The sequence below is a fragment of the Camelus bactrianus genome, chromosome 2 (genome assembly GCF_048773025.1).
Source record: "Camelus bactrianus isolate YW-2024 breed Bactrian camel chromosome 2, ASM4877302v1, whole genome shotgun sequence".
In the NCBI taxonomy this organism is placed as follows: domain Eukaryota; kingdom Metazoa; phylum Chordata; class Mammalia; order Artiodactyla; family Camelidae; genus Camelus; species Camelus bactrianus.
The window spans coordinates 9,679,680-9,823,858 of record NC_133540.1 but is presented as its reverse complement, the minus strand read 5'-3'; positions in this window follow the sequence as shown (position 1 = coordinate 9,823,858).

Genomic DNA, 144,179 nt, shown 5'->3' with positions numbered 1-144,179 from the left:
TTCGTTTTCAAGCCCAACTCCCAGCTTTCCCTTGCAGCCCAGACAAGTGAAACACCCATGGATGACAAATAAGTGATTCTATCAGAACCCCGGCGTTGCTGTCTGTTGGAGGAACCTCAAAAATTCAGGAATCTGGAACACGTCTTTGAGTGTGGGGAGTTGTGGAACCCCAATCCACGCAGATGGATGGCGTCACAGATTTGTCCCTGTTAGGGAGAAGTCCGCTAATTACCTCCACATTGCATCTTGGGGCACTCGCTGCTTCTTAGATTTTCAGTCTATCCCCCAGTTTTCCCACTCAGCCCGGCCTTGTAAAACACTCAGTGATAATAAACTAGGTTTCTATAGGAACCCAGGTGCTGCAGACAATTGTAGGATCCACCACACACTCAGAATAACAGAACAATACTTTGAGTGTCTGATTTAGATGGGTAAACTAAATCCACGCATGTTTCAGGTTGTATAGGCGTTCCTAGGTTGTGGGAGTTCGGATATTTACATACACTGTCCATGGGGAGTCACTTGCATTTGCTTGGCTTTCCAGCCCAACCCCCAACTTTCCCTATCAGCCCGGCCTGGGAAAACACTCAGGGATAATATGCTATTGGTTGTATTGGAACCCAGTCTCTACCTACTTTTGTAGGCTCCTTCCCAAATCTGGGATAACAGAAGAAATCTTTGTGTGTCTGACGGAGATGGGTAAACACACTCCACGCATGTTTCAGGGGGCACAGTTGTTCCAAGGGTGTGGGATGTTGGAAAATTACCTCAAATTCTCTTTGGGAATAACTCGCTGCTGCTACGAATTACAGCCAAGCCCACAGGTTTTCCTCGCAGCTAGGCGTGAGAAAAATACTCACGGAAAAGAAAAGACTGGTGCTATTAGAACCCAGGCGCTGCTGATATTTTTAGTATCCTCCCCACACTCAGGAGAGCAGAACACATATTTGTGTGTGTGATGGTGTAGAAAAATACAATCCAGGCATATTTCTGAGGGTACAGCTGTTCCCAGGATTGGAGATTTCGCCTAAATAACTCCAATGCCAATGGGGAGGCAATCTATAATTCTTCGCTTTGCAGACCATCTCCCACATTTCCCTTACAGCCCGGCCTAAGAAAACACCTAGTGATGACAATATTAGTGATTCTATGACAAAAACGGCGCTTCTGTCTGTTGAAGGTACAACACAGACTCAAAATTCCGGAGCAAGTATTTGCATGGGGGACGTGTGGAGCCCAACACAACACAGATGCCTGGGGTGCCAGATTTTCCTTGTTTATGAGAAGTCAGCTAATTACCTCTATAGACAATCTCTGGGCACTCGTTGCTACTTGGCTTTCCAGCCGAACCCCCGGCTATCCCTCGCTACCCGCCCTGGAAAACATTAAGAGATAATAAGTTAAATTTTCTATTGGAACACAAGCACTGCAGACTGTTGTAGGAACCTCCCCACACGAAGGATAACAGAAAAATTTTTTTGTGTCTCATTGAGATGGTAAAAGCTCCACGCATGTTTCAGGGTGTAGTGGTGTTCCTAGGTTGTGGGAGGTCAGATACATCCCACTACAGCCCATGCGGAAGTACTCGCTCCTGCTTGGCTTTCCAGCCCATGCCTCTGTTTCCTTTGCAACCCAGCCTGAGAAAACTATCAGGAAATGTAGCTAAAGTTTCTATCAGAACCCCGGTGCTGCAGTCTGTTGTAGGAATTTCCACAAACACAGGATTCCCAAACACGGCATTGCTTGGAAGAGTTTTGAAGCCCCAAAGCCCACAAATGCCTGGGGGCACAAGTTTTTCACATTTAGGGCCAAGTCCACTAATTACCTCCATAGTCCATCTCTGGGCACTGGTTGCTACTTGGATTTCCAGCCCAAACCCAAGCAATCCCTCGCAGCCCGGCCTGTTAAAACACACAAGGAAAATATGTTTTTGGTTGTAATGGAACCCAGACTCTACCTACAGTTATAGGAAACTTCCCACAGCTAGGATAAAAGAAGAAACATTTGTGTGTCTGAAGGAGATCGGTAAACAAACTCCAAGCATGTATCAGGGGGCTTAGGTGTTCCAAGGTTGTGGGACGTCGGAAAATTACCTCAAATTCTCTTGGGGAGTAACTCGCTGCTGCTACGAATTACAGCCAAGCCCACAGCTGTACCTCGCAGCCAGGCCTGTGAAAACACTCACGGAAAACAAAATACTGGTGCTACTAGAACCCAGGCGCTGCTGAAATATGTAGAATCCTCCCCACACTCAGGATAGCAGAGCAAATATTTGTGTGAGTGATGGTGTAGGAAAATACACTCCAGGCAATTTTCTGGGGGTACAGCTGTTCACAGGTTTGGAGATTTCGCCTAATTACCTCCAATTTCAATGGGGAGGCACTGTATAACTCTTTGATTTCCAGACCAACTCCCAGCTTTCGTTTGAATCTCGGCCTAAGAAAACACATAGGGATGACAATATAAGTGATTATATCAGAACCCCCGCTCTGCTGCCTGCTGAAGGTACAACACACACTCAAAATTCCGGAAAATGACTTTGCTTGGTGGAGGTGTGGACACCAACACCACAGGATGCCTGGGATCATAGTTTCTCTCTATCTGGGGAAGACCGCTAATTACCTCTACATTCAATATCTGGGCAATCCTGGCTACTTGGCTTTCCAGCCGAACCCCCAGTTTCCCTCGCAACCCGCCCTGGAAAACCCTCAGAGATTATAAGCTACTGGCTCTATTGGAACCAAGGCACTGCAGACCGTTGTAGGAAGCTCCGCACACGCAGTATAACAGAACACTTATTTTGTGTCAGATTGAGTTGGGAAAAATTCCACACATGTTTGAGGGTGTACAGGTTTTCCTAGGTTGGGGGAGGTCAGATTATTCCCATTAATGCCCATGGGGAGGTAATCGCTCCTGCTTGGATTTCCATCCCATCCCCCAGTTTCCCTTGCAAGCCAGTCAGAGATAACAGTCAGGAAATTTAGCTAAAATTGCTATTAGAACCCAGGCGCTGCTGACAGTTGTAGAAACCTCTCCATACACTGGGTAACAGAACACTTCTTTGTGTGTGTGATGGAGTAATAATACACAGTCCATTCATGTATCTGTGGTGCAGGTGTAACCATGTTTGGAGACGATGGCTAAGTATCTGCACAGCCCATGGGGTGACACTATGTTTTTTTCGTTTTCGAGCCTTAACCGCAGCTTTTCCTTGCAGCCCGGGTTAGGAAAACACCCAGGGATGACAAACTAAATCATTCTATCAGAACCAGTGCGCTGCTATATGTTGGAGAAACCTCCAAACACTCAGGATTCCGGAACTCGGATTTGCATAGTGCGAATGGTGAAGCCCCACAGCACACTCATTCCTGGGGTCCCAAGATTTTCACTTTTAGGGCCAAGTCCGCTAATTACCTCCATAGTGCATCTCGGGGCACTCGCTGCTACTTGGATTTCCAGCCCAACATCCATGTTTCCCTTGCAGCCCGTCCTGGGTTAACACAGAGGGAAAAGGAGCTATTGGTGATATTCGAACACATGCCCTGCTGAAAATTGTGGAAACCATCGAGCACTCAGAATAACAGAACATATATTTCTGTGTGTGATGGAGTAGAAAAACACAATCCAGGCATTTTTCTGGGGATCCAGTTTTTCCCATGTTGGGAGATGTCGGCTAGATTCCTTCACTGCCCATGGGGATGCATTGATTTCTTCTTCGTTTTCAAGTCCAACTTCAAAATTTCCCTTGCATCCCGGTCTTGGATTATAACCACGATGACAGTCTAAGTGATTTTATCAGAGCTACGATGCTGCTGTCTATTTTAGGAACTTGCAGAATCTTAGGATTCTGGATCACGGCTATGCTTGGGGGTATCTTTGGAGACCCACACCACAGAGATGGCTGGGGGCACAGGTTTTTCCCTGTTAGGGAGATGTCCGCTAATTACCTCAACAGTCCATCTCGGGTCACTCGCTGCTACATGGTTTTCCAGCGCAAGCGCAGCATTCCCTCGCAGTCCGGCCTGGGAAAACAAACAGGGATAATAAGCCAGTGGTTCTATTGGAACCCAGGTGCTGCAGAACATTGTAGGATACTCCCCACACACAGGAAAAGAGAACACCTCTTTGTGTGTCTCATGCAGTTTGGTAAACAAACTACACGCATGTTTCAGGGGGTTAAGGTGTTCCTAGTTAGTGGGAGTATGGGTAATTTCCTAAAATTCCCATGGGGAGGCACTCGCTCCTGCTTGGCTTTCCAGCCCAACCCCCAGATTTCCCTCTCAGCCTGGCCTGGGAAAACACTCAGGGTTAATATGCTATTGGTTGTATTGGAACCCAGTCGCTACCTACCGTTGTAGGCTCCTTCCCACATCTGGGATAACAGAAGAATCTTTTGTGTCTGATGGAGATGGGTAAACAAACTCCACGCATGTTTCAGGGGGAACAGTTGTTCCAAGGCTGTAGGACGTCGGGAAATTACCTCAAATTCTCATTGGGAATAACTCGCTGCTGCTACGAATTACAGCCAAGCCCACAGAATTACCTCACAGCTAAGCATGTGAAAAAAAATCACGGAAAAAAAAAGACTGGTGCTATTAGAACCAAGGCGCTGCTGATATTTGTAGAATCCTCTCCACACTCAGGATAGCAGAACACATCTTTTTGTGTGTCATGATGTAGATAAAAACACTCCAGGCATATTTCTCAGGGTACAGCTGTTCCCAGGTTTGGAGATGTAGCCTAATTAACTCCACTGCCAATGGGGAGGTAATCTATACTTCTTCGCTTTGCAGACAATCTCCCAAATTTCCCTTACAGCCCGGACTAAGAAAAAACCTAGTGATGACAATATTAGTGATTCTATTAGAATCCCGTCGCTGCTGTCTGTTGGAGGCACAACACAGACTCAAAATTCCGGAGCAAGGATTTGCTTGGGGGAGGTGTGGAGCCCCACACCACACACATGCATGGGGTCACAGATTGTCCTTGTTTATGAGAAGTCTGATAATTACCTCTACAGTCAATCTCTGGGCACTCGTTGCTACTTGGCTTTCCAGCCGAACCCACTTCTTTCCCTAGTAACCCGCCCTGGAAAATACTCAGAGATAATAAGTTAATGGTTTTATTGTAACACAAGCACTGCAGACCGTTGTAGGAACCTCCAAACACGCAGGATAACAGAACACTTTTTTTGTGTCTCATTGAGATGGTAAAAGCTCCATGCATGTTTCAGGGTGTACTGGTGATCCTAGGTTGTGGGAGGTCAGATACATCCCACTACAGCCCATGGGGATGTACTCGATCCTGCTTGGCTTTGCAGCCCATGCCCCAGTTTCTTTTGCAACCCAGCCTGAGAAAACAATAAGGAAATGTAGCTAATTTTCTATCACACCCACGGTGCTGCAGTCTGTTGTAGGAAATTCCACACATACAGGATTCCCAAACACGACATTGCTTGGAAGAATTTTGAAGCCAAATATACCACACATGGATGGGGGCACAAGTTTTTCCCTTTTAGGACCAAGTCAGCTAATTACTTCCATAGTCCATTTCGGGGCATTCGTGGCTACTTGGGTTTCCAGCCCAAACCGAAGCTATCCCTCGCAGCCCGGCCTGGGAAAACACACAGGGAAAATATGTTATTGGTTGTAATGGAACCCAGTCTCTACCTACAGTTATAGGAAACTTCCCACAGCTACGATAAAAGAAGAAATATTTGTATGTCGGATGGAGATTGGTAAACAAGCTCCAAGCATGTATCAGGGGGCTTAGGTGTTCCAAGGTTGTGGGACGTCGGAAAATTACCTCAAATTCTCATGAGGAGTAACTCGGTGCTGCTACGAATTACAGCCAAGCCCACAGATTTACCTCGCAGCCAGGCCTGTGAAAACACTCATGGAAAACAAAATAATGGTGCTACTAGAACCCAGACACTGCTGAAATTTGTAGAATCCTCCCCAAACTCAGGATAGCAGAACAAATTTTGTGTGTGTAATTGTGGAGGAAAATACACTCCAGGCATGTTTCTGGGGGTACAGCTGTTCCCAGGTTTGGAGATGTCGCCTAATTACCTCCACTTCCAATGGGCATGCAATCTATACTTCTTCGCTTTCCAGACTAACTCCCTGCTTTCCTTTGAAGCACGGCCTTAGAAAACAACTAGGGATGACAATATTATTGATTCTATCAGAACCCCCGCTCTGCTGCCTGTTGGAGGTACAACACACACTCAAAATTTCGGAAAATGGCTTTGTTCGTGGAGGTGTGGAGACCAACACTATAGGATTCCTGGGGGCACAGTTTCTCTCTGTCTGGGGAAGCCCACTAATTACCTCTACAGTCAATTTCTGGGCAATCCTGGCTACTTGGCTTTCCAGTCGAACCCCCAGTTTCCCTCGCAGCCCGCCCTGGAAAACACTCAGTGATTATAAGCTAGTGGTTCTGTTGGAAACAAGACACAGCTGACCGTTGTAGGAAGTTCCGCACACGCAGGATAACAGAACACTAATTTTGGGTCAGTTTGAGATGGTAAAAATTCAACGCATGTTTCAGGGGTTACAGGTTTTCCTAGGTTGTGGGAGGTCAGATTATTCCCATTAATGCCCATGGGAAATAATCATTCCTACTTGGATATCCATTCCATCCGCCAGTTTCCCTTGCAACCCAGTCAGAGGAAGCAGTCAGGAAATTTAGCTAAAATTTCTATTAGAACCCAGGCGCTGCTTACAGTTTTAGAAACTTCCCCATACAAAGGGTAACAGAACACTTCTTTGTGTGTTTGATGGAGTAGGAAAACACAGTCCGTGCATGTATCTAGGGTTCCGGTGTAACCAGATTTGGAGACGTTGGCTAAGTATCTCCACATCCCATGGGGAGGCACTCTGTTTTCTTCATTTTCCAGCCCTACTCCCAGGTTTCCCTTGCAGCCCGGGTTAGGAAAACACCGAGGGATGACAAACTAAGGGATTCTATCAGAACTCCGGCGCTGCTGTCTGTTGGAGGTACCTCCACACACACAGGATTCCCAAACACGGATTTGCTTGGAAGAATTTTGAAGCCCCAAACCTACACATGGCTGGGGGCTCAAGTTTTTCCCTGTTAGTGAGAAGTCCGCTAATTAGCTCTACAGTCCATATCGGGCAACCGCTGCTACTTGGAATTCCAGCCCAAACCACATGTATCCCTTGCAGCCCGGCCTGGGTTATCACAGAGGGAAAAGATGCTATTTTTTCTATTCGAACCCATGTCCTGCTGACAATTGTGGAAAACTTCGAACACTTAGGATAACAGAACATACATTTCTGTGTGTGATGGAGTAGGAAAACACACTCCAAGCATTTTTCTGGGGATCCAGGTTTTCCCAGGTTGGGAGATGTCGGCTAGATTCCTTCAATGCCCATGTGGTTGCACTGTCTTCTTCTACGTTTTCAAGACCAACTCCCAGCTTTCCCTTGCAGCCCGGACAATTGAAACACCCATGGATTACATATAAGTGATTCTATCAGAACCCTGGCATTGCTGCCTGTTGGAGGATCCTCCAAACCTTCAGGATTCTGGAACACGTCTTTGAGTTTGGGGAGTTGTGGAACCACAATCCACGCAGATGGATGGGGTCACAGATTTGTCCCTGTTAGGGAGAAGTCTGCTAATTAACTCCACAGTGCATCTTGGGGCACTCGCTGCTTCTTAGATTTTCAGTCTATCCCCCAGTTTTCCCACTCAGCCCGGCCTTGTAATAAACTCAGTGATAATAAGCTAGGTTTCTATTGGAACCCAGGTGCTACAGACAATTGTAGGAACCTACCCACACTAAGAATAACAGAACAATAATTTGAGTGTCTGATTTATATGGGTAAAATAAATCCACGCATGTTTCAGGTTGTATAGGCGATCCTAGGTTGTGGGAGTTCGGATAATTACATCCACTGTCCATGGGGAGTCCCTTGCAGTTGCTTGGATTCCAGCCCAACCCCCAGCGTTCCCTAGCATCCCGGTCTGTGAAAACAGATAGGGAAAAAAAGCTACAGATTCTGTAAGAACTAAGACGCTCCTGACAGTTGTAGAAACCTCCCTACACTAAGGAAAAGAGAACATAGCTTTGTGTCTGTGATGGAGTAGGAAAACACTTTAAGGCATATTTCTGGGATGCAGGTGTTCGCAGGATGGGAAATGTTGGCTAATTACCTCCACTGCCCATGGGGGAGCACTCTCTTCTTCTTCGATATCCAGCCCTAATCCTAGCATTCCCTTGCAGCCCGACCGTGGAAAACACCCAGGTGTGTCAAACTAAATTATTCTATCAGAACCAGGGCGCTGCTGTATGTTGGAGGAACCTCCAAACACTCAGGATTCCAGAACACGGATTGCTTGTTGCGAATAGTGAAGCCCCACAGCACACTCATTGCTGGGGCCCAAGATTTTCCCTCTTAGGGCCAAGTCCGCTAATTACCTCAATAGTCCATTTTGGGGCACTTGCTTCTACTTGGATTTCCAGCCCAAACCCAAGCTTTCCCTCTCAGCACGGCCTGGGAAAACACACAGGGAAAATATGTTATTGGTTGTAATGGAACCCAGTCTCTACCTACAGTTGTAGGAGCCTTCCCACAACTAGGATAAAAGAAAAAAATTTGTGTGTCTGATGGAGATGGGTAAACAAACTTCAAGCATGTATCAGGGGACTTAGGTGTTCCAAGGATGTGGGACGTCAGAAAATTACCTCAAATTCTCATGGGTAGTAACTCGCTGCTGCTACGAATTGCAGCCAAGCCCACTTTTTACCTCGCAGCCAGGCCTGTGAAAACACTCACGGAAAACTAAATACTGGTGCTAATAGAACCCAGGCTCTGCTGAAATTTGTAGAATACTCCCCACACTCAGGATAGCAGAACAAATTTTTTGTGTATTTGATGTTGGAGGAAAATACACTCCAGGCATGTTTCGGGGGGTACAGCTGTTCCCAGGTTTGGAGATGTTGCCTAATTACCTCCACTTCCAATGGGGAGGCACTCTATACTTGTTTGCTTTCCAGACCAACTCCCAGCTTTCCTATGAATCCCGGCCTAAGAAAACACCTATGGAAGACAATATTAGTGATTCTATCAGAACCCCCGCTCTGCTGCCTGTTGGAGGTACAACCCAAACCCTAATTTCCGGAACATGGCTTTGCTTGGTGGAGGTTTGGGGACCAACACCACAAGATGACTGGTGGCACAGTTTCTCTCTGTCTGGGAGAAATACTCTAATTAACTCTACAGTCAATCACCTGGCAATACTGGCTATTTGGCTTTCCAGCCGAACCCCCAGTCTCCCTCTCAGCCCGCCCTGGAAAACACTCAGAGATTATAAGTTAGTGGTTCTATTGGAACCCAGGCACTGCAGACCGTTGTAGGAAGCTCCGCACACGCAGGATAACAGAATATATTTTTTGTGTCTGATTGAGATGTTAAAAAGTCCACGCATGTTTCAGAGGGTACACGTTTTCCTAGTTTTGTGGAGGTCAGATTATTCCCATTAATGCCCATGGGGAGGTAATCGCTCCTGCTTGATTTTCCGTCCAATCCCACAGTTTCCCTAGCAACCCAATCAGAGAAAACAGTCAGGAAATTTATCTAAAATTTCTATTAGAACCCAGGCGCTGCTGACTGTTATAGAAACCTCCCCATACACAGTGTAACAGAGCACTCTTTTGTGTGTGTGATGGACCAAGAAAACACACTCCATGCATGTATCTGGGGTGCAGATGTAATCAGGTTTTGAGACGTAGGCTAAGTATCTCCACAGCCCAAGGGGAGGCACTCTGTTTTCTTCGTTTTCCAGCCCTACTCCCAGCTTTCCCTTGAAACCCGGGTTAGGAAAACACCCAGGGATGACAAACTAAGTGATTCTATCAGAACCCCGGCAATGCTGTCTGTTGGAGGAACCTCCACACACACAGGATTAACAAACACGTCTTTGCTTGGGGGAATTGTGAAGCCCAACTACACACACATGGCTGAGGGCACAAGTCTTTCCCTGTTAGGTAGAAGTCCGCTAATTATCTCTACAGACCATCGTGGGGCACTCGCTACTTCTTGGATTTCTATACCAACCCCCAGGTTTCCCTTGCAGCCCGGCCTGGGGAAACACCCAGGGAAAAGAATCTACTGGTGCCATTAGAACACATGCGCTGCTTACAATTGTGGAAAACTTCGAACAATCATTATAACAGAGCACATCTTTCTGTGTGTGATGGAGTAGTAAAACACAATCCAGGCATTTTTCTGGGGATCCAGTTTTTCCCAGGTTGGGAGATGTCGGCTAGATTCCTTCACAGCCCATGGGGATGCATTGACTTCTTCTTCGTTTTCAAGCCCTACTTCCAAATTTCCCTTGCATCCCGGTCTTGGATTATAACCAGGGATGACAGTCTAAGTGATTTTATCAGAGCTACGATGATGCTGTCTATTTTAGGAACTTCCAGAATCTTAGGATTCTGGATCACGGCTATGCTTGGGGGTAGCTTTGGAGACCCACACCACAGAGATGGCTGGGGGCACAGGTTTTTCCCTGTTAGGGAGATGTCCGCTAATTACCTCAACAGTCCATCTCGGGTCACTCGCTGCTACATGGTTTTCCAGCGCAAGCGCAGCATTCCCTCGCAGTCCGGCCTGGGAAAACAAACAGGGATAATAAGCCAGTGGTTCTATTGGAACCCAGGGGCTGCAGAACATTGAAGGATACTCCCCACACACAGGAAAAGAGAACACCTCTTTGTGTGTCTCATGCAGTTTGGTAAACAAAGTCCACGCATATTTCAGGGGGTTAAGTTGTTCATAGTTAGTGGGAGTATGGGTAATTTCCTAAAATGCCCATGGGGAGGCACTCGCTCCTGCTTGCCTTTCCAGCCAATGCCACAGTTTCTTTTTCAACCCAGCCTGAGAAAACAATCAGGAAATGTAGCTAATTTTCTATCAAACCCCCGGTGCTGCAGACTGTTGTAGGAAATTCCACACACACAGGATTCCCAAACACGGCATTGCTTGGAAGAATTTTGAAGCCAAAAATACCACACATGGTTGGGGGAAAAAGTTTTTCCCTTTTAGGACCAAGTCCGCTAATTAATTCCATAGTCCATCTCGGGGCACTCGTGGCTACTTGGATTTCCAGCCAAAACACAAGCTTTCCCTCGCAGCCCGGCCTGGGAAAAAACAAAGGGAAAATATGTTATTGGTTGTAATGGAACCCAGTCTCTACCTACCGTTATAGGAAACTTCTCACAGCTTGGATAAAAGAAGAAACATTTGTGTGTCTGATGGAGATGGGTAAACAAGCTCCAAGAATGTATCAGGGGTCTTAGGTGTTCCAAGGCTGTGGGACGTCGGAAAAATACCTCAAATTCTCATGGGGAGTAACTCCCTGCTGCTATGAATTACAGCCAAGCCCACAGCTTTACCTCGCAGCCAGGCCTGCGAAAACACTCATGGAAAACAAAATACTGGTGCTACTAGAACCCAGACACTGCTGAAAGTTGTAGAATCCTCCCCACACTCAGGATAGCAGAACAAATTTTTGTGTGTGTAATGGTGTAGGAAAATACACTCAAGGAATGTTTCTGGGGGTACTGCTGTTCCCAGGTTTGGAGATGTCGCCTAATTACCTCCGCTGCCAATGGGGAGGCACTCTATACTTCTTCGCTTTCCAGACTAATTCCCAGCTTTCCTTAGAAGCCCGGCCTAAGGAAACACCTTGGGATGACAATATTAGCGATTCTATCAGAACCCCATCTCTGCTGACAGTTGGAGGTACAACACACACTCAAATTACGGGAAAATGTCTTTGCTTGGTGGAGGTGTGGAGACAAACACCACAGGATTCCTGGGGGCACAGTTTCTCTCTGTCAGGGAGAAGCCCACTAATTACCTCTACAGTCAATTTCTGGGCAATCCTGGCTACTTGGCTTTCCAGCCGAACCCCCAGATTCCCTCGCAGCCCACCCTGGAAAACACTCAGTGATTATTAGCTAGTGGTTCTGTTGGAAACCAGACACTGCTGACCGTTGTAAGAAGTTCCGCACACGAAGTATAATAGAACACTTTTTTTGGGTCAGATTGAGATGGTAAAAACTCAACGCATGTTTCAGGGGGTACAGGTTTTCTTAGGTTGTGGGAGGTCAGATTATTCCCATTAATGCCCATGGGAAATAATCATTCCTTCTTGGATTTCCATTCCATCCCCCAGTTTCCCTTGCAACCCAGTCAGAGAAAACAGTCAGGAAATTTAGCTAAATTTTTTTTTAGAACCCAGGCGCTGCTGACAGTTTTAGAAACTTCCCCATACACAGGGTAACAGAACACTTCTTTGTGTGTTTGATGGAGTAGGAATACGCAGTCCATGCATGTATCTAGGGTTCAGGTGTAACCAGGTTTGGAGACGTTGGCTAAGTATCTCCACATCCCATGGGGTGGCATTCTGTTTTCTTCGTTTTCCAGCCCTACTCCCAGCTTTCCCTTGCAGCCCGGGATAGGAAAACACCGAGGGATGACAAACTTAGTGATTCTATCAGAACTCCGGCGCTGCTTTCTGTTGGAGGAACCTCCACACACACAGGATTCCCAAACACGGATTTGCTTGGAAGAATTTTGAAGCCCCAAACCTACACATGGCTGGGGGCTCAAGTTTTTCCCTGTTAGTGAGAAGTCCGCTAATTAGCTCTACAGTCCATATCGGGCAACTGCTGCTACTTGGAATTTCAGCCCAAACCACATGTTTCCCTTGCAGCCCGGCCTGGGGTATCACAGAGGGAAAAGAAGCTATTTTTTCTATTCGAACACATGCCCTGCTGACAATTGTGGAAAACTTCGAACACTCAGGATAACAGAACATACATTTCTGTGTGTGATGGAGTAGGAAAACACACTCCAAACATTTTTCTGGGGATCCAGGTTTTCCCAGGTTGGGAGATGTCGGCTAGATTCCTTCAATGCCCATGTGGTTGCACTGTCATCTTCTACGTTTTCAAGACAAACTCCCAGCTTTCCCTTGCAGCCCGGACATGTGAAACACCCATGGATGACAAATAAGTGATTCTATCAGAACCCTGGCATTGCTGCCTATTGGAGGATCCTCCAAAGCTTCAGTATTCTGGAACACGTCTTTTAGTGTGGGGAGTTGTGGAAACCCAATCCACGCAGATGGATGGGGTCACAGATTTGTCCCTGTTAGGGAGAAGTCTGCTAATTAACTCCACAGTGCATCTTGGGGCACTCGCTGCTTCTTAGATTTTCAGTCTATCCCCCAGTTTTCCCACGCAGCCCGGCCTTGTGATACACTCAGTGATAATAAGCTAGGTTTCTATTGGAACCCAGGTGCTACAGACAATTGTAGGAACCTACCGTCACTCAGAATAACAGAACAATAATTTGAGTGTCTGATTTAGATGGGTAAACTAAATCCACGCATGTTTCAGGTTGTATAGGCGATCCTAGATTGTGGGAGTTCGGATAATTACATCCACTGTCCATGGGGAGTCCCTTGCAGTTTCTTGGATTCCAGCCCAACCCCCAGTGTTCCCTCGCATCCCGGTCTGTGAAAACACATAGGGAAAAAAAGCTACAGTTACTATAAGTACTAAGACGCTCCTGACAGTTGTAGAAACCTCCCTACACTAAGGAAAAGAGAACATAGCTTTGTTTGTGTGATGGAGTAGGAAAACACATTAAGGCATGTCTCTAGGGTGCAGGGTTCGCAGGATGGGAAATGTTGGCTAATTACCTCCACTGCCCATGGGGGAGCACTTTCATCTTCTTCGATATCCAGCCCTAATCCTAGCATTCCCTTGCAGCCCGACCGTGGAAAACACCCAGGGATGTCAAACTAAATCATTCTATCAGAACAAGGACGCTGCTGTATGTTGGAGTTTTGAATACCACAAGATGCCTGGGGGCACAGTTTCTCTCTGTCTGGCAGAAGTCCACTTATTACCTCTAAATTCAATTTCTGGGCAATCCTGGCTACTTGGCTTTCCATTCGAACCCCCAGTTTCCCTCGCAGCCCGCCCTGGAAAACACTCAGAGATTATAAGCTAGTGGTTCTACTGGAACCAAGGCACTGCAGACCATTGTAGGTAGATCCGCACACGCAGGATAACAGAACACTTTTTTTTGTGTCTGATTGAGATGGTAAAAACTCCATGCATGTTTCAGGGGGTACAGGTTTTCCTAGGTTGGGGGAGGTCAGATTATTCCCATTAATGCCCATGGGGAGGTAATCGCTCCTGCTTGGATTTCCATCCCATCCCCAAGTGTCCCTTGCAACCCAGTCAGAGAAAACAGTCAGGAAATTTAGGTAAGTTTGTATTAGAACCCAGGCTGTGCTCACAGTTGTAGAATCCTCCCCATATACAGGGTAACAGAACACTTCTTTGGTGTGAGATGGAGTAGGAATACACAGTCCATGCATGTATTTGGGGTGCAGGTGTAACCAGGTTGGGAGACGTTGGCTAAGTATCTCCACAGCCCATGGGGAGGCACTCTGTTTTCTTCGTTTTCCAGCCCTACTCCCAGCTTTCGCTTGCAGACCGGGTTAGGAAAACACCCAGGGATGACAAACTAAATCATTCTATCAGAACAAGTGCGCTCCTATATGATGAAGGAACCTCCAAACACTCAGGATTCCGGAACAGGGATTTGCTTGGAGCGAATTGTGAGGCCCCACAGCACACTCATTGCTGGGGCCCAAGATTTTCCCTTTTAGGTCCAAGTCCGCTAATTACCTCCATAGTCCATCTCGAGGCACTCGCTGCTACTTGGATTTCCAGCCCAAACCCAAGCTTTCACATGCAGCTCGGACTGGGAATACACACAGGTAAAATATGTTATTGGTTATAATGGAACCCAGTCTCTACCTACAGTTGTAGGAATCTTCCCACAACTAGGATAAAAGAAGAAACATTTGTGTGTCTGATGGAGATGGGTAAACAAACTCCACGCATGTATCAGGGGGCTTAGGTGTTCCAAGGCTGTGGGACGTCGGAAAATTTCCTCAAATTCTCATGGGGAGTAACTCACTGCTGCTACGAATTTCAGCCAAGCCCACAGCTTTACCTCGCAGCCAGGCTTGTGAAAAAACTCATGGAAAACAAAATACTGGTTCTACTAGAACCAAGGCGCTGCTGAAAGTTGTGGAATCCTCCCCACACTCAGGATAGCAGAACACGCCTTTGTGTGTTTGATGGTGTAGAAAAATACACTCCAGGCATATTTCTGGGGGTACAGCTGTTCCCAGGTTTAGAGATGTCGCCTAATAACCTACACTGCCAATGGGGAGGCAATCTATACTTCTTCGCTTTGCAGACCATCTCCCAAATTTCCCTTACAGCCCGGCGTACGAAAACACCTTGGGATGACAATATTAGTGATTCTATGAGAAACCCCTCGATGCTGCCTGTTGGAGGTACAACAAAACTCAAAATTCTGCAACATAGCTTTGCTTGGTGGAGGTGTGGAGACCAACACCACAAGATTTCTGGGGGCACATTTCTCTCTGGGAGAAGTCCGCTAATTACCTCTACAGTCAATCTCTGGGCACTCGTTGCTACTTGGCTTTCAAGCCGAACCCCCAGCTTTCCCTCGCCGCACGCCCTGGAAAACACTCAGAGATTATAAGTTAATGGTTCTATTGGAACTCAAGCACTGCAGACCTTTGTAGGAACCTCCGAACACGCAGGATTACAGAAAAAATTTTTTGTGTCTCATTGAGATGGTAAAAGCTCCACGCATGTTTCAGGGTGTACTGGTGTTCCTAGGTTTTTGGGAGGTCAGATACAACCCACTACAGCCCATGGGGAAGTACTCGCGCCTGGTTGGCTTTCCAGCAAATCCCCCAGTTTCCTTTACAACCCAGCCTGAGAAAACAATCAGGAAATGTAGCTAAAGTTTCTATCAGAACCCCGGTGCTGCAGTCTGTTGTAGGAACTTCAACACACACAGGGTTCCCAAACACGGCTTTGCTTGGAAGAGTTTTGAAGCCCCAATCCACAAACATGTCTGGGGGCTCAATTTTTTCCCTGTTAGGGATAAGTCCGCTAATTAGATCTACAGTCCTTCTCGGGCACCCGCTGCGACTTGGAATTCCAGCCCAACCCCCATGATTCCCTTGCAGCCAGGCCTGGGTTTACACAGAGGGAAAAGAAGCTATTGGTGCTATTCGAACCCATGCCCTGCTGACAATTGTGGAAACCTTCGAACACTCAGGATAACAGAACATATCTTTCTGTGTGTGATGGAGTAGGAAAACACACTCCAGGCATTTTTATGGGGATCCATGATTTCCCAGGTTGGGAGATATCGGCTAGATTCCTTCAGTGCCCATGGGGTGGCACTGTCTTCTTCTTCATTTTCAAGCCCAACTACAAACTTTCCCTTGCAGCCCGGACAATTGAAACACCTATGTATGACCAATAAGTGATTCTATCAGAACCACGGCGTTGCAGTCTGATGGAGGTACCTCCAAAGTTTCAGGATTCTGAAACACGTCTTTGAGTGTGGGGAGTTGTGGAACCCCAATCCACGCAGATGGATGGGGTCACAGATATGTCCCTGTTAGGGAGAAGTCTGCTAATTACCTCCACAGTGAATCTTGGGTCACTCGCTGCTTCTTGGATTTTCAGTCTATCCCCCAGTTTTCACTCACAGCCCATCCGTTTAAAACACTCAGTGATAATAAGCTAGGTTTCTAATGGACCCAGGTGCTACAGAAAATTGTAGGTACCTCCCCACACTCAGAATAACCGAACAATACTTTGAGTGTCTGATTTAAATAGGTAAACTAAATCCACGCATGTTTCATTTTGTATAGGTTTTCCTAGGTTGTGGGAGTTCGGATAATTACATCCACTGTCCATGGGGAGTCCCTTGCAGTTCCTTGGATTCCAGCCCAACCCCCAGCGTTCCCTCGCATCCCGGTCTGTGAAAACACACAGGGAAAAAAAGGTACAGTTTCTATAAGAACTAAGACGCTCCTGACAGTTGTAGAAACCTCCCTACACTAAGGAAAACAGAACATACTTTTGTATGTGTGATGGAGTAGGAAAACACATTAAGGCATGTCCCTGGGGTGCAGGTGTTCGCAGGATGGGAAATCTTGGCTAATTACCTCCACTGCCCATGGGGGAGCACTTTCATCTTCTTCGATATCCAGCCCTAATCCGAGCATTCCCTTGCAGCCCGACCGTGGAAAACACCCAGGGATGTCAAACTAAATCATTCTATCAGAACCAGGGTGCTGCTGTATGTTGGAGGAATCTCTAAACTCTCATCATTCCGGAACACGGAATTGATTGGAAGAATTTTGAAGCCCCACAACACACTCATTCCTGGGGCCCAAGATTTTCCCTTTTATGGCCAAGTCCGCTAATTACCTCCATAGTCCATCCCGGGGCACTTGCTGGTACTTGGATTTCCAGCACAAACCCAAGATTTCCCTCGCAGCCAGGCCTGGGAGAACCCACAGGAAAATATGTTATTGGTTGTAATGTAAACCAGTCTCTACCTACGGTAGTAGTAATCTTCCCAGAACTAGGATAAAAGCAGAAAAATTTGTGTGTCTGATGGAGATGGGTAAACAATCTCCAAGTATGTATCAGGGGGCTAAGATGTTTCAAGGCATTGGGATGTCGGAAAATTACCTCACATTCTCATGGGGAGTACCTCGGTGCTGCTACGAATTAAAGCCAAGCCCACAGCTTTACCTCGCAGCCAGGCCTGTGAAAAAACTCACGGAAATCTAAATAATGGTGCTACTAGTACACAGGTATTGCTGAAAGTTTTAGAATCCTCCCCACACTCAGGATAGCAGAACAAATTTTGTGTGTGTAATGGTGGATGAAAATACACTCCAGGCATGTTTCCAGGGGTACAGCTGTTCCCAGGTTTGGAGATGTCGCATAATTGCCTCCACTTCCAATGGGGAGGCACTCTATACTTCTTCGCTTTCCAGACCAACTCCCAGCTTTCGTGTGAAGCCCGGCCTAAGAAAAAACCTAGGGATGACAATATTAGTGATTCTATCAGAACCCCCGCTCTGCTGTCTGTTGGAGGTACAACACACACTCAAAATTCCGGAAAATGTCTTTGCTTGGTGGAGGTTTGGAGACCAATACCACAAGATGCCTGGGGGCACAGTTTCTCTCTGTCTGGCAGAAGTCCACTTATTACCTCTAAATTCAATTTCTGGGCAATCCTGGCTACTTGGCTTTCCATTCGAACCCCCAGTTTCCCTCACAGCCCGCCCTGGAAAACACTCAGAGTTTATAAGCTAGTGGTTCTATTGGAACCAAGGCACTGCAGACCGTTGTAGGAAGCTCCGCACACGCAGGATAACAGAACAATTTTTTTGTGTCTGATTGAGATGGTAAAAACTCCACGCCTTTTTCAGGGGGTACAGGTTTTCCTAGGTTGGGGGAGGTCAGATTATTCCCATTAATGCCCATGGGGAGGTAATCGCTCCTGCTTGGATTTCCATCCCATCCCCAAGTGTCCCTTGCAACCCAGTCAGAGAAAACAGTCAGGAAATTTAGCTAAAGTTTCTATTAGAACCCAGGCGGTGCTCACAGTTGTAGAAACCTCCCCATACACAGGGTAACAGAACACTTCTTTGGTGTGTGATGGAGTAGGAATACACAGTCCATGCATGTATTTGGGGTGCAGGTGTAACCAGGTTGGTAGACGTTGGCTAAGTATCTCCACAGCCCATGGGGAGGTACTCTGTTTTCTTCGTTTTCCAGCCCTACTCCCAGCTTTCGCTTGCAGCCCGGGTTAGGAAAACACCCAGGGATGACAAACTAAATCATTCTATCAGAACAAGTGCGCTCCTATATGATGGAGGAACCTCCAAACACTCAGGATTCCGGAACAGGGATTTGCTTGGTGCGAATTGTGAGGCCCCACAGCACACTCATTGCTGGGGCCCAAGATTTTCCCTTTTAGGTCCAAGTCCGCTAATTACCTCCATAGTCCATCTCGAGGCACTCGCTGCTACTTGGATTTCCAGCCCAAACCCAAGCTTTCACACACAGCCCGGACTGGGAATACACACAGGTAAAATATGTTATTGGTTATAATGGAACCCAGTCTCTACCTACAGTTGTAGGAATCTTCCCACAACTAGGATAAAAGAAGAAACATTTGTGTGTCTGATGGAGATGGGTAAACAAACTCCACACATGTATCAGGGGGCTTAGGTGTTCCAAGGCTGTGGGACGTCGGAAAATTTCCTCAAATTCTCATGGGGAGTAACTCGCTGCTGCTACGAATTTCAGCCAAGCCCACAGCTTTACCTCGCAGCCAGGCTTGTGAAAAAACTCATGGAAAACAAAATACTGGTTCTACTAGAACCAAGGCGCTGCTGAAAGTTGTGGAATCCTCCCCACACTCAGGATAGCAGAACACGCCTTTGTGTGTTTGATGGTGTAGAAAAATACACTCCAGGCATATTTCTGGGGGTACAGCTGTTCCCAGGTTTAGAGATGTCGCCTAATAACCTACACTGCCAATGGGGAGGCAATCTATACTTCTTCGCTTTGCAGACCATCTCCCAAATTTCCCTTACAGCCCGGCATACGAAAACACATTGGGATGACAATATTAGTGATTCTATGAGAAACCCCTCGATGCTGCCTGTTGGAGGTACAACAAAACTCAAAATTCTGCAACATAGCTTTGCTTGGTGGAGGTGTGGAGACCAACACCACAAGATTACTGGGGGCACATTTCTCTCTGGGAGAAGTCCGCTAATTACCTCTACAGTCAATCTCTGGGCACTCGTTGCTACTTAGCTTTCAAGCCGAACCCCCAGCTTTCCCTCGCCGCACGCCCTGGAAAACACTCAGAGATTATAAGTTAATGGTTCTATTGGAACTCAAGCACTGCAGACCTTTGTAGAACCTCCGAACACGCAGGATAACAGAAAAATTTTTTTGTGTCTCTTTGAGATGGTAAAAGCTCCACGCATGTTTCAGGGTGTACTGGTGTTCCTAGGTTTTTGGGAGGTCAGATACATCCCACTACAGCCCATGGGGAAGTACTCGCGCCTGGTTGGCTTTCCAGCAAATCCCCCAGTTTCCTTTACAACCCAGCCTGAGAAAACAATCAGGAAATGTAGCTAAAGTTTCTATCAGAACCCCGGTGCTGCAGTCTGTTTTAGGAACTTCAACACACACAGGATTCCCAAACACGGCTTTGCTTGGAAGAGTTTTGAAGCCCCAATCCACAAACATGTCTGGGGGCTCAATTTTTTCCCTGTTAGGGATAAGTCCGCTAATTAGATCTACAGTCCTTCTCGGGCACCCGCTGCGACTTGGAATTCCAGCCCAACCCCCATGATTCCCTTGCAGCCAGGCCTGGGTTTACACAGAGGGAAAAGAAGCTATTGGTGCTATTCGAACCCATGCCCTGCTGACACTTGTGGAAAACTTCGAACACTCAGGATAACAGAACATATCTTTCTGTGTGTGATGGAGTAGGAAAACACACTCCAGGCATTTTTATGGGGATCCATGATTTCCCAGGTTGGGAGATATCGGCTAGATTCCTTCAGTGCCCATGGGGTGGCACTGTCTTCTTCTTCATTTTCAAGCCCAACTACAAACTTTCCCTTGCAGCCCGGACAATTGAAACACCTATGTATGACCAATAAGTGATTCTATCAGAACCACGGCGTTGCAGTCTGATGGAGGAACCTCCAAACTTTCAGGATTCTGGAACACGTCTTTGAGTGTGGGGAGTTGTGGAACCCCAATCCACGCAGATGGATGGGGTCACAGATTTGTCCCTGTTAGGGAGAAGTCTGCTAATTCCCTCCACAGTGCATATTGGGGCACTCGCTGCTTCTTGGATTTTCAGTCTATCCCCCAGTTTTCACTCACAGCCCATCCGTTTAAAACACTCAGTGATAATAAGCTAGGTTTCTATTGGACCCAGGTGCTGCAGAAAATTGTAGGTACCTCCCCACACTCAGAATAACAGAACAATACTTTGAGTGTCTGATTTAGATAGGTAAACTAAATCCACGCATGTTTCATTTTGTATAGGTTTTCCTAGGTTGTGGGAGTTCGGATAATTACATCCACTGTCCATGGGGAGTCCCTTGCAGTTTCTTGGATTCCAGCCCAACCCCCAGCGTTCCCTCGCATCCCGGTCTGTGAAAACACACAGGGAAAAAAAGGTACAGTTTCTATAAGAACTAAGACGCTCCTGACAGTTGTAGAAACCTCCCTACACTAAGGAAAACAGAACATAGCTTTGTGTGAGTGATGGAGTAGGAAAACACATTAAGGCATGTCCCTGGGGTGCAAGTGTTCGCAGGATGGGAAATGTTGGCTAATTACCTCCACTGCCCATGGGGGAGCACTTTCATCTTCTTCGATATCCAGCCCTAATCCTAGCATTCCCTTGCAGCCCGACCGTGGAAAACACCCAGGGATGTCAAACTAAATCATTCTATCAGAACCAGGGCGCTGCTGTATGTTGGAGGAATCTCTAAACTCTCATCATTCCGGAACACGGAATTGATTGGAAGAATTTTGAAGCCCCACAACACACTCATTCCTGGGGCCCAAGATTTTCCCTTTTATGGCCAAGTCCGCTAATTACCTCCATAGTCCATCCCGGGGCACTCGCTGGTACTTGGATTTCCAGCACAAACCCAAGATTTCCCTCGCAGCCCGGCCTGGGAGAACCCACAGTAAAATATGTTATTGGTTGTAATGTAACCCAGTCTCTACCTACGGTAGTAGTAATCTTCCCAAAACTAGGATAAAAGCAGAAAAATTTGTGTGTCTGATGGTGATGGGTAAACAATCTCCAAGTATGTATCAGGGTTCTAAGATGTTTCAAGGCATTGGGATGTCGGAAAATTACCTCACATTCTCATGGGGAGTACCTCGGTGCTGCTACGAATTAAAGCCAAGCCCACAGCTTTACCTCGCAGCCAGGCCTGTGAAAAAACTCACGGAAATCTAAATAATGGTGCTACTAGTACACAGGTATTGCTGAAAGTTTTAGAATCCTCCCCACTCTCAGGATAGCAGAACAAATTTTGTGTGTGTAATGGTGGATGAAAATACACTTCCAGGCATGTTTCCGGGGGTACAGCTGTTCCCAGGTTTGGAGATGTCGCATAATTGCCTCCACTTCCAATGGGGAGGCACTCTATACTTCTTCGCTTTCCAGACCAACTCCCAGCTATTGTGTGAAGCCCGGCCTAAGAAAAAACCTAGGGATGACAATATTAGTGATTCTATCAGAACCCCCCTCTGCTGTCTGTTGGAGGTACAACACACACTCAAAATTCCGGAAAATGTCTTTGCTTGGTGGAGGTTTGGAGACCAATACCACAAGATGCCTGGGGGCACAGTTTCTCTCTGTCTGGCAGAAGTCCACTTATTACCTCTAAATTCAATTTCTGGGCAATCCTGGCTACTTGGCTTTCCATTCGAACCCCCAGTTTCCCTCACAGCCCGCCCTGGAAAACACTCAGAGTTTATAAGCTAGTGGTTCTATTGGAACCAAGGCACTGCAGACCGTTGTAGGAAGCTCCGCACACGCAGGATAACAGAACAATTTTTTTGTGTCTGATTGAGATGGTAAAAACTCCACGCCTTTTTCAGGGGGTACAGGTTTTCCTAGGTTGGGGGAGGTCAGATTATTCCCATTAATGCCCATGGGGAGGTAATCGCTCCTGCTTGGATTTCCATCCCATCCCCAAGTGTCCCTTGCAACCCAGTCAGAGAAAACAGTCAGGAAATTTAGCTAAAGTTTCTATTAGAACCCAGGCGGTGCTCACAGTTGTAGAAACCTCCCCATACACAGGGTAACAGAACACTTCTTTGGTGTGTGATGGAGTAGGAATACACAGTCCATGCATGTATTTGGGGTGCAGGTGTAACCAGGTTGGTAGACGTTGGCTAAGTATCTCCACAGCCCATGGGGAGGTACTCTGTTTTCTTCGTTTTCCAGCCCTACTCCCAGCTTTCGCTTGCAGCCCGGGTTAGGAAAACACCCAGGGATGACAAACTAAATCATTCTATCAGAACAAGTGCGCTCCTATATGATGGAGGAACCTCCAAACACTCAGGATTCCGGAACAGGGATTTGCTTGGTGCGAATTGTGAGGCCCCAAAGCACACTCATTGCTGGGGCCCAAGATTTTCCCTTTTAGGTCCAAGTCCGCTAATTACCTCCATAGTCCATCTCGAGGCACTCGCTGCTACTTGGATTTCCAGCCCAAACCCAAGCTTTCACACGCAGCCCGGACTGGGAATACACACAGGTAAAATATGTTATTGGTTATAATGGAACCCAGTCTCTACCTACAGTTGTAGGAATCTTCCCACAACTAGGATAAAAGAAGAAACATTTGTGTGTCTGATGGAGATGGGTAAACAAACTCCACACATGTATCAGGGGGCTTAGGTGTTCCAAGGCTGTGGGACGTCGGAAAAATTCCTCAAATTCTCATGGGGAGTAACTCGCTGCTGCTACGAATTTCAGCCAAGCCCACAGCTTTACCTCGCAGCCAGGCTTGTGAAAAAACTCATGGAAAACTAAATACTGGTTCTACTAGAACCAAGGCGCTACTGAAAGTTGTGGAATCCTCCCCACACTCAGGATAGCAGAACACACCTTTGTGTGTGTGATGGTGTAGAAAAATACACTCCAGGCATATTACTGGGGGTACAGCTGTTCCCAGGTTTAGAGATGTCGCCTAATAACCTCCACTGACAATGGGGAGGCAATCTAAACTTCTTCGCTTTGCAGAATATCTCCCAAATTTCCCTTACAGCCCGGCGTACGAAAACACCTTGGGATGAAAATATTAGTGATTCTATGAGAAACCCCTCGATGCTGCCTGTTGGAGGTACAACAAAAACTCAAAATTCTGGAACATAGCTTTGCTTGGTGGAGGTGTGGAGACCAACACCACAAGATTACTGGGGGCACATTTCTCTCTGGGAGAAGTCCGCTAATTACCTCTACAGTCAATCTCTGGGCACTCGTTGCTACTTGGCTTTCAAGCCGAACCCCCAGCTTTCCCTCGCCGCACGCCCTGGAAAACACTCAGAGATTATAAGTTAAAGGTTCTATTGGAACTCAAGCACTGCAGACCTTTGTAGGAACCTCCGAACACGCAGGATAACAGAAAAAATTTTTTGTGTCTCTTTGAGATGGTAAAAGCTCCACGCATGTTTCAGGGTGTACTGGTGTTCCTAGGTTTTTGGGAGGTCAGATACAACCCACTACAGCCCATGGGGAAGTACTCGCGCCTGGTTGGCTTTCCAGCAAATCCCCCAGTTTCCTTTACAACCCAGCCTGAGAAAACAATCAGGAAATGTAGCTAAAGTTTCTATCAGAACCCCGGTGCTGCAGTCTGTTGTAGGAACTTCAACACACACAGGGTTCCCAAACACGGCTTTGCTTGGAAGAGTTTTGAAGCCCCAATCCACAAACATGTCTGGGGGCTCAATTTTTTCCCTGTTAGGGATAAGTCCGCTAATTAGATCTACAGTCCTTCTCGGGCACCCGCTGCGACTTGGAATTCCAGCCCAACCCCCATGATTCCCTTGCAGCCAGGCCTGGGTTTACACAGAGGGAAAAGAAGCTATTGGTGCTATTCGAACCCATGCCCTGCTGACACTTGTGGAAACCTTCGAACACTCAGGATAACAGAACATATCTTTCTGTGTGTGATGGAGTAGGAAAACACAATCCAGGCATTTTTATGGGGATCCATGATTTCCCAGGTTGGGAGATATCGGCTAGATTCCTTCAGTGCCCATGGGGTGGCACTGTCTTCTTCTTCATTTTCAAGCCCAACTCCAAGCTTTCCCTTGCAGCCCGGACAATTGAAACACCCATGTATGACCAATAAGTGATTCTATCAGAACCAAGGCATTGCAGTCTGATGGAGGAACCTCCAAATTTTCAGGATTCTGGAACACGTCTTTGAGTGTGGGGAGTTGTGGAACCCCAATCCACGCAGATGGATGGGGTCACAGATTTGTCCCTGTTAGGGAGCAGTCTGCTAATTACCTCCACAGTGCATCTTGGGGCACTCGCTGCTTCTTGGATTTTCAGTCTATCCCCAAGTTTACACTTACAGCCCAAATTTTAAAACACTCTATGATAATAAGCTACGTTTTTTTGGACCCAGGTGCTGCAGACAATTGTAGGTACATCCCCACACTCAGAATAACAGAACAATACTTTGAGTGTCTGATTTAGATAGGTAAATTAAATCCATGCATGTTTCATTTTGTATAGGTTTTCCTAGTTTGTGGGAGTTCGGATAATTACATCCACTCTCCATGGTGTGCCCCTTGCCGTTTCTTGGATTCCAGCCCAACCCCCAGCATTCCCTCGCATCCCGGCATGTGAAAAGACTCAGGGAAAATTAGCTACAGTTTCTATAAGAAGTAAGGCACTCCTGACAGTTGTAGAAACCTCCCTACACTAAGGAAAACAGAACACAGCTTTGTGTGTGTGATGTAGTAGGAAAACACAGTAAGGCATATCTCTGGGGTTCAGGTGTTCGCAGGTTGTGAAATGTTGGCTAATTACCTCCACTGCCCGTGGGGAAGTACTCTCTTCTTCTTCGATATCCAGCCCTATTCCTAGCATTCCCTTGAAGCCCGACCATGGAAAACACCCAGGGATGACAAACTAAATCATTCTGTTAGAACCAGGGTGCTGCTGTACGTTGGAGGAACCTCCAAACACTCAGGATTCCGGAACACAGATTTGCTTGATGCGAATTGTGAAGCCCCACAGCACACTCTATGCTGGGGCCCAAGATTTTCCCTTTTAGGGCTAAGTCGGCTAATTACCTCCATAGTCCATTTCGGGGCATTCGTTTTACTTGGATTTAAAGCCCAAACCCAAGCTTTCCCACGCAGACCGGCCTGGGAAATCACACAGGGAAAATATGTTATTGGTTGTAACAGAACCCAGGCTCTACTTACCGTTGTAGGAAACTTCCCACAACTAGGATAAAAGAAGAAATATTTTTGTGTCTGATGGAGATGAGTAAACACACTCCAAGCATGTATCATTGTGCTTAGGGTTTCCAAGGCTGTGGGACGTCGGAAAATTACCTCAAATTCTCATGGGGTGTAACTCGCTGCTGCTGCGAATTACAGCCAAGCCCACAGCTTTACCACGCAGCCAGGCCTGTGAAAAAATTAAAGGAAAACTAAATACTGGTGCTACTAGAACCCAGGAGCTGCTGAAAATTGTAGAATACTCCGCACACTCAGGATAGCAGAACAAATTTTTGTGTGTGTGAAGGTGTATGAAAATACACTCCAGGCATGTTTCCGGGGGTACAGGTGTTCCCAGGTTTGGAGATGTCGCCTAATTACCTCCACTGCCAATGGGGAGGCACTCTATACTTCTTCGCTTTCCAGACTAATTCCCAGCTTTCCTTTGAAGCCCGGCCTAAGGAAACACCTTGGGATGACAATATTAGTGATTCTATCAGAACCCCATCTCTGCTGACAGTTGGAGGTACAACACACACTCAAATTTCCGGGAAATGGCTTTGCTTGGTGGAGGTGTGGAGACAAACACCACAGGATTCCTGGGGGCACAGTTTCTCTCTGTCTGGGAGAAGCCCACTAATTACCTCTACAGTCAATTTCTGGGCAATCCTGGCTACTTGGCTTTCCAGCCGAACCCCCAGATTCCCTCGCAGCCCACCCTGGAAAACACTCAGTGATTATTAGCTAGTGGTTCTGTTGGAAACCAGACACTGCTGACCGTTGTAGGAAGTTCCGCACACGCAGGATAACAGAACACTATTTTTGGGTCAGATTGAGATGGTAAAAACTCAACGCATGTTTCAGGGGGTACAGGTTTTCTTAGGTTGGGGGACGTCAGATTATTCCCATTAATGCCCATGGGAAATAATCATTCCTTCTTGGATTTCCATTCCATCCCCCAGTTTCCCTTGCAACCCAGTCAGAGGAAGCAGTCAGGAAATTTAGCTAAATTTTTTTTAGAACCCAGGCGCTGCTGACAGTTTTAGAAACTTCCCCATACACAGGGTAACAGAACACTTCTTTGTGTGTTTGATGGAGTAGGAATACCCAGTCCATGCATGTATCTAGGGTTCAGGTGTAACCAGGTTTGGAGACGTTGGCTAAGTATCTCCACATCCCATGGGGTGGCATTCTGTTTTCTTCGTTTTTCAGCCCTACTCCCAGCTTTCCCTTGCAGCCCGGACATGTGAAACACCCATGGATGACAAATAAGTGATTCTATCAGAACCCTGGCGTTGCTGCCTGTTGGAGGAACCTCCAAACCTTCAGGATTCTGGAACACGTCTTTGAGTTTGGGGAGTTGTGGAACCCCAATCCACGCAGATGGATGGGGTCACAGATTTGTCCCTGTTAGGGAGAAGCCTGCTAATTAACTCCACAGTGCATCTTTGGGCACTCGCTGCTTCTTAGATTTTCAGTCTATCCCCCAGTTTTCCCACGCAGCCCGGCCTTGTAATACACTCAGTGATAATAAGCTAGGTTTCTATTGGAACCCAGGTGCTACAGACAATTGTAGGAACCTACCGTCACTCAGAATAACAGAACAATAATTTGAGTGTCTGATTTAGATGGGTAAACTAAATCCACGCATGTTTCAGGTTGTATAGGCGATCCTAGGTTGTGGGAGGTCGGATAATTACATCCACTGTCCATGGGGAGTCCCTTGCAGTTTCTTGGATTCCAGCCCAACCCCCAGTGTTCCCTCGCATCCCGGTCTGTGAAAACACATAGGGAAAAAAAGCTACAGTTACTATAAGAACTAAGACGCACCTGACAGATGTAGAAACCTCCCTACACTAAGGAAAAGAGAACATAGCTTTGTTTGTGTGATGGAGTAGGAAAACACATTAAGGCATGTCTCTGGGGTGCAGGTTTCGCAGGATGGGAAATGTTGGCTAATTACCTCCACTGCCCATGTGGGAGCACTTTCATCTTCTTCGATATCCAGCCCTAATCCTAGCATTACCTTGCAGCCCGACCGTGGAAAACACCCAGGGATGTCAAACTAAATCATTCTATCAGAACAAGGACGCTGCTGTATGTTGGGGTTTTGAATAGCACAAGATGCCTGGGGGCACAGTTTCTCTCTGTCTGGCAGAAGTCCGCTTATTACCTCTAAATTCAATTTCTGGGCAATCCTGGCTACTTGGCTTTCCATTCGAACCCCCAGTTTCCCTCGCAGCCCGCCCTGGAAAACACTCAGAGATTATAAGCTAGTGGTTCTATTGGAACAAAGGCACTGCAGACCATTGTAGGTAGCTCCGCACACGCAGGATAACAGATCAATTTTTTTTGTGTCTGATTGAGATGGTAAAAACTCCATGCATGTCTCAGGGGGTACAGGTTTTCCTAGGTTGGGGGAGGTCAGATTATTCCCATTAATGCCCATGGGGAGGTAATCGCTCCTGCTTGGATTTCCATCCGATCCCCAATGTCCCTTGCAACCCATTCAGAGAAAACAGTCAGGAAATTTAGGTAAGTTTGTATTAGAACTCAGGCGGTGCTCACAGTTGTAGAAACCTCCCCATATACAGGGTAACAGAACCCTTCTTTGGTGTGAGATGGAGTAGGAATACACAGTCCATGCATGTATTTGGGGTGCAGGTGTAACCAGGTTGGGAGACGTTGGCTAAGTATCTACACAGCACATGGGGAGGCACTCTGTTTTCTTCGTTTTCCAGCCCTACTCCCAGCTTTCGCTTGCAGACCGGGTTAGGAAAACACCCAGGGATGACAAACTAAATCATTCTATCAGAACAAGTGCGCTCCTATATGATGGAGGAACCTCCAAACACTCAGGATTCCGGAACAGGGATTTGCTTGGTGCGAATTGTGAGGCCCCAAAGCACACTCATTGCTGGGGCCCAAGATTTTCCCTTTTAGGTCCAAGTCCGCTAATTACCTCCATAGTCCATCTCGAGGCACTCGCTGCTACTTGGATTTCCAGCCCAAACCCAAGCTTTCACACGCAGCCCGGACTGGGAATACACACAGGTAAAATATGTTATTGGTTATAATGGAACCCAGTCTCTACCTACAGTTGTAGGAATCTTCCCACAACTAGGATAAAAGAAGAAACATTTGTGTGTCTGATGGAGATGGGTAAACAAACTCCACGCATGTATCAGGGGGCTTAGGTGTTCCAAGGCTGTGGGACGTCGGAAAATTTCCTCAAATTCTCATGGGGAGTAACTCGCTGCTGCTACGAATTTCAGCCAAGCCCACAGCTTTACCTCGCAGCCAGGCCTGTGAAAATACTCATGGAAAACAAAATAATGGTTCTACTAGAACCTAGGCGCTGCTGAAAGTTGTGGAATCCTCCCCACACTCAGGATAGCAGAACACGCCTTTGTGTGTTTGATGGTGTAGAAAAATACACTCCAGGCATATTTCTGGGGGTACAGCTGTTCCCAGGTTTAGAGATGTCGCCTAATAACCTACACTGCCAATGGGGAGGCAATCTATACTTCTTCGCTTTGCAGACCATCTCCCAAATTTCCCTTACAGCCCGGCATACGAAAACACATTGGGATGACAATATTAGTGATTCTATGAGAAACCCCTCGATGCTGCCTGTTGGAGGTACAACAAAACTCAAAATTCTGCAACATAGCTTTGCTTGGTGGAGGTGTGGAGACCAACACCACAAGATTACTGGGGGCACATTTCTCTCTGGGAGAAGTCCGCTAATTACCTCTACAGTCAATCTCTGGGCACTCGTTGCTACTTAGCTTTCAAGCCGAACCCCCAGCTTTCCCTCGCCGCACGCCCTGGAAAACACTCAGAGATTATAAGTTAAAGGTTCTATTGGAACTCAAGCACTGCAGACCTTTGTAGAACCTCCGAACACGCAGGATAACAGAAAAATTTTTTTGTGTCTCTCTGAGATGGTAAAAGCTCCACGCATGTTTCAGGGTGTACTGGTGTTCCTAGGTTTTTGGGAGGTCAGATACATCCCACTACAGCCCATGGGGAAGTACTCGCGCCTGGTTGGCTTTCCAGCAAATCCCCCAGTTTCCTTTAAACCCAGCCTGAGAAAACAATCAGGAAATGTAGCTAAAGTTTCTATCAGAACCCCGGTGCTGCAGTCTGTTTTAGGAACTTCAACACACACAGGATTCCCAAACACGGCTTTGCTTGGAAGAGTTTTGAAGCCCCAATCCACAAACATGTCTGGGGGCTCAATTTTTTCCCTGTTAGGGATAAGTCCGCTAATTAGATCTACAGTCCTTCTCGGGCACCCGCTGCGACTTGGAATTCCAGCCCAACCCCCATGATTCCCTTGCAGCCAGGCCTGGGTTTACACAGAGGGAAAAGAAGCTATTGGTGCTATTCGAACCCATGCCCTGCTGACACTTGTGGAAAACTTCGAACACTCAGGATAACAGAACATATCTTTCTGTGTGTGATGGAGTAGGAAAACACACTCCAGGCATTTTTATGGGGATCCATGATTTCCCAGGTTGGGAGATATCGGCTAGATTCCTTCAGTGCCCATGGGGTGGCACTGTCTTCTTCTTCATTTTCAAGCCCAACTACAAACTTTCCCTTGCAGCCCGGACAATTGAAACACCTATGTATGACCAATAAGTGATTCTATCAGAACCACGGCGTTGCAGTCTGATGGAGGAACCTCCAAACTTTCAGGATTCTGGAACACGTCTTTGAGTGTGGGGAGTTGTGGAACCCCAATCCACGCAGATGGATGGGGTCACAGATTTGTCCCTGTTAGGGAGAAGTCTGCTAATTCCCTCCACAGTGCATATTGGGGCAATCGCTGCTTCTTGGATTTTCAGTCTATCCCCCAGTTTTCACTCACAGCCCATCCGTTTAAAACACTCAGTGATAATAAGCTAGGTTTCTATTGGACCCAGGTGCTGCAGAAAATTGTAGGTACCTCCCCACACTCAGAATAACAGAACAATACTTTGAGTGTCTGATTTAGATAGGTAAACTAAATCCACGCATGTTTCATTTTGTATAGGTTTTCCTAGGTTGTGGGAGTTCGGATAATTACATCCACTGTCCATGGGGAGTCCCTTGCAGTTTCTTGGATTCCAGCCCAACCCCCAGCGTTCCCTCGCATCCCGGTCTGTGAAAACACACAGGGAAAAAAAGGTACAGTTTCTATAAGAACTAAGACGCTCCTGACAGTTGTAGAAACCTCCCTACACTAAGGAAAACAGAACATAGCTTTGTGTGAGTGATGGAGTAGGAAAACACATTAAGGCATGTCCCTGGGGTGCAAGTGTTCGCAGGATGGGAAATGTTGGCTAATTACCTCCACTGCCCATGGGGGAGCACTTTCATCTTCTTCGATATCCAGCCCTAATCCTAGCATTCCCTTGCAGCCCGACCGTGGAAAACACCCAGGGATGTCAAACTAAATCATTCTATCAGAACCAGGGCGCTGCTGTATGTTGGAGGAATCTCTAAACTCTCATCATTCCGGAACACGGAATTGATTGGAAGAATTTTGAAGCCCCACAACACACTCATTCCTGGGGCCCAAGATTTTCCCTTTTATGGCCAAGTCCGCTAATTACCTCCATAGTCCATCCCGGGGCACTCGCTGGTACTTGGATTTCCAGCACAAACCCAAGATTTCCCTCGCAGCCCGGCCTGGGAGAACCCACAGTAAAATATGTTATTGGTTGTAATGTAACCCAGTCTCTACCTACGGTAGTAGTAATCTTCCCAAAACTAGGATAAAAGCAGAAAAATTTGTGTGTCTGATGGTGATGGGTAAACAATCTCCAAGTATGTATCAGGGTTCTAAGATGTTTCAAGGCATTGGGATGTCGGAAAATTACCTCACATTCTCATGGGGAGTACCTCGGTGCTGCTACGAATTAAAGCCAAGCCCACAGCTTTACCTCGCAGCCAGGCCTGTGAAAAAACTCACGGAAATCTAAATAATGGTGCTACTAGTACACAGGTATTGCTGAAAGTTTTAGAATCCTCCCCACTCTCAGGATAGCAGAACAAATTTTGTGTGTGTAATGGTGGATGAAAATACACTTCCAGGCATGTTTCCGGGGGTACAGCTGTTCCCAGGTTTGGAGATGTCGCATAATTGCCTCCACTTCCAATGGGGAGGCACTCTATACTTCTTCGCTTTCCAGACCAACTCCCAGCTATTGTGTGAAGCCCGGCCTAAGAAAAAACCTAGGGATGACAATATTAGTGATTCTATCAGAACCCCCCTCTGCTGTCTGTTGGAGGTACAACACACACTCAAAATTCCGGAAAATGTCTTTGCTTGGTGGAGGTTTGGAGACCAATACCACAAGATGCCTGGGGGCACAGTTTCTCTCTGTCTGGCAGAAGTCCACTTATTACCTCTAAATTCAATTTCTGGGCAATCCTGGCTACTTGGCTTTCCATTCGAACCCCCAGTTTCCCTCACAGCCCGCCCTGGAAAACACTCAGAGTTTATAAGCTAGTGGTTCTATTGGAACCAAGGCACTGCAGACCGATGTAGGAAGCTCCGCACACGCAGGATAACAGAACAATTTTTTTGTGTCTGATTGAGATGGTAAAAACTCCACGCCTTTTTCAGGGGGTACAGGTTTTCCTAGGTTGGGGGAGGTCAGATTATTCCCATTAATGCCCATGGGGAGGTAATCGCTCCTGCTTGGATTTCCATCCCATCCCCAAGTGTCCCTTGCAACCCAGTCAGAGAAAACAGTCAGGAAATTTAGCTAAAGTTTCTATTAGAACCCAGGCGGTGCTCACAGTTGTAGAAACCTCCCCATACACAGGGTAACAGAACACTTCTTTGGTGTGTGATGGAGTAGGAATACACAGTCCATGCATGTATTTGGGGTGCAGGTGTAACCAGGTTGGTAGACGTTGGCTAAGTATCTCCACAGCCCATGGGGAGGTACTCTGTTTTCCTCGTTTTCCAGCCCTACTCCCAGCTTTCGCTTGCAGCCCGGGTTAGGAAAACACCCAGGGATGACAAACTAAATCATTCTATCAGAACAAGTGCGCTCCTATATGATGGAGGAACCTCCAAACACTCAGGATTCCGGAACAGGGATTTGCTTGGTGCGAATTGTGAGGCCCCAAAGCACACTCATTGCTGGGGCCCAAGATTTTCCCTTTTAGGTCCAAGTCCGCTAATTACCTCCATAGTCCATCTCGAGGCACTCGCTGCTACTTGGATTTCCAGCCCAAACCCAAGCTTTCACACGCAGCCCGGACTGGGAATACACACAGGTAAAATATGTTATTGGTTATAATTCAACCCAGTATCTACCTACAGTTGTAGGAATCTTCCCACAACTACGATAAAAGAAGAAACATTTGTGTGTCTGATGGAGATGGGTAAACAAACTCCACGCATGTATCAGGGGGCTTAGGTGTTCCAAGGCTGTGGGACGTCGGAAAAATTCCTCAAATTCTCATGGGGAGTAACTCGCTGCTGCTACGAATTTCAGCCAAGCCCACAGCTTTACCTCGCAGCCAGGCTTGTGAAAAAACTCATGGAAAACTAAATACTGGTTCTACTAGAACCAAGGCGCTACTGAAAGTTGTGGAATCCTCCCCACACTCAGGATAGCAGAACACACCTTTGTGTGTGTGATGGTGTAGAAAAATACACTCCAGGCATATTACTGGGGGTACAGCTGTTCCCAGGTTTAGAGATGTCGCCTAATAACCTCCACTGACAATGGGGAGGCAATCTAAACTTCTTCGCTTTGCAGAATATCTCCCAAATTTCCCTTACAGCCCGGCGTACGAAAACACCTTGGGATGAAAATATTAGTGATTCTATGAGAAACCCCTCGATGCTGCCTGTTGGAGGTACAACAAAAACTCAAAATTCTGGAACATAGCTTTGCTTGGTGGAGGTGTGGAGACCAACACCACAAGATTACTGGGGGCACATTTCTCTCTGGGAGAAGTCCGCTAATTACCTCTACAGTCAATCTCTGGGCACTCGTTGCTACTTGGCTTTCAAGCCGAACCCCCAGCTTTCCCTCGCCGCACGCCCTGGAAAACACTCAGAGATTATAAGTTAAAGGTTCTATTGGAACTCAAGCACTGCAGACCTTTGTAGGAACCTCCGAACACGCAGGATAACAGAAAAAATTTTTTGTGTCTCTTTGAGATGGTAAAAGCTCCACGCATGTTTCAGGGTGTACTGGTGTTCCTAGGTTTTTGGGAGGTCAGATACAACCCACTACAGCCCATGGGGAAGTACTCGCGCCTGGTTGGCTTTCCAGCAAATCCCCCAGTTTCCTTTACAACCCAGCCTGAGAAAACAATCAGGAAATGTAGCTAAAGTTTCTATCAGAACCCCGGTGCTGCAGTCTGTTGTAGGAACTTCAACACACACAGGGTTCCCAAACACGGCTTTGCTTGGAAGAGTTTTGAAGCCCCAATCCACAAACATGTCTGGGGGCTCAATTTTTTCCCTGTTAGGGATAAGTCCGCTAATTAGATCTACAGTCCTTCTCGGGCACCCGCTGCGACTTGGAATTCCAGCCCAACCCCCATGATTCCCTTGCAGCCAGGCCTGGGTTTACACAGAGGGAAAAGAAGCTATTGGTGCTATTCGAACCCATGCCCTGCTGACACTTGTGGAAACCTTCGAACACTCAGGATAACAGAACATATCTTTCTGTGTGTGATGGAGTAGGAAAACACAATCCAGGCATTTTTATGGGGATCCATGATTTCCCAGGTTGGGAGATATCGGCTAGATTCCTTCAGTGCCCATGGGGTGGCACTGTCTTCTTCTTCATTTTCAAGCCCAACTCCAAGCTTTCCCTTGCAGCCCGGACAATTGAAACACCCATGTATGACCAATAAGTGATTCTATCAGAACCAAGGCATTGCAGTCTGATGGAGGAACCTCCAAATTTTCAGAATTCTGGAACACGTCTTTGAGTGTGGGGAGTTGTGGAACCCCAATCCACGCAGATGGATGGGGTCACAGATTTGTCCCTGTTAGGGAGAAGTCCGCTAATTACCTCCACAGTGCATCTTGGGGCACTCGCTGCTTCTTGGATTTTCAGTCTATCCCCAAGTTTACACTTACAGCCCAAATTTTAAAACACTCAATGATAATAAGCTACGTTTTATTGGACCCAGGTGCTGCAGACAATTGTAGGTACATCCCCACACTCAGAATAACAGAACAATACTTTGAGTGTCTGATTTAGATAGGTAAATTAAATCCATGCATGTTTCATTTTGTATAGGTTTTCCTAGTTTGTGGGAGTTCGGATAATTACATCCACTCTCCATGGTGTGCCCCTTGCCGTTTCTTGGATTCCAGCCCAACCCCCAGCATTCCCTCGCATCCCGGCATGTGAAAAGACTCAGGGAAAATTAGCTACAGTTTCTATAAGAAGTAAGGCACTCCTGACAGTTGTAGAAACCTCCCTACACTAAGGAAAACAGAACACAGCTTTGTGTGTGTGATGTAGTAGGAAAACACAGTAAGGCATATCTCTGGGGTTCAGGTGTTCGCAGGTTGTGAAATGTTGGCTAATTACCTCCACTGCCCGTGGGGAAGTACTCTCTTCTTCTTCGATATCCAGCCCTATTCCTAGCATTCCCTTGAAGCCCGACCATGGAAAACACCCAGGGATGACAAACTAAATCATTCTGTTAGAACCAGGGTGCTGCTGTACGTTGGAGGAACCTCCAAACACTCAGGATTCCGGAACACAGATTTGCTTGATGCGAATTGTGAAGCCCCACAGCACACTCTATGCTGGGGCCCAAGATTTTCCCTTTTAGGGCTAAGTCGGCTAATTACCTCCATAGTCCATTTCGGGGCATTCGTTTTACTTGGATTTAAAGCCCAAACCCAAGCTTTCCCACGCAGACCGGCCTGGGAAATCACACAGGGAAAATATGTTATTGGTTGTAACAGAACCCAGGCTCTACTTACCGTTGTAGGAAACTTCCCACAACTAGGATAAAAGAAGAAATATTTTTGTGTCTGATGGAGATGAGTAAACACACTCCAAGCATGTATCATTGTGCTTAGGGTTTCCAAGGCTGTGGGACGTCGGAAAATTACCTCAAATTCTCATGGGGTGTAACTCGCTGCTGCTGCGAATTACAGCCAAGCCCACAGCTTTACCACGCAGCCAGGCCTGTGAAAAAATTAAAGGAAAACTAAATACTGGTGCTACTAGAACCCAGGAGCTGCTGAAAATTGTAGAATACTCCGCACACTCAGGATAGCAGAACAAATTTTTGTGTGTGTGAAGGTGTATGAAAATACACTCCAGGCATGTTTCCGGGGGTACAGGTGTTCCCAGGTTTGGAGATGTCGCCTAATTACCTCCACTGCCAATGGGGAGGCACTCTATACTTCTTCGCTTTCCAGACTAATTCCCAGCTTTCCTTTGAAGCCCGGCCTAAGGAAACACCTTGGGATGACAATATTAGTGATTCTATCAGAACCCCATCTCTGCTGACAGTTGGAGGTACAACACACACTCAAATTTCCGGGAAATGGCTTTGCTTGGTGGAGGTGTGGAGACAAACACCACAGGATTCCTGGGGGCACAGTTTCTCTCTGTCTGGGAGAAGCCCACTAATTACCTCTACAGTCAATTTCTGGGCAATCCTGGCTACTTGGCTTTCCAGCCGAACCCCCAGATTCCCTCGCAGCCCACCCTGGAAAACACTCAGTGATTATTAGCTAGTGGTTCTGTTGGAAACCAGACACTGCTGACCGTTGTAGGAAGTTCCGCACACGCAGGATAACAGAACACTATTTTTGGGTCAGATTGAGATGGTAAAAACTCAACGCATGTTTCAGGGGGTACAGGTTTTCTTAGGTTGGGGGACGTCAGATTATTCCCATTAATGCCCATGGGAAATAATCATTCCTTCTTGGATTTCCATTCCATCCCCCAGTTTCCCTTGCAACCCAGTCAGAGGAAGCAGTCAGGAAATTTAGCTAAATTTTTTTTAGAACCCAGGCGCTGCTGACAGTTTTAGAAACTTCCCCATACACAGGGTAACAGAACACTTCTTTGTGTGTTTGATGGAGTAGGAATACCCAGTCCATGCATGTATCTAGGGTTCAGGTGTAACCAGGTTTGGAGACGTTGGCTAAGTATCTCCACATCCCATGGGGTGGCATTCTGTTTTCTTCGTTTTTCAGCCCTACTCCCAGCTTTCCCTTGCAGCCCGGACATGTGAAACACCCATGGATGACAAATAAGTGATTCTATCAGAACCCTGGCGTTGCTGCCTGTTGGAGGAACCTCCAAACCTTCAGGATTCTGGAACACGTCTTTGAGTTTGGGGAGTTGTGGAACCCCAATCCACGCAGATGGATGGGGTCACAGATTTGTCCCTGTTAGGGAGAAGCCTGCTAATTAACTCCACAGTGCATCTTTGGGCACTCGCTGCTTCTTAGATTTTCAGTCTATCCCCCAGGTTTCCCACGCAGCCCGGCCTTGTAATACACTCAGTGATAATAAGCTAGGTTTCTATTGGAACCCAGGTGCTACAGACAATTGTAGGAACCTACCGTCACTCAGAATAACAGAACAATAATTTGAGTGTCTGATTTAGATGGGTAAACTAAATCCACGCATGTTTCAGGTTGTATAGGCGATCCTAGGTTGTGGGAGGTCGGATAATTACATCCACTGTCCATGGGGAGTCCCTTGCAGTTTCTTGGATTCCAGCCCAACCCCCAGTGTTCCCTCGCATCCCGGTCTGTGAAAACACATAGGGAAAAAAAGCTACAGTTACTATAAGAACTAAGACGCACCTGACAGATGTAGAAACCTCCCTACACTAAGGAAAAGAGAACATAGCTTTGTTTGTGTGATGGAGTAGGAAAACACATTAAGGCATGTCTCTGGGGTGCAGGTTTCGCAGGATGGGAAATGTTGGCTAATTACCTCCACTGCCCATGTGGGAGCACTTTCATCTTCTTCGATATCCAGCCCTAATCCTAGCATTACCTTGCAGCCCGACCGTGGAAAACACCCAGGGATGTCAAACTAAATCATTCTATCAGAACAAGGACGCTGCTGTATGTTGGGGTTTTGAATAGAACAAGATGCCTGGGGGCACAGTTTCTCTCTGTCTGGCAGAAGTCCGCTTATTACCTCTAAATTCAATTTCTGGGCAATCCTGGCTACTTGGCTTTCCATTCGAACCCCCAGTTTCCCTCGCAGCCCGCCCTGGAAAACACTCAGAGATTATAAGCTAGTGGTTCTATTGGAACAAAGGCACTGCAGACCATTGTAGGTAGCTCCGCACACGCAGGATAACAGAACACTTTTTTTTGTGTCTGATTGAGATGGTAAAAACTCCATGCATGTCTCAGGGGGTACAGGTTTTCCTAGGTTGGGGGAGGTCAGATTATTCCCATTAATGCCCATGGGGAGGTAATCGCTCCTGCTTGGATTTCCATCCGATCCCCAATGTCCCTTGCAACCCATTCAGAGAAAACAGTCAGGAAATTTAGGTAAGTTTGTATTAGAACTCAGGCGGTGCTCACAGTTGTAGAAACCTCCCCATATACAGGGTAACAGAACCCTTCTTTGGTGTGAGATGGAGTAGGAATACACAGTCCATGCATGTATTTGGGGTGCAGGTGTAACCAGGTTGGGAGACGTTGGCTAAGTATCTACACAGCACATGGGGAGGCACTCTGTTTTCTTCGTTTTCCAGCCCTACTCCCAGCTTTCGCTTGCAGACCGGGTTAGGAAAACACCCAGGGATGACAAACTAAATCATTCTATCAGAACAAGTGCGCTCCTATATGATGGAGGAACCTCCAAACACTCAGGATTCCGGAACAGGGATTTGCTTGGTGCGAATTGTGAGGTCCCACAGCACACTCATTGCTGGGGCCCAAGATATTCCCTTTTAGGTCCAAGTCCGCTAATTACCTCCATAGTCCATCTCGAGGCACTCGCTGCTACTTGGATTTCCAGCCCAAACCCAAGCTTTCACACGCAGCCCGGACTGGGAATACACACAGGTAAAATATGTTATTGGTTATAATGGAACCCAGTCTCTACCTACAGTTGTAGGAATCTTCCCACAACTAGGATAAAAGAAGAAACATTTGTGTGTCTGATGGAGATGGGTAAACAAACTCCACGCATGTATCAGGGGGCTTAGGTGTTCCAAGGCTGTGGGACGTCGGAAAATTTCCTCAAATTCTCATGGGGAGTAACTCGCTGCTGCTACGAATTTCAGCCAAGCCCACAGCTTTACCTCGCAGCCAGGCCTGTGAAAATACTCATGGAAAACAAAATAATGGTTCTACTAGAACCTAGGCGCTGCTGAAAGTTGTGGAATCCTCCCCACACTCAGGATAGCAGAACACGCCTTTGTGTGTTTGATGGTGTAGAAAAATACACTCCAGGCATATTTCTGGGGGTACAGCTGTTCCCAGGTTTAGAGATGTCGCCTAATAACCTACACTGCCAATGGGGAGGCAATCTATACTTCTTCGCTTTGCAGACTATCTCCCAAATTTCCCTTACAGCCCGGCATACGAAAACACATTGGGATGACAATATTAGTGATTCTATGAGAAACCCCTCGATGCTGCCTGTTGGAGGTACAACAAAACTCAAAATTCTGCAACATAGCTTTGCTTGGTGGAGGTGTGGAGACCAACACCACAAGATTACTGGGGGCACATTTCTCTCTGGGAGAAGTCCGCTAATTACCTCTACAGTCAATCTCTGGGCACTCGTTGCTACTTAGCTTTCAAGCCGAACCCCCAGCTTTCCCTCGCCGCACGCCCTGGAAAACACTCAGAGATTATAAGTTAATGGTTCTATTGGAACTCAAGCACTGCAGACCTTTGTAGAACCTCCGAACACGCAGGATAACAGAAAAATTTTTTTGTGTCTCTTTGAGATGGTAAAAGCTCCACGCATGTTTCAGGGTGTACTGGTGTTCCTAGGTTTTTGGGAGGTCAGATACATCCCACTACAGCCCATGGGGTAGTACTCGCGCCTGGTTGGCTTTCCAGCAAATCCCCCAGTTTCCTTTACAACCCAGCCTGAGAAAACAATCAGGAAATGTAGCTAAAGTTTCTATCAGAACCCCGGTGCTGCAGTCTGTTGTAGGAACTTCAACACACACAGGGTTCCCAAACACGGCTTTGCTTGGAAGAGTTTTGAAGCCCCAATCCACAAACATGTCTGGGGGCTCAATTTTTTCAATGTTAGGGATAAGTCCGCTAATTAGATCTACAGTCCTTCTCGGGCACCCGCTTCGACTTGGAATTCCAGCCCAACCCCCATGATTCCCTTGCAGCCAGGCCTGGGTTTACACAGAGGGAAAAGAAGCTATTGGTGCTATTCGAACCCATGCCCTGCTGACAATTGTGGAAACCTTCGAACACTCAGGATAACAGAACATAACTTTCTGTGTGTGATGGAGTAGGAAAACACACTCTAGGCATTTTTATGGGGATCCATGATTTCCCAGGTTGGGAGATATCGGCTAGATTCCTTCAGTGCCCATGGGGTGGCACTGTCTTCTTCTTCATTTTCAAGCCCAACTACAAACTTTCCCTTGCAGCCCGGACAATTGAAACACCTATGTATGACCAATAAGTGATTCTATCAGAACCACGGCGTTGCAGTCTGATGGAGGAACCTCCAAACTTTCAGGATTCTGGAACACGTCTTTGAGTGTGGGGAGTTGTGGAACCCCAATCCACGCAGATGGATGGGGTCACAGATTTGTCCCTGTTAGGGAGAAGTCTGCTAATTCCCTCCACAGTGCATATTGGGGCACTCGCTGCTTCTTGGATTTTCAGTCTATCCCCCAGTTTTCACTCACAGCCCATCCGTTTAAAACACTCAGTGATAATAAGCTAGGTTTCTATTGGACCCAGGTGCTGCAGAAAATTGTAGGTACCTCCCCACACTCAGAATAACAGAACAATACTTTGAGTGTCTGATTTAGATAGGTAAACTAAATCCACGCATGTTTCATTTTGTATAGGTTTTCCTAGGTTGTGGGAGTTCGGATAATTACATCCACTGTCCATGGGGAGTCCCTTGCAGTTTCTTGGATTCCAGCCCAACCCCCAGCGTTCCCTCGCATCCCGGTCTGTGAAAACACACAGGGAAAAAAAGGTACAGTTTCTATAAGAACTAAGACGCTCCTGACAGTTGTAGAAACCTCCCTACACTAAGGAAAACAGAACATAGCTTTGTGTGAGTGATGGAGTAGGAAAACACATTAAGGCATGTCCCTGGGGTGCAAGTGTTCGCAGGATGGGAAATGTTGGCTAATTACCTCCACTGCCCATGGGGGAGCACTTTCATCTTCTTCGATATCCAGCCCTAATCCTAGCATTCCCTTGCAGCCCGACCGTGGAAAACACCCAGGGATGTCAAACTAAATCATTCTATCAGAACCAGGGCGCTGCTGTATGTTGCAGGAATCTCTAAACTCTCATCATTCCGGAACACGGAATTGATTGGAAGAATTTTGAAGCCCCACAACACACTCATTCCTGGGGCCCAAGATTTTCCCTTTTATGGCCAAGTCCACTAATTACCTCAATAGTCCATCTCGGGGCACTCGCAGGTACTTGGATTTCCAGCACAAACCCAAGATTTCCCTCGCAGCCCGGCCTGGGAGAACCCACAGGAAAATATGTTATTGGTTGTAATGTAACCCAGTCTCTACCTACGGTAGTAGTAATCTTCCCAGAACTAGGATAAAAGCAGAAAAATTTGTGTGTCTGATGGTGATGGGTAAACAATCTCCAAGTATGTATCAGGGGGCTAAGATGTTTCAAGGCATTGGGATGTCGGAAAATTACCTCACATTCTCATGGGGAGTAACTCGGTGCTGCTACGAATTAAAGCCAAGCCCACAGCTTTACCTCGCAGCCAGGCCTGTGAAAAAACTCACGGAAATCTAAATAATGGTGCTACTAGTACACAGGTGTTGCTGAAAGTTTTAGAATCCTCCCCACTCTCAGGATAGCAGAACAAATTTTGTGTGTGTAATGGTGGAGGAATATACACTCCAGGCAAGTTTCCGGGGGTACAGCTGTTCCCAGGTTTGGAGATGTCGCATAATTGCCTCCACTTCCAATGGGGAGGCACTCTATACTTCTTCGCTTTCCAGACCACCTCCCAGCTTTCGTGTGAAGCCCGGCCTAAGAAAAAACCTAGGGATGACAATATTAGTGATTCTATCAGAACCCCCACTCTGCTGTCTGTTGGAGGTACAACACACACTCAAAATTCCGGAAAATGTCTTTGCTTGGTGGAGGTTTGGAGACCAATACCACAAGATGCCTGGGGGCACAGTTTCTCTCTGTCTGGCAGAAGCCCACTTATTACCTATAAATTCAATTTCTGGGCAATCCTGGCTACTTGGCTTTCCATTCGAACCCCCAGTTTCCCTCACAGCCCGCCCTGGAAAACACTCAGAGATTATAAGCTAGTGGTTCTATTGGAACCAAGGCACTGCAGACCGTTGTAGGAAGCTCCGCACACGCAGGATAACAGAACAATTTTTTTGTGTCTGATTGAGATGGTAAAAACTCCAGGCCTTTTTCAGGGGGTATAGGTTTTCCTAGGTTGGGGGAGGTCTGATTATTCCCATTAATGCCCATGGGGAGGTAATCGCTCCTGCTTGGATTTCCATCCCATCCCCAAGTGTCCCTTGCAACTCAGTCAGAGAAAACAGTCAGGAAATTTAGGTAAGTTTGTATTAGAACCCAGGCGGTGCTCACAGTTGTAGAAACCTCCCCATACACAGGGTAACAGAACACTTCTTTGGTGTGTGATGGAGTAGGAATACACAGTCCATGCATGTATTTGGGGTGCAGGTGTAACCAGGTTGGGAGACGTTGGCTAAGTATCTCCACAGCCCATGGGGAGGCACTCTGTTTTCTTCGTTTTCCAGCCCTACTCCCAGCTTTCGCTTGCAGACCGGGTTAGGAAAACACCCAGGGATGACAAACTAAATCATTATATCTGAACAAGTGCGCTCCTATATGATGGAGGAACCTTCAAACACTCAGGATTCCGGAACAGGGATTTGCTTGGTGCGAATTGTGAGGTCCCAAAGCACACTCATTGCTGGGGCCCAAGATTTTCCCTTTTAGGTCCAAGTCCACTAATTACCTCCATAGTCCATCTCGAGGCACTCGCTGCTACTTGGATTTCCAGCCCAAACCCAAGCTTTCACACGCAGCCCGGACTGGGAATACACACAGGTAAAATATGTTATTGGTTATAATGGAACCCAGTCTCTACCTACAGTTGTAGGAATCTTCCCACAACTAGGATAAAAGAAGAAACATTTGTGTGTCTGATGGACATGGGTAAACAAACTCCATGCATGTATTAGGGGGCTTAGGTGTTCCAAGGCTGTGGGATGTCGGAAAATTTCCTCAAATTCTCATGGGGAGTAACTCGCTGCTGCTACGAATTTCAGCCAAGCCCACAGCTTTACCTCGCAGCCAGGCTTGTGAAAAAACTCATGGAAAACAAAATACTAGTTCTACTAGAACCAGGGCGCTGCTGAAAGTTGTGGAATCCTCCCCACACTCAGGATAGCAGAACACACCTTTGTGTGTGTGATGGTGTAGAAAAATACACTCCAGGCATATTTCTGGGGGTACAGCTGTTCCCAGGTTTAGAGATGTCGCCTAATAACCTCCACTGCCAATGGGGAGGCAATCTAAACTTCTTCGGTTTGCAGAACATCTCCCAAATTTCCCTTACAGCCCGGCGTACGAAAACACCTTGGGATGACAATATTAGTGATTCTTTGAGAAACCCCTCGATGCTGCCTGTTGGAGGTACAACAAAACTCAAAATTCTGCAACATAGCTTTGCTTGGTGGAGGTGTGGAGACCAACACCACAAGATTACTGGGGGCACAGTTCTCTCTGGGAGAAGTCCGCTAATTACCTCTACAGTCAATCTCTGGGCACTCGTTGCTACTTGGCTTTCAAGCCGAACCCCCAACTTTACCTCGCCGCACGCCCTGGAAAACACTCAGAGATTATAAGTTAAAGGTTCTATTGGAACTCAAGCACTGCAGACCTTTGTAGAACCTCCGAACACGCAGGATAACAGAAAAATTTTTTTGTGTCTCTTTGAGATGGTAAAAGCTCCACGCATGTTTCAGGGTGTACTGGTGTTCCTAGGTTTTTGGGAGGTCAGATACATCCCACTACAGCCCATGGGGTAGTACTCGCGCCTGGTTGGCTTTCCAGCAAATCCCCCAGTTTCCTTTACAACCCAGCCTGAGAAAACAATCAGGAAATGTAGCTAAAGTTTCTATCAGAACCCCGGTGCTGCAGTCTGTTGTAGGAACTTCAACACACACAGGGTTCCCAAACACGGCTTTGCTTGGAAGAGTTTTGAAGCCCCAATCCACAAACATGTCTGGGGGCTCAATTTTTTCAATGTTAGGGATAAGTCCGCTAATTAGATCTACAGTCCTTCTCGGGCACCCGCTTCGACTTGGAATTCCAGCCCAACCCCCATGATTCCCTTGCAGCCAGGCCTGGGTTTACACAGAGGGAAAAGAAGCTATTGGTGCTATTCGAACCCATGCCCTGCTGACAATTGTGGAAACCTTCGAACACTCAGGATAACAGAACATAACTTTCTGTGTGTGATGGAGTAGGAAAACACACTCTAGGCATTTTTATGGGGATCCATGATTTCCCAGGTTGGGAGATATCGGCTAGATTCCTTCAGTGCCCATGGGGTGGCACTGTCTTCTTCTTCATTTTCAAGCCCAACTACAAACTTTCCCTTGCAGCCCGGACAATTGAAACACCTATGTATGACCAATAAGTGATTCTATCAGAACCACGGCGTTGCAGTCTGATGGAGGAACCTCCAAACTTTCAGGATTCTGGAACACGTCTTTGAGTGTGGGGAGTTGTGGAACCCCAATCCACGCAGATGGATGGGGTCACAGATTTGTCCCTGTTAGGGAGAAGTCTGCTTATTACCTCCACATTGCATTTGAGTCACTCGCTGCTTCTTGGATTTTCAGTCTATCCCCCAGTTTTCACTCATAGCCCATCCGTTTAAAACACTCAGTGATAATAAGCTAGGTTTCTATTGGACCCAGGTGCTGCAGAAAATTATAGGTACCTCCCCACACTCAGAATAACAGAACAATAATTTGAGTGTCTGATTTAGATAGGTAAACTAAATCCACGCATGTTTCATTTTGTATAGGTTTTCCTAGGTTGTGGGAGTTCGGATAATTACATCCACTGTCCATGGGGAGTCCCTTGCAGTTTCTTGGATTCCAGCCCAACCCCCAGCGTTCCCTCGCATCCCGGTCTGTGAAAACACACAGGAAAAAAAGGTACAGTTTCTATAAGAACTAAGACGCTCCTGACAGTTGTAGAAACCTCCCTACACTAAGGAAAACAGAACATAGCTTTGTGTGAGTGATGGAGTAGGAAAACACATTAAGGCATGTCCCTTGGGTGCAGGTGTTCCCAGGATGGGAAATGTTGGCTAATTACCTCCACTGCCCATGGGGGAGCACTTTCATCTTCTTCGATATCCAGCCCTAATCCTAGCATTCCCTTGCAGCCCGACCGTGGACAACACCCAGGGATGTCAAACTAAATCATTCTATCAGAACCAGGGCGCTGCTGTATGTTGCAGGAATCTCTAAACTCTCATCATTCCGGAACACGGAATTGATTGGAAGAATTTTGAAGCCCCACAACACACTCATTCCTGGGGCCCAAGATTTTCCCTTTTATGGCCAAGTCCGCTAATTACCTCAATAGTCCATCTCGGGGCACTCGCAGGTACTTGGATTTCCAGCACAAACCCAAGATTTCCCTCGCAGCCCGGCCTGGGAGAACCCACAGGAAAATATGTTATTGGTTGTAATGTAACCCAGTCTCTACCTACGGTAGTAGTAATCTTCCCGGAACTAGGATAAAAGCAGAAAAATTTGTGTGTCTGATGGAGATGGGTAAACAATCTCCAAGTATTTATCAGGGGGCTAAGATGTTTCAAGGCATTGGGATGTCGGAAAATTACCTCACATTCTCATGGGGAGTAACTCGGTGCTGCTATGAATTAAAGCCAAGCCCACAGCTTTACCTCGCAGCCAGGCCTGTGAAAAAACTCACGGAAATCTAAATAATGGTGCTACTAGTACACAGGTGTTGCTGAAAGTTTTAGAATCCTCCCCACTCTCAGGATAGCAGAACAAATTTTGTGTGTGTAATGTTGGAGGAAAATACACTCCAGGCAAGTTTCCGGGGGTACAGATGTTCCCAGGTTTGGAGATGTCGCATAATTGCCTCCACTTCCAATGGGGAGGCACTCTATACTTCTTCGCTTTCCAGACCACCTCCCAGCTTTCGTGTGAAGCCCGGCCTAAGAAAAAACCTAGGGATGACAATATTAGTGATTCTATCAGAACCCCCACTCTGCTGTCTGTTGGAGGTACAACACACACTCAAAATTCCGGAAAATGTCTTTGCTTGGTGGAGGTTTGGAGACCAATACCACAAGATGCCTGGGGGCACAGTTTCTCTCTGTCTGGCAGAAGCCCACTTATTACCTCTAAATTCAATTTCTGGGCAATCCTGGCTACTTGGCTTTCCATTCGAACCCCCAGTTTCCCTCACAGTCCGCCCTGGAAAACACTCAGAGATTATAAGCTAGTGGTTCTATTGGAACCAAGGCACTGCAGACCGTTGTAGGAAGCTCCGCACACGCAGGATAACAGAACAATTTTTTTGTGTCTGATTGAGATGGTAAAAACTCCATGCCTTTTTCAGGGGGTACAGGTTTTCCTAGGTTGTTGGAGGTCAGATTAATCCCATTAATGCCCATGGGGAGGTAATCGCTCCTGCTTGGATTTCCATCCCATCCCCAAGTGTCCCTTGCAACTCAGTCAGAGAAAACAGTCAGGAAATTTAGGTAAGTTAGTATTAGAACCCAGGCGGTGCTCACAGTTGTAGAAACCTCCCCATACACAGGGTAACAGAACACTTCTTTGGTGTGTGATGGAGTAGGAATACACAGTCCATGCATGTATTTGGGGTGCAGGTGTAACCAGGTTGGGAGACGTTGGCTAAGTATCTCCACAGCCCATGGGGAGGCACTCTGTTTTCTTCGTTTTCCAGCCCTACTCCCAGCTTTCGCTTGCAGCCCGGGTTAGGAAAACACCCAGGGATGACAAACTAAATCATTCTATCTGAACAAGTGCGCTCCTATATGATGGAGGAACCTCCAAACACTCAGGATTCCGGAACAGGGATTTGCTTGGTGCGAATTGTGAGGCCCCAAAGCACACTCATTGCTGGGGCCCAAGATTTTCCCTTTTAGGTCCAAGTCCGCTAATTACCTCCATAGTCCATCTCGAGGCACTCGCTGCTACTTGGATTTCCAGCCCAAACCCAAGCTTTCACACGCAGCCCGGACTGGGAATACACACAGGTAAAATATGTTATTGGTTATAATGGAACCCAGTCTCTACCTACAGTTGTAGGAATCTTCCCACAACTAGGATAAAAGAAGAAACATTTGTGTGTCTGATGGACATGGGTAAACAAACTCCATGCATGTATTAGGGGGCTTAGGTGTTCCAAGGCTGTGGGATGTCGGAAAATTTCCTCAAATTCTCATGGGGAGTAACTCGCTGCTGCTACGAATTTCAGCCAAGCCCACAGCTTTACCTCGCAGCCAGGCTTGTGAAAAAACTCATGGAAAACAAAATACTGGTTCTACTAGAACCAGGGCGCTGCTGAAATTTGTGGAATCCTCCCCACACTCAGGATAGCAGAACACACCTTTGTGTGTGTGATGGTGTAGAAAAATACACTCCAGGCATATTTCTGGGGGTACAGCTTTTCCCAGGTTTAGAGATGTCGCCTAATAACCTCCACTGCCAATGGGGAGGCAATCTAAACTTCTTCGGTTTGCAGAACATCTCCCAAATTTCCCTTACAGCCCGGCGTACGAAAACACCTTGGGATGACAATATTAGTGATTCTTTGAGAAACCCCTCGATGCTGCCTGTTGGAGGTACAACAAAACCTCAAAATTCTGCAACATAGTTTTGCTTGGTGGAGGTGTGGAGACCAACACCACAAGATAACTGGGGGCACAGTTCTCTCTGGGAGAAGTCCGCTAATTACCTCTACAGTCAATTTCTGGGCACTCGTTGCTACTTGGCTTTCAAGCCGAACCCCCAACTTTACCTCGCCGCACGCCCTGGAAAACACTCAGAGATTATAAGTTAATGGTTCTATTGGAACTCAAGCACTGCAGACCTTTGTAGGAACCTCCGAACACGCAGGATAACAGAAAAAATTTTTTGTGTCTCATTGAGATTGTAAAAGCTCCACGCATGTTTCAGGGTTTACTGGTGTTCCTAGGTTTTTGGGAGGTCAGATACATCCCACTACATCCCATGGGGAAGTACTCGCGCCTGGTTGGCTTTCCAGCAAATCCCCCAGTTTCCTTTACAACCCAGCCTGAGAAAACAATCAGGAAATGTAGCTAAAGTTTCTATCAGAACCCCGGTGCTGCAGTCTGTTGTAGGAACTTCAACACACACAGGGTTCCCAAACACGGCTTTGCTTGGAAGAGTTTTGAAGCCCCAATCCACAAACATGTCTGGGGGCTCAATTTTTTCCCTGTTAGGGATAAGTCCGCTAATTAGATCTACAGTCCTTCTCGGGCACCCGCTGCGACTTGGAATTCCAGCCCAACCCCCATGATTCCCTTGCAGCCAGGCCTGGGTTTACACAGAGGGAAAAGAAGCTATTGGTGCTATTCGAACCCATGCCCTGCTGACACTTGTGGAAAACTTCGAACACTCAGGATAACAGAACATATCTTTCTGTGTGTGATGGAGTAGGAAAACACACTCCAGGCATTTTTATGGGGATCCATGATTTCCCAGGTTGGGAGATATCGGCTAGATTCCTTCAGTGCCCATGGGGTGGCACTGTCTTCTTCTTCATTTTCAAGCCGAACTACAAACTTTTCCTTGCAGCCCGGACAATTGAAACACCCATGTATGACCAATAAATGATTCTATCAGAACCAAGGCATTGCAGTCTGATGGAGGAACCTCCAAATTTTCAGAATTCTGGAACACGTCTTTGAGTGTGGGGAGTTGTGGAACCCCAATCCACGCAGATGGATGGGGTCACATATTTGTCCCTGTTAGGGAGAAGTCTGCTAATTATCTCCACAGTGCATCTTGGGTCACTCGCTGCTTCTTGGATTTTCAGTCTATCCCCAAGTTTACACTTACAGCCCAAATTTTAAAACACTCAATGATAATAAGCTACGTTTTTTTGGACCCAGGTGCTGCAGACAATTGTAGGTACATCCCCACACTCAGAATAACAGAACAATACTTTGAGTGTCTGATTTAGATAGGTAAACTAAATCCATGCATGTTTCATTTTGTATAGGTTTTCCTAGTTTGTGGGAGTTCGGATAATTACATCCACTGTCCATGGGGAGTCCCTTGCCGTTTCTTGGATTCCAGCCCAACCCCCAGCATTCCCTCGCATCCCGGCATGTGAAAACACTCAGGGAAAATTAGCTACAGTTTCTATAAGAAGTAAGGCACTCCTGACAGTTGTAGAAACCTCCCTACACTAAGGAAAACAGAACACAGCTTTGTGTGTGTGATGTAGTAGTAAAACACAGTAAGGCATGTCTCTGGGGTTCAGGTGTTCGCAGGTTGTGAAATGTTGGCTAATTACCTCCACTGCCCGTGGGGAAGTACTCTCTTCTTCTTCGATATCCAGCCCTATTCCTAGCATTCCCTTGAAGCCCGACCATGGAAAACACCCAGGGATGACAAACTAAATCATTCTGTTAGAATCAGGGTGCTGCTGTATGTTGAAGGAACCTCCAAACACTCAGGATTCCGGAACACAGATTTGCTTGATGCGAATTGTGAAGCCCCACAGCACACTCTGTGCTGGGGCCCAAGATTTTCCCTTTTAGGGCTAAGTCGGCTAATTACCTCCATAGTCCATCTCGGGGCATTCGTTTTACTTGGATTTAAAGCACAAACCCAAGCTTTCCCACGCAGACCGGCCTGGGAAAGCACACAGGGAAAATATGTTATTGGTTGTAACAGAACCCAGGCTCTACTTACCGTTGTAGGAAACTTCCCACAACTAGAATAAAAGAAGAAATATTTTTGTGTCTGATGGTGATGGGTAAACACACTCCAAGCATGTATCAGTGTGCTTAGGGTTTCCAAGGCTGTGGGAAGTCGGAAAATTACCTCAAATTCTCATGGGGTGTAACTCGCTGCTGCTGCGAATTACAGCCAAGCCCACAGCTTTACCTCGCAGCCAGGCCTGTGAAAAAATTAAAGGAAAACTAAATACTGGTGCTACTAGAACCCAGGAGCTGCTGAAAATTGTAGAATACTCCGCACACTCAGGATAGCAGAACAAATTTTTGTGTGTGTGAAGGTGTATGAAAATACACTCCAGGCATATTTATGGTGTTACAGCTGTTCCCAGGTTTGGAGATGTCGCCTAATTACCTCTACTTCCAATGTGGAGGCACTCTATACTTCTTCGCTTTCCAGACCAACTCCCTGCTTTACTTTGAAGCCCGGCCTAAGGAAACACCTAGGGATGACAATATTATTGATTTTATGAGAACACCCGCTCTGCTGCCTGTTGGAGGTACAACACACACTCAAAATTCCGGAACATGGCTTTGCTTGGAGGAGGTATGGAGACCAACAACATAAGATGCCTGGGGGCACAGTTACTCACTGTTAGGGAGAATTCCGCTAATTAACTCTACAGTCAATTTCTGGGCAATCCTAGCTACTTGGCTTTCCAGCCGAACCCCCAGTTTTCCTCACAGCCCGCCCTGGAAAACACTCAGAGATTATAAGCTAGTGGTTCTATTGGAACCCAGGCACTGCAGACCGTTGCAGGTAGCTCTGCACATGCAGGATAACAGAATACATATTTGTGTCTGATTGAGATGGTAAAAATTCCACGCATGTTTCTTTGGGTACAGGTTTTCCTAGGTTGGGGGAGGTCAGATTATTCCCATTAATGCCCATGGGGACGTAATCGCTCCTGCTTGGATTTCCATCTCATCCCCCAGTTTCCCTTGCAACCCAGTCAGAGAAAACAGTCAGGAAATATAGCTAAACTTTCTATTAGCACCCAGGCCCTGCTGACAGTTGTAGAAACCTCCCCATACACAGGGTAACAGAACACTTCTTGGTGTGAGATGGAATAGGAATACACAGTAAATGCATGTATCTGTGGTGCAGGTGTAAACTGTTTGGTAGACGTTGGCTAAGTATCTCCACAGCCCATGTGAATGTACTCTGTTTTCTTCGATTTCCAGCCCTACTCCCAGCTTTCCCTTGCAGCCCGGGTTAGGAAAACACTCAGGGATCACAAACTAACTCATTCTATCAGAACCAGTGCGCTGCTGTATGTGTGGAGGAAACTCCAAACACTCAGGATTCCGGAACTCGCATTTGCTTGTTGCGAATGGTGAAGCCTCACAGCCCACTCAATCCTGGGGCCCAAGATTTTCCCTTTTAGGTCCAAGTCCGCTAATTACCTCCATAGTCCATATAGGGGCACTCGCTGCTACTGGGATGCCCAGCCCAACCCCCATGTTTCCCTTGCAGCCCGGCCTGGGGTAACACAGAGGGAAAAGGAGCTATTGGTGCTATTCGAACCCATGCCCTGCTTACAATTGTGGAAACCTTCGAACACTCAGGATAACAGAACATATTTTTCTGTGTTTGATGTTGCAGGAAAACACACACCAGGCATTTTTCTGGGGATCCAGGTTTTCCCAGTTTGGGAGATGTCAGCTACATTCGTTCAGTGCCCAAGTTGTGGCACTGTCTTCTTCTCCGTTTTCAAGCCCAACTACCAGCTTTCCCTTGCAGCCCGGACAAGTGAAACACCCATGGAAGACAAATAAGTGATTCTATCAGAACCCAGGCTTTGCTGTCATTTGGAGGATCCTCCAAAGCTTCAGGATTCTGGAACACGTCTTTTAGTGTGGGGAGTTGTGGAACCCCAATCCACGCAGATGGATGGGGTCACAGATTTGTCCCTGTTATTGAGAAGTCCGCTAATTACCTCCACAGTGCATCTTGGGGTACTCGCTGCTTCTTAGATTTTCAGCCTATCCCTCAGTTTTCACTCGCAGCCAGGCCATGTAAAACTCTCAGTGATAATAACCTAGGTTTCTATTGGAACCCAGGTGCTGCAGACAATTGTAGAAACATCCCCACACTCAGAATAAGAGAACAATATTTTGAGTGTCTGATTTAGATTGGTAAACTAAATCCACGCATGTTTCAGTTTGTATAGGAGTTCCTAGGTTGTGGGAGTTTGGATATTTACATCCACTGTCCATGGGGAGTCCCTTGCCGTTGCTTGGATTCCAGCCCAACCCCCAGCGTTCCCTCGCATCCCGGACTGTGAAAACACTCAGGGAAAAGAAGCTACAGTTTCTATTAGAACTAAGGCACTCCTGACAGTTGTAGAAACCTCCCTACACTAAGGAAAATAGAACACAGCTTTGTGTGTGTGATGGAGTAGGAAAACACAGTAAGGCATATCCCTGGGGTGCAGGTGTTCGCAGTATGGGAAATGTTGGCTAATTACCTCCACTGCCCATGGGGAAGCACTCTCTTCTTCTTCGGTATCCAGCCCTAATCCTAGCATTCCCTTGCAGCCCGACCGTGGAAAACACCCAGGGATGACAAACTAAATCATTTTATCAGAACCAGGGCGCTGCTGTATGATGGAGGAACCCCCAAACACTCAGGATTCCGGAACATGGATTTGCTTGGTGCGAATTGTGAAGCCCCACAGCACACTCATTGCTGGGGTCCAAGATTTTCCCTTTTAGGGTCATATCCGCTAATTACGTCCATAGTCCATCTAGGGGCACTCGCTGCTACTTGGATTTCCAGCCAAAACCCAAGCTTTCCCTCGCAGTCCGGCATCGGAAAACACACAGGGAAAATATGTTATTGGTTGTAATGGAACCCAGTCTCTACCTACCTTTGTAGGAACCTTCCCATAACTAGGATAAATGAAGAAACTTTTGTGTGTCTGATGGAGGTGTGTAAACACACTCCAAGCATGTATCAGTGTGCTTAGGGTTTCCAAGGCTGTGGGACGTCGGAAAATTACCTCAAATTCTCATGGGGTGTAACTCGATGCTGCTACGAATTACAGCCAAGCCCACATCTTTACCTGGCAGCAAGGCCTGTGAAAATCTCATGGAAAACAATCTACTGGTGCTACTAGAACCCAGGCACTGCTGAAAATTGTAGAATACTCCACACACTCAGGATATCAGAACTAATTTTTGTGTGTGTGATGGTGTAGGAAAATACACTCCAGGCATATTTCTAGTGTTACAGCTTTTCCCAGGTTTGGAAATGTCGCCTAATTACCTCCACTTCCAATGAGGAGGCACTCTATACTTCTTTGCGTTCCAGACCAACTCCCTGCTTTCCTTTGAATCCCGGCCTAAGGAAACACCTAGGGATGACAATATTATTGATTTTATGAGAACCCCGCTCTGCTGCCTTTTGGAGGTACAACACACACTCAAAATTCCGGAACGTGGCTTTGCTTGGAGGAGGTATGGAGACCAAAACTAAAAGATGCCTGGGGGCACAGTTACTCACTGTTAGGGAGAATTCCGCTATTAACTCTACAGTCAATTTCTGGGCAATCCTGGCTACTTGGCTTTCCAGCCGAACCCCCATTTTCCCTCGCAGCCCACCCTGTATAACACTCAGAGATTATAAGCTAGTGGTTCTATTGGAACCCAGGCACTGCAGACCGTTGTAGGAAGATCCGCACACACAGGATAACAGAACATTTTTTTTTGTGTCTGATTGAGATTCTAAAAACCCCACGCATGTTTCAGGGGGTACAGGATTTCCTAGGTTGGCGGTGGTCAGAACATTCTCATTAATGCCCATGGGGATGTAATCGCTCCTGCTTGGATTTCCATCACATTCCCCAGTTTCCCTTGCAACCCAGTCAAAGAAAACAGTCAGGAAATTTAGCTAGTTTCTATTAGAACACAGGCGCTGCTGAACTTTGTAGAAACTTCTCCATACACATTTTATGAGAACACTAATTTTTGTGTGTGATTGAGTAGGAAAACAGAGTCCATGCATGTTTCTGTGGTGCAGGCTTAACCAGGCTGTGAGACTTTGGCTAAGTATCTCCAAAGCCCATGGTGAGGCACTCTGTTTTTCTTCGTTTTCCAGCCCTACTCCCAGCTTTCCCTTGCAGCCCGGGTTGGAAAATCACCCAGGGATGACAAACTAAATGATTCTATCAGAAACCAGGCGCTGCTGTCTGTTGTAGGAACCTACACACACACAGGATTAACAAACACGTCTTTGTTTGGGAGAATTGTGAAGCCCCAATCCACACACATGGCTGAGGGCACAAGATTTTCCCTGTTAGGTAGAAGTCCGCTAATTACCTCTACAGACAATCATGGGGCACTCGATGCTACTTGGATTTATATCCCAACCCCCAGGATTCACTTGCAGCCCGTCCTGGGGAAACACACATGGAAAAGATTCTACTGGTGCTATTAAAACACATGCGCTGCTGAAAATTGTGGAAAACATCGAACACTCATGATAACAGAGCACATCTTTCTGTGTGGGATGGAGTAGTAAAACACACTCCAGGCATTTTTTGGGGGATCCAGTTTTTCCCAAGTTGTTAGATGTCGGCTAGATTCCTGCACTGCCCATGTTGTTGCACTGACTTCTTCTTCGTTTTCAAGCCCAACTCCCAACTTTCCCTTGCATCCTGGTCTAGGATTATACCCAGGGATGACAGTCTAAGTGATTTTATCAGAGCTAAGATGCTGCTGTATTTTTTACGAACTTCCAGAAACTTAGGATTCTGGATCACGTCTATGATTGGGGGTAGCTTTGGAGACCCACAACAAAGAGATGGCTGGGGGCACAGGATTTTCCCTGTTAGGGAGATGTCCGTTAATTACCTCCACAGTGGATCTCGTGTAACTCGCTGCTACATGGCTTTCCAGCGCAAGCGCAGCATTCCCTCGCAGGCCGGCCTGGGAAAACAATCAGGGATAATAATCCAGTGGTTCTATTGAAACCCAGGTGCTGCAGAACAGTGTAGGATACTCCCCACACCAAGGAAAACCGAACACTTCTTTGTGTGTCTCATGCAGTTTCGTAAAAAAACTCCATGCGTGTTTCAGGGATTAAGGTGTTGCTAGTTAGTGGGAGTTCGGGTAATTCCCTCCAATGCCCATGGGGAGGCACTCGCTCCTGCTTGGATTTCCAGCCCAAACCCCAGCTGTCCCTCTCAGCCTGGCCTGGGAAATCACTCAGGGATAATATGCTATTGGTTAAATTGGAACCCAGGCGCTACTTAAAGTTGTAGGCACCTTCCGACATCTGGGATAACAGAAGAAACCTTTGTGTGTCTGATGGAGATGGGTAAACAAACTCCACGCATGTTTCATGGGGCACAGGTGTTCCAAGGCTGTGGGACGTCGGAAAATTACCTCAAATTCTCATGGGGAATATCTCACTGCTGCTACGAAATTCATCCAAACCCACAGCTTTACCTCGCAGCTAGGCTTGTGAAAACTCTCACGGAAAAGAAAATACTGGTTCTATTAGAACCCAGGCGCTGCTGATATTTGTAGAATCCTCCCCACACTCACGATAGCAGAACACACCTTTGTGTGTGTGATGGTGGAGAAAAATAAACTCCAGGCATATTTCTGGGGGTACAGATGTTCCCAGGTTTGGAGATGTCGCCTAATTAACTCCACTGCCAATGGGGAGGCAATCTATACTTCTTCGCTTTTCAGACCATCTCCCAAATTTCCCTTACAGCCCGGCCTAAGAAAACACCTAGTGATGACAATATTAGTGATTCTATGAGAAAACCATCGCTGCTGCCTTTTGGAGGTACAACGCAATCTCAAAATTCTGGAACATGGCTTTGCTTGGTTGAGGTGTGGAGACCAACACCACAAGATTCCTGGGGGCACATTTCCCTCTTTCTGGGAGAAGTCTTCTAATTACCTCTACAGTCAATCTCTGGGCACTCGTTGCTACTTGGCTTTCAAGCCGAACCCCAAGCTTTCCCTCACAGCCCTCCCTGGAAAACACTCAGAGATATTAAGTTAATGGTTCTATTGCAACTCAAGCACTGCACCGTTGTAGGAACCTCCGCACACGCAGGAAAATAGAAAAATTTTTTTGTGTCTCATTGAGATGGTAAAAGCTTCACGCATGATTCAGGGTGTACTGGTGTTCCTAGGTTGTGGGAGGTCAGATACATCCCACTACAGCCAATGGGGACGTAATCGCTCCTGCTTGGATTTCCAACCAATCCCCCAGTTTCCCTTGCAACCCAGTCAGAGATAACAGTCAGGAAATATAGCTAAATTTTCTATTATAAAGCAGGCGCTGCTGACAGTTGTAGAAACCTCAACATACACAGGGTTACAGAACACTTCTTGGTGTGAGATGGAGTAGAAATAAACAGTACATGCATGTATTTGTGGTGCAGGTTTAAACAGTTTGGGAGACGTTGGCTATGTGTCTCCACAGCCCATGGGGATGCACTCTGTTTTCTTCGATTTCCAGCCCTACTCCCAGCTTTCCATTGCAGCCCGGGTTAGGAAAACACTCAGGGATCACAAACTAACTCATTCTATCAGAACCAGTGCGCTGCTGTATGTGTGGAGGAACCTCCAAACACTCAGGGTTCCGGAACACGGATTTGCTTGGTGCGAATTGTGAAGCCTCACAGCACACTCAATCCTGGGGCCCAAGATTTTCCCTTTTAAGGCCAAGTCCGATAATTACCTCCATAGTCCATCTCGGGGCACTCGCTGCTACTTGGATTCCCAGCCCAACCACCATGTTTCCCGTGCAGCCCGGCCTGGGGTAACACAGAGGTAAAAGAAGCTATTGGTGCTATTCAAACCCATGCCCTGCTTACAATTGTGGAAACCTTCGAACACTCAGGATAACAGATCATATCTTTCTGTGTGTGATGGAGTAGGAAAACACACTCCATGCATTTTTCTGGTAATCCAGGTTTTCCCAGTTTGGGAGATGTCTGCTACATTCTTTAAGTGCCCAAAGGGTGACACTGTCTTCTTCTTCGTTTTCAAGCCCAACTCCCAGGTTTCCCTTGCAGCTCGGACAAGTGAAACACCCATGGATGACAAATAAGTGATTCTATTAGAACCCCGGCGTTGCTGTCTTTTGGAGGATCCTCCAAAGCTTCAGGATTCTGGAACACATCTTTGAGTGTGGGGAGATGTGGAACCCTAATCCACGCAGATGGATGGGGTCACAGATTTGTCCCTGTTAGGGAGAAGTCTGCTAATTACCTCCACAGTGCATCTAGTGGCACTCGCTGCATAGATTTTCAGCCTTCAGTTTTCACTCGCAGCCCGGCCTTGTTAAACACTCAGTGATAATAAGCTAGGTTCCTATTGGAACCCAGGTGCAGCAGACAATTGTAGGAACCTCCCCACACTCAGAATAACACAGCAATACTTTGAGTGTCTGATTTAGATGGGTAAACTAAATCCACGCATGTTTTAGTTTGTATAGGAGTTCCTAGGTTGTGGGAGTTCGGATATTTACATCCACTGTCCAAGGGGAGTCCATTGTCGTTGCTTGGATTCCAGCACATCCCCCAGCGTTCCCTCGCATCCCGCCCTGTGAAAACACTCAGGGAAAAGAAGCTACAGTTTCTATTAAATCTAAGGCATTCCTGACAGTTGTAGAAACCTCCCTACACTAAGGAAAATAGAACACAGCTTTGTTTGTGTGATGGAGTGGGAAAACACTGTAAGGCATGTCCCTGGGGTGCAGGTGTTCGCAGGATGGGAAATGTTGGCTAATTACCTCCACTGCCCATGGGGAAGCACTCTCTTCTTCTTCGATATCCAGCACTAATCCTAGCATTCCCTTGCAGCCCGACCGTGGAAAACACCCAGGGATGACAAACTAAATCATTCTATCAGAACCAGGGCGCTGCTGTTTGTTGGAGGAACCTCCAAACACTCAGGATTCCGGAACATGAATTTGCTTGGTGCGAATTGTGAAGCCTCAAAGCACTCTCATTGCTGGGGCTCAAGAATTTCCCGTTTAGGGCCAAGTCCGCTAATTACCTCCATAGTCCATCTCGGGGCACTCGCTACTACTTGGATTTCCAGCCCAAACCGAATCTTTCCCTCGCAGTCCGGCCTCGAAAAACACACAGGGAAAATATGTTATTGGTTGTAATGGAACCCAGTCTCTACCTACCATTGTAGGAAACTTCCCATAACTAGGATAAAAGAAGAAACATTTGTGTGTCTGATGGAGATGGGTAAACACACTCCAAGCATGTATCAGTGTGCTTAGGGTTTCCAAGGCTGTGGAACGTCGGAAAATTACCTCAAATTCTCATGGGGTGTAACTCGATGCTGCTACGAATTTCAGCCAAGCCCACAGTTTTTCCTGGCAGCCAGGCCTGTGAAAAAACTCATGGAATACAAAATAATGGTGCTACTATAACCCAGGCGCTGCTGAAAATTGTAGAATTCTCCGCACACTCAGGATAGCAAAACAAATTTTTTGTGTGTGATTATGTAGGAAAATACTCTCCAGGCATATATCTGGGGTTACAGCTATTCCCAGGTTTGGAGATGTCGCCTAGTTACCTCCGCTTCCAATGTTGATGCACTCTATATTTCTTCACTTTCCAGACCAACTCCCAGCTTTCCTTTGAAGCCCGGCCTAAGGAAAAACCTAGGGATGGCAATATTAGCGATTCTATCAGAATCCACTCTCTGCTGACTTTTGGAGGTACAACACACATTCAAAATTCCGGAACATGGCTTTGCATGGAGGAGGTATGGAGACTAACACCACAATATGCCTGGGTGCACAGTTATTCACTGTTTGGGAGAATTCTTCTACTTACCTCTACAGTCAATCTCTGGGCAATCATGGCTACTTGGATTCCCAGCCGAACCCCCAGTTTCCCTAGCAACCCGCACTGGAAAACACTCAGTGATTATAAGCTAGTGGTTCTATTGGAACCCAGGCACTGCAGACCATTGTAGGAAGATCCGCACACGCAGGATATCAGAACACTTTTTTTGTGTCTGATTGAGTTTCTAAAATATCCACGCATGTTTCACGGTGTACACGTTTTCCTAGGTTGGGGGTGGTCAGATTATTCCCATTAATGCCCATGGGGATGTAATCGATCCTGCTTGGATTTCCATCCAATCTCCAAGTTTCCCTTGCAACCCAGTCAGAGAAAACAGTCAGGAAATTTAGCTAAAGTTTCTATTAAAACCCAGGCGCTGCTGAACGTTGTAGAAACTTCTCCATTCACAGTATAACAGAACACTTCTTTGTGTGTGTGATTGAGTAGGAAAACAGAGTCCATGCATGTTTCTGGGGTGCAGGTTTAACCAGGCTGTGAGACGTTGGCTAAGTATCTCCACAGCCCATGGGGAGGCACTCTGTTTTTCTTCGTTTTCCAGCCCTACTCCCAGCTTTCCCTTGCAGCCCGGGTTGGAAAACACCCAGGGATGACAAACTAAATGATTCTATCAGAAACCAGGCGCTGCTGTCTGTTGTAGGAACCTCCACACACACAGGATTAACAAACACGTCTTTGCTTGGGGGAATTGTGAAGCCCCACTCCACACACATGGCTGAGGGCACTAGTTTTTCCCTGTTAGGTAGAAGTCCGCTAATTACCTCTACACACCATTGTGGGGCACTCGCTGCTACTTGGATTTCCATCCCAACCCACAGGATTCACTTGCAGCCCGGCCTGATGAAACACAGAGGGAAAAGAATATACAGGTGCTATTAGAACACATGCGCTGCTGACAATTGTGGAAAACTTCGAACACTCATGATAACAGGGCACATCTTTGTGTGTGATGGAGTAGTATAACACACTCCAGGCATTTTTCTGGGGATCCAGTTTTTCCCAGGTTGGGAGATGTCGGCTAGATTCCTTCACTGCTCATGGGGATGCATTGATTTCTTCTTCGTTTTCAAGCCCAACTCCCAACTTTCCCTTGCATCCCGGTCTAGGATTATACCCAGGGATGACAGTCTAATTGATTTTATCAGAGCTACGATGCTGCTGTATTTTTTAGGAACTTCCTGAAACTTAGGATTTTGGATCACGTCTATGCTTGTGGGTAGCTTTGGAGACCCACACCACAGAGATAGCTGGGGGCACAATATTTTCCCTGTTAGGGAGATGTCCGCTAATTACCTACAAAGTGAATCTCGGGTCACTCGCTGCTACATGGATTTCCAGCGCAAGCGCAGCATTCCCTCGCACTCCGGCCTGGGAAAACCATCAGGGATAATAAGCCAGTGGTTCTATTGGAACCCAGGTGCTGCCTAACATTGTAGGATACTCCCCACACACAGGAAAATAGAACACTTCTTTGTGTGTCTCAAGAAATTTCATAAAAATTCTCCACGCGTGTTTCAGGGATTAAGGTGTTGCTAGTTAGTGGGAGTTCGGGTAATACCCTCCAATGCCCATGGGGAGGCACTCGCTCCTGCTTGGCTTTTCAGCCCAAACCCCAGCTTTCCCTCTCAGGCTGTCCTGGGAAAACACTCAGGGATAATATGCTATTGTTTGTATTGGAACCCAGTCGCAACCTACAGTTGTAGGCTCCTTCCAAAATCTGGGATAACAGAAGAAAATTTTGTGTGTCTAATGGAGATGGGTAAACAAATTCCACGCATGTTTCAGGGGGCACAGGTGTTCCAAGGCTGTGGGACGTTGGAAAATTACCTCAAATTCTCATGGGGAGTATCTCATAACTGCTACGAAATACAGACAAACCCACAGATTTACCTCGCAGCTAGGCTTGTGAAAACATTCACGGAAAAGGAGATACAGGTGCTATTAGAACCCAGGCGCTGCTGATATTTGTAGAATCCTCCCCACACTCAGTATAGCAGAACACAACTTTGTGTGTGTGATGGTGTAGAAAAATACACTCCAGGCATATTTCTGGGGGTACAGCTGTTCCCAGGTTTGGAGATGTCGCCTAATTATCTCCACTGCCAATGTGGAGGCAATCTATACTTCTTTGCTTTGCAGAACATTTCCCAAATTTCCCTTGCAGCCCGGCCTATTAAAACACCTAGGGATGACAATATTAGTTATTCTATGATAAACCCATCGCTGCTGCCTGTTGGAGGTACAACACAAACTCAAAATTCTGGAACATGTCTTTGCTTGGTGGAGGTGTGGAGACCAACACCACAAGATTCCTGGCGGCACATTTCTCTCTCTCTGGGAGAAGTCTTCTAATTACCTCTACAGTCAATCTCTGGGCACTCGTTGCTACTTGGCTTTCCAGCCGAACCAGAAGCTTTCCCTCGCAGCCCGCCCTGGAAAACACTCAGAAATATTAAGTTAATGGTTCTATTGCAACTCAAGCACTGCAGACCGTTGTAGGAACCTCCGCACACGCAGGATAACAGAAAAATTTTTTTGTGTCTCATTGAGATGGTAAAAGCTCCACGCATGTTTCAGGGTGTACTGGTGTTCCTACGTTGTGGGAGGTCAGATACATCCCACTACAGCCCATGGGGAAGTACTCGCACCTGCTTGGATTTCCAGCCCATCCCTCAATTTCTTTTGCAACCCAGCCTGAGTAAACAATCCGGAAATATAGCTAAAGTTTCTACCAGTGCCCCGGAGCTGCAGTCTGTTGTAGGAACTTCAACACACACAGGATTCCCAAACACGGCTTTGCTTGGAAGTATTTTGAAGCCCCAATCCACAAACAAGACTGGGGGCCCAATTTATTCCCTGTTAGGGAGAAGTCCGCTAATTAGCTCTACAGTCCTTCTGGGGCACCCGCTGCTACTTGGAATTCCAGCCCAACCTCCATTTTTCCCTTGCAGCCCGGCCTGGGTTAACACAGAGGGAAAAGAAGCTATTGGTGCTATTTGAACCCATGCCCTGCTGACAATTGTGTAAACCTTCGAACACTCAGGATAACAGAACATATCTTTCTGTGTGTGACGGAGTAGGAAATCACACTCCAGGCATGTTTCGGGGGCACAGATTTTACCAGGATGGGAGATGTCGCCTAATTACCTCCGCTTCCAAAGGGGAGGCACTCTATACTTGTTCGCTTTCCAGACCAACTCCCAGCTTTCCTTTGAAGCCCGGCCTAAGGAAACACCTAGGTTTGACAATATTAGCGATTCTATCAGAACCCCCTATCTGCAGACTGTTGGAGGTACAACACACACTCAAAATTCCGGAACATGGCTTTGCTTGGTGGAGGTATGGAGACCAACACCACAATATGCCTGGGGGCACAGTTCCTCTCTGTCTGGAAGACCGCTCATTACCTCTACTGTCAATCTTGAGCAATGCTGTCTAATTTCTTTCCAGCCGAACCCCCAGTTTCCCTCGCAGCCCGCCCTGGAACAAACTCAGATATTATAAGCTAGTGGTTCTATTGGAACCCAGACACTGCAGACTCTTGTAGGAAGCTCCACACACGCAGGATAACAGAACAATTATTTTGTGTATCATTGAGATAGTAAAATCTCCACGCATGTTTCAGGGTTAACAGGATTTCCTATGTTGGGGGATGTCATATTATTCCCATTAACGTCCATGGGGAGGTAATCTCTCCTACTTGGATTTCCATCGCATCCCCCAGTTTCCCTTGCAACCCAGTCAGAGGAATCAGTCAGGAAATTTAGCTAAAATTTCTATTAGAACCCAGAAGCTGCTGACAGTTGTAGAAAGTTCCCCATACACAGGGTAACAGAACACTTCTTTGTGTGTGTGATTGAGTAGGAAACAGAGTCCATGCATGTTTCTGGGGTGCAGGTTTAACCAGGTTTTGATACGTTGGCTAAGTATCTACACAGCCCATGGGGAGGCACTCTGTTTTTCTTCGTTTTCCTGCCCTACTCCCAGATTTCCCTTGCAGCCCGGGTTAGGAAAACACCCAGGGATGACAAACAAACTGATTCTATCAGAACCCCGGCGCTGCTGTCTGTTGGAGGAACCTCCACACACACAGGATTCCCAAACACGCCTTTGCTTGGAAGAATTTTGAAGCCCCAATACACACACATGGCTGGGGCTCAAGTTTTTCCCTGTTAGGGAGAAGTCGGCTAATTAGCTCCACTGTCCATCTCGGACACCATCTACTACTTGGAATTCCAGCCTAAACCACATGTATCCCATGCAGCCCGGCCTGGGGTAACAGAGAGAGTAAAGAAGATATTGGTGCTATACGAACCCATGCCCTGTTGACAATTGTGGAAACCTTCGAACACTCAGTATAACAGAACATATCTTTCTGTGTGTGAGGGAGTAGGAAAACACACTCCAGGCATTTTTATGGGGATCCATGATTTCCCAGGTTAGGAGATGTCGGCTAGATTACTTCAATGCCCATGTTGATGCATTGACTTCTTCTTCGATTTCAAGCCCAACTCCCAACTTTCCCTTGCATCCCGGTCTAGGATTATACCCAGGGATGACAGTGTAAGTGATATTTTCAGAGCTACGATGCTGCTGTATTTTTTAGGAACTTCCAGAAACTTAGGATTCTGGATCACTTCTATACTTGGGGGTAGATTTGGAGACCCACACCACAGAGATGGCTTGGGGCACAGGTTTTTCCCTGTTAGGGAGATGTCCGCTAATTACCTCCACAGTCCATCAAGGGTCACTCGCTGCAACATGGCTTTCCAGCGCAAGCGCAGCATTCCCTCGCAGGCCGGCCTGGGAAAACAATCAGGGATAATAATCCAGTGGTTCTATTGGAACCCAGGTGCTGCAGAACATTGTAGGATACTCCCCACACCCAGGAAAAGAGAACACTTCTTTGTGTGCCTCATGAAGTTTCGTAAAATAACTCCACGCTTGTTTCAGGGGTTAAGGTGTTGCTAGTTAGTGGGAGTTCAGAAAATTCCCACCAATGCCCATGGGGAGGCACTCGCTCCTGCTTGGATTTCCAGCCCAACCCACAGCTTTCCCTCTCAGCACGGCCTGGGAAAACACTCAGGGATAATATGCTATTGGTTGTATTGGAACCCAGTAGCTACCTACCTTTGTAGGCTCCTTCCCACATCTGGGATAACAGAAGAAAACTTTGTGTGTCTGATGGAGATGGGTAAACAAACTCCACGCATATTTCAGGGGGCACAGGTGTTCCAAGGCTGTGGGACGTTGGAAAATTACCTCAAATTCTCATGGGGATTATCTCACTGCTGCTACGAAATACAGCCAAACCCACAGCTTTACCTCGCAGCTAGGCTTGTGTAAACACTCACGGAAAAGAAAATACTGGTACTATTAGAACCGAGGCGCTGCTGATATTTGTAGAATCCTCCCCACACTCAGGATAGCAGAACACATCTTTGTGTGTGTGATGGTGTAGAAAAATACACTCCAGGCATATTAATGGTGGTACAGCTCTTCCCAGGTTTGGAGATGTCGCCTAATTACCTCCACTGCCAATGGGGAGGCACTCTATACTTCTTCGCTTTCCAGACTAATTCCCAGCTTTCCTTTGAAGCCCGGCCTAAGGAAACACCTTGGGATGACAATATTAGCGATTCTATCAGAACACCATCTCTGCTGACAGTTGGAGGTACAACACACACTCAAAATTCTGGAACATGTCTTTGCTTGTTGGAGGTATGGAGACCAACACCACAATATGCCTGGGGGCACAGTTTCTCTCTGTCTGGTAGAAGTCCGCTCATTACATCTACAAACAATTTCTGGGCAAACCTGGCTAATTGGCTTTCCAGCCGAACACCCAGTTTCCCTCGTAGCCCGCCCTGGAACACACTAAGAGATTATAAGCTAGTGGTTCTATTGGAACCCAGGCACTGCAGACCGTTTTAAGAAGCTCCGCACACGCAGGATAACAGAACACTTATTTTGTGTCAGATAGAGATGTTAAAAATTCCACGCATGTTTCAGCGGGTACAGTTTTACCTAGGTAGGGGGAGGTCAGATTATTCCCATTAATGCCCATGGGGAGGTAATCGCTCCTGCTTGGATTTCCATACCATCCCCCAGTTTCCCTTGCAACCCAGTCAGAAAAATCAGTCAGGAAATATAGCTAAATTTCTATTAGAAGCCAGGCGATAATGACAGTTGTAGAAACCTCCCCATACACAGGGAAACAGAACACTTCTTTGTGTGTGAGATGGAGTAGAAACAAACAGTACATGCATGTATCAGGGGTGCAGGTGTAACCAGTTTGGGAGACGTTGGCTAAGTATCTCCACAGCCCATGGGGATGCACTCTGTTTTCTTCGATTTCCAGCCCTACTCCCAGCTTTCCATTGCAGCCCGTGTTAGGAAAACACTCAGGGATGACAAACTAAATCATTCTATCAGAACCAGTGCGCTGCTGTATGTGTGGAGGAACCTCCAAACACTCAGTATTCTGGAACACGGATTTGCTTGGTGCGAAAAGTGAAGCCCCACAGCACACTCAATCCTGGGGCCCAAGATTTTCTCTTTTAGGTCCAAGTCCGCTAATTACCTCCATAGTCCATCTCTGGGAAATCACTGCTACTTGGATTCCCAGCCCAACCCCCATGTTTACCTTGCAGCCCGGCCTGGGGTAACACAGAGTGAAAAGAAGCTATTGGTGCTATTCGAACCCATGCCCTGCTGACAAATGTGGAAACCTTCGAACACTCAGGATAACAGAACATATCTTTCTGTGTGTGATGGTGTAGGAAAACACACTCCAGGCATTTTTATGGGGATCCAGGTTTTCCCAGGTTGGGAGATGTCGTCTTGATTCCTTCAGTGTCCATGAGGTGGCACTGTCTTCTTCTACCTTTTCAAGTCCAACTCCCAGCTTTCCCTTGCAGCCCGGACAAGTGAAACACCCATGGAAGACAAATAAGTGATTCTATCAGAACCCCGGCGTTGCTGTCTGTTGGAGGATCCTCCAAAGCTTCAGTATTCTGGAACACGTCTTTTAGTGTGGGGAGTTGTGGAACCCCAATCCACGCAGATGGATGGGGTCACAGATATGTCCCTGTTACGGAGAAGTCCGCTAATTACCTAAACAGTGAATCTTGGGGCACTCGCTTCTTCTTAGATTTTCACCCTATCCCCCACTTTTCACTCGCAGCCCTGCCTTGTAAAACACTCAGTAATAATAAGCTATGTTTCTATTGCAACCCTGTTGCTGCAGACAATTGTAGGTACCTCCCCACAATCACAATAACAGAACACAAATTTGAGTGTCTCATTTAGATGGTAAACTAAATTCACGCATGTTTCAGTTTGTATAGGATTTCCTAGGTTGTGGGAGGTCGGATATTTACATCCACTGTCCATGGGGAGTATCTTGCAGTTGCTTGGATTCCAGTCCAACCCCCAGCATTCCCTCGCATCCCGGCCTGTGAAAACACTCAGGGAAAACCTACAGTTTCTATAAGAACTAAGGCGCTCCTGACAGTTGTAGAAACATCCCTACACTTAAGAAAACAGAACAAAGCTTTGTGTGTGTGATGGATTAGGAAAACACAGTAAGGCATGTCTCTGGGGTTCAGGTGTTCGCAGGTTGTGAAATGTTGGCTAATTACCTCCACAGCCCATGGGGAAGGACTCTCTTCTTCTTCGATATCCAGCCCTAATCCTAGCATTCCCTTGAAGCCCGACCATGGAAAACACCCAGGGATGACAAACTAAATAATTCTATCAGAACCAGGGTGCTACTGTATGTTGGAGGAACCTCCAAACACTCAGGATTCCAGAACACGGATTTGCTTGGTACGAATTTTGAAGCCCCAGAGCTCACTAATTGCTGGGGCCCAAGATTTTCCCTTTTAGGGCTAAGTCCGCTAATTACCTCCATAGTCCATCTCAGGGCTTTCACTGGTACTTGGATTTAAAGCCCAAACCCAAACTTTCCCAGGCAGACCGTCCTTGGAAGCACACAGGGAAAATATGTTATTGGTTATAACGGAATCCAGTCTCTACCTACCGTTGTAGGAATCTTCCCACAACTAGGATAAAAGAAGAAATATTTGTGTGTCTGATGGAGATGGGTAAACAAACTCCAAGGATATATCAGGGTGCTTAGTGTTTCCAAGGCTGTGGGACGTCGGAAAAATACCTCAAATTCTCATGCGGAGTAACTCGCTGCTGCTACGAATTACAGCCAAGCCCACAGCTTTACCTGGCAGCCAGGCCTGTGAAAAAACTCATGGAAAACAAAATACTGGTGCTACTAGAACCCAGGCGCTCCTGAAAGTTGTAGAATACTCCGCACAATCAGGATAGCAGAACAAACATTTTTGTGTGTGTTGGTGTAGGAAAATACACTCCAGGCATGTTTCTGGTGTTACAGCTCTTCCCAGGTTTGGAGATGAGGCCTAATTACCTCCACTTCCAATGGGGAGGCACTCTATACTTCTTCTCTTTCCAGACAAACTCCCTGCTTTCCTTTGAAGCCCGGCATAAGGAAACACCTAGGGATGACAATATTATTGATTCTATGAGAACCCCCGCTCTGCTGCCTTTTGGAAGTACAAAAAACACTCAAAATTCCGGAACATGGCTTTGCTTGGTGGAGGTATGGAGACCAAAACCACAAGATGCCTGGGGGCACAGTTACTCTCTGTTTGGGAGAATTCCGCTATTTACCTCTACAGTCAATCTCTGGGCAATCCTGGCTACTTGGCTTTCCAGCCGAACCCACAGTTTCCCTCGCAGCCCGCCCTGGAAAACACTCAGAAATTATAAGCTAGTGGTTCTATTGGAACCAAGGACCTGCAGAACTTTGTAGGAAGCTCCGCACACGCAGGATAACAGAACATATTTTGTGTGTCTGATTGAGATTCTAAAATCTCCACGCATGTTTCAAGGGGTACAGGTTTTCCTAGATTGGGGGTGTTCAGATTATTCAGAGTTAATGCCCATGGGGAGTTAATCGCTCCTGCTTGGATTTCCATCATATCCCCCAGTATCCCTTGCAACCCAGTCAGAGAAAACAGTCAGGAAATTTAGCTAAAGTTTCTATTGGAACCCAGGCGATGCTGACAGTTGTAGAAACATCTCCATACAGATTTTAACAGAACACTTCTTTGTGTGTGTGATTGAGTAGGAAAACAGAGTCCATGCATGTCTATGGGGTGCAGGTGTAACCAGGCTGTGAGACGTTGGCTAAGTATCTCCACAGCCCAAGTGGTGGCACTCAGTTTTTCTTCGTTTACAGCCCTACTCCCAGCTTTCCATTGCAGCCCGGGTTGGAAAACACCCAGGGATGACAAACTAAATGATTCTATCAGAAATCAAGCGCTACTGTCTGTTGGAGAATCCTCCACACACACAGGATTAACAAACACGTCTTTGCTTGGGAGAATTGTGAAGCCCCACTCCACACACATGGCTGAGGGCACAAGATTTTCCCTGTTAGGTAAAAGTCCGCTAATTACTTCTACAGACAATCATGGGGCACTCGCTTCTACTTGGATTTCCATCCCAACCCCCAGGATTCCCTTGCAGCCCGGCCTGGGGAAACACACAGGGAAAAGGATCTACTGGTGCTATTAGAACACATGCGAGGCTGATATTTGTGGAAAACTTTGAACACTCATGATAACAGAGCACATCTTTCTGTGTGTGAAGGAGTAGTAAAACACACTCCAGGCATATTCCTGGTGATCCTGTTTTTCCCAGGTTGGGAGATGTCGGCTAGATTCCTTCACTGCCCATGTTGATGCTTTGATTTCTTCTTCGTTTTCAAGCCCAACTCCCAACTTTCCCTTGCATCCCGGTCTAGGATTATACCCAGGGATGACAGTCTAATTGATTTTATCAGAGCTACGATGCTGCTGTATTTTTTAGGAACTACCATAAACTTAAGATTCTGGATCACTTCTATCCTTGGGGGTAGCTTTGGAGACCCACACCACAGAGATGGCTTGGGTCACAGGTTTTTTTCTGTTAGGGAGATGTCCGCTAATTACCTCCACAGTCCATCAAGGGTCACTCGCTGCAACATGGCTTTCCAGCGCAAGCGCAGCATTCCCTAGCACTCCGGCCTGGGAAAACAATCAGGGATATTAAGCCAGTGGTTCTATTGGAACCCAGGTACTGCAGAACATTGTAGGATACTCCCAACACACAGGAAAATAGAACACTTCTTTGTGTGTCACAAGAAATTTCGTAAAAATTCTCCACGTGTTTTTCAGGGGTTAAGGTGTTGCTAGTTAGTGGGTGTTCGGGTAATACCCTCCAATGCCCATGGGGAGGCACTCGCTCCTGCTTGGCTTTCCAGCCCAACCCACAGCTTTCCCTCTCAGCCTGGCCTGGGAAAACACTCAGGGATAATATGCTATTGTTTGTATTGGAACCCAGTCGCTACCTACCGTTGTAGGCTCCTTCCCACATCTGGGATAACAGAAGAAAATTTTGTGTGTCTGATGGAGATGGGTAAACAAATTCCACGCATGTTTCAGGGGGCAAAGCTGTTCCAAGGCTGTGGGACGTCGGAAAATTACCTCAAATTCTCATGGGGAGTATCTCAATGCTGCTACGAAATACAGCCAAACCCACAGCTTTACCTCGCAGCTAGGCGTGTGAAAACACTCACGGAAAAGAAAATACTGGTGCTATTAGAACCCAGGCGCTGCTGATATTTGTAGAATCCTCCCCAAACTCAGGATAGCAGAACACAACTTTGTGTGTGTGATGGTGTAGAAAAATACACTCCAGGCATATTTCTGTGGGTACAGCTATTCCCAGGTTTGGAGATGTCGCCTAATTAACTCCACTGCCAATGTGGAGGCAATCAATACTTCTTCGCTTTGCAGAACATTTCCCAAATTTCCCTTGCAGCCCGGCCTATTAAAACTCCTAGGGATTACAATATTACTGATTCTATGAGAAACCCATCGCTGCTGCCTGTTGGAGGTACAACACAAACTCAAAATTCTGGAACATGGCTTTGCTTCGTGGAGGTGTGGAGAGCAACACCACAAGATTCCTGGCGGCACATTTCTCTCTCTCTGGGAGAAGTCTTCTAATTACCTCTACAGTCAATCTCTGGGCACTCGTTGCTACTTGGCTTTCCAGCCGAACCCCAAGCTTTCCGTCACAGCCCGCCCTGGAAAACACTCAGTGTTATTAAGTTAATGGTTCTATTGCAACTCAAGCATGGCAGACCTTTGTAGGAACCTCCGCACACGCAGAATAACAGAAAAATATTTTTTGTGTCTCATTGAGATGGTAAAAGCTCCACGCATGTTTCAGGGTTTACTGGTGTTCCTAGGTTGTGGGAGGTCAGATACATCCCACTACAGCCCATGGGGAAGTACTCGCACCTGCTTGGCTTTAAAGCCCATCCCTCAAATTCCTTTGAAGCCAGCCTGAGTAATCAATCAGGAAATGTAGCTAAAGTTTCTACCAGTGCCCCGGAGCTGCAGTCTGTTGTAGGAACTTCAACACACACAGGATTCCCAAACACGGCTTTGCTTGGAAGTGTTTTGAAGCCCCAATCCACAAACATGGCTGGGGGCACAAGTTATTCCTTGTAAGGAAGAAGTCCGCTAATTAGCTCTACAGTCCTTCAGGGGCACCCGCTGCTACTTGGAATTCCAGCCCAACCCCCATTTTTCCCGTGCAGACCGGCCTGTTTTAACACAGAGGGAAAAGAAGCTATTGGTGCTATTTAAACCCATGCCCTGCTGACAATTGTGTAAACCTTCGGACACTCAGGATAACAGAACATATCTTTCTGTGTGTGACGGAGTAGGAAAACACAATCCAGGCATGTTTCGGGGGCACAGATTTTACCAGGATGGGAGATGTCGCCTAATTACCTCCGCTTCCAAAGGGGAGGCACTCTATACTTGTTCGCTTTCCAGACCAACTCCCACCTTTCCTTTGAAGACCGGCCTAAGGAAACACCTAGGGTTGACAATATTAGCGATTCTATCAGAACCCCCTCTCTGCAGACTGTTGGAGGTACAACACACACTCAAAATTCCGGTACATGGCTTTGCTTGGTGGAGGTATGGAGACCAACACCACAATATGCCTGGGGGCACAGTTTCTCTCTGTCTGGAAGACCGCTCATTACCTCTACAGTCAATCTTGGGCAATCCTGTCTAATTTCTTTCCAGCCGAACCCCCAGTTTCCCTCGCAGCCCGCCCTGGAACAAACTCAGATATTATAAGCTAGTGGTTCTATTGGAACCCAGACACTGCAGACTCTTGTAGGAAGCTCCACACACGCAGGATAACAGAACAATTATTTTGTGTATGATTGAGATGGTAAAATCTCCACGCATGTTTCAGGGGGTACAGGATTTCCTATGTTGGGGGATGTCATATTATTCCCATTAACGTCCATGGGGAGGTAATCTCTCCTACTTGGATTTCCATCGCATCCCCCAGTTTCCCTTGCAACCCAGTCAGAGGAATCAGTCAGGGAATTTAGCTAAAATTTCTATTAGAACCCAGAAGCTGCTGACAGTTGTAGAAACCTCCCCATACACAGGGTAACAGAACACTTCTTTGTGTGTGTGATTGAGTAGGAAACAGAGTCTATGCATGTTTCTGGGGTGCAGGTTTAACCAGGTTTTGATACGTTGGCTAAGTATCTACACAGCCCATGGGGAGGCACTCTGTTTTTCTTCGTTTTCCTGCCCTACTCCCAGATTTCCCTTGCAGCCCGGGTTAGGAAAACACCCAGGGATGACAAACAAACTGATTCTATCAGAACCCCGGCGCTGCTGTCTGTTGGAGGAACCTCCACACACACATGATTCCCAAACACGCCTTTGCTTGGAAGAATTTTGAAGCCCCAATACACACACATGGCTGGGGCTCAAGTTTTTCCCTGTTAGGGAGAAGTCAGCTAATTAGCTCCACTGTCCATCTCGGGCACCATCTACTACTTGGAATTCCAGCCTAACCCACATGTTTCCCATGCAGCCCGGCCTGGGGTAACAGAGAGAGTAAAGAAGATATTGGTGCTATACGAACCCATGCCCTGTTGACAATTGTGGAAACCTTCGAACACTCAGTATAACAGAACATATCTTTCTGTGTGTGAGGGAGTAGGAAAACACACTCCAGGCATTTTTATGAGGATCCATGATTTCCCAGGTTAGGAGATGTCGGCTAGATTCCTTCAATGCCCATGTTGATGTATTGACTTCTTCTTCGATTTCAAGCCCAACTCCCAACATTCCCTTGCATCCTGGTCTAGGATTATACCCAGGGATGACAGTCTAAGTGATTTTTTCAGAACTATGATGCTGCTGTATTTTTTAGGAACTACCAGAAACTTAGGAATTTGGATCACTTCTATGCTTGGGGGTAGCTTTGGAGACCCACACCACAGAGATGGCTTGGGGCACAGGTTTTTCCCTGTTAGGGAGATGTCCGCTAATTACCTCCACAGTCCATCAAGGGTCACTCGCTGCAACATGGCTTTCCAGCGCAAGCGCAGCATTCCCTCGCAGGCCGGCCTGGGAAAACAATCAGGGATAATAATCCAGTGGTTCTATTGGAACCCAGGTGCTGCAGAACATTGTAGGATACTCCCCACACCCAGGAAAAGAGAACACTACTTTGTGTGTCTCATGAAGTTTAGTAAAATATCTCCACGCTTGTTTCAGGGGTTAAGGTGTTGCTAGTTAGTGGGAGTTCAGAAAATTCCCACCAAAGCCCATGGGGAGGCACTCGATCCTGCTTGGATTTCCAGCCCAACCCACATCTTTCCCTCTCAGCACGGCCTGGGATAACAGTCAGGGATAATATGCTATTGGTTGTATTGGAACCCAGTAGCTACCTATCTTTGTAGGCTCCTTCCCACATCTGGGATAACAGAAGAAAACTTTGTGTGTCTGATGGAGATGGGTAAACAAACTCCACGCATATTTCAGGGGGCACAGGTGTTCCAAGGCTGTGGGACGTCGGAAAATTACCTCAAATTCTCATGGGGAATATCTCACTGCTGCTACGAAATTCAGCAAAACCCACAGCTTTACCTCGCAGCTAGACTTGTGTAAACACTCACGGAAAAGAAAATACTGGTGCTATTAGAACCCAGGCACTGCTGATATTTGTAGAATCCTCCCCACACTCAGGATAGCAGAACACATCTTTGTGTGTGTGATGGTGTAGAAAAATACACTCCAGGCATATTAATGGGGGTACAGCTGTTCCCAAGTTTGGAGATGTCGCCTAATTACCTCCACTGCCAATGGGGAGGCACTCTATACTTCTTCACTTTCCAGACTAATTCCCAGCTCTCCTTTGAAGCCCGGCCTAATGAAACACCTTGGGATGACAATATTAGCTATTCTATCAGAACACCATCTCTGCTGACAGTTGGAGGTACAACACACACTCAAAATTCTGGAACATGTCTTTGCTTAGTGGAGGTATGGAGACCAACACCACAATATGCCTGGTTGCACAGTTTCTCTCTGTCTGGTAGAAGTCCGCTCATTACATCTACAATAATTTTCTGGGCAATCCTGGCTAATTGGCTTTCCAGCCGATCCCCCAGTTTCCCTCGTAGCCCACCCTGGAACACACTAAGAGATTATAAGCTAGTGGTTCTATTGGAACCCAGGCACTGCAGCCCGTATTAGGAAGCTCCGTACACGCAGGATTACAGAACACTTATTTTGTGTCTGATAGAGATGTTAAAAATTCCACGCATGTTTCAGCGGGTACAGTTTTACCTAGGTAGGGGGAGGTCAGATTATTCCCATTAATGCCCATGGGGAGGTAATCGCTCCTGCTTGGATTTCCATACCATCCCCCAGTTTCCCTTGCAACCCAGTCAGAGGAATCAGTCAGGAAATATAGCTAAATTTTTATTAGAAGCCAGGTGCTGCTGACAGTTGTAGAATCCTCCCCATACACAGGGAAACAGAACACTTCTTTGTGTGTGAGATTGAGTAGAACTAAACAGTACATGCATGTATCAGGGGTGCAGGTGTAACCAGTTTGAGAGACGTTGGCTAAGTATCTCCACAGCCCATGGGGATGCACTCTGTTTTCTTCGATTTCCAGCCCTACTCCCAGCTTTCCCTTGCAGCCTGTGTTAGGAAAACACTCAGGGATGACAAACTAAATCATTCTATCAGAACCAGTGCGCTGCTGTATGTGTGGAGGAACCTCCAAACACTCAGTATTCTGGAACACGTATTTGCTTGGTGCGAATTGTGAAGCCCCACAGCACACTCAATCATGGGGCCCAAGATTTTCCCTTTTAGGGCCAAGTCCGCTAATTACCTCCATAGTCCATCTCTGGGTACTCACTGCTACTTGGATTCCCAGCCCAACCCCCATGTTTCACTTGCAGCCCGGCCTAGGGTAACACAGAGTGAAAAGAAGCTATTGGTGCTATTCGAACCCATGCCCTGCTGACAAATGTGGAAACCTTCGAACACTCATGATAACAGAACATATCTTTCTGTGTGTGATGGTGAAGGTAAACACACTCCAGGCATTTTTATGGGGATCCAGGTTTTCCCAGGTTGGGAGATGTCGTCTTGATTCCTTCAGTGTCCATGAGGTGGCACTGTCTTCTTCTTCCTTTTCAAGCCCAACTCCCAGCTGTCCATTGCAGCCCGGACAAGTGAAACACCCATGGAAGACAAATAAGTGATTCTATCAGAACCCCGGCGTTGCTGTCTGTTGGAGGATCCTCCAAAGCTTCAGTATTCTGGAACACGTCTTTTAGTGTGGGGAGTTGTGGAACCCCAATCCACGCAGATGGATGGGGTCACAGATTTGTCCCTGTTAGGGAGAAGTCTGCAAATTACCTCCACAGTGAATCTTGGGGCACTCGCTTCTTCTTAGATTTTCACTCTATCCCCCACTTTTCACTCGCAGCCCTGCCTTGTAAAACACTCAGTGATAATAAGCTATGTTTCTATTGGAACCCTGGTGCTGCAGACAATTGTAGGTACCTCCCCACAATCAGAATAACAGAACACTAATTTGAGTGTCTCAATTAGATGAGTAAACTAAATTCACGCATGTTTCAGTTTGTATAGGAGTTCCTAGGTTTTGGGAGGTCGGATATTTACATCCACTCTCCATGTGGAGTCCCTTGCAGTTGCTTGGATTCCAGCCCAACCCCCAGCATTCCCTCGCATCCCAGCATGTGAAAACACTCAGCGAAAAAAGCTACAGTTTCTATAATAACTAAGGCGCTCCTGACAGTTGTAGAAACATCCCTACACTAAGGAAAACAGAACAAAGCTTTGTGTGTGTGATGGATTAGGAAAACACTGTAAGGCATGTGTCTGGGGTTCAGGTGTTCGCAGGTTGTGAAATGTTGGCTAATTACCTTCACTGCCCATGCGGAAGAACTCTCTTCTTCTTCGATATCCAGCCATAATCCTAGCATTCCCTTGAAGCCCGACCATGGAAAACACCCAGGGATGACAAACTAAATAATTATATCAGAACCAGGGTGCTGCTCTATGTTGGAGGAACCTCCAAACACTCAGGATTCTGGAACACGGATTTGCTTGGTACGAATTTTGAAGCCCCAGAGCACACTAATTGCTGGGGCCCAAGATTTTCCCTTTTAGGGCTAAGTCCGCTAATTACCTCCATAGTCCATCTCGGGGCATTCACTGCTACTTGGATTTAAAGCCCAAACCCAAACTTTCCCAGGCAGCCCGGCCTGGGAAGCACACAGGGAAAATATGTTATTGGTTGTAACGGAACCCAGTCTCTACCTACAGTTGTAGGAATCTTCCCACAACTAGGATAAAAGAAGAAACATTTGTGTGTGTGATGGAGATGGGTAAACAAACTCCAAGGATGTATCAGGGTGCTTAGTGTTTCCAAGGCTGTGGGACGTCGGAAAATTACCTCAAATTCTCATGCGGAGTAACTCGCTGCTGCTACGAATTACAGCCAAGCCCACAGCTTTACCTGGCAGCCAGGCCTGTGAAAAAACTCATGGAAAACAAAATACTGGTGCTACTAGAACCCAGGCATCCTGAAAGTTGTAGAATACTCCACACAATCAGGATAGCAGAACAAATATTTTTGTGTGTGTTGGTGTAGGAAAATAGACTCCAGGCATGTTTCTGGTGTTACAGCTCTTCCCAGATTTGGAGATGAGGCCTAATTACCTCCACTTCCAATAGGGAGACACTCTATACTTCTTCGCTTTCCAGACCAACTCCCTGCTTTCCTTTGAAGCCCGGCATAAGGAAACACCTAGGGATGACAATATTATTGATTCTATGAGAAACCCCGCTCTGCTGCCTTTTGGAAGTACAACAAACACTCAAAATTCCGGAACATGGCTTTGCTTGGTGGAGGTATGGAGACCAACACCACAAGATGCCTGGGGGCACAGGTACTCTCTGTTTGGGAAAATTCCGCTATTTACCTCTACAGTCAATCTCTGGGCAATCCTGGCTACTTGGCTTTCCAGCCGAACCAAGTTACCCTCGCAACCCGCCCTGGAAAACACTCAGAAATTATAAGCTAGTGGATTTATTGGAACCCAGGACCTGCAGAACTTTGTAGGAAACTCCGCACACGCGGGATAACAGAACACATTTTGTGTGTCTGATTGAGATTCTAAAATCTCCACGCATGTTTCAAGGGGTACAGGTTTTCCTAGATTGGGGGTGTTCAGATTATTCAGAGTTAATGCCCATGGGGAGTTAATCGCTCCTGCTTGGATTTCCATGATATCCCCCAGTTTCCCTTGCAACACAGTCAGAGAAAACAGTCAGGAAATTTAGCTAAAGTTTCTATTGGAACCCAGGCGATGCTGAAAGTTGTAGAAACTTCTCCATACACAGTTTAACAGAACACTTCTTTGTGTGTGTGAATGAGTAGGAAAACTGAGTCCATGCATGTCTCTGGGGTGCAGGTGTAACCAGGCTGTGAGACGTTGGCTAAGTATCTCCAGAGCCCATGGGGAGGCACTCAGTATTTCTTCGTTTACAGCCCTACTCCCAGCTTTCCATTGCAGCCCGGGTTGGAAAACACCCAGGGATGACAAACTAAATGATTCTATCAGAAATCAGGCGCTACTGTCTTTTGGAGGAACCTACACACACACAGGATTAACAAACACGTCTTTGCTTGGGAGAATTGTGAAGCCCCACTCCACAAACATGCCTGAGGTCACAAGTATTTTCCTGTTAGGTAGAAGTCCGCTAATTACCTCTACAGACAATCATGGGGCATTCGCTTCTACTTGGAATTCCATCCCAACCCCCAGGATTCCCTTGCAGCCCGGCCTGGGGAAACACACGGGGAAAACAATCTACTGGTGTTATTAGAACACATGCGAGGCTGACATTTGTGGAAAACTTCGAACACTCATGATAACAGAGCACATCTTTCTGTGTGGGATGGAGTAGTAAAACACACTCCAGTCATATTTCTGGGGATCCAGTTTTTCCCAGGTTGGGAGATGTCGGCTAGATTCCTTCAATGCCCATGTTGATGCATTGACTTCTTCTTCATTTTCAAGCCCAACTCCCAACTTTCCCTTGCATCCCGGTCTAGGATTATACCCAGGGATTACAGTCTAAGTGATTTTTTCAGAGCTACGATGCTGCTGTATTTTTTAGGAACTTCCAGAAACTTAGGATTCTGGATCACTTCTATGCTTGGGGGTAGCTTTGGAGACCCACACCACAGAGATGGCTTGGGGCACAGGTTTTTCCCTGTTAGGGAGATGTCCACTAATTACCTCCACAGTCCATCAAATTTCACTCACTGCTACATGGCTTTCCAGCGCAAGCGCAGCGTTCCCTCGCACTCCGGCCTGGGAAAACAATCAGGGATAATAAGCCAGTGGTTCTATTGGAACCCAGGTGCTGCAGAACATTGTAGGATACTCCCCACACACAGGAAAATACAACACTTCTTTGTGTGTCTCAAGAAATTTCGTAAAAATTCTCCACGCGTGTTTCAGGGGTTAAGGTGTTGCTAGTTAGTGGGAGTTCGAGTAATACCCTCCAATGCCCATGGGGAGGCACTGGCTCCTGCTTGGCTTTACAGCCCAACCCCCAGCTTTCCCTCTCAGCCTGGCCTGGGAAAACACTCAGGGATAATATGCTATTGTTTGCATTGTAACCAAGTCGCTACTTACCGTTGCAGGCTCCTTCCCACATCTGGGATAACAGAAGAAAATTTTGTGTGTCTGATGGAGATGGGTAAACAAATTCCACGCATGTTTCAGGGGGCACAGCTGTTCCAAGGTTGTGGGACGTCGGAAAATTACCTCAAATTCTCATGGGGAGTATCTCAATGCTGCTACGAAATACAGCCAAACCCACAGATTTACCTCGCAGCTAGGCGTGTGAAAACACTCACGGAAAAGAAAATACTGGTGCTATTAGAACCCAGGCGCTGCTGATATTTGTAGAATCCTCCCCACACTCAGGATAGCAGAACACAACTTTGTGTGTGTGATGGTGTAGAAAAATACACTCCAGGCATATTTCTGTGGGTACAGCTGTTCCCAGGTTTGGAGATGTCGCCTAATTACCTCCACTGCCAATGTGGAGGCAATCTATACTTCTTCGCTTTGCAGAACATTTCCCAAATTTCCCTTGCATCCCGGCCTATTAAAACACCTAGGGATGACAATATTAGTGATTCTATGAGAAACCCATCGCTGCTGCCTCTTGGAGGTACAACACAAACTCAAAATTCTGGAACATGGCTTTGCTTGGTGGAGGTGTGGAGAGCAACACCACAAGATTCCTGGGGGCACATTTCTCTCTCTCTGGGAGAAGTCTTCTAATTACCTCTACAGTCAATCTCTGGGCACTCTTTGCTACTTGGCTTTCCAGCCGAACCCCAAGCTTTCCCTCACAGCCCGCCCTGGAAAACACTCTGATATATTAAGTTAATGGTTCTATTGCAAGTCAAGCACTGCAGACCGTTGTAGGAACCTCCGCACACGCAGGATAACAGAAAAATTTTTTTGTGTCTCATTGAGATGGTAAAAGCTCCACGCATGTTTCAGGGTGTACTGGTGTTCCTAGGTTGTGGGAGGTCAGATAAATCCCACTACAGCCCATGGGGAAGTACTCGCACCTGCTTGGATTTCCAGCCCATCCCTCACTTTCCTTTGCAACCCAGCCTGAGTAAACAATCCGGAAATATCGCTAAAGATTCTACCAGTGCCCCGGAGCTGCAGTCTGTTTTAGGAACTTCAACACACACAGGATTCCCAAACACGGCTTTGCTTGGAAGTGTTTTGAAGCCCCAATCCACAAACATGGCTGGGGGCCCAATTTATTCCCTGTTAGGGAGAAGTCCGCTAATTAGCTCTACAGTCCTTCTGGGGCACCCGCTGCTACTTGGAATTCCAGCCCAACCCCCATTTTTCCCGTGCAGCCCGGCCTGGGTTAACACAGAGGGAAAAGAAGCTATTGGTGCTATTTGAACCCATGCCCTGCTGACAATTGTGTAAACCTTCGAACACTCAGGATAACAGAACATATCTTTCTGTGTGTGACGGGGTAGGAAAACACACTCCAGGCATGTTTCGGGTGCACAGATTTTACCAGGATGGGAGATGTCGCCTAATTACCTCCACTTCCAAAGGGGAGGCACTCTATACTTGTTCGCTTTCCAGACCAACTCCCACCTTTCCTTTGAAGCCCGGCCTAAGGAAACACCTAGGTTTGACAATATAAGTGATTCTATAAGAACACCCTCTCTGCAGACTGTTGGAGGTACAACACACACTCAAAATTCCGGAACATGGCTTTGCTTGGTGGAGGTATGGAGACCAACACCACAATATGCCTGGGGGCACAGTTTCTCTCTGTCTGGAAGACCGCTCATTACCTCTACTGTCAATCTTGGGCAATCCTGTCTAATTTCTTTCCAGCCGAACCCCCAGTTTCCCTCGCAGCCCGTCCTGGAACAAACTCAGATATTATAAGCTACTGGTTCTATTGGAACCCAGACACTGCAGACTCTTGTAGGAAGCTCCACACACGCAGGATAACAGAACAATTATTTTGTGTATGATTGAGATGGTAAATTCTCCACGCATGTTTCAGGGGGTACAGGATTTTTTATGTTGGGGGATTTCATATTATTCCCATTAATGTCCATGGGGAGGTAATCACTCCTACTTGGATTTCCATCGCATCCCCCAGTTTCCCTTGCAACCCAGTCAGAGGAATCAGTTAGGAAATTTAGCTAAAATTTCTATTAGAACCCAGAAGCTGCTGACAGTTGTAGAAAGTTCCCTATACACAGGGTAACAGAACACTTCTTTGTGTGTGTGATTGAGTAGGAAACAGAGCCCATGCATGTTTCTGGGGTGCAGGTTTAACCAGGTTTTGATACGTTGGCTAAGTATCTACACAGCCCATGGGGAGGCACTCGGTTTTTCTTCATTTTCCAGCCCTACTCCCAGATTTCCCTTGCAGCCCGGGTTAGGAAAACACCCAGGGATGACAAACTAAGTGATTATATCAGAACCCCGGCGCTGCTGTCTGTTGGAGGAACCTCCAAACCTTCAGTATTCTGGAACACGTCTTTGAGTGTGGGGAGTTGTGGAACCCCAATCCACGCAGATGAATGGGGTCACAGATTTGTCCCTGTTAGGGAGAAGTCTGCTAATTACCTCCACAGTGGATCTTGGGGCACTCGATACTTCTTAGATTTTCTGTCTATCCCCCAGTTTCCACTCACAGCCCGGGCTTTTAAAGCACTCAGTGATAATAAGCTATGTTTCTATTGGAACCCAGGTGCTGCAGACAATTGTAGGAACCTCCCCACACTCAGAAAAACAGAACAAAATTTGAGTGTCTCATTTAGATGGGTGAAATAATCCACGCATGTTTCAGTTTTTATAGGCATTCCAAGGTTGTGGGAGTTTGGATAAATACATCCACTGTCCATGGGGAGTCCCTTGCAGTTGCTTGGATTCCAGCCAATCCCCCAGCATTTACTCACATCCCGGCCTGTGAAAACACTCAGGGAAAAAAGCTACAGTTTCTATAAGAACTAAGGCGCTCCTGACAGTTGTAGAAACAACCCTACACTAAGGAAAACAGAAGAAAGATTTGTGTGTGTGATGGAGTAGGAAAACTCAGTAAGGCATGTCTCTGGGGTTCAGGTGTTCGCAGGTTGTGAAATGTTGGCTAATTACCTCCACTGTCCATGGGGAAGAACTCTCTTCTTCCTCGATATCCAGCCCTAATCCTAGCATTCCCTTGAAGCCCGACCATGGAAAACACCCAGGGATGACAAACTAAATAATTATATCAGAACCAGGGTGCTGCTCTATGTTGGAGGAACCTCCAAACACTCAGGATTCTGGAACACGGATTTGCTTGGTACGAATTTTGAAGCCCCAGAGCACACTAATTGCTGGGGCCCAAGATTTTCCCTTTTAGGGCTAAGTCGCTAATTACCTCCATAGTCCATCTCGGGGCATTCGCTGCTACTTGGATTTAAAGCCCAAACCCAAACATTCCCAGGCAGACCGGCCTGGGAAGCACACAGGAAAAATATGTTAGTGGTAGTAACAGAACCCAGTCTCTACCTACCGTTGTAGGAATCTTCCCACAACTAGGATAAAAGAAGAAACATTTGTGTGTCTGATGGAGATGGGTAAACAAACTCCAAGGATGTGTCATGTTTCTTAGTGTTTCCAAGGCTGTGGGACGTCGGAAAATTACCTCAAATTCTCATGCGGAATAACTCGCTGCTGCTACAAATTAAAGCCATACCCACAGCTTTACCTGGCAGCCAGGCCTGTGAAAAAACTCATGGAAAACAAAATACTGGTGCTACTAGAACCCAGGCGCTCCTTAAAGTTGTAGAACACTCCGCAAAATCAGGATAGCAGAACAAACATTTTTGTGTGTGTTGGTGTAGGAAAATACAATCCAGGCATGTTTCTGGTGTTACAGCTCTTCCCAGGTTTGGAGATGAGGCCTAATTACCTCCACTTCCAATGGGGAGGTACTCTATACTTCTTCACTTTCCAGACCAACTCCCTGCTTTCCTTTGAAGCCCGGCATAAGGAAACACCTAGGGATGACAATATTATTGATTCTATGAGAATCCCCGCTTTGCTGCCAGTTGGAGGTACAACACACACTCAAAAATCCGGAAAATGGCTTTGCTTGGTGGAGGTATGGAGACCAAAACCACAAGAAGCCTTGGGGCACAGTTACTCTCTGTTTGGGAGAATTCCGCTATTTACCTCTACAGTCAATCTCTGGGCAATCCTGGCTATTTGGATTTCCAGCCGAATCCCCAGTTTCCCCCGCAGCCCGCCCTGGAAAACACTCAGAGATTATAAGCTAGTGGTTCTATTGGAACCCAGGACCTGCAGAACTTTGTAGGAAGCTCCGCACATGCAGGATAACAGAACACATTTTGTGTGTCTTATTGAGATTCTAAAATCTCCATGCATGTTTAAAGGGGTACAGTTTTTCCTAGATTGGGGTTGTTCAGATTATTCAGAGTTAATGCCCATGGGGAGTTAATCGCTCCTGCTTGGATTTCCATGATATCCCCCAGTTTCCCTTGCAACACAGTCAGAGAAAACAGTCAGGAAATTTAGCTAAAATTTCTATTGGAACCCAGGCGATGCTGAGAGTTGTAGAATCTTCTCCATACAGAGTTTAACAGAACACTTCTTTGTGTGTGTGATTGAGTAGGAAAACAGAGTACATGCATGTCTCTGGGGTGCAGGTGTAACCAGGCTGTGAGACGTTGGCTAAGTATATCCACAGCCCATGGGGAGGCACTCAGTTTTTCTTCGTTAACAGCCCTACTCCCAGCTTTCCATTGCAGCCCGGGTTGGAAAACACCCAGGGATGACAAACTAAATGATTCTATCAGAAATCAGGCGCTACTGTCTGTTGGAGGAACCTCCACACACACAGGATTAACAAACACGTCTTTGCTTGGGAGAATTGTGAAGCCCCAATCCACACACATGGCTGAGGGCACAAGTTTTTCCCTGTTAGTTAGAAGTCCGCTAATTACCTCTACAGACAATCATGGGGCACTCGCTTCTACTTGGATTTCCATTCCAACCCCCAGGATTCCCTCGAAGCCCGGCCAGTGGAAACACACAGGGAAAAGGATCTACTGGTGCAATTAGAACACATGCGAGGCTGAAATTTGTGTAAAACTTCGAACACTCATGATAACAGAGCACAACTTTCTGTGTGTGAAGGAGTATAAAACACACTCCAGGCATAATCCTGGTGATCCAGTTTTTCCCAGGTTGGGAGATGTCGGCTAGATTCCTTCACTGGCCATGTGGATGCATTGATTTCTTCTTCGTTTTCAAGCCCAACTCCCAACATTCCCTTGCATCCCGGTCTAGGATTATACCCAGGGATGACAGTCTAATTGATTTTATCAGAGCTACGATGCTGCTGTATTTTTTAGGAACTTCCAGAAACTTAGGATTCTGGATCACTTCTATCTTTGGGGGTAGCTTTGGAGACCCACACCACAGAGATGGCTTGGGGCACAGGTTTTTCCCTGTTAGGGAGATGTCCGCTAATTACTTCCACAGTCCATCGAGGGTCACTCGCTGCAACATGGCTTTCCAGCGCAAGCGCAGCATTCCCTCGCACTCCGGCCTGGGAAAACAATCAGGGATATTAAGCCAGTGGTTCTATTGGAACCCAGGTGCTGCAGAACATTGTAGGATACTCCCCACACACAGGAAAATAGTACACTTCTTTGTGTGTCTCAAGAAATTTCGTAAAAATTCTCCACGCGTTTTTCAGGGGTTAAAGTGTTGCTAGTTAGTGGGAGTTCGGGTAATACACTCCAATTCCCATGGGGAGGCACTCGCTCCTGCTTGGCTTTCCAGCTCAACCCACAGTTTTCCCTCTCAGCCTGGCCTGGGAAAACACTCAGGGATAATATGCTATTGTTTGTATTGGAACCCAGTCGCTACCTACCGTTGTAGGCTCCTTCCCACATCTGGGATAACAGAAGAAAATTTTGTTTGTCTGATGGAGATGGGTAAACAAATTCCACGCATGTTTCAGGGGGCACAGGTGTTCCAAGGATGTGGGACGTCGGAAAATTGCCTCAAATTCTCATGGGGAGTATCTCACTGCTGCTACGAAATACAGCCAAACCCACAGCTTTACCTCGCAGCTAGGCGTGTGAAAACACTCACGGAAAAGAAAATACTGGTGCTATTAGAACCCAGGCGCTGCTGATATTTGTAGAATCCTCCCCACACTCAGGATAGCAGAACACAACTTTGTGTGTGTGATGGTGTAGAAAAATACACTCCAGGCATATTTCTGTGGGTACAGCTGTTCCCAGGTTTGGAGATGTCGCCTAATTACCTCCACTGCCAATGTGGAGGCAATCTATACTTCTTCGCTTTGCAGAACATTTCCCAAATTTCCCTTGCAGCCCGGCCTAATAAAACACCTAGTGATAACAATATTAGTGATTCTATGAGAAAACCATCGCTGCTGCCTCTTGGAGGTACAACACAAACTCAAAATTCTGGAACATGGCTTTGCTTGGTGGAGGTATGGAGACCAACACCACAAGATTCCTGGGGGCACATTTATCTCTCTCTGGGAGAAGTCTTCTAATTACCTCTACAGTCAATCTCTGGGCACTCGTTGCTACTTGGCTTTCCAGCCGAACCCCAAGCTTTCCCTCGCAGCCCGCCCTGGAAAACACTCTGATATATTAAGTTAATGGTTCTATTGCAAGTCAAGCACTGCAGACCGTTGTAGGAACCTCCGCACACGCAGGATAACAGAAAAATTTTTTTGTGTCTCATTGAGATGGTAAAAGCTCCACGCATGTTTCAGGGTGTACTGGTGTTCCTAGGTTGTGGGAGGTCAGATACAACCCACTAAAGCCCATGTGGAAGTACTCGCACCTGCTTGGATTTAAAGCCCATCCCTCAAATTCCTTTGCAACCCAGCCTGAGTAAACAATCAGGAAATGTTGCTAAAGGTTCTACCAGTGCCCCGGAGCTGCAGTCTGTTGTAGGAACTTCAACACACACAGGATTCCCAAACACGGCTTTGCTTGGAAGGGTTTTGAAGCCCCAATCCACAAACATGGCTGGGGGCACAAGTTATTCCTTGTTAGGAAGAAGTCCGCTAATTAGCTCTACAGTCCTTCTGGGGCACCCGCTGCTACTTGGAATTCCAGCCCAACCCCCATTTTTCCCTTGCAGCCCGGCCTGGGTTAACACAGAGGGAATAGATGCTATTGGTGCTATTTAAACCCATGCCCTGCTGACAATTGTGTAAACCTTCGAACACTCAGGATAACAGAACATATCTTTCTGTGTGTGACGGAGTAGGAAAACACACTCCAGGCATGTTTCGGGGGCACAGATTTTACCAGGATGGGAGATGTCGCCTAATTACCTCCGCTTCCAAAGGGGAGTCACTCAATATTTCTTCGCTTTCCAGACCAACTCCCAGCTTTCCTTTCAAGCCCGGCCTAAGGAAACACCTAGGTTTGACAATATTAGTGATTCTATCAGAACCCCCTCTCTGCAGACTGTTGGAGGTACAACACACACTCAAAATTCCGGAACATGGCTTTGCTTGGTGGAGGTATGGAGACCAACACCACAATATGCCTGGGGGCACAGTTTCTGTCTGGAAGACCGTTCATTACCTCTGCTGTCAATCTTGGGCAATCCTGTCTTATTTCTTTCCAGCCGAACCCCCAGTTTCCCTCGCAGCCCGCCCTGGAACAAACTCAGATATTATAAGCTACTGGTTCTATTGGAACCCAGACACTGCAGACTCTTGTAGGAAGCTCCACACACGCAGGATAACAGAACAATTATTTTGTGTATGATTGAGATGGTAAAATCTCCACGCATGTTTCAGTGGGTACAGGATTTCCTATGTTGGGGGATGTCATATTATTCCCATTAACGTCCATGGGGAGGTAATCTCTCCTACTTGGATTTCCATCGCATCCCCCAGTTTCCCTTGCAACCCAGTCAGAGGAATCAGTCAGGAAATTTAGCTAAAATTTATATTAGAACCCAGAAGCTGCTGACAGTTGTAGAAACCTCCCCATACACAGGGTAACAGAACACTTCTTTGTGTGTGTGATTGAGTAGGAAAACAGAGTCCAAGCATGTTTCTGGGGTGCAGGTTTAACCAGGTTTTGATACGTTGGCTAAGTATCTACACAGCCCATGGGGAGGCACTCTGTTTTTCTTCGTTTTCCTGCCCTACTCCCAGATTTCCCTTGCAGCCCGGGTTAGGAAAACACCCAGGGATGACAAACAAAGTGATTCTATCAGAACCCCGGCACTGCTGTCTGTGGAGGAACCTCCACACACACAGGATTCCCAAACACGCCTTTGCTTGGAAGAATTTTGAAGCCCCAATACACACACATGGCTGGGGCTCAAGTTTTTCCCTGTTAGGGAGAAGTCGGCTAATTAGCTCCACTGTCCATCTCGGGCACCATCTACTACTTGGAATTCCAGCCTAACCCACATGTTTCCCATGCAGCCCGGCCTGGGGTAACAGAGAGAGTAAAGAAGATATTGGTGCTATACGAACCCATGCCCTGTTGACAATTGTGGAAACCTTCGAACACTCAGTATAACAGAACATATCTTTCTGTGTGTGAGGGAGTAGGAAAACACACTCCAGGCATTTTTATGGGGATCCATGATTTCCCAGGTTGGGAGATGTCGGCTAGATTCCTTCAATGCCCATGTTGATGCATTGACTTCTTCTTCGTTTTCAAGACCAACTCCCAACTTTCCCTTGCATCCCGGTCTAGGATTATACCCAGGGATGACAGTCTAAGTGATTTTTTCAGACCTAAGATGCTGCTGTATTTTTTAGGAACTACCAGAAACTTAGGATTCTGGATCACTTCTATGATTGGGGGTAGCTTTGGAGACCCACACCACAGAGATGGCTTGGGGCACAGGTTTTTCCCTGTTAGGGAGATGTCCGCTAATTACCTCCACAGTCCATCAAGGGTCACTCGCTGCAACATGGCTTTCCAGCGCAAGCGCAGCATTCCCTCGCAGGCCGGCCTGGGAAAACAATCAGGGATAATAATCCAGTGGTTCTATTGGAACCCAGGTGCTTCAGAACATTGTAGGATACTCCCCACACACAGGAAAAGAGAACACTTCTTTGTGTGTCTCATGAAGTTTCGTAAAATATCTCCACGCTTGTTTCAGGGGTTAAGGTGTTGCTAGTTAGTGGGAGTTCAGAAAATTCCCACCAATGCCCATGGGGAGGCACTCGCTCCTGCTTGGATTTCCAGCCCAACCCACAGCTTTCCCTCTCAGCTCGGCCTGGGAAAACACTCAGGGATAATATGCTATTGGTTGTATTGGAACCCAGTAGCTACCTACCGTTGTAGGCTCCTTCCCACATCTGGGATAACAGAAGAAAACTTTGTGTGTCTGATGGAGATGGGTAAACAAACTCCACGCATATTTCAGGGGGCACAGGTGTTCCAAGGCTCTGGGACGTCGGAAAATTACCTCAAATTCTCATGGGGAGTATCTCACTGCTGCTACTATATACAGCCAATCCCACAGCTTTACCTCGCAGCTAGGCTTGTGTAAACACTCACGGAAAAGAAAATACTGGTACTATTAGAACCGAGGCACTGCTGATATTTGTAGAATCCTCCCCACACTCATGATAGCAGAACACATCTTTGTGTGTGTGATGGTGTAGAAAAATACACTCCAGGCATATTAATGGTGGTACAGCTGTTCCCAGGTTTGGAGATGTCGCCTAATTACCTCCACTGCCAATGGGGAGGCACTCTATACTTGTTCGCTTTCCAGACTAATTCCCAGCTTTCCTTTGAAGCCCGGCCTAAGGAAACACCTTGGGATGACAATATTAGCGATTCTATCAGAACCCCATCTCTGCTGACATTTGGAGGTGCAACACACACTCAAAATTCTGGAACATGTCTTTGCTTGTTGGAGGTATGGAGACCAACACCACAATATGCCTGGGGGCACAGTTTCTCTCTGTCTGATAGAAGTCCGCTCATTACATCTACAATCAATTTCTGGGCAAACCTGGCTAATTGGCTTTCCAGCCGAACCCCCAGTTTCCCTCATAGCACGCCCTGGAACACACTAAGAGATTATAAGCTAGTGGTTCTATTGGAACCCAGGCACTGCAGACCGTTTTAGGAAGCTCCGCAATCGCAGGATAACAGAACACTTATTTTGTGTCAAATAGAGATGTTAAAAATTCCACGCATGTTTCAGCGGTTACAGTTTTACCTAGGTAGGGGGAGGTCAGATTATTCCCATTAATGCCCATGGGGAGGTAATCGCTCCTGCTTGGATTTCCATACCATCCCCCAGTTTCCCTTGCAACTCAGTCAGAAGAATCAGTCAGGAAATATAGCTAAATTTCTATTAGAAGCCAGGCGCTGCTGACAGTTGTAGAAACCTCCCCATACACAGGGAAACAGAACACTTCTTTGTGTGTGAGATGGAGTAGAAATAAACAGTACATGCATGTATCAGGGGTGCAGGTGTAACCAGTTTGGGAGACGTTGGCTAAGTATCTCCACAGCCCATGGGGATGCACTCTGTTTTCTTCGATTTCCAGCCCTACTCCCAGCTTTCCCTTGCAGCCCGTGTTAGGAAAACCCTCAGGGATGACAAACTAAATCATTCTATCAGAACCAGTGCGCTGCTGTATGTGTGGAGGAACCTCCAAACACTCAATATTCTGGAAAACGTATTTGCTTGGTGCGAAATGTGAAGCCCCACAGCACACTCAAACCTGGGGCCCAAGATTTTCCCTTTTAGGGCCAAGTCCGCTAATTACCTCCATAGTCCATCTCTGGGTACTCACTGCTACTTGGATTAACAGTCCAACACGCATGTTTCCCTTGTAGCCCGGCCTGGGGTAACACAGAGTGAAAAGAAGCTATTGGTGCTATTCGAACCCATGCCCTGCTGACAAATGTGGAAACCTTCGAACACTAAGGATAACAGAACATATCTTTCTGTGTGTGATGGTGTAGGAAAACACACTCCAGGCATTTTTATGGGGATCCAGGTTTTCCCAGGTTGGGAGATGTCGTCTTGATTCCTTCAGTGTCCATGGGGTGGCACTGTCTTCTTCTTCCTTTTCAAGCCCAACTCCCAGCTTTCCCTTGCAGCCCGGACAAGTGAAACACCCATGGAAGACAAATAAGTGATTCTATCAGAACCCCGGCGTTGCTGTCTGTTGGAGGATCCTCCAAAGCTTCAGTATTCTGGAACACGTCTTTTAGTGTGGGGAGTTGTGGAACCCCAATCCACGCAGATGGATGGGGTCACAGATATGTCCCTGTTAGGGAGAAGTCCGCTAATTACCTCCACAGTGAATCTTGGGGCACTCGCTTCTTCTTAGATTTTCACCCTATCCCCCAATTTTCACTCGCAGCTCTGCCTTGTAAAACACTCAGTGATAATAAGCTATGTTTCTATTGCAACCCTGGTGATGCAGACAATTGTAGGTACCTCCCCACAATCAGAATAACAGAACACTAATTTGAGTGTCTCATTTAGATGGTAAACTAAATTCACGCATGTTTCAGTTTGTATAGGAGTTCCTAGGTTTTGGGAGGTCGGATATTTACATCCACTGTCCATGGGGAGTATCTTGCAGTTGCTTGGATTCCAGCCCAACCCCCAGCATTCCCTTGCATCCCGGCCTGTGAAAACACTCAGGGAAAAAGCTACAGTTTCTATAAGAACTAAGGCGCTCCTGACAGTTGTAGAAACATCCCTACACTAAGGAAAACAGAACAAAGCTTTGTGTGTGTGATGGATTAGGAAAACACTGTAAGGCATGTCACTGGGGTTCAGGTGTTCGCAGGTTGTGAAATGTTGGCTAATTACCTCCACTGCCCAAGGGGAAGGACTCTCTTCTTCTTCGATATCCAGCCCTAATCCTAGCATTCCCTTGAAGCCCGACCATGGAAAACACCCAGGGATGACAAACTAAATAATTCTATCAGAACCAGTGTGCTGCTGTATGTTGGAGGAACCTCCAAACACTCAGGATTCCGGAACACGGATTTGCTTGGTACGAATTTTGAAGCCCCAGAGCACACTAATTGCTGGGGCCCAAGATTTTCCCTTTTAGGGCTAAGTCCGCTAATTACCTCCATAGTCCATCTCGGGGCATTCGCTGCTACTTGGATTTAAAGCCCAAACCCAAACTTTCCCAGGCAGACCGGCCTGGGAAGCACACAGGGAAACTATGTTATTGGTTGTAACGGAATCCAGTCTCTACCTACCGTTGTAGGAATCTTCCCACAACTAGGATAAAAGAAGAAACATTTGTGTGTCTGATGGAGATGGGTAAACAAACTCCAAGGATGTATCAGGGTGCTTAGTGTTTCCAAGGCTGTGGGACGTCGGAAAATTACCTCAAATTCTCATGCGGAGTAACTCGCTGCTGCTACGAATTACAGCCAAGCCCACAGTTTTACCTGGCAGCCAGCCCTGTGAAAAAACTCATGGAAAACAAAATACTGGTGCTACTAGAACCCATGCCCTCCTTAAAGTTGTAGAACACTCCGCAAAATCAGGATAGCAGAACAAATATTTTTGTGTGTGTTGGTGTAGGAAAATACACTCCAGGCATTTTTCTGGTGTTACAGCTCTTCCCAGGTTTGGAGATGAGGCCTAATTACCTCCACTTCCAATGGGGAGACACTCTATACTTCTTCGCTTTCCAGACCAACTCCCTGCTTTCCTTTGAAGCCCGGCATAAGGAAACACCTAGGGATGAGAATATTATTATTCTATGAGAACCACCGCTCTGCTGCCTTTTGGAAGTACAACAATCACTCAAAATTCCGGAACATGGCTTTGCTTGGTGGAGGTATGGAGACCAACACCACAAGATGCCTGGGGGCACAGTTACTCTCTGTTTGGGAGAATTCCGCTATTTACCTCTACAGTCAATCTCTGGGCAACTCTGGCTACTTGGATTTCCAGCCGAACCCACAGTTACCCTCGCAGCCCGCCCTGGAAAACACTCAGAAATTATAAGCTAGTGGATCTATTGGAACCCAGGTCCTGCAGAATTTTGTAGGAAGCTCCGAACACGCAGGATAACAGAACACATTTTGTGTGTCTGATTGAGATTCTAAAATCTCCACGCATGTTTCAAGGGGTACAGGTTTTCCTAGATTGGGGGTGTTCAGATTATTCAGAGTTAATGCCCATGGGGAGTTAATCGCTCCTGCTTGGATTTCCATCATATCCCCCAGTTTCCCTTGCAACCCAGTCAGAGAAAACAGTCAGGAAATTTAGCTAAAATTTCTATTGGAACCCAGGCGATGCTGACAGTTGTAGAAACTTCCCCATACACAGGGTAACAGAACACTTCTTTGTGTGTGTGATTGAGTAGGAAAACAGAGTCCATGCATGTCTCTGGGGTGCAGGTGTAACCAGGCTGTGAGTCGTTGGCTAAGTATCTCCAGAGCACATGGGGAGGCACTCAGTTTTTCTTCGTTTACAGCCCTACTCCCAGCTTTCCATTGCAGCCCGGGTTGGAAAACACCCAGGGATGACAAACTAAACGATTCTATCAGAAATCAGGCACTACTGTCTGTTGGAGGAACCTCCACACACACAGGATTAACAAACACGTCTTTGCTTGGGAGAATTGTGAAGCCCCACTCCACACACATGGCTGAGGGCACAAGATTTTCCCTGTTAGGTAGAAGTCCGCTAATTACCTCTACAGACAATCATGGGGCACTCGCTTCTACTTGGATTTCCATCCCAACCCCCAGGATTCCCTTGCAGCCCGGCCTGGGGAAACACAAAGGGAAAACAATCAACTGGTGCTATTAGAACACATGCGAGGCTGATATTTGTGGAAAACTTCGAACACTCATGATAACAGAGCACATCTTTCTGTGTGTGAAGGAGTAGTAAAACACACTCCAGTCATATTTCTGGGGATCCAGTTTTTCCCAGGTTGGGAGATGTCGGCTAGATTCCTTCAATGCCCATGTTGATGCATTGAATTCTTCTTCGTTTTCAAGCCCAACTCCCAAATTTCTCTTCCATCCCGGTCTAGGATTATACCCAGGGATGACAGTCTAAGTGATTTTTTCAGAGCTACGATGCTGCTGTATTTTTTAGGAACTTCCAGAAACTTAGGATTCTGGATCACTTCTATGATTGGGGGTAGCTTTGGAGACCCACACCACATAGATGGCTTGGGTCACATGTTTTTCCCTGTTAGGGAGATGTCCGCTAATTACCTCCACAGTCCATCAAGGGTCACTCGCTGCAACATGGCTTTCCAGCGCAAGCGCAGCATTCCCTCGCTGGCCAGCCTGGGGAAACAATCAGAGATAATAATCCAGTGGTTCTATTGGAACCCAGGTGCTGCAGAACATTTTAGGATACTCCCCACACCCAGGAAAAGAGAACACTTCTTTGTGTGTCTCATGAAGTTTCGTAAAAAATCTCCACGCGTGTTTCAGTGGTTAAGGTGTTGCTAGTTAGTGGGAGTTCAGAAAATTCCCACAAATGCCCATGGGGAGGCACTCACTCCTGCTTGGCTTTCCAGCCCAACCCCCAGCTGTCCCTCTCAGCACGGCCTGGGAAAACACTCAGGGATAATATGCTATTGGTTGTATTGGAACCCAGTAGCTACCTACCTTTGTAGGCTCCTTCCCACATCTGGGATAACAGAAGAAAACTTTGTGTGTCTGATGGAGATGGGTAAACAAATTCCACGCATATTTCAGGGGGCACAGTTGTTCTAAGGCTGTGGGACGTCGGAAAATTACCTCAAATTCTCATGGGTAGTATCTCACTGCTGCTACAAAATACAGCCAAACCCACAGCTTTACCTCGCACCTAGGCTTTTTTAAAAACTCACGGAAAAGAAAATACTGGTGCTATTAGAACCCAGGCGCTGCTGATATTTGTAGAATCCTCCCCACACTCAGGATAGCAGAACACATCTTTGTGTGTGTGATGGTGTAGAAAAATACACTCCAGGCATATTTCTGGGGGTACAGCTGTTCCCAGGTTTGGAGATGTCGCCTAATTACCTCCACTGCCAATGTGGAGGCAATCTATACTTCTTCGCTTTGCAGAATATTTCCCAAATTTCCCTTGAAGCCCGGCCTATTAAAACACCTAGGGATGACAATATTAGTGATTCTATGAGAAACCCATCACTGCTGCCTCTTGGAGGTACAAAACCAACTCAAAATTCTGGAACATGGCTTTACTTGGTGGAGGTGTGGAGACCAACACCACAAGATTCCTGGGGGCACATTTATCTCTCTCTGGGAGAAGTCTTCTAATTACCTCTACAGTCAATCTCTGGGCACTCGTTGCTACTTGGCTTTCCAGCCGAACCCCAAGCTTTCCCTCGCAGCCCGCCCTGGAAAACACTCAGAGATATTAAGTTAATGGTTCTATTGCAAGTCAAGCACTGCAGACCGTTGTAGGAACCTCCGCACACGCAGGATAACAGAAAAATTTTTTTGTGTCTCATTGAGATGGTAAAAGCTCCACGCATGTTTCAGGGTGTACTGGTGTTCCTAGGTTGTGGGAGGTCAGATACAACCCACTACAGCCCATGGGGAAGTACTCGCACCTGCTTGGATTTAAAGCCCATCCCTCAAATTCCTTTGCAACCCAGCCTGAGTAAACAATCAGGAAATGTAGCTAAAGGTTCTACCAGTGCCCCGGAGCTGCAGTCTGTTGTAGGAACTTCAACACACACAGGATTCCCAAACACGGCTTTGCTTGGAAGGGTTTTGAAGCCCCAATCCACAAACATGGCTGGGGGCACAAGTTATTCCTTGTTAGGAAGAAGTCCGCTAATTAGCTCTACAGTCCTTCTGGGGCACCCGCTGCTACTTGGAATTCCAGCCCAACCCCCATTTTTCCCTTGCAGCCCGGCCTGGGTTAACACAGAGGGAATAGATGCTATTGGTGCTATTTAAACCCATGCCCTGCTGACAATTGTGTAAACCTTCGAACACTCAGGATAACAGAACATATCTTTCTGTGTGTGACGGAGTAGGAAAACACACTCCAGGCATGTTTCGGGGGCACAGATTTTACCAGGATGGGAGATGTCGCCTAATTACCTCCGCTTCCAAAGGGGAGTCACTCAATATTTCTTCGCTTTCCAGACCAACTCCCAGCTTTCCTTTCAAGCCCGGCCTAAGGAAACACCTAGGTTTGACAATATTAGTGATTCTATCAGAACCCCCTCTCTGCAGACTGTTGGAGGTACAACACACACTCAAAATTCCGGAACATGGCTTTGCTTGGTGGAGGTATGGAGACCAACACCACAATATGCCTGGGGGCACAGTTTCTGTCTGGAAGACCGCTCATTACCTCTGCTGTCAATCTTGGGCAATCCTGTCTTATTTCTTTCCAGCCGAACCCCCAGTTTCCCTCGCATCCCGCCCTGGAACAAACTCAGATATTATAAGCTACTGGTTCTATTGGAACCCAGACACTGCAGACTCTTGTAGGAAGCTCCACACACGCAGGATAACAGAACAATTATTTTGTGTATGATTGAGATGGTAAAATCTCCACGCATGTTTCAGTGGGTACAGGATTTCCTATGTTGGGGGATGTCATATTATTCCCATTAACGTCCATGGGGAGGTAATCTCTCCTACTTGGATTTCCATCGCATCCCCCAGTTTCCCTTGCAACCCAGTCAGAGGAATCAGTCAGGAAATTTAGCTAAAATTTATATTAGAACCCAGAAGCTGCTGACAGTTGTAGAAACCTCCCCATACACAGGGTAACAGAACACTTCTTTGTGTGTGTGATTGAGTAGGAAAACAGAGTCCAAGCATGTTTCTGGGGTGCAGGTTTAACCAGGTTTTGATACGTTGGCTAAGTATCTACACAGCCCATGGGGAGGCACTCTGTTTTTCTTCGTTTTCCTGCCCTACTCCCAGATTTCCCTTGCAGCCCGGGTTAGGAAAACACCCAGGGATGACAAACAAAGTGATTCTATCAGAACCCCGGCACTGCTGTCTGTGGAGGAACCTCCACACACACAGGATTCCCAAACACGCCTTTGCTTGGAAGAATTTTGAAGCCCCAATACACACACATGGCTGGGGCTCAAGTTTTTCCCTGTTAGGGAGAAGTCGGCTAATTAGCTCCACTGTCCATCTCGGGCACCATCTACTACTTGGAATTCCAGCCTAACCCACATGTTTCCCATGCAGCCCGGCCTGGGGTAACAGAGAGAGTAAAGAAGATATTGGTGCTATATGAACCCATGCCCTGTTGACAATTGTGGAAACCTTCGAACACTCAGTATAACAGAACATATCTTTCTGTGTGTGAGGGAGTAGGAAAACACACTCCAGGCATTTTTATGGGGATCCATGATTTCCCAGGTTGGGAGATGTCGGCTAGATTCCTTCAATGCCCATGTTGATGCATTGACTTCTTCTTCGTTTTCAAGACCAACTCCCAACTTTCCCTTGAATCCCGGTCTAGGATTATACCCAGGGATGACAGTCTAAGTGATTTTTTCAGACCTAAGATGCTGCTGTATTTTTTAGGAACTACCAGAAACTTAGGATTCTGGATCACTTCTATGATTGGGGGTAGCTTTGGAGACCCACACCACAGAGATGGCTTGGGGCACAGGTTTTTCCCTGTTAGGGAGATGTCCGCTAATTACCTCCACAGTCCATCAAGGGTCACTCGCTGCAACATGGCTTTCCAGCGCAAGCGCAGCATTCCCTCGCAGGCCGGCCTGGGAAAACAATCAGGGATAATAATCCAGTGGTTCTATTGGAACCCAGGTGCTTCAGAACATTGTAGGATACTCCCCACACACAGGAAAAGAGAACACTTCTTTGTGTGTCTCATGAAGTTTCGTAAAATATCTCCACGCTTGTTTCAGGGGTTAAGGTGTTGCTAGTTAGTGGGAGTTCAGAAAATTCCCACCAATGCCCATGGGGAGGCACTCGCTCCTGCTTGGATTTCCAGCCCAACCCACAGCTTTCCCTCTCAGCTCGGCCTGGGAAAACACTCAGGGATAATATGCTATTGGTTGTATTGGAACCCAGTAGCTACCTACCGTTGTAGGCTCCTTCCCACATCTGGGATAACAGAAGAAAACTTTGTGTGTCTGATGGAGATGGGTAATCAAACTCCACGCATATTTCAGGGGGCACAGGTGTTCCAAGGCTCTGGGACGTCGGAAAATTACCTCAAATTCTCATGGGGAGTATCTCACTGCTGCTACTATATACAGCCAATCCCACAGCTTTACCTCGCAGCTAGGCTTGTGTAAACACTCACGGAAAAGAAAATACTGGTACTATTAGAACCGAGGCACTGCTGATATTTGTAGAATCCTCCCCACACTCATGATAGCAGAACACATCTTTGTGTGTGTGATGGTGTAGAAAAATACACTCCAGGCATATTAATGGTGGTACAGCTGTTCCCAGGTTTGGAGATGTCGCCTAATTACCTCCACTGCCAATGGGGAGGCACTCTATACTTGTTCGCTTTCCAGACTAATTCCCAGCTTTCCTTTGAAGCCCGGCCTAAGGAAACACCTTGGGATGACAATATTAGCGATTCTATCAGAACCCCATCTCTGCTGACATTTGGAGGTGCAACACACACTCAAAATTCTGGAACATGTCTTTGCTTGTTGGAGGTAAGGAGACCAACACCACAATATGCCTGGGGGCACAGTTTCTCTCTGTCTGATAGAAGTCCGCTCATTACATCTACAATCAATTTCTGGGCAAACCTGGCTAATTGGCTTTCCAGCCGAACCCCCAGTTTCCCTCATAGCACGCCCTGGAACACACTAAGAGATTATAAGCTAGTGGTTCTATTGGAACCCAGGCACTGCAGACCGTTTTAGGAAGCTCCGCAATCGCAGGATAACAGAACACTTATTTTGTGTCAAATAGAGATGTTAAAAATTCCACGCATGTTTCAGCGGGTACAGTTTTACCTAGGTAGGGGGAGGTCAGATTATTCCCATTAATGCCCATGGGGAGGTAATCGCTCCTGCTTGGATTTCCATACCATCCCCCAGTTTCCCTTGCAACTCAGTCAGAAGAATCAGTCAGGAAATATAGCTAAATTTCTATTAGAAGCCAGGCGCTGCTGACAGTTGTAGAAACCTCCCCATACACAGGGAAACAGAACACTTCTTTGTGTGTGAGATGGAGTAGAAATAAACAGTACATGCATGTATCAGGGGTGCAGGTGTAACCAGTTTGGGAGACGTTGGCTAAGTATCTCCACAGCCCATGGGGATGCACTCTGTTTTCTTCGATTTCCAGCCCTACTCCCAGCTTTCCCTTGCAGCCCGTGTTAGGAAAACCCTCAGGGATGACAAACTAAATCATTCTATCAGAACCAGTGCGCTGCTGTATGTGTGGAGGAACCTCCAAACACTCAATATTCTGGAAAACGTATTTGCTTGGTGCGAAATGTGAAGCCCCACAGCACACTCAAACCTGGGGCCCAAGATTTTCCCTTTTAGGGCCAAGTCCGCTAATTACCTCCATAGTCCATCTCTGGGTACTCACTGCTACTTGGATTAACAGTCCAACACGCATGTTTCCCTTGTAGCCCGGCCTGGGGTAACACAGAGTGAAAAGAAGCTATTGGTGCTATTCGAACCCATGCCCTGCTGACAAATGTGGAAACCTTCGAACACTAAGGATAACAGAACATATCTTTCTGTGTGTGATGGTGTAGGAAAACACACTCCAGGCATTTTTATGGGGATCCAGGTTTTCCCAGGTTGGGAGATGTCGTCTTGATTCCTTCAGTGTCCATGGGGTGGCACTGTCTTCTTCTTCCTTTTCAAGCCCAACTCCCAGCTTTCCCTTGCAGCCCGGACAAGTGAAACACCCATGGAAGACAAATAAGTGATTCTATCAGAACCCCGGCGTTGCTGTCTGTTGGAGGATCCTCCAAAGCTTCAGTATTCTGGAACACGTCTTTTAGTGTGGGGAGTTGTGGAACCCCAATCCACGCAGATGGATGGGGTCACAGATATGTCCCTGTTAGGGAGAAGTCCGCTAATTACCTCCACAGTGAATCTTGGGGCACTCGCTTCTTCTTAGATTTTCACCCTATCCCCCAATTTTCACTCGCAGCTCTGCCTTGTAAAACACTCAGTGATAATAAGCTATGTTTCTATTGCAACCCTGGTGATGCAGACAATTGTAGGTACCTCCCCACAATCAGAATAACAGAACACTAATTTGAGTGTCTCATTTAGATGGTAAACTAAATTCAGGCATGTTTCAGTTTGTATAGGAGTTCCTAGGTTTTGGGAGGTCGGATATTTACATCCACTGTCCATGGGGAGTATCTTGCAGTTGCTTGGATTCCAGCCCAACCCCCAGCATTCCCTTGCATCCCGGCCTGTGAAAACACTCAGGGAAAAAGCTACAGTTTCTATAAGAACTAAGGCGCTCCTGACAGTTGTAGAAACATCCCTACACTAAGGAAAACAGAACAAAGCTTTGTGTGTGTGATGGATTAGGAAAACACTGTAAGGCATGTCACTGGGGTTCAGGTGTTCGCAGGTTGTGAAATGTTGGCTAATTACCTCCACTGCCCAAGGGGAAGGACTCTCTTCTTCTTCGATATCCAGCCCTAATCCTAGCATTCCCTTGAAGCCCGACCATGGAAAACACCCAGGGATGACAAACTAAATAATTCTATCAGAACCAGTGTGCTGCTGTATGTTGGAGGAACCTCCAAACACTCAGGATTCCGGAACACGGATTTGCTTGGTACGAATTTTGAAGCCCCAGAGCACACTAATTGCTGGGGCCCAAGATTTTCCCTTTTAGGGCTAAGTCCGCTAATTACCTCCATAGTCCATCTCGGGGCATTCGCTGCTACTTGGATTTAAAGCCCAAACCCAAACTTTCCCAGGCAGACCGGCCTGGGAAGCACACAGGGAAACTATGTTATTGGTTGTAATGGAATCCAGTCTCTACCTACCGTTGTAGGAATCTTCCCACAACTAGGATAAAAGAAGAAACATTTGTGTGTCTGATGGAGATGGGTAAACAAACTCCAAGGATGTATCAGGGTGCTTAGTGTTTCCAAGGCTGTGGGACGTCGGAAAATTACCTCAAATTCTCATGCGGAGTAACTCGCTGCTGCTACGAATTACAGCCAAGCCCACAGTTTTACCTGGCAGCCAGCCCTGTGAAAAAACTCATGGAAAACAAAATACTGGTGCTACTAGAACCCATGCGCTCCTTAAAGTTGTAGAACACTCCGCACAATCAGGATAGCAGAACAAATATTTTTGTGTGTGTTGGTGTAGGAAAATACACTCCAGGCATTTTTCTGGTGTTACAGCTCTTCCCAGGTTTGGAGATGAGGCCTAATTACCTCCACTTCCAATGGGGAGGCACTCTATACTTCTTCGCTTTCCAGACTAACTCCCTGCTTTCCTTTGAAGCCCGGCATAAGGAAACACCTAGGGATGAGAATATTATTATTCTATGAGAACCACCGCTCTGCTGCCTTTTGGAAGTACAACAATCACTCAAAATTCCGGAACATGGCTTTGCTTGGTGGAGGTATGGAGACCAACACCACAAGATGCCTGGGGGCACAGTTACTCTCTGTTTGGGAGAATTCCGCTATTTACCTCTACAGTCAATCTCTGGGCAACTCTGGCTACTTGGATTTCCAGCCGAACCCACAGTTTCCCTCGCAGCCCGCCCTGGAAAACACTCAGAAATTATAAGCTAGTGGATCTATTGGAACCCAGGTCCTGCAGAATTTTGTAGGAAGCTCCGAACACGCAGGATAACAGAACACATTTTGTGTGTCTGATTGAGATTCTAAAATCTCCACGCATGTTTCAAGGGGTACAGGTTTTCCTAGATTGGGGGTGTTCAGATTATTCAGAGTTAATGCCCATGGGGAGTTAATCGCTCCTGCTTGGATTTCCATCATATCCCCCAGTTTCCCTTGCAACCCAGTCAGAGAAAACAGTCAGGAAATTTAGCTAAAATTTCTATTGGAACCCAGGCGATGCTGACAGTTGTAGAAACTTCCCCATACACAGGGTAACAGAACACTTCTTTGTGTGTGTGATTGAGTAGGAAAACAGAGTCCATGCATGTCTCTGGGGTGCAGGTGTAACCAGGCTGTGAGTCGTTGGCTAAGTATCTCCAGAGCACATGGGGAGGCACTCAGTTTTTCTTCGTTTACAGCCCTACTCCCAGCTTTCCATTGCAGCCCGGGTTGGAAAACACCCAGGGATGACAAACTAAACGATTCTATCAGAAATCAGGCGCTACTGTCTGTTGGAGGAACCTCCACACACACAGGATTAACAAACACGTCTTTGCTTGGGAGAATTGTGAAGCCCCACTCCGCACACATGGCTGAGGGCACAAGATTTTCCCTGTTAGGTAGAAGTCCGCTAATTACCTCTACAGACAATCATGGGGCACTCGCTTCTACTTGGATTTCCATCCCAACCCCCAGGATTCCCTTGCAGCCCGGCCTGGGGAATCACAAAGGGAAAACAATCAACTGGTGCTATTAGAACACATGCGAGGCTGATATTTGTGGAAAACTTCGAACACTCATGATAACAGAGCACATCTTTCTGTGTGTGAAGGAGTAGTAAAACACACTCCAGTCATATTTCTGTGGATCCAGTTTTTCCCAGGTTGGGAGATGTCGGCTAGATTCCTTCAATGCCCATGTTGATGCATTGAATTCTTCTTCGTTTTCAAGCCCAACTCCCAAATTTCTCTTCCACCCCGGTCTAGGATTATACCCAGGGATGACAGTCTAAGTGATTTTTTCAGAGCTACGATGCTGCTGTATTTTTTAGGAACTTCCAGAAACTTAGGATTCTGGATCACTTCTATGATTGGGGGTAGCTTTGGAGACCCACACCACATAGATGGCTTGGGTCACATGTTTTTCCCTGTTAGGGAGATGTCCGCTAATTACCTCCACAGTCCATCAAGGGTCACTCGCTGCAACATGGCTTTCCAGCGCAAGCGCAGCATTCCCTCGCTGGCCAGCCTGGGGAAACAATCAGAGATAATAATCCAGTGGTTCTATTGGAACCCAGGTGCCTCAGAACATTTTAGGATACTCCCCACACCCAGGAAAAGAGAACACTTCTTTGTGTGTCTCATGAAGTTTCGTAAAAAATCTCCACGCGTGTTTCAGTGGTTAAGGTGTTGCTAGTTAGTGGGAGTTCAGAAAATTCCCACAAATGCCCATGGGGAGGCACTCACTCCTGCTTGGCTTTCCAGCCCAACCCCCAGCTGTCCCTCTCAGCACGGCCTGGGAAAACACTCAGGGATAATATGCTATTGGTTGTATTGGAACCCAGTAGCTACCTACCTTTGTAGGCTCCTTCCCACATCTGGGATAACAGAAGAAAACTTTGTGTGTCTGATGGAGATGGGTAAACAAATTCCACGCATATTTCAGGGGGCACAGTTGTTCTAAGGCTGTGGGACGTCGGAAAATTACCTCAAATTCTCATGGGTAGTATCTCACTGCTGCTACAAAATACAGCCAAACCCACAGCTTTACCTCGCACCTAGGCTTGTTTAAAAACTCACGGAAAAGAAAATACTGGTGCTATTAGATCCCAGGCGCTGCTGATATTTGTAGAATCCTCCCCACACTCAGGATAGCAGAACACATCTTTGTGTGTGTGATGGTGTAGAAAAATACACTCCAGGCATATTTCTGGGGGTACAGCTGTTCCCAGGTTTGGAGATGTCGCCTAATTACCTCCACTGCCAATGTGGAGGCAATCTATACTTCTTCGCTTTGCAGAATATTTCCCAAATTTCCCTTGAAGCCCGGCCTATTAAAACACCTAGGGATGACAATATTATTGATTCTATGAGAAACCCATCACTGCTGCCTCTTGGAGGTACAAAACCAACTCAAATTCTGGAACATGGCTTTACTTGGTGGAGGTGTGGAGACCAACACCACAAGATTCCTGGGGGCACATTTATCTCTCTCTGGGAGAAGTCTTCTAATTACCTCTACAGTCAATCTCTGGGCACTCGTTGCTACTTGGCTTTCCAGCCGAACCCCAAGCTTTCCCTCGCAGCCCGCCCTGGAAAACACTCAGAGATAATAAGTCAATGGTTCTATTGGTACTCAAGCACTGCAGACCGTTGTAGGAACCTCCGCACATGCAGGATAACAGAAAAATTTTTTTGTGTCTCATTGAGATGGTAAAAGCTCCACGCATGTTTCTGGGTGTACTGGTGTTCCTAGGTTGTGGGAGGTCAGATACATCCCACTACAGCCCATGGGGAAGTACTCGCACCTGCTTGGCTTTCCAGCCCATCCCTCAATTTCCTTTGCAACCCAGTCTGAGAAAACAATCAGGAAATGTAGCTAAAGTTTCTACCAGTGCCCCGGAGCTGCAGTCTGTTGTAGCAACTTCAACACACACAGGATTCCCAAACACGGCTTTGCTTGGAAGGGTTTTGAAGCCCCAATCCACAAACTTGGCTGGGGGCACAACTTATTCCCTGTTAGGTAGAAGTTCGCTAATTAGCTCTACAGTCCTTCTGGGGCACCCGCGGCTACTTGGAATTCCAGCCCAACCCCCATTTTTCCCTTGCAGCCTGGCCTGGGTTAACACAGAAGGATAAGAAGCTATTGGTTTTATTTGAACCCATGCCCTGCTGAAAATTGTGGAAACCTTCGAACACTCAGGATAACAGAACATATCTTTCTGTGTGTGAGGGAGTAGGAAAACACACTCCAGGCATGTTTCTTGGGGTACAGCTTTTCCCAGGATGGGAGAGGACGCCTAATTAACTTCGCTTCCAATGTGGAGGCACACTATACTTCTTCGCTTTCCAGACCAACTCCCAGCTTTCCTTTGAAGCCGGCCTAAGGAAACACCTAGGGATGACAATATTAGCGATTCCATCAGAACCTCCTCTCTGCTGACAGTTGGAGGTAAAACACACACTCAAAATTCTGGAACATGGCTTTGCTTCGTGGAGGTTTGGAGACCAACACCACAATATGCCTGGGTTCACAGATTCTCTCTGTCTGGAGAAGTACGCTCATTACCTCTACAGTCAATATCTGGGCAATCCTGGCTACTAGGCTTTCTAGCCGAACCCCCAATTTCCCTCGCAGCCCGCCCGGGAACACACTCAGAGATTATAAGCTAGTGGTTCTATTGGAAACCAGGCACTGCAGATTGTTGTAGGAAGCTCCGCACACGCAGGATAACAGAATACATTTTTTGTGTCTGATTGAGATGGTAAAAATTCCACGCATGTTTCAGGGGGTACAGGTTTTCCTAGGTTGGGGGAGGTCAGATTATTCCCATTAATGCCCATGGGGACGTAATCGCTCCTGCTTGGATTTCCATCGCATCCCCCAGATTCCCTTGCAACCCAGTCAGAGAAAACAGTCAGGAAATATAGCTAAAGTTTCTCTTAGGACACAGGCGCTGCTGACAGTTGTAAAAACCTCCCCATACACAGGGTAACAGAACACTTCTTGGTGTGAGATGGAGTAGGAATACACAGTACATGCATGTATCTGTGGTGCAGGTGTAACCATTTTGGGAGACGTTGGCTAAGTATCTCCACAGCCCATGGGGATGCACTCAGTTTTCTTCGAATTCCAGCCCTTCTCCCAGCTTTCCCTTGAAGCCCGGGTTAGGAAAACACTCAGGAATCACAAACTAACTCATTCTATCAGAACCAGTGCGCTGCTGTATGTGTGGAGGAACCTTCAAACACTCAGGATTCCGGAACTCGGATTTGCTTGGTGCGAATTGTGAAGCCTCACAGCACACTCAATCCTGGGGCCCAAGATTTTCCCTTTTAGGGCCAAGTCCTCTAATTACCTCCATAGTCCATCTCGGGGCACTCGCTGCTACTTGGATTCCCAGCCCAACCCCCATGTTTCTCTTGCAGCCCAGCCTCGGGTAACACAGAGGGAAAAGAAGCTATTGGTGCTATTCGAACCCATGCCCTGCTGACAAATGTGGAAACCTTCGAACACTCAGGATAACAGATGATTTCTTTCTGTGTGTGATGTAGTAGGAAAACACACTCCAGGCATTTTTATGGGGATCCAGGTTTTCCCAGGTTGGGAGATGTCGGCTACATTCCTTCAGTGCCCATGGGGTGGCACTGTCTTCTTCTTCCTTTTCAAGCCCAACTCCCAGCTTTCCCTTGCAGCCCGGACAAGTGAAACACCCATGGAAGACAAATAAGTGATTCTATCAGAACCCCGGCGTTGCTGTCTGTTGGAGGATCCTCCAAAGCTTCAGGATTCTGGAACACGTCTTTTAGTGTGGGGAGTTGTGGAACCCCAATCCACGCAGATGGATGGGGTCACAGATTTGTCCCTGTTAGGGAGAAGTCCGCTAAGTACCTCCACAATGAATCTTGGGGTACTCACTTCTTCTTAGATTTTCAGCCTATCCCCCAATTTTCACTCGCAGCCCTGCCTTGTTAAGCACTCAGTGATAATAAGCTATGTTTCTATTGGAACCCAGGTGCTGCAGACAATTGTAGGAACATCCCCACACTCAGAAAACAAACAATATTTTGAGTGTCTCATTTAGATGGATAAACTAAATTCACGCATGTTTCAGATTGTATAGGAGTTCCTAGGTTGTGGGAGTTCGGATATTTACATCCACTGTCCATGGGGAGTCCCTTGCCGTTGCTTGGATTCCAGCCAATCCCCCAGCATTCCCTCGCATCCCGGCCTGTGAAAACACTCAGGGAAAAGAAGCTACAGTTCCTATTAAAACTAAGGCACTCCTAACAGTTGTAGAAACCTCACTACACTAAGGAAAACAGAACACAGCTTTGTGTGTGTGATGGATAAGGAAAACACTGTAAGGCATGTCTCTGGGGTTCAGGTGTTCGCAGGTTGTGAAATGTTTGCAAATTAACTCCACTGCCCATGGGGAAGCACTCTCTTCTTCTTCGATATCCAGCCCTAATCCTAGCATTCACTTGCAGCCCCACCGTAGAAAACACCCAGGGATGACAAACAAAATAATTCTATCAGAACAAGGGTGCTGCTGTATGTTCGAGGAACCTCCAAACACTCAGGATTCCGGAACATGGATTTGCTTGTGGCGAATTGTGAAGCCCAACAGCACACTCATTGCTGTGGCCCAAGAATTTCCCTTTTTGGGGACAAGTCCGCTAATTACCTCCATAGTCCATCTCGGGGCACTCGCTGCTACTTGGATTTCCAGCCCAAACCCAAGCTTTCCCTCGCAGTTCGGCCTCGGAAAACACACAGGGAAAATATATTATTGGTTGTAATGGAACCCAGTCTCTACCTAAATTTGTAGGAACCTTCCCATAACTAGGATAAAAGAAGAAATATTTGTGTGTCTGATGGAGATGGGTAAACACACTCCAAGCATGTATCAGTGTGCTTAGGGTTTCCAAGGCTGTGGGACGTCGGAAAATTACCTCAAATTCTCATGGGGTGTAACTCGATGCTGCTACGTATTACAGCCAAGACCACAGTTTACCTGGCAGCCAGGCCTGTGAAAAAACTCATGGAAAACAAAATAATGGTGCTACTAGAACCGAGGCGCTGCTGAAAATTGTAGAATACTCCGCACACTCAGGATAGCAGAACAAATTTTTTGTGTGTGATTATGTAGGAAAAAACTCTCCAGGCATATTTCGGGTGTTACAGCTGTTCCCAGGTTTGGAGATGTCGCCTAATTACCTCCAGTTCCAATGGGGAGGCACTCTATATTTCTTCGCTTTCCATACCAACTCCCTGCTTTCCTTTGAAGCCCGGCCTAAGGAAACACCTAGGGATGACAATATTATTGATTTTATGAGAACCCGCGCTCTGCTGCCTGTTGGAGGTACAACACACACTCAAAAACCCGGAACATGGATTTGCTTGGAGGAGGTATGGAGACCTAAACCACAAGATGCCTGGGGGCACAGTTACTCTCTGTTTGGGAGAATTCCGCTATTTACCTCTACAGTCAATCTCTGGGCAACTCTGGCTACTTGGATTTCCAGGCGAACCCCCATTTTCCCCCGCAGCCCGCACTGGAAAACACTCAGAGATTACAAGCTAGTGGTTCTATTGGAACTCAGGCACTGCAGACCGTTGTAGGAAGCTCCGCACATGCAGGATAACAGAACACATTTTGTGTGTCTTATTGAGATTCTAAAATCTCCATGCATGTTTGAAGGGGTACAGGTTTTCCTAGATTGGGGGTGTTCAGATTATTCAGAGTTAATGCCCATGGGGTGTTAATCGCTCCTGCTTGGATTTCCATCATATCCCCGAGTTTCCCTTGCAACCCAGTCAGAGAAAACAGTCAGGAAATTTAGCTAAATTTTCTATTGGAACCCTGGCGATGCTGAGAGTTGTAGAAACTTCTCCATACACAGTTTAACAGAACACTTCTTTGTGTGTGTGATTGAGTAGGAAAACAGAGTCCATGCATGTCTCTGGGGTGCAGGTGTAACCAGGCTGTGAGACGTTGGCTAAGTATCTCCACAGCCCATGGGGAGGCACTCAGTTTTTCTTCGTTTACAGCCCTACTCCCAGCTTTCCATTGCAGCCCGGGTTGGAAAACACCCAGGGATGACAAACTAAATGATTCTATCAGAAATCAGGCGCTACTGTCTCTTGGAGGAACCTCCACACACACAGGATTAACAAACACGTCTTTGCTTGGGAGAATTGTAAAGCCCCACTCCACACACAAGGCTGAGGGCACAAGTTTTTCCCTGTTAGGTAGAAGTCCGCTAATTACCTCTGCAGACAATCATGGGGCACTCGCATCTACTTGGATTTCCATCCCAACCCCCAGGATTCCCTTGCAGCCCGGCCTGGGGAAACACACAGGGAAAGAATCTACTGGTGCTATTAGAACACATGCGAGGCTGACATTTGTGGAAAACTTCGAACACTCATGATAACAGAGCACATCTTTCTGTGTGTGAAGGAGTAGTAAAACACACTCCAGTCATATTCTGGGGATCCAGTTTTTCCCAGGTTGGGAGATGTCGGCTAGATTCCTTCAATGCCCATGTTGATGCATTGACTTCTTCTTCGTTTTCAAGCCCAACTCCCAACTTTCCCTTGCATCCCGGTCTAGGATTATACCCAGGGATGACAGTCTAAGTGATTTTTTCAGAGCTACGATGCTGCTGTATTTTTTAGGAACTTCCAGAAACTTAGGATTCTGGATCAATTCTATGCTTGGGGGTAGCTTTGGAGACCCACACCACAGAGATGGCTTGGGGCACAGGTTTTTCCCTGTTAGGGAGATGTCCGCTAATTACCTCCACATTCCATCACGAGTCACTCGCTGCAACATGGCTTTCCAGCGCAAGCACAGCATTCCCTCGCAGGCCGGGCTGGGAATACAATCAGGGATAATAATCCAGTGGTTCTATTGGAACCCAGGTGCTGCAGAATATTGTAGGATACTCCCCACACCCAGGACAAGAGAACACTTCTTTGTGTGTCTCATGAAGTTTCCTAAAAATACTCCACGCGTGTTTCAGTGGTTAAGGTGTTGCTAGATAGTGGGAGTTCGGAAAATTCCCACCAATGCCCATGGGGAGGCACTCGCTCCTGCTTGGCTTTCCAGCCCAACCCCCAGCTTTCCCTCTCAGCACGGCCTGGGAAAACACTCAGGGATAATATGCTATTGGTTGTATTGGAACCCAGTAGCTACCTACCTTTGTAGGCTCCTTCCCACATCTGGGATAACAGAAGAAAATTTTGTGTGTCTGATGTAGATGGGTAAACAAACTCCACGCATATTTCAGGGGGCACAGGTGTTCCAAGGCTGTGGGACGTCGGAAAATTACCTCAAATTCTCATGGGGTGTATCTCACTGCTGCTACGAAATACAGCCAAACCCACAGCTTTACCTCGCAGCTAGGCTTGTGTAAACACTCACGGAAAAGAAAATACTGGTGCTATTAGAACACAGGCGCTGCTGATATTTGTAGAATCCTCCCCACACTCAGGATAGCAGAACACATTTTTGTGTGTGTGATGGTGTAGCAAAATACACTCCATGCATATTAATGGGGGTACAGCTGTTCCCAGGTTTGGAGATGTCGCCTAATTACCTCCACTGTCAATGGGGAGGCACTCTATACTTCTTCGCTTTCCAGACTAATTCCCAGCTTTCCTTTGAAGCCCGGCCTAAGGAAACACCTAGGGATGACAATATTTGCGATTCTATCAGAACCCCATCTCTGCTGACATTTGGAGGTAAAACACACACTCAAAATTCTGGAACATGGCTTTGCTTGGTGGAGGTATGGAGACCAACACCACAATATGCCTGGGGGCACAGTTTCTCTCTGTCTGGTAGAAGTCCGCTCATTACCTCTACAATCAATCTCTGGGTAAACCTGGCTAATTGGCTTTCCAGCCGAACCCCCAGTTTCCCTCGTATCCCGCCCTGGAACACACTAAGAGATTATAAGCTAGTGGTTCTATTGGAACCAAGGCACTGCAGACCGTTTTAGGTAGCTCCACACACGCAGGTTAACAGAAAATTTATTTTGTGTCTGATAGAGATGTAAAAAATTCCACACATGTTTCAGCGGGTACAGTTTTACCCAGGTACGGGGAGGTCAGATTATTCCCATTAATGCCCATGGGGAGGTAATCGCTCCTGCTTGGATTTCCATACCATCCCCCAGTTTCCCTTGCAACCCAGTCAGAGAAAACAGTCAGGAAATATAGCTAAAATTTCTGTTAGAAACCAGGCGCTGCTGACAGTTGTAGAAACCTCCCCATACACAGGGAAACAGAACACTTCTTTGTGTGTGAGATGGAGTAGAAATAAACAGTACATGCATGTATCAATGGTGCAGGTGTAACCAGTTTGGGAGACTTTGGCTAAGTATCTCCACAGCCCATGGGGATGCACTCTGTTTTCTTCGATTTCCAGCCCTACTCCCAGCTTTCCCTTGCAGCCCGTGTTAGGAAAACACTCAGGGATGACAAACTAAATCATTCTATCAGAACCAGTGCGCTGCTGTATGTGTGGAGGAACTTCCAAACACTCAATATTCTGGAAAACGTATATGCTTGGTGCGAAATGTGAAACCCCACAGCACACTCAAACCTGGGGCCCAAGATTTTCCCTTTTAGGGCCAAGTCCGGTAATTACCTCCATAGTCCATCTCTGGGTACTCACTGCTACTTGGATTACCAGTCCAACACGCATGTTTCCCTTGTAGCCCGGCCTGGGGTAACACAGAGTGAAAAGAAGCTATTGGTGCTATTCGAACCCATGCCCTGCTGACAAATGTGGAAACCTTCGAACACTAAGGATAACAGAACATATCTTTCTGTGTGTGATGGTGTAGGAAAACACACTCCAGGCATTTTTATGGGGATCCAGGTTTTCCCAGGTTGGGAGATGTCGTCTTGATTCCTTCAGTGTCCATGGGGTGGCACTGTCTTCTTCTTCCTTTTCAAGCCCAACTCCCAGCTTTCCCTTGCAGCCCGGACAAGTGAAACACCCATGGAAGACAAATAAGTGATTCTATCAGAACCCCGGCGTTGCTGTCTGTTGGAGGATCCTCCAAAGCTTCAGTATTCTGGAACACGTCTTTTAGTGTGGGGAGTTGTGGAACCCCAATCCACGCAGATGGATGGGGTCACAGATATGTCCCTGTTAGGGAGAAGTCCGCTAATTACCTCCACAGTGAATCTTGGGGCACTCGCTTCTTCTTAGATTTTCACTCTATCCCCCACTTTTCACTCGCAGCCCTGCCTTGTAAAACACTCAGTGATAATAAGCTATGTTTCTATTGGAACCCTGGTGCTGCAGACAATTGTAGGTACCTCCCCACAATCAGAATAACACAACAATAATTTGAGTGTCTCATTTAGATTGGTAAACAAATTCACGCATGTTTCAGTTTGTATAGGAGTTCCTAGGTTGTGGGAGGTCGGATATTTACATCCACTCTCCATGGGGAGTCCCTTGCAGTTGCTTGGATTCCAGCCCAACCCCCAGCATTCCCTCGCATCCCGGCCTGTGAAAACACTCAGGGAAAAAAGCTACAGTTTCTATAAGAACTAAGGCGCTCCTGACAGTTGTAGAAACATCCCTACACTAAGGAAATCAGAACAAAGCTTTGTGTGTGTGATGGATTAGGAAAACTCAGTAAGGCATGTCTCTGGGGTTCAGGTGTTCGCAGGTTGTGAAATGTTGGCTAATTACCTCCACTGCCCATGGGGAAGAACTCTCTTCTTCTTCGATATCCAGCCCTAATCCTAGCATTCCTTTGAAGCCCGACCATGGAAAACACCCAGGGATGACAAACTAAATAATTCTATCAGAACCAGGGTGCTGCTGTATGTTGGAGGAACCTCCAAACACTCAGGATTCCGGAACACGGATTTGCTTGGTACGAATTTTGAAGCCCCAGAGCACACTAATTGCTGGGGCCCAAGATTTTCCCTTTTAGGGCTAAGACCGCTAATTACCTCCATAGTCCATCTCGGGGCATTCGCTGCTACTTGGATTTAAAGCCCAAACCCAAACTTTCCCAGGCAGACCGGACTGGGAATCACACAGGGAATATATGTTATTGGTGGTAACGGAACCCAGGCTCTACTTACCGTTGTAGGAATCTTCCCACAACTAGGATAAAAGAAGAAACATTTGTGTGTCTGATGGTGATGGGTAAACAAACTCCAAGGATGTATCAGGGTGCTTAGTGTTTCCAAGGATGTGTGACGTCGGAAAATTACCTCAAATTCTCATGCGGAGTAACTGGCTGCTGCTACGAATTACAGCCAAGCCTACAGCTTTACCTGGCAGCCAGGGCTGTGAAAAAACTCATGGAAAACAAAATACTGGTGTTACTAGAACCCAGGCACTCCTGAAATTTGTAGAATACTCCAAACAATCAGGATAGCAGAACAAATATTTTTGTGTGTGTTGGTGTAGGAAAATACACTCCAGGCAAGTTTCTGGTGTTACAGCTCTTCCCAGGTTTGGAGTTGAGGCCTAATTACCTCCAATTCCAATGGGGAGGCACTCTATACTTCTTCGCTTTCCAGACCAACTCCCTGCTTTCCTTTGAAGCTCGGCCTAAGGAAACACCTAGGGATGACAATATTATTGATTTTATGAGAACACGCGCTCTGCTGCCTTTTGGAGGTACAACACACACTCAAAAATCCGGAACATGGATTTGCTTGGAGGAGGTATGGAGACCTAAACCACAAGATGCCTGGGGGCACAGTTACTCTCTGTTTGGGAGAATTCCGCTATTTACCTCTACAGTCAATATCTGGGCAATCCTGGCTACTTGGATTTCCAGGCGAACCCTCAGTTTCCCCCGCAGCCCGCCGTGGAAAACACTCAGAGATTATAAGCTAGTGGTTCTATTGGAACTCAGGCACTGCAGACCGTTGTAGGAAGCTCCGCACATGCAGGATAACAGAACACATTTTGTGTGCCTTATTGAGATTCTAAAATCTCCATGCATGTTTGAAGGGGTACAGGTTTTCCTAGATTGGGGGTGTTCAGATTATTCAGAGTTAATGCCCATGGGGTGTTAATCGCTCCTGCTTGGATTTCCATCATATCCCCCAGTTTCCCTTGCAACCCAGTCAGAGAAAACAGTCAGGAAATTTAGCTAAATTTTCTATTGGAACCCAGGCGATGCTGACAGTTGTAGAAACTTCTCCATACAAAGTTTAACAGAACACTTCTTTGTGTGTGTGATTGAGTAGGAAAACAGAGTCCATGCATGTCTCTGGGGTGCAGGTGTAACCAGGCTGTGAGACGTTGGCTAAGTATCTCCACAGCCCATGGGGAGGCACTCAGTTTTTCTTCGTTTACAGCCCTACTCCCAGCTTTCCATTGCAGCCCGGGTTGGAAAACACCCAGGGATGACAAACTAAATGATTCTATCAGAAATCAGGCGCTACTGTCTCTTGGAGGAACCTCCACACACACAGGACTAACAAACACGTCTTTGCTTGGGAGAATTTTAAAGCCCCACTCCGCACACAAGTCTGAGGGCACAAGTTTTTCCCTGTTAGGTAGAAGTCCGCTAATTACCTCTGCAGACAATCATGGGGCACTCGCATCTACTTGGATTTCCATCCCAACCCCCAGGATTCCCTTGCAGCCCGGCCTGGGGAAACACACAGGGAAAGAATCTACTGGTGCTATTAGAACACATGCGAGGCTGACATTTATGGAAAACTTCGAACACTCATGATAACAGAGCACATCTTTCTGTGTGTGAAGGAGTAGTAAAACACACTCCAGTCATATTTCTGAGGATCCAGTTTTTCCCAGGTTGGGAGATGTCGGCTAGATTCCTTCAATGCCCATGTTGATGCATTGACTTCTTCTTCGTTTTCAAGCCCAACTCCCAACTTTCCCTTGCATCCCGGTCTAGGATTATACCCAGGGATGACAGTCTAAGTGATTTTTTCAGAGCTACGATGCTGCTGTATTTTTTAGGAACTTCCAGAAACTTAGGATTCTGGATCAATTCTATGCTTGGGGGTAGCTTTGGAGACCCACACCACAGAGATGGCTTGGGGCACAGGTTTTTCCCTGTTAGGGAGATGTCCGCTAATTACCTCCACATTCCATCACGAGTCACTCGCTGCAACATGGCTTTCCAGCGCAAGCACAGCATTCCCTCGCAGGCCGGGCTGGGAATACAATCAGGGATAATAATCCAGTGGTTCTATTGGAACCCAGGTGCTGCAGAACATTGTAGGATACTCCCCACACCCAGGACAAGAGAACACTTCTTTGTGTGTCTCATGAAGTTTCCTAAAAATACTCCACGCGTGTTTCAGTGGTTAAGGTGTTGCTAGATAGTGGGAGTTCGGAAAATTCCCACCAATGCCCATGGGGAGGCACTCGCTCCTGCTTGGCTTTCCAGCCCAACCCCCAGCTTTCCCTCTCAGCACGGCCTGGGAAAACACTCAGGGATAATATGCTATTGGTTGTATTGGAACCCAGTAGCTACCTACCGTTGTAGGCTCCTTCCCACATCTGGGATAACAGAAGAAAATTTTGTGTGTCTGATGTAGATGGGTAAACAAACTCCACGCATATTTCAGGGGGCACAGGTGTTCCAAGGCTGTGGGACGTCGGAAAATTACCTCAAATTCTCATGGGGTGTATCTCACTGCTGCTACGAAATACAGCCAAACCCACAGCTTTACCTCGCAGCTAGGCTTGTGTAAACACTCACGGAAAAGAAAATACTGGTGCTATTAGAACACAGGCGCTGCTGATATTTGTAGAATCCTCCCCACACTCAGGATAGCAGAACACATTTTTGTGTGTGTGATGGTGTAGCAAAATACACTCCATGCATATTAATGGGGGTACAGCTGTTCCCAGGTTTGGAGATGTCGCCTAATTACCTCCACTGTCAATGGGGAGGCACTCTATACTTCTTCGCTTTCCAGACTAATTCCCAGCTTTCCTTTGAAGCCCGGCCTAAGGAAACACCTAGGGATGACAATATTTGCGATTCTATCAGAACCCCATCTCTGCTGACATTTGGAGGTAAAACACACACTCAAAATTCTGGAACATGGCTTTGCTTGGTGGAGGTATGGAGACCAACACCACAATATGCCTGGGGGCACAGTTTCTCTCTGTCTGGTAGAAGTCCACTCATTACCTCTACAATCAATCTCTGGGTAAACCTGGCTATTTGGCTTTCCAGCCGAACCCCCAGTTTCCCTCGTATCCCGCCCTGGAACACACTAAGATATTATAAGCTAGTGGTTCTATTGGAACCAAGGCACTGCAGACCGTTTTAGGTAGCTCCACACACGCAGGTTAACAGAAAATTTATTTTGTGTCTGATAGAGATGTAAAAAATTCCACGCATGTTTCAGCGGGTACAGTTTTACCCAGGTACGGGGAGGTCAGATTATTCCCATTAATGCCCATGGGGAGGTAATTGCTCCTGCTTGTATTTCCATACCATCCCCCAGTTTCCCTTGCAACCCAGTCAGAGAAAACAGTCAGGAAATATAGCTAAAATTTCTGTTAGAAACCAGGCGCTGCTGACAGTTGTAGAAACCTCCCCATACAAAGGGAAACAGAACACTTCTTTGTGTGTGAGATGGAGTAGAAATAAACAGTACATGCATGTATCAATGGTGCAGGTGTAACCAGTTTGGGAGACTTTGGCTAAGTATCTCCACAGCCCATGGGGATGCACTCTGTTTTCTTTGATTTCCAGCCCTACTCCCAGCTTTCCCTTGCAGCCCGTGTTAGGAAAACACTCAGGGATGACAAACTAAATCATTCTATCAGAACCAGTGCGCTGCTGTATGTGTGGAGGAACCTCCAAACACTCAATATTCTGGAAAACATACTTGCTTGGTGCGAAATGTGAAGCCCCACAGCACACTCAAACCTGGGGCCCAAGATTTTCCCTTTTAGGGCCAAGTCCGCTAATTACCTCCATAGTCCATCTCTGGGTACTCACTGCTACTTGGATTAACAGTCCAACACGCATGTTTCCCTTGTAGCCCGGCCTGGGGTAACACAGAGTGAAAAGAAGCTATTGGTGCTATTCGAACCCATGCCCTGCTGACAAATGTGGAAACCTTCGAACACTAAGGATAACAGAACATATCTTTCTGTGTGTGATGGTGTAGGAAAACACACTCCAGGCATTTTTATGGGGATCCAGGTTTTCCCAGGTTGGGAGATGTCGTCTTGATTCCTTCAGTGTCCATGGGGTGGCACTGTCTTCTTCTTCCTTTTCAAGCCCAACTCCCAGCTTTCCCTTGCAGCCCGGACAAGTGAAACACCCATGGAAGACAAATAAGTGATTCTATCAGAACCCCGGCGTTGCTGTCTGTTGGAGGATCCTCCAAAGCTTCAGTATTCTGGAACACGTCTTTTAGTGTGGGGAGTTGTGGAACCCCAATCCACGCAGATGGATGGGGTCACAGATATGTCCCTGTTAGGGAGAAGTCCGCTAATTACCTCCACAGTGAATCTTGGGGCACTCGCTTCTTCTTAGATTTTCACTCTGTCCGCCAGTATTCACTCGCAGCCCGGCCTAGTAAAACACTCAGTGATAATAAGCTATGTTTCTATTGGAACCCTGGTGCTGCAGACAATTGTAGGTACCTCCCCACAATCAGAATAACACAACAATAATTTGAGTGTCTCATTTAGATTGGTAAACAAATTCACGCATGTTTCAGTTTGTATAGGAGTTCCTAGGTTGTGGGAGGTCGGATATTTACATCCACTGTCCATGGGGAGTCCCTTGCAGTTGCTTGGATTCCAGCCCAACCCCCAGCATTCCCTCGCATCCCGGCCTGTGAAAACACTCAGGGAAAAAAGCTACAGTTTCTATAAGAACTAAGGCGCTCCTGACAGTTGTAGAAACATCCCTACACTAAGGAAATCAGAACAAAGCTTTGTGTGTGTGATGGATTAGGAAAACTCAGTAAGGCATGTCTCTGGGGTTCAGGTGTTCGCAGGTTGTGAAATGTTGGCTAATTACCTCCACTGCCCATGGGGAAGAACTCTCTTCTTCTTCGATATCCAGCCCTAATCCTAGCATTCCCTTGAAGCCCGACCATGGAAAACACCCAGGGATGACAAACTAAATAATTCTATCAGAACCAGGGTGCTGCTGTATGTTGGAGGAACCTCCAAACACTCAGGATTCCGGAACACGGATTTGCTTGGTACGAATTTTGAAGCCCCAGAGCACACTAATTGCTGGGGCCCAAGATTTTCCCTTTTAGGGCTAAGACCGCTAATTACCTCCATAGTCCATCTCGGGGCATTCGCTGCTACTTGGATTTAAAGCCCAAACCCAAACTTTCCCAGGCAGACCGGACTGGGAATCACACAGGGAAAATATGTTATTGGTGGTAACGGAACCCAGTCTCTACTTACCGTGGTAGGAATCTTCCCACAACTAGGATAAAAGAAGAAACATTTGTGTGTCTGATGGTGATGGGTAAACAAACTCCAAGGATGTATCAGGGTGCTTAGTGTTTCCAAGGCTGTGGGACGTCGGAAAATTACCTCAAATTCTCATGCGGAGTAACTGGCTGCTGCTACGAATTACAGCCAAGCCCACAGCTTTTCCTGGCAGCCAGGCCTGTGAAAAAACTCATGGAAAACAAAATACTGGTGCTACTAGAACCCAGGCACTCCTGAAATTTGTAGAATACTCCGAACAATCAGGATAGCAGAACAAATTTTTTTGTGTGTGTTGGTGTAGGAAAATACACTCCAGGCAATTTTCTGGTGTTACAGCTCTTCCCAGGTTTGGAGTTGAGGCCTAATTACCTCCAATTCCAATGGGGAGGCACTCTATACTTCTTCGCTTTCCAGACCAACTCCCTGCTTTCCTTTGAAACTCGGCCTAAGGAAACACCTAGGGATGACAATATTATTGATTTTATGAGAACACGCGCTCTGCTGCCTTTTGGAGGTACAACATACACTCAAAAATCCGGAACATGGATTTGCTTGGAGGAGGTATGGAGACCTAAACCACAAGATGCCTGGGGGCACAGTTACTCTCTGTTTGGGAGAATTCCGCTATTTACCTCTACAGTCAATCTCTGGGCAACTCTGGCTACTTGGATTTCCAGGCGAACCCCCATTTTCACCCGCAGCCCGCACTGGAAAACACTCAGAGATTACAAGCTAGTGGTTCTATTGGAACTCAGGCACTGCAGACAGTTGTAGGAAGCTCCGCACATGCAGGATAACAGAACACATTTTGTGTGTCTTATTGAGATTCTAAAATCTCCATGCATGTTTGAAGGGGTACAGGTTTTCCTAGATTGGGGGTGTTCAGATTATTCAGAGTTAATGCCCATGGGGTGTTAATCGCTCCTGCTTGGATTTCCATCATATCCCCGAGTTTCCCTTGCAACCCAGTCAGAGAAAACAGTCAGGAAATTTAGCTAAATTTTCTATTGGAACCCTGGTGATGCTGAGAGTTGTAGAAACTTCTCCATACACAGTTTAACAGAACACTTCTTTGTGTGTGTGATTGAGTAGGAAAACAGAGTCCATGCATGTCTCTGGGGTGCAGGTGTAACCAGGCTGTGAGACGTTGGCTAAGTATCTCCACAGCCCATGGGGAGGCACTCAGTTTTTCTTCGTTTACAGCCCTACTCCCAGCTTTCCATTGCAGCCCAGGTTGGAAAACACCCAGGGATGACAAACTAAATGATTCTATCAGAAATCAGGCGCTACTGTCTCTTGGAGGAACCTCCACACACACAGGATTAACAAACACGTCTTTGCTTGGGAGATTTGTAAAGCCCCACTCCACACACAAGGCTGAGGGCACAAGTTTTTCCCTGTTAGGTAGAAGTCCGCTAATTACCTCTGCAGACAATCATGGGGCACTCGCATCTACTTGGATTTCCATCCCAACCCCCAGGATTCCCTTGCAGCCCGGCCTGGGGAAACACACAGGGAAAGAATCTACTGGTGCTATTAGAACACATGCGAGGCTGACATTTGTGGAAAACTTCGAACACTCATGATAACAGAGCACATCTTTCTGTGTGTGAAGGAGTAGTAAAACACACTCCAGTCATATTTCTGGGGATCCAGTTTTTCCCAGGTTGGGAGATGTCGGCTAGATTCCTTCAATGCCCATGTTGATGCATTGACTTCTTCTTCGTTTTCAAGCCCAACTCCCAACTTTCCCTTGCATCCCGGTCTAGGATTATACCCAGGGATGACAGTCTAAGTGATTTTTTCAGAGCTACGATGCTGCTGTATTTTTTAGGAACTTCCAGAAACTTAGGATTCTGGATCAATTCTATGCTTGGGGGTAGCTTTGGAGACCCACACCACAGAGATGGCTTGGGGCACAGGTTTTTCCCTGTTAGGGAGATGTCCGCTAATTACCTCCACATTCCATCACGAGTCACTCGCTGCAACATGGCTTTCCAGCGCAAGCACAGCATTCCCTCGCAGGCCGGGCTGGGAATACAATCAGGGATAATAATCCAGTGGTTCTATTGGAACCCAGGTGCTGCAGAACATTGTAGGATACTCCCCACACCCAGGACAAGAGAACACTTCTTTGTGTGTCTCATGAAGTTTCCTAAAAATACTCCACGCGTGTTTCAGTGGTTAAGGTGTTGCTAGATAGTGGGAGTTCGGAAAATTCCCACCAATGCCCATGGGGAGGCACTCGCTCCTGCTTGGCTTTCCAGCCCAACCCCCAGCTTTCCCTCTCAGCACGGCCTGGGAAAACACTCAGGGATAATATGCTATTGGTTGTATTGGAACCCAGTAGCTACCTACCTTTGTAGGCTCCTTCCCACATCTGGGATAACAGAAGAAAATTTTGTGTGTCTGATGTAGATGGGTAAACAAACTCCACGCATATTTCAGGGGGCACAGGTGTTCCAAGGCTGTGGGACGTCGGAAAATTACCTCAAATTCTCATGGGGTGTATCTCACTGCTGCTACGAAATACAGCCAAACCCACAGCTTTACCTCGCAGCTAGGCTTGTGTAAACACTCACGGAAAAGAAAATACTGGTGCTATTAGAACACAGGCGCTGCTGATATTTGTAGAATCCTCCCCACACTCAGGATAGCAGAACACATTTTTGTGTGTGTGATGGTGTAGCAAAATACACTCCATGCATATTAATGGGGGTACAGCTGTTCCCAGGTTTGGAGATGTCGCCTAATTACCTCCACTGTCAATGGGGAGGCACTCTATACTTCTTCGCTTTCCAGACTAATTCCCAGCTTTCCTTTGAAGCCCGGCCTAAGGAAACACCTAGGGATGACAATATTTGCGATTCTATCAGAACCCCATCTCTGCTGACATTTGGAGGTAAAACACACACTCAAAATTCTGGAACATGGCTTTGCTTGGTGGAGGTATGGAGACCAACACCACAATATGCCTGGGGGCACAGTTTCTCTCTGTCTGGTAGAAGTCCACTCATTACCTCTACAATCAATCTCTGGGTAAACCTGGCTATTTGGCTTTCCAGCCGAACCCCCAGTTTCCCTCGTATCCCGCCCTGGAACACACTAAGATATTATAAGCTAGTGGTTCTATTGGAACCAAGGCACTGCAGACCGTTTTAGGTAGCTCCACACACGCAGGTTAACAGAAAATTTATTTTGTGTCTGATAGAGATGTAAAAAATTCCACGCATGTTTCAGCGGGTACAGTTTTACCCAGGTACGGGGAGGTCAGATTATTCCCATTAATGCCCATGGGGAGGTAATCGCTCCTGCTTGTATTTCCATACCATCCCCCAGTTTCCCTTGCAACCCAGTCAGAGAAAACAGTCAGGAAATATAGCTAAAATTTCTGTTAGAAACCAGGCGCTGCTGACAGTTGTAGAAACCTCCCCATACAAAGGGAAACAGAACACTTCTTTGTGTGTGAGATGGAGTAGAAATAAACAGTACATGCATGTATCAATGGTGCAGGTGTAACCAGTTTGGGAGACTTTGGCTAAGTATCTCCACAGCCCATGGGGATGCACTCTGTTTTCTTTGATTTCCAGCCCTACTCCCAGCTTTCCCTTGCAGCCCGTGTTAGGAAAACACTCAGGGATGACAAACTAAATCATTCTATCAGAACCAGTGCGCTGCTGTATGTGTGGAGGAACCTCCAAACACTCAATATTCTGGAAAACATATTTGCTTGGTGCGAAATGTGAAGCCCCACAGCACACTCAAACCTGGGGCCCAAGATTTTCCCTTTTAGGGCCAAGTCCGCTAATTACCTCCATAGTCCATCTCTGGGTACTCACTGCTACTTGGATTAACAGTCCAACACGCATGTTTCCCTTGTAGCCCGGCCTGGGGTAACACAGAGTGAAAAGAAGCTATTGGTGCTATTCGAACCCATGCCCTGCTGACAAATGTGGAAACCTTCGAACACTAAGGATAACAGAACATATCTTTCTGTGTGTGATGGTGTAGGAAAACACACTCCAGGCATTTTTATGGGGATCCAGGTTTTCCCAGGTTGGGAGATGTCGTCTTGATTCCTTCAGTGTCCATGGGGTGGCACTGTCTTCTTCTTCCTTTTCAAGCCCAACTCCCAGCTTTCCCTTGCAGCCCGGACAAGTGAAACACCCATGGAAGACAAATAAGTGATTCTATCAGAACCCCGGCGTTGCTGTCTGTTGGAGGATCCTCCAAAGCTTCAGTATTCTGGAACACGTCTTTTAGTGTGGGGAGTTGTGGAACCCCAATCCACGCAGATGGATGGGGTCACAGATATGTCCCTGTTAGGGAGAAGTCCGCTAATTACCTCCACAGTGAATCTTGGGGCACTCGCTTCTTCTTAGATTTTCACTCTGTCCGCCAGTATTCACTCGCAGCCCGGCCTAGTAAAACACTCAGTGATAATAAGCTATGTTTCTATTGGAACCCTGGTGCTGCAGACAATTGTAGGTACCTCCCCACAATCAGAATAACACAACAATAATTTGAGTGTCTCATTTAGATTGGTAAACAAATTCACGCATGTTTCAGTTTGTATAGGAGTTCCTAGGTTGTGGGAGGTCGGATATTTACATCCACTGTCCATGGGGAGTCCCTTGCAGTTGCTTGGATTCCAGCCCAACCCCCAGCATTCCCTCGCATCCCGGCCTGTGAAAACACTCAGGGAAAAAAGCTACAGTTTCTATAAGAACTAAGGCGCTCCTGACAGTTGTAGAAACATCCCTACACTAAGGAAAACAGAACAAAGCTTTGTGTGTGTGATGGATTAGGAAAACTCAGTAAGGCATGTCTCTGGGGTTCAGGTGTTCGCAGGTTGTGAAATGTTGGCTAATTACCTCCACTGCCCATGGGGAAGAACTCTCTTCTTCTTCGATATCCAGCCCTAATCCTAGCATTCCCTTGAAGCCCGACCATGGAAAACACCCAGGGATGACAAACTAAATAATTCTATCAGAACCAGGGTGCTGCTGTATGTTGGAGGAACCTCCAAACACTCAGGATTCCGGAACACGGATTTGCTTGGTACGAATTTTGAAGCCCCAGAGCACACTAATTGCTGGGGCCCAAGATTTTCCCTTTTAGGGCTAAGACCGCTAATTACCTCCATAGTCCATCTCGGGGCATTCGCTGCTACTTGGATTTAAAGCCCAAACCCAAACTTTCCCAGGCAGACCGGACTGGGAATCACACAGGGAAAATATGTTATTGGTGGTAACGGAACCCAGTCTCTACTTACCGTTGTAGGAATCTTCCCACAACTAGGATAAAAGAAGAAACATTTGTGTGTCTGATGGTGATGGGTAAACAAACTCCAAGGATGTATCAGGGTGCTTAGTGTTTCCAAGGCTGTGGGACGTCGGAAAATTACCTCAAATTCTCATGCGGAGTAACTGGCTGCTGCTACGAATTACAGCCAAGCCCACAGCTTTTCCTGGCAGCCAGGCCTGTGAAAAAACTCATGGAAAACAAAATACTGGTGCTACTAGAACCCAGGCACTCCTGAAATTTGTAGAATACTCCGAACAATCAGGATAGCAGAACAAAATTTTTTGTGTGTGTTGGTGTAGGAAAATACACTCCAGGAAATTTTCTGGTGTTACAGCTCTTCCCAGGTTTGGAGTTGAGGCCTAATTACCTCCAATTCCAATGGGGAGGCACTCTATACTTCTTCGCTTTCCAGACCAACTCCCTGCTTTCCTTTGAAGCTCGGCCTAAGGAAACACCTAGGGATGACAATATTATTGATTTTATGAGAACACGCGCTCTGCTGCCTTTTGGAGGTACAACATACACTCAAAAATCCGGAACATGGATTTGCTTGGAGGAGGTATGGAGACCTAAACCACAAGATGCCTGGGGGCACAGTTACTCTCTGTTTGGGAGAATTCCGCTATTTACCTCTACAGTCAATCTCTGGGCAACTCTGGCTACTTGGATTTCCAGGCGAACCCCCATTTTCACCCGCAGCCCGCACTGGAAAACACTCAGAGATTACAAGCTAGTGGTTCTATTGGAACTCAGGCACTGCAGACAGTTGTAGGAAGCTCCGCACATGCAGGATAACAGAACACATTTTGTGTGTCTTATTGAGATTCTAAAATCTCCATGCATGTTTGAAGGGGTACAGGTTTTCCTAGATTGGGGGTGTTCAGATTATTCAGAGTTAATGCCCATGGGGTGTTAATCGCTCCTGCTTGGATTTCCATCATATCCCCGAGTTTCCCTTGCAACCCAGTCAGAGAAAACAGTCAGGAAATTTAGCTAAATTTTCTATTGGAACCCTGGTGATGCTGAGAGTTGTAGAAACTTCTCCATACACAGTTTAACAGAACACTTCTTTGTGTGTGTGATTGAGTAGGAAAACAGAGTCCATGCATGTCTCTGGGGTGCAGGTGTAACCAGGCTGTGAGACGTTGGCTAAGTATCTCCACAGCCCATGGGGAGGCACTCAGTTTTTCTTCGTTTACAGCCCTACTCCCAGCTTTCCATTGCAGCCCGGGTTGGAAAACACCCAGGGATGACAAACTAAATGATTCTATCAGAAATCAGGCGCTACTGTCTCTTGGAGGAACCTCCACACACACAGGATTAACAAACACGTCTTTGCTTGGGAGATTTGTAAAGCCCCACTCCACACACAAGGCTGAGGGCACAAGTTTTTCCCTGTTAGGTAGAAGTCCGCTAATTACCTCTGCAGACAATCATGGGGCACTCGCATCTACTTGGATTTCCATCCCAACCCCCAGGATTCCCTTGCAGCCCGGCCTGGGGAAACACACAGGGAAAGAATCTACTGGTGCTATTAGAACACATGCGAGGCTGACATTTGTGGAAAACTTCGAACACTCATGATAACAGAGCACATCTTTCTGTGTGTGAAGGAGTAGTAAAACACACTCCAGTCATATTTCTGGGGATCCAGTTTTTCCCAGGTTGGGAGATGTCGGCTAGATTCCTTCAATGCCCATGTTGATGCATTGACTTCTTCTTCGTTTTCAAGCCCAACTCCCAACTTTCCCTTGCATCCCGGTCTAGGATTATACCCAGGGATGACAGTCTAAGTGATTTTTTCAGAGCTACGATGCTGCTGTATTTTTTAGGAACTTCCAGAAACTTAGGATTCTGGATCAATTCTATGCTTGGGGGTAGCTTTGGAGACCCACACCACAGAGATGGCTTGGGGCACAGGTTTTTCCCTGTTAGGGAGATGTCCGCTAATTACCTCCACATTCCATCACGAGTCACTCGCTGCAACATGGCTTTCCAGCGCAAGCACAGCATTCCCTCGCAGGCCGGGCTGGGAATACAATCAGGGATAATAATCCAGTGGTTCTATTGGAACCCAGGTGCTGCAGAACATTGTAGGATACTCCCCACACCCAGGACAAGAGAACACTTCTTTGTGTGTCTCATGAAGTTTCCTAAAAATACTCCACGCGTGTTTCAGTGGTTAAGGTGTTGCTAGATAGTGGGAGTTCGGAAAATTCCCACCAATGCCCATGGGGAGGCACTCGCTCCTGCTTGGCTTTCCAGCCCAACCCCCAGCTTTCCCTCTCAGCACGGCCTGGGAAAACACTCAGGGATAATATGCTATTGGTTGTATTGGAACCCAGTAGCTACCTACCTTTGTAGGCTCCTTCCCACATCTGGGATAACAGAAGAAAATTTTGTGTGTCTGATGTAGATGGGTAAACAAACTCCACGCATATTTCAGGGGGCACAGGTGTTCCAAGGCTGTGGGACGTCGGAAAATTACCTCAAATTCTCATGGGGTGTATCTCACTGCTGCTACGAAATACAGCCAAACCCACAGCTTTACCTCGCAGCTAGGCTTGTGTAAACACTCACGGAAAAGAAAATACTGGTGCTATTAGAACACAGGCGCTGCTGATATTTGTAGAATCCTCCCCACACTCAGGATAGCAGAACACATTTTTGTGTGTGTGATGGTGTAGCAAAATACACTCCATGCATATTAATGGGGGTACAGCTGTTCCCAGGTTTGGAGATGTCGCCTAATTACCTCCACTGTCAATGGGGAGGCACTCTATACTTGTTCGCTTTCCAGACTAATTCCCAGCTTTCCTTTGAAGCCCGGCCTAAAAACACCTAGGGATGACAATATTTGCGATTCTATCAGAACCCCATCTCTGCTGATTAAATTTTGGATTGTAAAACACACACTCAAAATTCTGGAACATGGCTTTGCTTGGTGGAGGTATGGAGACCAACACCACAATATGCCTGGGGGCACAGTTTCTCTCTGTCTGGTAGAAGTCCGCTCATTACCTCTACAATCAATCTCTGGGTAAACCTGGCTAATTGGCTTTCCAGCCGAACCCCAGTTTCCCTCGTATCCCGCCCTGGAACACACTAAGAGATTATAAGCTAGTGGTTCTATTGGAACCCAGGCACTGCAGACCGTTTTAGGTAGCTCCACACACGCAGGTTAACAGAAAATTTATTTTGTGTCTGATAGAGATGTAAAAAATTCCACGCATGTTTCAGCGGGTACAGTTTTACCCAGGTACGGGGAGGTCAGATTATTCCCATTAATGCCCATGGGGAGGTAATCGCTCCTGCTTGTATTTCCATACCATCCCCCAGTTTCCCTTGCAACCCAGTCAGAGAAAACAGTCAGGAAATATAGCTAAAATTTCTGTTAGAAACCAGGCGCTGCTGACAGTTGTAGAAACCTCCCCATACACAGGGAAACAGAACACTTCTTTGTGTGTGAGACTGGAGTAGAAATAAACAGTACATGCATGTATCAATGGTGCAGGTGTAACCAGTTTGGGAGACTTTGGCTAAGTATCTCCACAGCCCATGGGATGCACTCTGTTTTCTTCGATTTCCAGCCCTACTCCCAGCTTTCCCTTGCAGCCCGTGTTAGGAAAACACTCAGGATGACAAACTAAATCATTCTATCAGAACCAGTGCGCTGCTGTATGTGTGGAGGAACCTCCAAACACTCAATATTCTGGAAAAAGTATTTGCTTGGTGCGAAATGTGAAGCCCCACAGCACACTCAAACCTGGGGCCCAAGATTTTCCCTTTTAGGGCCAAGTCCGCTAATTACCTCCATAGTCCATCTCTGGGTACTCACTGCTACTTGGATTAACAGTCCAACACGCATGTTTCCCTTGTAGCCCGGCCTGGGGTAACACAGAGTGAAAAGAAGCTATTGGTGCTATTCGAACCCATGCCCTGCTGACAAATGTGGAAACCTTCGAACACTAAGGATAACAGAACATATCTTTCTGTGTGTGATGGTGTAGGAAAACACACTCCAGGCATTTTTATGGGGATCCAGGTTTTCCCAGGTTGGGAGATGTCGTCTTGATTCCTTCAGTGTCCATGGGGTGGCACTGTCTTCTTCTTCCTTTTCAAGCCCAACTCCCAGCTTTCCCTTGCAGCCCGGACAAGTGAAACACCCATGGAAGACAAATAAGTGATTCTATCAGAACCCCGGCGTTGCTGTCTGTTGGAGGATCCTCCAAAGCTTCAGTATTCTGGAACACGTCTTTTAGTGTGGGGAGTTGTGGAACCCCAATCACGCAGATGGATGGGGTCACAGATATGTCCCTGTTAGGGAGAAGTCCGCTAATTACCTCCACAGTGAATCTTGGGGCACTCGCTTCTTCTTAGATTTTCACTCTGTCCGCCAGTATTCACTCGCAGCCCGGCCTAGTAAAACACTCAGTGATAATAAGCTATGTTTCTATTGGAACCCTGGTGCTGCAGACAATTGTAGGTACCTCCCCACAATCAGAATAACACAACAATAATTTGAGTGTCTCATTTAGATTGGTAAACAAATTCACGCATGTTTCAGTTTGTATAGGAGTTCCTAGGTTGTGGGAGGTCGGATATTTACATCCACTGTCCATGGGGAGTCCCTTGCAGTTGCTTGGATTCCAGCCCAACCCCCAGCATTCCCTCGCATCCCGGCCTGTGAAAACACTCAGGGAAAAAAGCTACAGTTTCTATAAGAACTAAGGCGCTCCTGACAGTTGTAGAAACATCCCTACACTAAGGAAAACAGAACAAAGCTTTGTGTGTGTGATGGATTAGGAAAACTCAGTAAGGCATGTCTCTGGGGTTCAGGTGTTCGCAGGTTGTGAAATGTTGGCTAATTACCTCCACTGCCCATGGGGAAGAACTCTCTTCTTCTTCGATATCCAGCCCTAATCCTAGCATTCCCTTGAAGCCCGACCATGGAAAACACCCAGGGATGACAAACTAAATAATTCTATCAGAACCAGGGTGCTGCTGTATGTTGGAGGAACCTCCAAACACTCAGGATTCCGGAACACGGATTTGCTTGGTACGAATTTTGAAGCCCCAGAGCACACTAATTGCTGGGGCCCAAGATTTTCCCTTTTAGGGCTAAGACCGCTAATTACCCTCATAGTCCATCTCGGGGCATTCGCTGCTACTTGGATTTAAAGCCCAAACCCAAACTTTCCCAGGCAGACCGGACTGGGAATCACACAGGGAAAATATGTTATTGGTGGTAACGGAACCCAGTCTCTACTTACCGTTGTAGGAATCTTCCCACAACTAGGATAAAAGAAGAAATATTTGTGTGTCTGATGGTGATGGGTAAACAAACTCCAAGGATGTATCAGGGTGCTTAGTGTTTCCAAGGCTGTGGGACGTCGGAAAATTACCTCAAATTCTCATGCGGAGTAACTGGCTGCTGCTACGAATTACAGCCAAGCCCACAGCTTTTCCTGGCAGCCAGGCCTGTGAAAAAACTCATGGAAAACAAAATACTGGTGCTACTAGAACCCAGGCACTCCTGAAATTTGTAGAATACTCCGAACAATCAGGATAGCAGAACAAATTTTTTTGTGTGTGTTGGTGTAGGAAAATACACTCCAGGCAATTTTCTGGTGTTACAGCTCTTCCCAGGTTTGGAGTTGAGGCCTAATTACCTCCAATTCCAATGGGGAGGCACTCTATACTTCTTCGCTTTCCAGACCAACTCCCTGCTTTCCTTTGAAGCTCGGCCTAAGGAAACACCTAGGGATGACAATATTATTGATTTTATGAGAACACGCGCTCTGCTGCCTTTTGGAGGTACAACATACACTCAAAAATCCGGAACATGGATTTGCTTGGAGGAGGTATGGAGACCTAAACCACAAGATGCCTGGGGGCACAGTTACTCTCTGTTTGGGAGAATTCCGCTATTTACCTCTACAGTCAATCTCTGGGCAACTCTGGCTACTTGGATTTCCAGGCGAACCCCCATTTTCCCCCGCAGCCCGCACTGGAAAACACTCAGAGATTACAAGCTAGTGGTTCTATTGGAACTCAGGCACTGCAGACCGTTGTAGGAAGCTCCGCACATGCAGGATAACAGAACACATTTTGTGTGTCTTATTGAGATTCTAAAATCTCCATGCATGTTTGAAGGGGTACAGGTTTTCCTAGATTGGGGGTGTTCAGATTATTCAGAGTTAATGCCCATGGGGTGTTAATCGCTCCTGCTTGGATTTCCATCATATCCCCGAGTTTCCCTTGCAACCCAGTCAGAGAAAACAGTCAGGAAATTTAGCTAAAGTTTCTATTGGAACCCTGGCGATGCTGAGAGTTGTAGAAACTTCTCCATACACAGTTTAACAGAACACTTCTTTGTGTGTGTGATTGAGTAGGAAAACAGAGTCCATGCATGTCTCTGGGGTGCAGGTGTAACCAGGCTGTGAGACGTTGGCTAAGTATCTCCACAGCCCATGGGGAGGCACTCAGTTTTTCTTTGTTTACAGCCCTACTCCCAGCTTTCCATTGCAGCCCGGGTTGGAAAACACCCAGGGATGACAAACTAAATGATTCTATCAGAAATCAGGCGCTACTGTCTCTTGGAGGAACCTCCACACACACAGGATTAACAAACACGTCTTTGCTTGGGAGAATTGTAAAGCCCCACTCCACACACAAGGCTGAGGGCACAAGTTTTTCCCTGTTAGGTAGAAGTCCGCTAATTACCTCTGCAGACAATCATGGGGCACTCGCATCTACTTGGATTTCCATCCCAACCCCCAGGATTCCCTTGCAGCCCGGCCTGGGGAAACACACAGGGAAAGAATCTACTGGTGCTATTAGAACACATGCGAGGCTGACATTTGTGGAAAACTTCGAACACTCATGATAACAGAGCACATCTTTCTGTGTGTGAAGGAGTAGTAAAACACACTCCAGTCATATTTCTGGGGATCCAGTTTTTCCCAGGTTGGGAGATGTCGGCTAGATTCCTTCAATGCCCATGTTGATGCATTGACTTCTTCTTCGTTTTCAAGCCCAACTCCCAACTTTCCCTTGCATCCCGGTCTAGGATTATACCCAGGGATGACAGTCTAAGTGATTTTTTCAGAGCTACGATGCTGCTGTATTTTTTAGGAACTTCCAGAAACTTAGGATTCTGGATCAATTCTATGCTTGGGGGTAGCTTTGGAGACCCACACCACAGAGATGGCTTGGGGCACAGGTTTTTCCCTGTTAGGGAGATGTCCGCTAATTACCTCCACATTCCATCACGAGTCACTCGCTGCAACATGGCTTTCCAGCGCAAGCACAGCATTCCCTCGCAGGCCGGGCTGGGAATACAATCAGGGATAATAATCCAGTGGTTCTATTGGAACCCAGGTGCTGCAGAACATTGTAGGATACTCCCCACACCCAGGACAAGAGAACACTTCTTTGTGTGTCTCATGAAGTTTCCTAAAAATACTCCACGCGTGTTTCAGTGGTTAAGGTGTTGCTAGATAGTGGGAGTTCGGAAAATTCCCACCAATGCCCATGGGGAGGCACTCGCTCCTGCTTGGCTTTCCAGCCCAACCCCCAGCTTTCCCTCTCAGCACGGCCTGGGAAAACACTCAGGGATAATATGCTATTGGTTGTATTGGAACCCAGTAGCTACCTACCTTTGTAGGCTCCTTCCCACATCTGGGATAACAGAAGAAAATTTTGTGTGTCTGATGTAGATGGGTAAACAAACTCCACGCATATTTCAGGGGGCACAGGTGTTCCAAGGCTGTGGGACGTCGGAAAATTACCTCAAATTCTCATGGGGTGTATCTCACTGCTGCTACGAAATACAGCCAAACCCACAGCTTTACCTCGCAGCTAGGCTTGTGTAAACACTCACGGAAAAGAAAATACTGGTGCTATTAGAACACAGGCGCTGCTGATATTTGTAGAATCCTCCCCACACTCAGGATAGCAGAACACATTTTTGTGTGTGTGATGGTGTAGCAAAATACACTCCATGCATATTAATGGGGGTACAGCTGTTCCCAGGTTTGGAGATGTCGCCTAATTACCTCCACTGTCAATGGGGAGGCACTCTATACTTCTTCGCTTTCCAGACTAATTCCCAGCTTTCCTTTGAAGCCCGGCCTAAGGAAACACCTAGGGATGACAATATTTGCGATTCTATCAGAACCCCATCTCTGCTGAAATTTGGAGGTAAAACACACACTCAAAATTCTGGAACATGGCTTTGCTTGGTGGAGGTATGGAGACCAACACCACAATATGCCTGGGGGCACAGTTTCTCTCTGTCTGGTAGAAGTCCGCTCATTACCTCTACAATCAATCTCTGGGTAAACCTGGCTAATTGGCTTTCCAGCCGAACCCCCAGTTTCCCTCGTATCCCGCCCTGGAACACACTAAGAGATTATAAGCTAGTGGTTCTATTGGAACCAAGGCACTGCAGACCGTTTTAGGTAGCTCCACACACGCAGGTTAACAGAAAATTTATTTTGTGTCTGATAGAGATGTAAAAAATTCCACGCATGTTTCAGCGGGTACAGTTTTACCCAGGTACGGGGAGGTCAGATTATTCCCATTAATGCCCATGGGGAGGTAATCGCTCCTGCTTGTATTTCCATACCATCCCCCAGTTTCCCTTGCAACCCAGTCAGAGAAAACAGTCAGGAAATATAGCTAAAATTTCTGTTAGAAACCAGGCGCTGCTGACAGTTGTAGAAACCTCCCCATACACAGGGAAACAGAACACTTCTTTGTGTGTGAGATGGAGTAGAAATAAACAGTACATGCATGTATCAATGGTGCAGGTGTAACCAGTTTGGGAGACTTTGGCTAAGTATCTCCACAGCCCATGGGGATGCACTCTGTTTTCTTCGATTTCCAGCCCTACTCCCAGCTTTCCCTTGCAGCCCGTGTTAGGAAAACACTCAGGGATGACAAACTAAATCATTCTATCAGAACCAGTGCGCTGCTGTATGTGTGGAGGAACCTCCAAACACTCAATATTCTGGAAAACATACTTGCTTGGTGCGAAATGTGAAGCCCCACAGCACACTCAAACCTGGGGCCCAAGATTTTCCCTTTTAGGGCCAAGTCCGCTAATTACCTCCATAGTCCATCTCTGGGTACTCACTGCTACTTGGATTAACAGTCCAACACGCATGTTTCCCTTGTAGCCCGGCCTGGGGTAACACAGAGTGAAAAGAAGCTATTGGTGCTATTCGAACCCATGCCCTGCTGACAAATGTGGAAACCTTCGAACACTAAGGATAACAGAACATATCTTTCTGTGTGTGATGGTGTAGGAAAACACACTCCAGGCATTTTTATGGGGATCCAGGTTTTCCCAGGTTGGGAGATGTCGTCTTGATTCCTTCAGTGTCCATGGGGTGGCACTGTCTTCTTCTTCCTTTTCAAGCCCAACTCCCAGCTTTCCCTTGCAGCCCGGACAAGTGAAACACCCATGGAAGACAAATAAGTGATTCTATCAGAACCCCGGCGTTGCTGTCTGTTGGAGGATCCTCCAAAGCTTCAGTATTCTGGAACACGTCTTTTAGTGTGGGGAGTTGTGGAACCCCAATCCACGCAGATGGATGGGGTCACAGATATGTCCCTGTTAGGGAGAAGTCCGCTAATTACCTCCACAGTGAATCTTGGGGCACTCGCTTCTTCTTAGATTTTCACTCTGTCCGCCAGTATTCACTCGCAGCCCGGCCTAGTAAAACACTCAGTGATAATAAGCTATGTTTCTATTGGAACCCTGGTGCTGCAGACAATTGTAGGTACCTCCCCACAATCAGAATAACACAACAATAATTTGAGTGTCTCATTTAGATTGGTAAACAAATTCACGCATGTTTCAGTTTGTATAGGAGTTCCTAGGTTGTGGGAGGTCGGATATTTACATCCACTGTCCATGGGGAGTCCCTTGCAGTTGCTTGGATTCCAGCCCAACCCCCAGCATTCCCTCGCATCCCGGCCTGTGAAAACACTCAGGGAAAAAAGCTACAGTTTCTATAAGAACTAAGGCGCTCCTGACAGTTGTAGAAACATCCCTACACTAAGGAAAACAGAACAAAGCTTTGTGTGTGTGATGGATTAGGAAAACTCAGTAAGGCATGTCTCTGGGGTTCAGGTGTTCGCAGGTTGTGAAATGTTGGCTAATTACCTCCACTGCCCATGGGGAAGAACTCTCTTCTTCTTCGATATCCAGCCCTAATCCTAGCATTCCCTTGAAGCCCGACCATGGAAAACACCCAGGGATGACAAACTAAATAATTCTATCAGAACCAGGGTGCTGCTGTATGTTGGAGGAACCTCCAAACACTCAGGATTCCGGAACACGGATTTGCTTGGTACGAATTTTGAAGCCCCAGAGCACACTAATTGCTGGGGCCCAAGATTTTCCCTTTTAGGGCTAAGACCGCTAATTACCCTCATAGTCCATCTCGGGGCATTCGCTGCTACTTGGATTTAAAGCCCAAACCCAAACTTTCCCAGGCAGACCGGACTGGGAATCACACAGGGAAAATATGTTATTGGTGGTAACGGAACCCAGTCTCTACTTACCGTTGTAGGAATCTTCCCACAACTAGGATAAAAGAAGAAACATTTGTGTGTCTGATGGTGATGGGTAAACAAACTCCAAGGATGTATCAGGGTGCTTAGTGTTTCCAAGGCTGTGGGACGTCGGAAAATTACCTCAAATTCTCATGCGGAGTAACTGGCTGCTGCTACGAATTACAGCCAAGCCCACAGCTTTTCCTGGCAGCCAGGCCTGTGAAAAAACTCATGGAAAACAAAATACTGGTGCTACTAGAACCCAGGCACTCCTGAAATTTGTAGAATACTCCGAACAATCAGGATAGCAGAACAAATTTTTTTGTGTGTGTTGGTGTAGGAAAATACACTCCAGGCAATTTTCTGGTGTTACAGCTCTTCCCAGGTTTGGAGTTGAGGCCTAATTACCTCCAATTCCAATGGGGAGGCACTCTATACTTCTTCGCTTTCCAGACCAACTCCCTGCTTTCCTTTGAAGCTCGGCCTAAGGAAACACCTAGGGATGACAATATTATTGATTTTATGAGAACACGCGCTCTGCTGCCTTTTGGAGGTACAACATACACTCAAAAATCCGGAACATGGATTTGCTTGGAGGAGGTATGGAGACCTAAACCACAAGATGCCTGGGGGCACAGTTACTCTCTGTTTGGGAGAATTCCGCTATTTACCTCTACAGTCAATCTCTGGGCAACTCTGGCTACTTGGATTTCCAGGCGAACCCCCATTTTCCCCCGCAGCCCGCACTGGAAAACACTCAGAGATTACAAGCTAGTGGTTCTATTGGAACTCAGGCACTGCAGACCGTTGTAGGAAGCTCCGCACATGCAGGATAACAGAACACATTTTGTGTGTCTTATTGAGATTCTAAAATCTCCATGCATGTTTGAAGGGGTACAGGTTTTCCTAGATTGGGGGTGTTCAGATTATTCAGAGTTAATGCCCATGGGGTGTTAATCGCTCCTGCTTGGATTTCCATCATATCCCCGAGTTTCCCTTGCAACCCAGTCAGAGAAAACAGTCAGGAAATTTAGCTAAAGTTTCTATTGGAACCCTGGCGATGCTGAGAGTTGTAGAAACTTCTCCATACACAGTTTAACAGAACACTTCTTTGTGTGTGTGATTGAGTAGGAAAACAGAGTCCATGCATGTCTCTGGGGTGCAGGTGTAACCAGGCTGTGAGACGTTGGCTAAGTATCTCCACAGCCCATGGGGAGGCACTCAGTTTTTCTTCGTTTACAGCCCTACTCCCAGCTTTCCATTGCAGCCCGGGTTGGAAAACACCCAGGGATGACAAACTAAATGATTCTATCAGAAATCAGGCGCTACTGTCTCTTGGAGGAACCTCCACACACACAGGATTAACAAACACGTCTTTGCTTGGGAGAATTGTAAAGCCCCACTCCACACACAAGGCTGAGGGCACAAGTTTTTCCCTGTTAGGTAGAAGTCCGCTAATTACCTCTGCAGACAATCATGGGGCACTCGCATCTACTTGGATTTCCATCCCAACCCCCAGGATTCCCTTGCAGCCCGGCCTGGGGAAACACACAGGGAAAGAATCTACTGGTGCTATTAGAACACATGCGAGGCTGACATTTGTGGAAAACTTCGAACACTCATGATAACAGAGCACATCTTTCTGTGTGTGAAGGAGTAGTAAAACACACTCCAGTCATATTTCTGGGGATCCAGTTTTTCCCAGGTTGGGAGATGTCGGCTAGATTCCTTCAATGCCCATGTTGATGCATTGACTTCTTCTTCGTTTTCAAGCCCAACTCCCAACTTTCCCTTGCATCCCGGTCTAGGATTATACCCAGGGATGACAGTCTAAGTGATTTTTTCAGAGCTACGATGCTGCTGTATTTTTTAGGAACTTCCAGAAACTTAGGATTCTGGATCAATTCTATGCTTGGGGGTAGCTTTGGAGACCCACACCACAGAGATGGCTTGGGGCACAGGTTTTTCCCTGTTAGGGAGATGTCCGCTAATTACCTCCACATTCCATCACGAGTCACTCGCTGCAACATGGCTTTCCAGCGCAAGCACAGCATTCCCTCGCAGGCCGGGCTGGGAATACAATCAGGGATAATAATCCAGTGGTTCTATTGGAACCCAGGTGCTGCAGAACATTGTAGGATACTCCCCACACCCAGGACAAGAGAACACTTCTTTGTGTGTCTCATGAAGTTTCCTAAAAATACTCCACGCGTGTTTCAGTGGTTAAGGTGTTGCTAGATAGTGGGAGTTCGGAAAATTCCCACCAATGCCCATGGGGAGGCACTCGCTCCTGCTTGGCTTTCCAGCCCAACCCCCAGCTTTCCCTCTCAGCACGGCCTGGGAAAACACTCAGGGATAATATGCTATTGGTTGTATTGGAACCCAGTAGCTACCTACCTTTGTAGGCTCCTTCCCACATCTGGGATAACAGAAGAAAATTTTGTGTGTCTGATGTAGATGGGTAAACAAACTCCACGCATATTTCAGGGGGCACAGGTGTTCCAAGGCTGTGGGACGTCGGAAAATTACCTCAAATTCTCATGGGGTGTATCTCACTGCTGCTACGAAATACAGCCAAACCCACAGCTTTACCTCGCAGCTAGGCTTGTGTAAACACTCACGGAAAAGAAAATACTGGTGCTATTAGAACACAGGCGCTGCTGATATTTGTAGAATCCTCCCCACACTCAGGATAGCAGAACACATTTTTGTGTGTGTGATGGTGTAGCAAAATACACTCCATGCATATTAATGGGGGTACAGCTGTTCCCAGGTTTGGAGATGTCGCCTAATTACCTCCACTGTCAATGGGGAGGCACTCTATACTTGTTCGCTTTCCAGACTAATTCCCAGCTTTCCTTTGAAGCCCGGCCTAAGGAAACACCGAGGGATGACAATATTTGCGATTCTATCAGAACCCCATCTCTGCTGAAATTTGGAGGTAAAACACACACTCAAAATTCTGGAACATGGCTTTGCTTGGTGGAGGTATGGAGACCAACACCACAATATGCCTGGGGGCACAGTTTCTCTCTGTCTGGTAGAAGTCCGCTCATTACCTCTACAATCAATCTCTGGGTAAACCTGGCTAATTGGCTTTCCAGCCGAACCCCCAGTTTCCCTCGTATCCCGCCCTGGAACACACTAAGAGATTATAAGCTAGTGGTTCTATTGGAACCCAGGCACTGCAGACCGTTTTAGGTAGCTCCACACACGCAGGTTAACAGAAAATTTATTTTGTGTCTGATAGAGATGTAAAAAATTCCACGCATGTTTCAGCGGGTACAGTTTTACCCAGGTACGGGGAGGTCAGATTATTCCCATTAATGCCCATGGGGAGGTAATCGCTCCTGCTTGTATTTCCATACCATCCCCCAGTTTCCCTTGCAACCCAGTCAGAGAAAACAGTCAGGAAATATAGCTAAAATTTCTGTTAGAAACCAGGCGCTGCTGACAGTTGTAGAAACCTCCCCATACACAGGGAAACAGAACACTTCTTTGTGTGTGAGATGGAGTAGAAATAAACAGTACATGCATGTATCAATGGTGCAGGTGTAACCAGTTTGGGAGACTTTGGCTAAGTATCTCCACAGCCCATGGGGATGCACTCTGTTTTCTTCGATTTCCAGCCCTACTCCCAGCTTTCCCTTGCAGCCCGTGTTAGGAAAACACTCAGGGATGACAAACTAAATCATTCTATCAGAACCAGTGCGCTGCTGTATGTGTGGAGGAACCTCCAAACACTCAATATTCTGGAAAACGTATTTGCTTGGTGCGAAATGTGAAGCCCCACAGCACACTCAAACCTGGGGCCCAAGATTTTCCCTTTTAGGGCCAAGTCCGCTAATTACCTCCATAGTCCATCTCTGGGTACTCACTGCTACTTGGATTAACAGTCCAACACGCATGTTTCCCTTGTAGCCCGGCCTGGGGTAACACAGAGTGAAAAGAAGCTATTGGTGCTATTCGAACCCATGCCCTGCTGACAAATGTGGAAACCTTCGAACACTAAGGATAACAGAACATATCTTTCTGTGTGTGATGGTGTAGGAAAACACACTCCAGGCATTTTTATGGGGATCCAGGTTTTCCCAGGTTGGGAGATGTCGTCTTGATTCCTTCAGTGTCCATGGGGTGGCACTGTCTTCTTCTTCCTTTTCAAGCCCAACTCCCAGCTTTCCCTTGCAGCCCGGACAAGTGAAACACCCATGGAAGACAAATAAGTGATTCTATCAGAACCCCGGCGTTGCTGTCTGTTGGAGGATCCTCCAAAGCTTCAGTATTCTGGAACACGTCTTTTAGTGTGGGGAGTTGTGGAACCCCAATCCACGCAGATGGATGGGGTCACAGATATGTCCCTGTTAGGGAGAAGTCCGCTAATTACCTCCACAGTGAATCTTGGGGCACTCGCTTCTTCTTAGATTTTCACTCTGTCCGCCAGTATTCACTCGCAGCCCGGCCTAGTAAAACACTCAGTGATAATAAGCTATGTTTCTATTGGAACCCTGGTGCTGCAGACAATTGTAGGTACCTCCCCACAATCAGAATAACACAACAATAATTTGAGTGTCTCATTTAGATTGGTAAACAAATTCACGCATGTTTCAGTTTGTATAGGAGTTCCTAGGTTGTGGGAGGTCGGATATTTACATCCACTGTCCATGGGGAGTCCCTTGCAGTTGCTTGGATTCCAGCCCAACCCCCAGCATTCCCTCGCATCCCGGCCTGTGAAAACACTCAGGGAAAAAAGCTACAGTTTCTATAAGAACTAAGGCGCTCCTGACAGTTGTAGAAACATCCCTACACTAAGGAAAACAGAACAAAGCTTTGTGTGTGTGATGGATTAGGAAAACTCAGTAAGGCATGTCTCTGGGGTTCAGGTGTTCGCAGGTTGTGAAATGTTGGCTAATTACCTCCACTGCCCATGGGGAAGAACTCTCTTCTTCTTCGATATCCAGCCCTAATCCTAGCATTCCCTTGAAGCCCGACCATGGAAAACACCCAGGGATGACAAACTAAATAATTCTATCAGAACCAGGGTGCTGCTGTATGTTGGAGGAACCTCCAAACACTCAGGATTCCGGAACACGGATTTGCTTGGTACGAATTTTGAAGCCCCAGAGCACACTAATTGCTGGGGCCCAAGATTTTCCCTTTTAGGGCTAAGACCGCTAATTACCTCCATAGTCCATCTCGGGGCATTCGCTGCTACTTGGATTTAAAGCCCAAACCCAAACTTTCCCAGGCAGACCGGACTGGGAATCACACAGGGAAAATATGTTATTGGTGGTAACGGAACCCAGTCTCTACTTACCGTTGTAGGAATCTTCCCACAACTAGGATAAAAGAAGAAATATTTGTGTGTCTGATGGTGATGGGTAAACAAACTCCAAGGATGTATCAGGGTGCTTAGTGTTTCCAAGGCTGTGGGACGTCGGAAAATTACCTCAAATTCTCATGCGGAGTAACTGGCTGCTGCTACGAATTACAGCCAAGCCCACAGCTTTTCCTGGCAGCCAGGCCTGTGAAAAAACTCATGGAAAACAAAATACTGGTGCTACTAGAACCCAGGCACTCCTGAAATTTGTAGAATACTCCGAACAATCAGGATAGCAGAACAAATTTTTTTGTGTGTGTTGGTGTAGGAAAATACACTCCAGGCAATTTTCTGGTGTTACAGCTCTTCCCAGGTTTGGAGTTGAGGCCTAATTACCTCCAATTCCAATGGGGAGGCACTCTATACTTCTTCGCTTTCCAGACCAACTCCCTGCTTTCCTTTGAAGCTCGGCCTAAGGAAACACCTAGGGATGACAATATTATTGATTTTATGAGAACACGCGCTCTGCTGCCTTTTGGAGGTACAACATACACTCAAAAATCCGGAACATGGATTTGCTTGGAGGAGGTATGGAGACCTAAACCACAAGATGCCTGGGGGCACAGTTACTCTCTGTTTGGGAGAATTCCGCTATTTACCTCTACAGTCAATCTCTGGGCAACTCTGGCTACTTGGATTTCCAGGCGAACCCCCATTTTCCCCCGCAGCCCGCACTGGAAAACACTCAGAGATTACAAGCTAGTGGTTCTATTGGAACTCAGGCACTGCAGACCGTTGTAGGAAGCTCCGCACATGCAGGATAACAGAACACATTTTGTGTGTCTTATTGAGATTCTAAAATCTCCATGCATGTTTGAAGGGGTACAGGTTTTCCTAGATTGGGGGTGTTCAGATTATTCAGAGTTAATGCCCATGGGGTGTTAATCGCTCCTGCTTGGATTTCCATCATATCCCCGAGTTTCCCTTGCAACCCAGTCAGAGAAAACAGTCAGGAAATTTAGCTAAAGTTTCTATTGGAACCCTGGCGATGCTGAGAGTTGTAGAAACTTCTCCATACACAGTTTAACAGAACACTTCTTTGTGTGTGTGATTGAGTAGGAAAACAGAGTCCATGCATGTCTCTGGGGTGCAGGTGTAACCAGGCTGTGAGACGTTGGCTAAGTATCTCCACAGCCCATGGGGAGGCACTCAGTTTTTCTTCGTTTACAGCCCTACTCCCAGCTTTCCATTGCAGCCCGGGTTGGAAAACACCCAGGGATGACAAACTAAATGATTCTATCAGAAATCAGGCGCTACTGTCTCTTGGAGGAACCTCCACACACACAGGATTAACAAACACGTCTTTGCTTGGGAGAATTGTAAAGCCCCACTCCACACACAAGGCTGAGGGCACAAGTTTTTCCCTGTTAGGTAGAAGTCCGCTAATTACCTCTGCAGACAATCATGGGGCACTCGCATCTACTTGGATTTCCATCCCAACCCCCAGGATTCCCTTGCAGCCCGGCCTGGGGAAACACACAGGGAAAGAATCTACTGGTGCTATTAGAACACATGCGAGGCTGACATTTGTGGAAAACTTCGAACACTCATGATAACAGAGCACATCTTTCTGTGTGTGAAGGAGTAGTAAAACACACTCCAGTCATATTTCTGGGGATCCAGTTTTTCCCAGGTTGGGAGATGTCGGCTAGATTCCTTCAATGCCCATGTTGATGCATTGACTTCTTCTTCGTTTTCAAGCCCAACTCCCAACTTTCCCTTGCATCCCGGTCTAGGATTATACCCAGGGATGACAGTCTAAGTGATTTTTTCAGAGCTACGATGCTGCTGTATTTTTTAGGAACTTCCAGAAACTTAGGATTCTGGATCAATTCTATGCTTGGGGGTAGCTTTGGAGACCCACACCACAGAGATGGCTTGGGGCACAGGTTTTTCCCTGTTAGGGAGATGTCCGCTAATTACCTCCACATTCCATCACGAGTCACTCGCTGCAACATGGCTTTCCAGCGCAAGCACAGCATTCCCTCACAGGCCGGGCTGGGAATACAATCAGGGATAATAATCCAGTGGTTCTATTGGAACCCAGGTGCTGCAGAACATTGTAGGATACTCCCCACACCCAGGACAAGAGAACACTTCTTTGTGTGTCTCATGAAGTTTCCTAAAAATACTCCACGCGTGTTTCAGTGGTTAAGGTGTTGCTAGATAGTGGGAGTTCGGAAAATTCCCACCAATGCCCATGGGGAGGCACTCGCTCCTGCTTGGCTTTCCAGCCCAACCCCCAGCTTTCCCTCTCAGCACGGCCTGGGAAAACACTCAGGGATAATATGCTATTGGTTGTATTGGAACCCAGTAGCTACCTACCTTTGTAGGCTCCTTCCCACATCTGGGATAACAGAAGAAAATTTTGTGTGTCTGATGTAGATGGGTAAACAAACTCCACGCATATTTCAGGGGGCACAGGTGTTCCAAGGCTGTGGGACGTCGGAAAATTACCTCAAATTCTCATGGGGTGTATCTCACTGCTGCTACGAAATACAGCCAAACCCACAGCTTTACCTCGCAGCTAGGCTTGTGTAAACACTCACGGAAAAGAAAATACTGGTGCTATTAGAACACAGGCGCTGCTGATATTTGTAGAATCCTCCCCACACTCAGGATAGCAGAACACATTTTTGTGTGTGTGATGGTGTAGCAAAATACACTCCATGCATATTAATGGGGGTACAGCTGTTCCCAGGTTTGGAGATGTCGCCTAATTACCTCCACTGTCAATGGGGAGGCACTCTATACTTCTTCGCTTTCCAGACTAATTCCCAGCTTTCCTTTGAAGCCCGGCCTAAGGAAACACCTAGGGATGACAATATTTGCGATTCTATCAGAACCCCATCTCTGCTGACATTTGGAGGTAAAACACACACTCAAAATTCTGGAACATGGCTTTGCTTGGTGGAGGTATGGAGACCAACACCACAATATGCCTGGGGGCACAGTTTCTCTCTGTCTGGTAGAAGTCCGCTCATTACCTCTACAATCAATCTCTGGGTAAACCTGGCTAATTGGCTTTCCAGCCGAACCCCCAGTTTCCCTCGTATCCCGCCCTGGAACACACTAAGAGATTATAAGCTAGTGGTTCTATTGGAACCAAGGCACTGCAGACCGTTTTAGGTAGCTCCACACACGCAGGTTAACAGAAAATTTATTTTGTGTCTGATAGAGATGTAAAAAATTCCACGCATGTTTCAGCGGGTACAGTTTTACCCAGGTACGGGGAGGTCAGATTATTCCCATTAATGCCCATGGGGAGGTAATCGCTCCTGCTTGTATTTCCATACCATCCCCCAGTTTCCCTTGCAACCCAGTCAGAGAAAACAGTCAGGAAATATAGCTAAAATTTCTGTTAGAAACCAGGCGCTGCTGACAGTTGTAGAAACCTCCCCATACACAGGGAAACAGAACACTTCTTTGTGTGTGAGATGGAGTAGAAATAAACAGTACATGCATGTATCAATGGTGCAGGTGTAACCAGTTTGGGAGACTTTGGCTAAGTATCTCCACAGCCCATGGGGATGCACTCTGTTTTCTTCGATTTCCAGCCCTACTCCCAGCTTTCCCTTGCAGCCCGTGTTAGGAAAACACTCAGGGATGACAAACTAAATCATTCTATCAGAACCAGTGCGCTGCTGTATGTGTGGAGGAACCTCCAAACACTCAATATTCTGGAAAACGTATTTGCTTGGTGCGAAATGTGAAGCCCCACAGCACACTCAAACCTGGGGCCCAAGATTTTCCCTTTTAGGGCCAAGTCCGCTAATTACCTCCATAGTCCATCTCTGGGTACTCACTGCTACTTGGATTAACAGTCCAACACGCATGTTTCCCTTGTAGCCCGGCCTGGGGTAACACAGAGTGAAAAGAAGCTATTGGTGCTATTCGAACCCATGCCCTGCTGACAAATGTGGAAACCTTCGAACACTAAGGATAACAGAACATATCTTTCTGTGTGTGATGGTGTAGGAAAACACACTCCAGGCATTTTTATGGGGATCCAGGTTTTCCCAGGTTGGGAGATGTCGTCTTGATTCCTTCAGTGTCCATGGGGTGGCACTGTCTTCTTCTTCCTTTTCAAGCCCAACTCCCAGCTTTCCCTTGCAGCCCGGACAAGTGAAACACCCATGGAAGACAAATAAGTGATTCTATCAGAACCCCGGCGTTGCTGTCTGTTGGAGGATCCTCCAAAGCTTCAGTATTCTGGAACACGTCTTTTAGTGTGGGGAGTTGTGGAACCCCAATCCACGCAGATGGATGGGGTCACAGATATGTCCCTGTTAGGGAGAAGTCCGCTAATTACCTCCACAGTGAATCTTGGGGCACTCGCTTCTTCTTAGATTTTCACTCTGTCCGCCAGTATTCACTCGCAGCCCGGCCTAGTAAAACACTCAGTGATAATAAGCTATGTTTCTATTGGAACCCTGGTGCTGCAGACAATTGTAGGTACCTCCCCACAATCAGAATAACACAACAATAATTTGAGCGTCTCATTTAGATTGGTAAACAAATTCACGCATGTTTCAGTTTGTATAGGAGTTCCTAGGTTGTGGGAGGTCGGATATTTACATCCACTGTCCATGGGGAGTCCCTTGCAGTTGCTTGGATTCCAGCCCAACCCCCAGCATTCCCTCGCATCCCGGCCTGTGAAAACACTCAGGGAAAAAAGCTACAGTTTCTATAAGAACTAAGGCGCTCCTGACAGTTGTAGAAACATCCCTACACTAAGGAAAACAGAACAAAGCTTTGTGTGTGTGATGGATTAGGAAAACTCAGTAAGGCATGTCTCTGGGGTTCAGGTGTTCGCAGGTTGTGAAATGTTGGCTAATTACCTCCACTGCCCATGGGGAAGAACTCTCTTCTTCTTCGATATCCAGCCCTAATCCTAGCATTCCCTTGAAGCCCGACCATGGAAAACACCCAGGGATGACAAACTAAATAATTCTATCAGAACCAGGGTGCTGCTGTATGTTGGAGGAACCTCCAAACACTCAGGATTCCGGAACACGGATTTGCTTGGTACGAATTTTGAAGCCCCAGAGCACACTAATTGCTGGGGCCCAAGATTTTCCCTTTTAGGGCTAAGACCGCTAATTACCTCCATAGTCCATCTCGGGGCATTCGCTGCTACTTGGATTTAAAGCCCAAACCCAAACTTTCCCAGGCAGACCGGACTGGGAATCACACAGGGAAAATATGTTATTGGTGGTAACGGAACCCAGTCTCTACTTACCGTTGTAGGAATCTTCCCACAACTAGGATAAAAGAAGAAATATTTGTGTGTCTGATGGTGATGGGTAAACAAACTCCAAGGATGTATCAGGGTGCTTAGTGTTTCCAAGGCTGTGGGACGTCGGAAAATTACCTCAAATTCTCATGCGGAGTAACTGGCTGCTGTTACGAATTACAACCAAGCCCACAGCTTTTCCTGGCAGCCAGGCCTGTGAAAAAACTCATGGAAAACAAAATACTGGTGCTACTAGAACCCAGGCACTCCTGAAATTTGTAGAATACTCCGAACAATCAGGATAGCAGAACAAATTTTTTTGTGTGTGTTGGTGTAGGAAAATACACTCCAGGCAATTTTCTGGTGTTACAGCTCTTCCCAGGTTTGGAGTTGAGGCCTAATTACCTCCAATTCCAATGGGGAGGCACTCTATACTTCTTCGCTTTCCAGACCAACTCCCTGCTTTCCTTTGAAGCTCGGCCTAAGGAAACACCTAGGGATGACAATATTATTGATTTTATGAGAACACGCGCTCTGCTGCCTTTTGGAGGTACAACATACACTCAAAAATCCGGAACATGGATTTGCTTGGAGGAGGTATGGAGACCTAAACCACAAGATGCCTGGGGGCACAGTTACTCTCTGTTTGGGAGAATTCCGCTATTTACCTCTACAGTCAATCTCTGGGCAACTCTGGCTACTTGGATTTCCAGGCGAACCCCCATTTTCCCCCGCAGCCCGCACTGGAAATCACTCAGAGATTACAAGCTAGTGGTTCTATTGGAACTCAGGCACTGCAGACCGTTGTAGGAAGCTCCGCACATGCAGGATAACAGAACACATTTTGTGTGTCTTATTGAGATTCTAAAATCTCCATGCATGTTTGAAGGGGTACAGGTTTTCCTAGATTGGGGGTGTTCAGATTATTCAGAGTTAATGCCCATGGGGTGTTAATCGCTCCTGCTTGGATTTCCATCATATCCCCGAGTTTCCCTTGCAACCCAGTCAGAGAAAACAGTCAGGAAATTTAGCTAAATTTTCTATTGGAACCCTGGCGATGCTGAGAGTTGTAGAAACTTCTCCATACACAGTTTAACAGAACACTTCTTTGTGTGTGTGATTGAGTAGGAAAACAGAGTCCATGCATGTCTCTGGGGTGCAGGTGTAACCAGGCTGTGAGACGTTGGCTAAGTATCCCCACAGCCCATGGGGAGGCACTCAGTTTTTCTTCGTTTACAGCCCTACTCCCAGCTTTCCATTGCAGCCCGGGTTGGAAAACACCCAGGGATGACAAACTAAATGATTCTATCAGAAATCAGGCGCTACTGTCTCTTGGAGGAACCTCCACACACACAGGATTAACAAACACGTCTTTGCTTGGGAGAATTGTAAAGCCCCACTCCACACACAAGGCTGAGGGCACAAGTTTTTCCCTGTTAGGTAGAAGTCCGCTAATTACCTCTGCAGACAATCATGGGGCACTCGCATCTACTTGGATTTCCATCCCAACCCCCAGGATTCCC